The sequence below is a fragment of the Ischnura elegans genome, chromosome X (assembly GCF_921293095.1).
Source record: "Ischnura elegans chromosome X, ioIscEleg1.1, whole genome shotgun sequence".
NCBI classification, from domain to species: Eukaryota; Metazoa; Arthropoda; class Insecta; order Odonata; family Coenagrionidae; genus Ischnura; species Ischnura elegans.
The window spans coordinates 67,653,245-67,797,423 of record NC_060259.1 but is presented as its reverse complement, the minus strand read 5'-3'; the positions used below and the strand labels follow the sequence as shown (position 1 = coordinate 67,797,423).

The window sequence follows — 144,179 nt, the reverse complement described above, 5'->3', positions numbered from 1 at the left end:
TGGTTCGTCGTAGCTGCCGTTACAACTCGTCTCCGCAAGTCGACGTCCGAAGCACTCGCTTATTTCGGGAGGTGTCGTCAGAACTCGGTCAGTCTCCTTCAGGGATGAAATTACAGGGTTGTGGTTAGAGCCAGAGATGCTTTTAATCTTCCTCCAGATGTTGGATATGGGAGTCCTGTGGTTTATAGAACACACAAACTCCTCCCATGAAGCTTTCTTGGCCTCCTTAACCACTTGCCGAGCTTTCGCTCTGAGGCGCCGGAAGGCGGTGAGATTTGTCGCCGTAGGATATTTGCTAAAGATTCGGAGTGCCCTCTTTCGCACCTGTATAGCTTTTGCGCACTCCTCGTTCCACCAAGGGACTATGGGCCTGTGAGATTTGCATTTAGAACGGGGTACGGTGGAATTTGCGGCTTCTAGAATGTTATCTGTGAGTACTTTTATGTTCCCCACACCATTCACATTGTCGTCGTGGTTAAAATAAAATTTTCTTTTAAAAAGAGACCAATTGGCCTTGCGGACAACCCAATTGCTTGGTTGAGTCGGACGGTGGATAAAACCGCCACCTTTAGTAATTAAAATAGGGTAGTGGTCGCTACCGCATAAATGTTTATGTACGGACCACTCAAGCCTACGCATTAGGCCACCTGTCGAAATACTTAAGTCGATACACGAGAAGGTACCGTTGAAGCTGTTGAATCGAGTTTTTTCACCGGTGTTTAGTAAAAACAAGTTAAGGTCATTGATAAAATTTGTGACTATGTGTCCCCTTTGATTGCACTGAGTTCTTGTGCTACCCCATAGGGTGTCGTGTGCGTTGAAGTCACCCATTAAAACATAGGGCCGAGGTAACTGACGAACGAGGGATTCTAAATTAACTCGACTCACAGGTGCACCTTCCGGCAGATATACGTTGCAGAGAGTAATTGCCTCGGGTGCGTGTACTGTCACTGCAATTGCCTGCAGCGGAGTGTCCAATTGCACTCGTGAGGTGTATAGGGCCTCCCGAATAGCAATTGTCACTCCACCCTGGGCTCGCTGACCACTGGTGTCGTCAAGTCTAAAAAATTTAAAACCTTTTAAAACGGTCTTGTCTGTCAGCTTAAAATGCGTCTCTTGCAGGCATATGCAGACGGGGTTATAGTCTCTAATTAAAACAACCAGCTCCTCCTTGTGCCTATAAAAACCATTCATATTCCATTGTAGAATAAAATACATGGTTTAAATTGTTAAAATAAATAAATAAATAAATAGGTTAAAAACTGGAAATGTACGTATGTACACAGTGAGCGGAGGATCAACGTTTTAACCGCTGTTTCCTCTGCTTTATCCTGGCCTGGAACACTTCTGTGTCCGAGACACAGAGGTCTTCTTCCATGGCATCATATTGTGCATCTTTAGAGGATGTGGGTGGGGGTGTTTTATCCCGCTTATTCCCAGCATCCTCAGAAGTAGATTTTGGGTTTTTCTTAGGGGAAACCGCCTTAGAATGACTTTTCCTGTCTGTGACTTTATTAATTTGCTTTTCTGTTTTTTTTGGTTCTCGTATGGGCATCTTCGTGCTCTCAATGCGAAAATCATTATAAGTCTGAGTAGAGATGGTACATGTAGTTTTTTTAGTGGTGGTTGCGACTATTTGCGAATACGATTTTGAAAATGTTGGGGCCATCTGTGACCGGTATTTCATTCGTGCCTCGGAATAGGGGATTCTTTCCAGGGTCTTTATTTCCATTATCCTCCTTTCATCTTTCATGACGGGACAATCTCGGGAGTACGATGGATGCGTGCCCTCGCAGTTGACGCAGAAAGGCTCCGATGAACATTTCTCACCGTCATGCTTGTCCTTGCCACAGCGCGGGCAGGTGTTCTTGCCCTCACATCGCGGTGCGATGTGGCCGAATTTTTGGCATTGAAAGCAACGCATCGGGTTGGGAAAGAAAGGTCTCACAGGTACCGATTCATAGCCTAGGTAGACTTTGCTCGGGATTTTATCCAAACCGAACGTGAGGATTACCGAGGTAGTATTAATCACTTCACCGTTACGCTTCGTTGTAAGTCGTCGACAATCAATGACACCCTGGGAAGCCATCTCCTTCTTAATTTCGTCTGGTTCGACATATAGTAGGTCGTAGTGGCTGATCACACCCCTAGATGTATTTAGAGTACGGTGGATCTCGACATTGATTGGTATATCGTGCAACTTTTCTACTTTTAACAATTTTTCGGCTTGTACGTTATTGGCTGTTTCGATTAATAGGGAACCATCTCTAAGTTTCTTTACTGAGTTTGGCTCTCCTGGAATGATGGCTTGAAGTGCTTTTTTAATGAAGAAGGGAGAAACCTTTTTCAAATTTTCGCCGTCCTTGGAGCATTTCAATGACAGAAACCGTTTTGCTCTTTCGAATAACTGTTCTCCTCCGCCCGTGTCCGGGCGGGATCTCTTTGGTGGAGGAAGAATTTCAGACTCCATACTACGTTATATTTCATCCCCTGGGCTCCCCACCCACCACGGAGCCACACATTCGGGACGCCACACCGAGATTCGGTGTGGTCGCCAGGGCTACCCAAGGGACATAGGAACCTTCGAAAGGGGGTCTCTTTCGGGTTAGAACCTCCAGCGCGGGGGCCCTCCGAACCCACACGCCTTCAGCCGCCCTACGGAGACCCCCATATCTCCAGCACTAACCCGTCCTGGCGTACGCTCGGAAGGAGCCGCCAAGCTCCCCAGCCGCCAGGAGCCGATTGACCGAGCTGGGCTCTTCTCGGCCGCCCGTTTTGCGGGGAATCCAGGGCCGAAGTGGGGTGTTGAACTCCGGCCCATACCGGGTATCCGACGCCCAGCTGGGTGCCGGAGAGCTCACCCACCAGGATCCCCTTCTCCCCCACGTACGGGTCTCCACGCACGGCAAACACGTGGGTGATTCTGGACGCCAGATCTTACGGCTACTCAGAGCAGCAGAGTCACATGCTGTCTGGACACTATCCGAGCGAGCGACGGGGTTTTTTTACGAGCTTGTCTCCTCGGTGGGCTCGGGTCCGTGGGGGCGCGACTCCCCAAAGGAAGAGATAACTCTCCTCCCCCCGTGCGGGGGGTTAAGCTGCAGCCATTTGAAATTGCAATTGATTTTACTGTGGAAATTTCATGTTCAAGTGTGGGGACCCCATGGCAAGGCCGTCTGTTGGGCGATAAAAATTATTATTGTACAATAAATAGTTTTGGTTAGCATACAGCTCCATAAGACGATAAATTTCACAAGCACACTGTTGTCAATGTTGCCGTCTCTCAGTAAGTCTCTCGTAAGTAACAAGGTTTTTTTGTACAGGTACAGAAGTAAATAGATTTTTTACATCAAATGAAACTAGCTTGGAGTTGGATGGCAACGAAGTTTCTGTGACAAGATAATGGAGGTTTTAATACTATATTTTGGTGAAAAAACAGACAATTACCTAAATATGATATTTAATTTAGAGGCTAACTTATAGGACGGTAAGCCTATGCACGAAACCACTGGGCGAACAGGCGTTATCTCTATGAATCTTCGGAAGACCATAAAATCTTGGTGGTTGAGGATTCATCTGAAGTAACTTCTTTTTCCCACTGTCACTGAATAAATTAGAGCTGGAAGATGAAGCTTTTTTAACACTTTTTTGGAATCTATCTGTTGGATAACGGGGGAGAATCACAAATGAGGTATCCTCCTACACATTATCACATTTGGCGATGTATGAGACCTTATTACGATTACCACACTGTTCCTTTTGTCTGCCTTGGAAATGATCAAATCTTCTTTGTTTAACTTCTCATTGATTGATCAAAATCAACTTGGTTGTGATTAACTTTCATGCGGTGAGATGCACTTGGATTAGCAAAAAATGGAACTAATTATATCTGCACAGTTGTTTGATGCCTACATTATCGCGCCGGAGGGCTCGCGGAGGGAGGGCACGTCGACTATGTCGAAAATTTTTTACATTTGGTGGAAGTTTTTCAACCTTCAGAAAACGCATCATTAGTTTTTACTCGTCGGGAAATAAGTCCCTAAGATTGGGGAAAAATGAGGGTTTTACCTCGGGAAAATCATTGATAGATGACGTTACAGCCACTCAGAGGAAGTATCTCCGGAAAGGCTCGTCAACAGGTCGGTTGCAGTTCGAAGTTTGGGCTTAAAACTTTATGTTGCATACTTGAAGCAAATCCTGAATTAGTGTTGAAAATCAATATTGTAATGAATAACTAGTTATCTAAGACCAAAAATTGGTTTTACACTGTTACATTGTGTTTGAAAAGCAATCAATATCTTATATACATAGAATCAAATATTTTGTAACAATTAATGAATGGATACCTCCAGATTCTAACGCGATGGCCTACGATGCATTTTTTATTATTAGCATACGAATTAGGATTTCCAATGAGGCCTATGATGCAAATTTTTTTTGCAGTTTCCAGATGCAAAACTGCATGATAGGAGGTTTAATTCCGAAAAAGGGATGGGAGAGTTCAAAGATGAGGGCGAGGTTAAGGAAGGGCAGGCAAATATCTAACGAATTTGGAAAAGAAAAAATGGAGAGATAGCATGAATAGCTTAGAGTTTCGGTGTCCCTTTGAGGGATTAGCAAGTGTCGGTGGTCAAGGATGGGTTGGGAATTTACAAATGAAAACCACGTGGTAGGTGGAGCTCAACAGGGAGTAGAAGGAGAGGAATTCAAAACAGAACGGGAAATCCAAACGGTAGGAGAGAACGCCGTTTCTTACTACGAGGGTGGCGTAGGGAAGGGTTAGTTTATAGAAGAAAAGAAACAGGTGTTGAGGAGGCGGGGTACATAAGTGAGTGTAGCTACACAAAGGGATCAAGATTTAATTGAGAAAGAATGTGGAAGACAGAGCAGAATGGTTAACAAGCAATCGGCCGCGTTAAAATTGTTATTTAAAAGAATAATTGCCCGCTTTCCTAAAATTTCCGATATTATACCCTAGTTTTTTTAAATTTCCTTATTCAGAAAACCCAAATAAGAGGTGCGTTTCAGAGGAAAATGCTAATACTTTCCTCATTTTGGAAAAGGGACTAAAGACATTCAAGAATTTAAAGAAAAAAAGGTGCAACACGTCCACCATGCTTTGATGGTTTTCTGTTAACAATAAATGCCATTTTAGCTTTATATGCTAATGTTAACTCTCGATATATTTTAACGGCACGTCTTAATCGAGATGCACTGGAAAACTTTTTTTCATCTATTAGACAGAGGGGGGGATTCAACAGAAACCCCACTGTGAAAGGTTTTAGAACATCATACAGGATTCTGTCCGTGAAAAATATTTTAAAACCACCAAAAACATCCAGCTATGAAGATGATGATGACGTAATGCTGCACCTGGATGATAGCACTGCAGCTACTAGTGGTATCATGCCATCAGCAGACCAAGAGACAGTGGAGGAAGAAGATGACAGCTCAAGTGGTTCGTCATTTGTCTCAGATAACACAGTGGAAATTAACGAAGATGCTTTAAATTTGGAGTATTGCTCAATCGTTTACTTCGCTGGATATCTCCTTAAGAGACTCTTTCTCAAAAGTGAATACAAAAACTGCAAAAAAAATTTATGGGAAGAAAACAATTGAGGACAGGCGTCAAATATTAATCCTGGAAAGAACATTTCCAGGAATAACGAAGGATGCTGAGGGTTTGCTTTGTCCATCAAAGAGGTTCATCAAAATGTGTAAAAAAAAAGCTCTGTTAATTTTCAGAAATCAATTCCGTGATAAACCTCATAAAAGAAAATTGAGAAAGTCGATGCTTTCAAAAGCAGAGAGGTTCCTTAATTTAGAGATGAAAATTGAGCCTGAGGAATGTAATGAACATTTAATGTTCACTATACATTTACTTTTTCAATGTATGATAAAAAGGAATTATAAGTGGCTGACCCCAGCTGCTTCACAGGTGAAACAAAAAATTAAGATTTTGTCAAATTTATAGTAAATATGTGCAACCGAATCGTGAATATGTAAATAAAGCAGAGTAAAAGAATTATTTTAGTTATCAATTCGTTTCTGAATTTCGATACAAATAAGCCCTGACCCCAGCATTTACTCAGTAATTAACTGATGATAACAAAAGGAAGAGAATCTCAGCTGCTGGATGAAATAGTGTAAAGTAAGTATGAGGAGCTCACGGCAATCAATGAATCAAAGGATTAAATGTGTCGATCTAAGGTGTGTCCTATTTCAGCTATTCATGGCCTACATTGCTATATTCATACGCGATGTATTGCCGCTATGGTGAAATTTTCTATAAATCCCAAAGAATTAATTTCAATGAACATGATGTACATGTAATATTGGTATGGCATGGTATTTGGAGGAGGCGACCGGCAGCTGAGGTCATTTGCGCCATGAGGGAAGGGTATGGAAGGAAGGGTGGAGAGAAACCGGGCGTCGGCATTAGCCTGCTCTCAACGATCCAAGCCAAGCCAAGAACGAGCCAAGGGGACCACGGCTTAGCGTCCCATCCGACGAACGGAGTGTTTCGCTTGAAATGTCCTCCACACAACATTGAAGCAGAGATCGGGCAGTCTGTGTAAATTCTCTGGTTCCGCCGGGATTTGAAGCCGAGCCGACGAAGTGGAAAGCCAACACTCTAGCCACCACACCAACGCGATCCCCAAATGTAATGTTTCATCGCACATTCATTCACAAATGATTTGAATTTTTCAGATCTGCAAGTCTGCTCGCCATTTATGGAGAAATACATTCAAATACATTAAGGATTAATATCTCTTAATAGCTAATTTATATCAAAAATTTTTAATCAACAGTTATTTTATTGAAGGTGCCCGGTTTTCTGATTTTGACATCGAAAACTAACTTTTACCGCTCATCAGTATTACATCGCATGTAATGCTAACGAGTGTACAGCTGGCAAACTTGCATGACAGCAGCCCATCAGTGTACGATTCGTCCAATAGGCCGGAAGAGAGTGCAGATGGTGCAGATCAAGGCTGGCGACTGCAGAATTTGGTTCTTGAAAACATTTTTAACAATCAAATGCTATGAATTGCCATATTTTTCTATTGCCGCAACAACTTACATTCTGAACATGCTAAAAATACTCCATTTCATATTGATGTAAACCATACATTAGATGATCCCCGGCCCCATACGTAAGACCCGAAGTAGAAACCTGGTGGAACCGAAAGAAACCTTTTCATTTTCGACGTGGTAACAGAATGGGCCATTACTCATCCCGCTATCAAGCAAACAAATCAAGGTCACCGACCACCCCTATTCCCAAAAATGCTACTGCTGATGCATACCTCTTTGTGTTCGTTTGCAGCTGCGCGCTTAAGAATTCATTTCCAAATACTTTTAAGCTTTAATTACCAACTGTGGTGAAGAGGCTATGACCGTTAGCGAAAGGCAAGCAGTGCATTGTTTTTCAGTGTAGAGATCCAATCTCGCATTCCTATTTTATTGTAATATTCCGGCTCTTGGTGTAGTTAATAACATTTACACTTCACCAAAAAGAGGTATTTCCGAACTGAAGTTCTGAAGCACACTACGCGAAATGTATTTCATTTGATACATGATCGTTCAACGAAGCGATGAACATCAATAAGATTTATACTGTCTCTTGAAGCGAAAAAATCTTCCCTCACGGATTATCTCTTCCTCGTCAAAACAACAGCTCACCTCGCCAACCTATCTGATGGCAATATCGTACGATCTCCTTGGGAGGCGGGAGCTTTCAACGTAGACCCAGGCCAGTAAGGAAAGCCTGACGAGGTGCGTTCATTAAAAATTCATAACTCCCCTTGTAATCGAGATAAAGTTACCATTCTTTCACCAAAAATAAATTTATAGTTTTGTTCAAATTTCATACGCAGCACATATGGACCTATATCGTAAGATACGAAAGTTAGCAGGCGATTGATTTTTACCCTGCAAAATTCCAGATTTTTCGTCCGAAAGATATATAAACATACATAACAACGTTGAAACTGAGTTATGAACAATTTAAAGTTTACCAGTACGGAAAAAAATCTGCTATAAACATTTCCTGCAAGTTTCAACTTTATACTAAGAACAGTCTGCCGGAAAATGGATTAGGAATATAAACTCGGAAAAGTCAAGTAACTAGCCAAAAATCGAGAAAATATTTTTTTATAACAATTGTTATAAACAAAATCGAATAATTAATGTCTCTGCTATATGTAGCAACCCTTTCTGCTTCAGAATATATTTTTAGACTTGTGGAACGAGCAAATTTAAAAAATTGCCAAAATTGTTCATAGCCATCTGGTTAATTGTTCTAGAACTACACCAAAAACGTATACGATTTTTGTACGTGTGGTGAGCTCTCTATATATACTTACTCTATGCCAGTATCCATTTTGAGGTAAATTCAAGAATTCAATATGGAATATCTTGTTGGGGAGGCACATATCACTCTAATGTTAAATTATTCAAAATAAAATCCTAAGGGTGATCTTAAGAACCTCCAGGAATGAATCATCCTTCCCACTGTATGTAAGGTTAAAAATCCTCCTAGTTAGACATTTGTTTGTATATAAAATAATAAGAATTTTTTACAATCGTGGTGGACATAAAAATAAACCTTGTCCCTGCACAAAAACTTTAAGATTCCACGAAATCACTTGTATTCCTAAACCAAAAATTGAAGCTTATAAAAATTTCTTTAATTATTTAGCACCAAAATTGTATGTTAATCTTTGGCAAAAATTACAAGGTTGTAATAGCGAATCTGAATTTGTAAAAACAACCTGAGAGACTGGTTGTTTAGTCATAAAAATATTGAATTTTTATTTGAGACAAATCAAATAATCTGTTACACATGCACATGGACAAATGTTTCTATGAAGGACTCATAGAAGAGCCACTTTTGTTTAAAGGTTATTATAAAATGCACTGCCGAGCATTGCCTTATTTGTATGTAATGGCAACCCCTAATCAAGACTTATCTTAAGGGGTGTCTAATTTCACTGTTGATGTTTGCATACGTTGTAATATTTTGGGGCAGTGAAATAAATATCTTTATCTTTATTATCTTTTCATCACAGACAGCACCCATGACACCTGCTAGGGAGGTGCCAGTTGTAAGTAGGAAAATGTTTTAAAACCGTATTTGGCATATTCTTGTGGGTGTATTTTGATGGCATGTTACTAATGAGAGAATCGGTGACACTGCTTTTATCACATAGGCTCATGATGTGGATGCTGATGCAGGACCATCTTCTTCCATGGCCGGACCATCAAATGTTGACGTCCCCGGGGAACATGTGTGTAATTCTAAAATGAAGTTACGATCAAAATAGTCCTGGTAACTATGGATTTAAACATATCCTTATTTTATTGTCTCCATCAGTTGTAGCTAGTTGTAGAATATTTATTTACCCCGGATCGACATGAGGCCCCAAGACGTGTTACTGTAACACCTTTCAAAATGTTGTGTACACCTAAGTGGATTTATATTGACTGTTGATGCTTCACTACACTAGTCATGGAATTGTGGATTTATTCTGTGACTTTCAATTTACTGTGACAATTTACAGGTAAAGCAGAGGGGAAGTTGGAGATATCCATTGCTCTCATCGTGAAAGCGGTAAAGAAGAATGAGGTAACAGTATATATATATATATATATATATATATATATATATATATATATATATATATATATATAGATAGCTTGGTATTAAATCAGTAGAGGTGGTCATAATCATTTTATAGTATAACAATTACAATATTTCAGTATTAGTGATTTTTTTCCAGTTTCTGGGGTTGTTTAATGTACAAATATTATGTTAATTAGAGAGACACTTCACTGAACGAGAGAAGTGCAGTGGCAAGCGAACTGAGAGCTGCAGCGGCAGTGAGGGAGGCTGCTGCAGCAGAGAGGATGGTTGCTGCAGCGGAGAAGTAGGCTGCTGCTGCGGACCGGAAGGTTGCTGCAGCAGAGCGGAAAGCTGCGGTTTTAAAGAGGCGGCAGGCGGTTGATGAAACGAGGGGCAGCAAGAAATTTTGTTGACTGCCAGGCACGTCGCTTCAGCAGAAAGAGCCTCGGAATTGTTGGCCACTGCTGTTGTGTGTTTGCATAGAATGAGTGATAACATGAATGGATGAAAGAATGGGATGAATATATTTTAGTTTGAATGTAGTTCTGTGTCCACAATTTTCTCCTTTTGTTGTTACTTACTTACAGTGTTCAATTTCTTATCTTATGTGAAAGTATTTTTCATAGATAAATATTTGTATCACTAACTGTGTATATTACTTTGCGCATACTTCGGCGGCAGATACGCGATGTAAACAATCCCTTCGAGATGCGGGAAGAGGATTTTAGAGTTTTGTTCCGTGTATCTCGAGAATTGGAGATGGATATCGTAACAGAGCTAACACCACGATTGAGTCGTAGACGTTCAAGTGGCTTGTCGGTGCATACTCAGGTACGTTAAGGTAAACCTTAACCATCCATTGAGGCTCATCCATGCATTACATACGTCACAATATGCTAATTTCCGATTGTAGGTTCTGTCCGTCATCAGGTTTTTTTGCCACAGGGTCCTACCAACGTTGTGTTGGTCAGGACATAACCCTATCCATGGGGCAGCCGTCTGTCAGCAAAAATATAGCTGCAGTGAGCAACGCTTTTATGGAATTGTTGTTAAAATTACGAAGTCGGAGCGTGCGGTACGCGATGCGATACTGTCAACTGATATGGGGGATTCCTGGGTAACAGACAGTGATGCTTCAAACCTTGAACCTTCAACCCTCAACGAAACTGATACCGATGTTAAAGTAGAATCTTGCGCGTCAAATTTAGCTTGGTTCAGTTTATTTCCAGGTGATGGCGATGATCCTGAGTTGGAGGACAATGAGAAAGAAGCGGCTGTATTTGAGAATGCTGGAGAAGGTGACATACAACTACCCAGAGCAAGTGCACTGGGAAGGCAACTGAGAGATCGGACTCTACTTAAGAAGCCTGACAGATTGTCTGACTTTGATGTGAATTTCGTTGAATGTGAACCAGTTTCATTTCAGGAAGCACTAACTGGACCTGATAGAGCCAAGTGGAAGTATGCAATCGAGTAAGAATTGCTGGCACATGAGAAAAGCCATACTTGGACTGTTGCGAGAGGGGAAAACAAAAATCCAATTAATTCAAAGTGGGTATTTAAAGTGAACACCTCAGGTAAGGGCACAAAATACAAAGCCAGGCTGTTTGCTAGGGGTTTCAACCAAAAACAGGGTCTGCATGTAAATGCTGCACCGTTCTCCGCTCTCTTCTTCCTCTTCCTTCTAAAAAAATTCTAACTAAACTTCTATCAAATTTCCTTTTTCTTCCTGGCATCAACAGCCACATCTTTCAATACCTTTCATCTTCCATTAAAAAATGAGGGATAGGGATCGGTACTCCATACTGATGTTCGACGAGGTAGCCATCAAGGAGGAGTTGATGTATGTGCCGCATCAAGACATCATTATGGGTTATGAAGACCATGGGGGCCAGAAGAGAAGGAATGCGGCAGCCAAGGTCTTCGTGGTAGGGGGGGTGTGGGCCAAGTGGAAGCCAAGCCAACCGCTGGCTTACTATCTGAGTGCTGGGGCCACATCTTCCGATGCCTTGAAGGCCATGCTGGAAGAGATATTGGACAGCCTGAAGGGAATAGGGCTCACTGTAATTGCCACGGTCTGCGACATGGGCACTAACAATGTTAGAGACCTAAAGCTTTTGGGAACATCATTCCAGAATCCATGCTTCTATTATGGTGGCCAAACTGTGTTCACAGTGTACGATCCACCTCATCTCAAGTGCTACCGAAATTAGTCGCTTACGCATTATGTGGAGGTACCTGTCTCTCTTGGTGGTCAAGAGGTGACACTGAGGGCATCATGGAGGCATTTGGAGGAGCTCTTCGAGGACGATGGGAAGAATCCCTTTGGAAGGTAAATACTACCAAGGCGTTCCATGAATGTCAAAGTTAATTATTTAAGTATGGTTTACATGTTTCTCTTGTTTGAACTCATTTAGCCAAAATAGTGATTTCTAACTTCATCTTATGTTATCAATCTGAGACTAATTTTGCATTATGATATGTATGAGCTGCATAGCCTTAAATCACATTTTTTATGTTTCAGGATGTTCCGCCTCACAGAGAGGCACATCAACCTTAAGGGTTTCTCTAAAATGAAAGTTAACTTAGCTGCACAAGTGTTCAGCCGGCTTGTTGGACTGGGATTGAGTGGCTTAGTAGCTAAAGGTGAGGTCCTTCAATATATAACTGTTTTTTTATTGGCAGTTGTTAGGAAGTTCTTTGCATAACCTTTACACGCAAAATTGAATTTCGGAGTTTGATGTAGGAGAAAGGGTGGTTAGTTAGTTATCAGTTTTACAAATTTTCAGTTAACATTTACCTGATCAATTATGTGTGAAATTAAAGAAATTATTTTCGGGAGAGGAAGAATGAAGTACTCAATCATGAACTTGTGTTGAGTGGGAGGGAAATTAAAACTTAAGAAGATGGTATAATTCCACATTTCTATGCCTTTCTATTATTCAGGGAATAACTTACTCTTTGTAGTTAAGCTGAAATATGTCTTTAATTTAATGTAAATGCTAGCTGACTCGGCTAACTTCGTACCGCCAAAAATTACTGAACAGTTTAGTTGGACCATTAATTGATCAAGAGCTGCTGTAATGCTTTTAATAACATTAAAAAAACTATACCAGGGAAGTAGACCAAGGCATTTACATGCAGATTTTTTAAACGAGGTTTCTAATTTTTATGGTTTAACTTAGGAAATTTAAAGGCCTCTACACACGGCAAATGATTTCATTCGCATGATCATCCACATGATCATCCGCATGACCATTCATTACCAATAGTCAGCAATTGCTTGCAGATTAGTTTACAAACACGATAGCGAAGGGTTAATGTCGCTCTCGTGGGGACTACCGACGATCAGTCCCTCTGAGGGTTCATCCTCGACTCCGAGCCTAATCCGACCCTTTCCCGGGGTCCGAGCTCGCGACGGATGGACCCACAACACCGGGTGGTCCCCCACCCATGTGGGCCACGTGTAGTACAATTTTGATTTTATAGTTCCTCTCGTGCTATCAACAATTTATTGTCTTTATCGTCTTCTTGATGACACCCGAAATACGGTCCTTTTTTGATCGTCTTTCTACGATGATTTTCAAGAATTTTATCCAATCTGCGCTAAAAGTCCCCTTATGACTTGGCAACGGCGCAGCCATCATCTGTGGGGTGAGGAGAGAAAGCCCTCTCGGGCCCAAAGCGTCCGACAGCCAAGAATGCCAAACTGTGCCCTGACCTTGGTTTTGGAAAATTGTATGCTTACTAACTTGAATGTAGGTGGAGATTTCAACATAACTTATATGAAATGGGAGACTTTCAGCTTCATTCCTGTCCTGGCATGCTTGGATATAATGAGCAGAAGCCTCGCCATTTGGTCTACTCTACATTCTTCGAATTCATTTTTATTATAAAATAATACAGTCTCTGGTTTACGTTTAGTACCTAAATTAACGGTCACACTTGGTCGTATAAGAAGATTTTTTAGTTTTCCCGCCTTGCAATTAGGGGTGTCGACTTAGAAAAAATATTGGGGGGGCCAAACCAGGGATCTGGCCCCGGGAAATTTTATAAGTATTGAGTTTTATGTTTTTTTTAAGCATTTTAGAAGAGTCATATGATCAAAATTAGAACCCTGATAACTTTAATCTCGATATCTGGACACTCCGGGTGAAAATCAAAAGGCTGACACATTTTTTTCTCACACCCATACCGAATTTTTGAGGGGGCTCGGGCCCCCTCAGGCCACATGGAGTCAGCGCAACTGCTTGCAGTATTGCGAATGCGATATGATCCTATTTCTGAATTTTTGCTTTGTCTAGCTGCAACCGATAGGTTTTGATTTCAGTCGGGATCTTCCCTCTCGATCTGTTGATAGTTCCAAATAAACTAGTAAGCTTATTCTTCAGTCTCTGCAAGGTAAAGATAAGTAAATGAACAAGTTATAATCCTTCTTTTTCATAAATAGATGGAAACCAACTGTATCACCACATGGCATCCGGGACGCATATCATTTGGCCAGAGCTGATATTTTCCAAGATAAGGAAAAAGCATTCATGAAGTAATTTTTATCCGTATCCACAGCTACCCACGCTTTTTGAATGCACTTACCGGGCTTTCTCGGAATGAATTACGGAAATGGACAACGGGTTTTAGTGGTGAAAAGTAATTGTTACGTACGGCCCTAAAATTTAGAATGCCTGACTGTTTTATAATGAACCTCAGGTGAATATACACACTTTTACATCTAATTCATTGTTTCAAATAGCATCCGTACCAAACAGAGGGGAAAGTATTTTCGATTTATTGGCGACAAATATACCTCACCAGGTAATAAACGTGAGCACCGTTGAAGGAATAAGTGACCTCAGGGTAGTAACTGCAAAATTTTCTCTAACTACCGATGAAAATTTATAAAAAGAGCGTCAAGTTTTCATTTTTAAAAGAGCTAATTGTGATGGGTTTAAGAGTCATCTGAAAAATGATTTTCCCAGCGTTTCAAGAATCAACAATAAAGTTAAATGTAGAGGGTACTTGGAAAGCTTTTCTCTCGCTCCTAACCTCGGCAATAAATAGCTGCATCCCTAATAAAACAAAAAAGAAGGCAGCGAGCCGAGATGGTATGACGCGGATGTGAGAAAATCATTTAGGCGACAAAGACCGTGTCTTGCTAAAATGAAAAAAGCCAGCACAGATATATTCGCTAATGAACGCGAGTTAACAATTCAAAACTATAGGTTGGCTAAAGCCGCCACGAAGGATACGTTCAGGATTGCATTCATGAATTTTAAAAGAAAAACACTAGAAGAGCATTTACGGGATAACCCAGAAGCAATTTGGTCTTATTTTCGGGAAGCTCAAGGTAAACGATCTACCGTATGTTCGCTGAGAAACGACAATGGTTGACAAACAGTTCTGATAAAGCCAATTTATTTAATTCCTACTTCAATAGCGTGTTCACTGAGCCTTCCGATAACTCATCCGAGAAAGCTGACTATCTGACGAAAGATGCCGCCTATTGACATTAGTTCCTACGGAATAGAAAATTCATTGAAATCGCTCAGTCCAAATACGGGGGCGTTTAATTTTTCAACCTCTGATCCCTCACCAAAAACACCATACAAGTGAAAGGCAGGTACTGCACAGGTAGGATGATTGCGAGCCCTCCGAACCACACGCTCAAGTCATTTCTCACCGTGTTGTTAGTTTGAGGTTAATAATCCCATTAACTACACTGCCTCAATAGATTCTCCTGCCAAGTGTGCACTGCGGAGAAACAGCCAGAAAACTGGTCGAATGGTTACAGCATTGACATGTCATGACCTTCATTCTGAAAACAAAATGTTTAATGGATAGTGTGTGCACCAGTGTAAAACATAACGTCCATTCCCATTCAAAACAAAAGAAGAGACATGCTGACTTCTGGGAGTATTCATCGACATCTACTCAATACCCTCCGAGCCACCTCTAGGGTGTTTGGCAAGGGGTGATCAATCACCAGCATGCAGCATGCAATTGGACTCCTACAGGCACACCACAATGTCCAAAAAACGTCACATATGCTAATAAATTATACTACCATACGCTGATAGAAATAATAACAATGAAATTCGGAAACATGAATTAAAATATACATACGTTAGTTGCCTACACTACAAAGTCATGTAATATATTTGTTCTGATCCTTGACAATGCCCGTCACCTCAGTGCTGATGCAGCCCAAAAGCTCCTTTAGCAATTTCAATTCGAGCACCCGTTCAATGTCGACATAGTGCCGTGTGACTTCATATTTACACTGAAATGAAGAAGTGGCTAGGAGGGAAGCGTTTTCAAACGGGCGATGAGCTTCAAGGCAAAGGCAAAATTCGTAGCAAGTCATTGGCGGCAACAACCTATGAAAAAGTACAGTAAAACTTGTCCACAGGCTCGATATATCCTTAATAGCCGAGACGATTCTTTCGACAGGATACCACAATTTTACTCAACATTTAGCTATGAAATAATTTTTAATCAATCACTTCGTCTTCTGTTCATGAACCATCGGAGGTTGAAAAGATACGGGCCCTCGTATATCCCCTATTACAGTGGTAATTCACAGTCGAAATAGTAGACGCGATTTTTCTTGATTTCAAAATAGCATTTGATAAAGTACACCACGGGAAGTTAATAATAATACTGAAATCTTATGGCCTAGATGATGATGTCATTTCCTGGATAAGAGAGCTTTTGAACGACCGCGTCCAAAAAGTAGTATTAGATGGTGTAGTCTCCAATAAGTTGGAGGTCATTTCTGGCGTCCCCCAGGGTGGTGTCATTGGCCCACTCATATTCCTTCTTTACATAAACGACACTGGCGAAGTAGTACACAGTAAGATACGATTATTTGCGGACGACTCTGTATTAATAGACTGCAAATCAGAGATATTTAAATCGTTATTCTTCCCTCGTACTATTAACAATAGCTATGGTGTCTCAATTACTAGAATTATTCGCGTCACTCCCTCTGACGACTCTCTGAATGTTTTGTTTTTCTTTTTAGTTCTACACTTGCATGGAGTTTCGTCTTCAATGCTGCATATTGAAGATTAGTCGCCCCCTGCCAAACACCATGGTGTTAGGTGTAGATGTAAAATTTACTAATAGGTTTGTTGACTTGTTGTGTATCCTACTGACTTATGTATTCCTTAATTCATGTTTCAGAAATTTTCCTTTTTTAAGGCCGCAGTGAATTTTCATTCGCAAGATCATTCTAATGATCTTGCGAATGAAAATTCGAATGACCATCGTTAACCGTGTATAACGGAAATTTCCTGCGTTCGAATGATCATTTGAATAAAATTTTAGGCCCGTTCTAATTTGCTTGAATGATTTCCGTGAATGATATGAGCGCACGGCGTCCATCTTGCCATTGGCATACACCTCGGAATTTTAAGATCATATTTAATTTGTATAATTTACAATCATTAAAATATATTACATGAGATGAGCGCTAAAGTTTGGGTTGAGAGCCCCAATTAATGACATAATCTCTGTTTATTCGGTGAACATAGTAGAACGAAAATGAGCCGTTACGTTATCTTGGCTCCCCTATGAAATCACAATATTGCCTATCTCTCATCATTGAAGGAACACATAAGAATTAAATTTCAAGCATGTCCTAATTTGCTTGAATGATTCCGTGACTAATATAAATGATATGGTCATTTGAAGAGTAAGTTTCCTTGTGATCAGAGCGCACTATCTTGAAGCATAATCATCGTTGCCCTGCAGCGAAAACAACTTATTATGTACTACGTTACGAGATCGCAAAACGCACGATTTATTAAAGTGGTTTTCCGCTATCAATTCGTACCGTTATAATCTCCACTTAGTACGTCATACCCCACCGAAAGACGAATGAATTTAATTCGAATGAAAATTCAACGTATAAAGCGGCCTTTACGCCTTCTCGTCTTGTCTGTATGAGCAGTTCGCAAGTTTTTCCTTTGCATGAATGTGGACGTATTTGTTAGCATGCAATTTTCAATTCTTTGCAACTTTCCAATTCCCAGGTCAGAACAGGGTTTGCCATTGTTGAGCGCCGAGCGAGAGGGCTAGCCTATCCCACCCCAAAGTTGATGGCTGCAGCGTTACCAAGTCAAAAAGGGACTTCTAGCGGAGATTGGATAAAATTCTTGAAAATCATCGTAGAAAGACGATCAAAAAAGGACCGTATTTCTGGTGTCATCAAGAAGACGATAAAGACAATAAATTGTTGATAGCACGAGAGGAACTATAAAATCAAAATTGTACTACACGTGGCCCACATGGGTGGGGGCCCACCCGGTGTTTTGGGTCCATCCGTCGCGAGCTCGGACCCCGGGAAAGGGTCGGATTAGGCTCGGAGTCGAGGATGAACCCTCATTAGAGGGGCTAACCTTCGGTAGTCCCCAGGAGAGTGACATTAACCCTTCGCTATCGTGTGTAAACTAATCTGCAAGCAATTGCTGACTATTAGTAATGAATGATCATGCGGATGATTATGTGGATGATTATGCGAATGAAATCATTTGCCGTGTGTAGCGGCCTTTAAATTTCCTAAGTTAAACCATAAAAACTAGAAACCTCGTTTAAAAAATCTGCATGTAAATGCCTTGGTCTACTTCATGGATGGATGATCCTGCGAATGAAATCATTTGCAAATGTTGTTGCAAATGCATCATGCTCAAAATTGTTTTCTTAATGATCTTGGTGCCAAGTTTCTTTAGAAATTGTATTTAAACAACGCAATAACTACCATAATTTCAGAGATTTATATAGTACTGCTAGAGGAATTGTGCAAAAATGAGTCTGGACTTGAAAGAGATCATTGTGCATGGAAGCAAAAAAATGTCATTTTAATAGTAAATATGTATGTTGTATGGTATTCAAAAGCTTATTTGGTGTCTTATCAGTTACATTATCGCTTCATATTTTCAGGACTCCTTGGGAATGACGCGTTGGGGACCGCGGAAATGTTCCTGTCATTGAGCGAACTTTTTGATTCCCTGAATGGTAATTCCGGGAGCAAGGTGGACGAGAGGCGGAAGTTGAAGGTGCCGATGACGCAGAGCCACCACCATCAGATTTTCAGGGATATGACCATTAAAATTGAAAAGTGGAAGTTCATCGATATTGTAACCGTTGCCGTTTGGCTCGGTTCATGGATGATTATAGCGGCGTTTACGAGGTAGGGAAGGCTTGTGTAAATTTTGTAAAGGGTTATATAATTTCGTGTAAATGCTTATGTAATTTTGTGTGAATGTGTGCGTGTGAATGAGAAGTGAAGTATGAATGACTAAGTTTTGTATTTTTCCGTTCCCCTACCCCTCCCACGATTCTTCCGTCTACGAAGTGTGGAAAGTTCCGTTGTCTACGTGATTCGTAGCAAGTTTCCCCCCACCCCACTGGGAAGCCGGAACACCTGCATACGGAGGTAATGTAACCCTCCAACCCCGCCCTCCACAGAAACCCCCCCTCCCCTACGGAAGTATAGCCGAAAAAACCCGCTGTCCTGGGGTTTTCTGCTTGCTCATCCCCCTCCCAGAAAGTGGCTATATAAGCGGAGTACGGGCGACAACCAGCGGCTATTTTGCTTGAGAAGTCAGCCGGAGGCTCTGCCTGACGGCCAATCCACCCTGTGAGAGAGAGAGGCAGCCCAGCGTGGACGAAGACGTGATATTTGAATACGGCGGTGACTTGGAAATAGGAGACGAAAGGGTAGCTTTCTAGCACGCGCGGTAGAAGACGTCAATCCACGGCGCCAATGAAGGAGTTCTCTCATCCCACAGCGATACCAGTCGCAATATCGATTATTTGGAGCCAGCCGAGGAAATCTTCTCCACCAGCAACTCAGAGAGAGCGATAAGTACTCTAGCCACCTATAATCCCCAAATTTCAGCAGAATCAGAAGAGCCCCATTCCCCATTCACCCCTCTACCGTTCAAGAGAAGAAGAATTGTGATATATTCCCGTGCATTTCTTTTAAGTCCTCCCGTTTTCCCATTGGACGGAGCAGATGAATCCTGGGAATCTTACATCGAAAGATTTAACTTATTCGTGGAATGTAATGACATTAAAGAGGAAAAGAAAGTCAGTGCCCTTTTGACGGTCGAGGGTGTAAAAACGTATAATTTGTAAAAAGACCTATTTACACCCGAAAAGCCGAGTTCTGAATCTTTTTAGGCCATAGTGAAACTGGTACAGGAGCATTTAAGCCCTAAACCATCATTCATAGTAGAACGCTATAAGTTTAGCCAACGTAATCAACATGATTATGAAACGGCCAAGTATTTAGTACAACTGAAAAAAACTGTTGACTCATTGTGAATTCGGTAATAGCTTTTTGACTACCTGCGAGATCGTCTGGTAAGCGGATTACGTAACGAGGCTATCAGGAAACGTCTGTTAGGGGAACCGGAGCTGACGTTCGAGAAAGCGGTGCAGTTGGCTACTTCACTGGAGGCAGCGGACCGTGACTTATCTACTCTGACCTACCTGCCATCATACAGCCGACCAGGCAACATCATGAAGATTACAAGCATTAACTCCAAGGTGACCTCAACTTTCCCTAAGCAGTCGGGGATGCAGGAACGCCCTCACCGCCGTGAGGAGGGAATCGCAAGTGAAAAAGTAAATTGCCTTTGTTGTGGTAAAAGTGATCACACCACTAATGTTAGTGAGTTTTGAAGTTACTATTTTAATTACTGTGGCAAGAAAGGCCATCTGGAGAAGGCTTGTATATCTAAGAAGCAATCTATTACTTCGTCATCAAACGTTTTATGTTATGATAAACCTAAGGCTGAATGTTAAAAGCATTTGCAAAATAAGGGCATTAAATTTGTCAAACATAGCCAGCACTAAGTTGAGGAGGACAAAACTGATGTGAATGACGATGATAATTTTGACTTGAATAGCTTGTTTAATTTGCTAAAATATTAACCTGTCCATTTCTCAAGTGCGAGTCAAGCCCATTAATGTTAATTTAAAGGTAGAAGGTCAAACCTTGATGCTTGAAGTGGACAGTGGAGCTTGTGTCTCGGTAATATCCGAGGAATGTTATCAGTAATATTTCAACCATATTACCTTGAAGCCTAATGATTTGCTTTTGAGTTCATTTACTTACGAGAAAATCAAACCAATTGGTAAACTATCGGCTAATATGGAACATAATAATGTGCAAAAAATTCTTGATCTTTTTGTGCTCAAAACAGGTGCAAATCCTTTAATGGGGCGTGACTGGATCAAGGCATTTCATGTTACCATCAGCTTTTCAATGAAGGTGAACCATGTGGAAGATGACAAGACGAGTAAGCTTAAGACCAGTTCCCACAAGATAGTAATGAGTGTGTTCAATGCATTTCCCTCTGTTTTCACCAACAAACTGGGATGTTACGAGGGTGAACTAGTTCAGCAAAACTTAAAATCTAATATTGTGCCAAAGTTTTTCAAACCCCGGCCAATTCCTTTTTCATTGAGGCAAAAGGTAGAAAAAGAACTTAATAGGTTAGTTGGAGATAAAATAATGACTCCCATCCAAAGCAGTGAATTTGGAACGCCTATTGTTCCTACCTTAAAAAAGAATGGTCAGTTAAGAATTTGTGGTGATTTTAAGGTTTCCTTGAATCCCATCCTCGTCGCCAATTGTTAAGTTCTAGGCCTATAGGTAAATGATGGTTGTTCTAGACCCAACCTAGTAGTGTTCATCGGCACATCCACGAATCAAAAAAACGACGTTCTTTTCTACGGTCACCCGTCATGCCACGGGAAGAGATCGAGGGAGACAGCCGCTTCGGAAGATCGGACCGCGGGAACACTCCCAGGGAGAAGAGGGGAAAGGACGAAAAAGGAAAGGAGGGGAAGACATGACCGATCTCACCAATCACATTTATCCTGATCACATGTGCATACATAATAGGTCCAAGTCAATGTACCCCACCTTTTACAGCTAAATCAGGCTATGGAAAAGCAAGTACATGATAATCATGCTCGACGTAATGTTATAGTTTGTTACACAGGAAGAGGTAGTAAGTAAGTTAGAAAAAAAGACAGAATGGAGAAAGGCTGTTGTCTTAAGACCGGCCGAAGAGCCCAGGTCGTACTGGATTGTACTTAAGGGGTAGCTGGGGCATCGCCACTCGGATGGGGGGGCCACATGCGCGGAGGGATGGGGTCCAAGGTTGCGGTAACCAGGCCCTTCGGCGGACCTCCCCTGTGCGCGGCCCTTCCCCTCGGAGTGTAGAAGGGCGAAGGAAAAGACGCAGAACGGGAAAAATGAATGAATGAAAATGGAAGAAAATGAAAGAAAAATGATGATATATAGATGAATAAAACAAGGCGGTGATGAAAAACTTTTAAACCTTTTAAAAAACCGCCCTTAGTATAATAATAATAATAATTTAAGGGTAGCACCAGGGCAATGCGGAGGAATGTCCGCCACTTAAGGAAGTCCGCAAGTGTGAGCCGTCCCTCTGACTATGTGGTGGATCACTTCAATGATTTTGAGGATACGGCCAACCCTACGGAGGACATTCTGATTAATCCTGTTCCCGAGTTAAATGTGAATTCTGTGACTGAAAGCCCTGCTCCTGTAAATGCGCCTGAGTTAACTCGAACTACTACCCGTAGTGGAAGAGGTGTTAGGCCCCCAAGGAGGCTCAATCTATAGGGGGCGGTGTTGTACTGAAGTTCTCATATGCTGTCTTATGCACGCCTGCGTTTCTCATATGTAGTCCGGTGTGCGCCTATCTTTTATTTTATGCGGAGTCATTAAGAGCCATTTAAGTTATTCTCATGAAGATAAAACGTGCTCTAGTTTAACCTGAGTTTTTAAAAACAATCCTGGGATAAAGAAATCTAAACACAAATTGAAAGGGAGGCTTTGGCTATTGTCTTTAAGGTGCGCAGGTTTCACAAATTTTTGTATCGTCACCAGTTCACCATTGTCACTGATATATAAGTCCTGAAGAGAATATTGGGACCCGAAGTAGGTATTCCTACATTGGCAGCCTCACGGTTGCAAAGATGGGCTCTGATATTAGCTTCCTATGATTATGAGGTGTATAGGAAGAATGTGGAAAATACTCATACGCTATCACGCTTGCCTTTACCAATGGAAACTACTGGTGATGTAGAATGTGTTTTTCAGATTTGAGGGGCCATTAAACAATGAAGACATATCTCAGTCCAAGTCAGATAAAGGCTTGCTAAAGGTAGTTCAGCTCACACAGGCAGGCTGGCCAAAATGCTGAAACCCTACTTGGTCCGTAGGCATCAGCTAACTATATCTGATGGTTGTTTGTCTTGGGGTAATCGAGTTATAGTGTCTTAAGTGCTTAGGGGAAAGGTATTGCAGATGATCCATGAGCAACGCATTGGCATAGTTAGAATGAAATTGCTAGCAAGACAAACGGTGTGGTGGCCTGATGTAGAAAAGGGAATTGAAGATATTATAGTTAATTGCGAAACATGTTTAGTCACGCAGGAAAGAGTTCCCCAATATAAATATTTAGTACCCTGGCCTGGGACAATGCAAACATGGGAGAGGGTACACTTAGACTTGCTCTTGTTCCAAGGGCACCATATTTTAGTGTTACTTGATAGCTATTCAAAATGGATGGAAGCTTGATTGATGGAGGAAACAAGTACCCAGAAGGTAATTTTGAAATTGAGGGAGTTCATGGCAGTTTTTGGCATACCACAGAATATAGTCAGTTACAATGGTGTTAAAGTGTGTTTTGAAACGGTACTCAAAATAGGGTTGTTCACCATTTTTTATTTAAGAAATCGAAAGATCGTGCTTCAGAAGGAGCAATGACAATAATATTATGCTATTTTCTTCATTGAACATATTTAGAGAAGGCTTTAAACAGTCACAAATTTTACGTTACGCCAAAAAGCCCTACTTCTATCTTAAATTGATGTGTGACGTCACAAGCCTGTAGACACCATACTGCAGTGTTGTTTAAGTGGCTCAGGATGTAACATACAGTAGCTTGTGGGAAACCGACTGAATACAAACTGTTTAAAGCGGAAAATTGTGTTTCCATAATGCATCGTGAAGAAAACACGGCGGACCCAGACGTTAACCTGGAGAAAAGGCAAACATATAAGTGGTGCTTTGTCCCGCAATGTACCAATACAATCTTGAAAACACCCAACAAAGTGTTTCTAAACGTCGTAAAAGATGAGCTCATTAAAAAGCGCTGGTGCCAAACTGCTCGACGGAAATTTCCCGTTAAAAAACCTCAACTTTATACTGCTGTGATGATCATTTCGATTTAAGTGTCCTCCTTACACAATATACTGAAATTATTTAACGCCTTTCACGACGTCACTCGATTTCATTCCTTGATTGATTTGGAGCGATTAAGCCAACCCTCATGGCAGGAACTCTGCGACAGAAATGAAAAATCCGTTAATAAATGCTGGATAAGGGATTTTCTAGCTTCCTTTGCAGTGGTGAAGCTAATAAAATCTTACTTCGCGTTCGTTATTCTTACGTGATAGCAATTTGGACGAAATTGTGTTGTCGCCGAAAGTCAGCGTACAAGAAAAAATGTTAATCCAGAGTCAATAAGGGCTCAATAACTGTAAAGGTGGACGTTACGAACGCAGGTTCGTACCATTAGTTTATTTCATACCTATCTATTGAGTGATCATTTTCGCAATTTTCAATGAAATAATTTGTTTCAGATGGAAAGAGATATGGAAAATTACCTCCAATCGAAGTTAATGGGGGGATCAGTGAAACTGAAGGTGAAGAAGAGCGATGCGCCTCACAAATTTTTTACTGCCAGAGAGGTAGAAACAGCTCTCAATCCCTGAAACCAAGACAGTCTGCCGCAATATGTGTGAATGTCTAATGGAAGATCGCGGTATGCTGTTCCCGACAGCTTTAGGAAGTTCTATTCAGCGACGTTAGATGGCGCCACTAGCGTTTTTCCTTTAAGTGTGAGCCTACTCGTAGTTTTTGCTTTTGCCGTAAGATGGAGTTATTAGCAAACATTTGAAGTTGTTGTAGCGACCAATGACGCCATTGCCACGCTTCATTTGAATGCCATTGCAGCGTAACAACGAATAGCTAACAAAAATAGTATATTTGCTAGTGCGGAAGCTATTTTTTTTTCAAATTTGAAGACATTTCGTCCTGGTTAAGTTCCTACAGGACTATGGGGAGGAGCAAATGTGACGTGAGAGGATGCCTCAGTCATGTGAAACAGGTGCCGATTCACATGTTTCCGAGGACACGAGAAAGGTAAGAACAATCATTATTTACTTTTATCTACAGGCATCATACATTGAAATATATGATGCCCAGAACCACAGGTTTTTCATCGTTTTGATTTTCATTCTTTTCTACGTTATTTATGTTGTATTTAATAAAGGGGGATATAGATGTTTATTCTCATTGTGAGTTTACTTTGCTCACGCTTGAAATATAACTGATATGAATGGAATAAGGAAATCATTTAATGTAGGCAACTTTTATACGTGCCGTTGTGTGGTGCTTCGATGCAAATGCCTCTCGTGATCTCATAATGAACAATGTTGTCACCACCGTTATTCCTAGTGACTTCTTTTTGTCCTCTTCACTTTGCTAAGAAGGCAGTAGTTTTCTTTGCAAGAGCTGTTTCAGTGCTATAACAACTGTTAAAAAATTGCATGAAAGACAAAAGTGTTTTAATACATCTATCTTTGAAAAGTACGACGATGATATGGATTTTACTTTAATCATGTCAGCATTTTCAGAGGGGAGTTTCTTAGTCCGCTGCATATAGGCTCTGCAAAGCCGTGACTAAATAATGATGAATTTAGGTTCGATTATTTGTCGCTGATTTTCTGCTGTTATTAACAGTGGAGTAAGCACATTTTTAAGTAGTATATAGTATTATAATATCGCGCTACTTGCCCTACTCAGAAAGTAAAGTGATGTAGTAATACTTGCACAACATTTGTTTCTTTAAATCAATCCTAGAACTGGTTTTTGAATTGAAATGTTTGCATTTTATTGAGTTATTTCCTTTTCTTATTTTTCTAAGTGAATGTTTACATTTTTCAGGGCTCTTTTGTGGTTGCAATTTTGTGGGAATCCTACCCTGGCAGAAAATCCTGTGGAGAAGCTCTGCATGAAGGCTTCAGTGTGCAGGAAGCACTTTGCTCCTGGGCAGTTCAAAACTGCAGCCTACCTACGGCTTCATTTAAATGCAAAGCCATCCCTTCTCCCTCCTCCTTCAACTCCATTACACTTGCCTTCCACTTCCCATCTGCAATCTCCACTTTCTCCTACTCCTGTTGCTAATGATACTTTTGAGTCTTCTGTGTTTTCCTCTCCAGCTCGAAAATCTTCTCTGGACTCAGCAGAAACCTCTCTTCTTCCCAACCCTGGAACGTCCACTTCCCGACATCCAGTCACTGATTTCTCTGCTCTGTCTGACTCTCTTATTGTCTCTGACTCTCCCGAAATTCTACCTCAACAAACTTCTTTTCTCCTGAAATTTTCTGCTCTATCTTCTTCCCCAACTGTCACAGATAGTATGGGTGATTCAATAGTTAAGTCTCTTTCGGGTGAAGGTGTTAGGTCAATCCTGAGGGATATTGGAATGACAAGAGTGGGGCAGCTGGCACCTAGGAAGAGGGTCATGTACAATGAACTGCTAAATGATCGCCGCAAGATAAACCGGTGAAAGAATCTTGCCAAAAGATTCAGGTCGGACCTGCAAACTATACAGTCGGAAGGCAAGTTGCTGCAGGATCTTGAGAAAACCTTATCTCCCACTGCTAAAACCTTCTTGGCGGCAATCTTAAGGGTTGGAGGAAAAAAAAACCCAAAGGAAGGACGTGGACCGAGAAAGTAATAGCTCTTTCCATTTTTAAGCAGTCCCCTAAGACCTGCACCGTTCTCCGCTCTCTTCTTCCTCTTCCTTCTAAAAGAATTCTAACGAAACTTCTATCAAATTTCCTTTTTCTTCCTGGCATCAACAGCCAAATCTTTCAATACCTTTCATCTTCCATTAAAAATGAGGGATAGGGATCGGTACTCCATACTGATGTTCGAAGAGGTAGCCATCAAGGAGGAGTTGATGTATGTGCCGCATCAAGACATCATTATGGGCTATGAAGACCATGGGGGCCAGAAGAGAAGGAATGCGGCAGCCAAGGTCTTCGTGGTAGGGGGGGTGTGGGCCAAGTGGAAGCCAAGCCAACCGCTGGCTTACTATCTGAGTGCTGGGGCCACATCTTCCGATGCCTTGAAGGCCATGCTGGAAGAGATATTGGACAGCCTGAAGGGAATAGGGCTCACTGTAATTGCCACGGTCTGCGACATGGGCACTAACAATGTTAGAGCCCTAAAGCTTTTGGGAGCATCATTCCAGAATCCATGCTTCTATTATGGTGGCCAAACTGTGTTCACAGTGTACGATCCACCTCATCTCAAGTGCTACCGAAATTAGTTGCTTACGCATTATGTGGAGGTACCTGTCTCTCTTGGTGGTCAAGAGGTGACACTGAGGGCATCATGGAGGCATTTGGAGGAGCTCTTCGAGGACGATGGGAAGAATCCCTTTGGAAGGTAAATACTACCAAGGCGTTCCATGAATGTCAAAGTTAATTATTTAAGTATGGTTTACATGTTTCTCTTGTTTGAACTCATTTAGCCAAAATAGTGATTTCTAACTTCATCTTATGTTATCAATCTGAGACTAATTTTGCATTATGATATGTATGAGCTGCATAGCCTTAAATCACATTTTTTATGTTTCAGGATGTTCCGCCTCACAGAGAGGCACATCAACCTTAAGGGTTTCTCTAAAATGAAAGTTAACTTAGCTGCACAAGTGTTCAGCCGGCTTGTTGGTCCTTCACTATATAACTGTTTTTTTATTGGCAGTTGTTAGGAAGTTCTTTGCATAACCTTTACACGCAAAACTGAATTTCGGAGTTTGATGTAGGAGAAGGGGTGGTTAGTTAGTTATCAGTTTTACAAATTTTCAGTTAACATTGACCAGATCAATTATGTGTGAAATTAAAGAAATTATTTTCGGGAGAGGAAGAATGAAGTACTCAATCATGAACTTGTGTTGAGTGGGAGGGAAATTAAAACTTAAGAAGATGGTATAATACCACATTTCTATGCCTTTCTATTATTCAGGGAATAACTTACTCTTTGTAGTTAAGCTGAAATATGTCTTTAATTTAATGTAAATGCTAGCTGACTCGGCTAACTTCGTACCGCCAAAAATAACTGAACAGTTTAGTTGGACCATTAATTGATCAAGAGCTGCTGTAATGCTTTTAATAACATTAAACAAACTATACCAGGGAAGTAGACCAAGGCATTTACATGCAGATTTTTTAAACGAGGTTTCTAATTTTTATGGTTTAACTTAGGAAATTTAAAGGCCGCTACTCACGGCAAATGATTTCATTCGCATGATCATCCACATGATCATCCGCATGACCATTCATTACCAATAGTCAGCAATTGGTTGCAGATTAGTTTACAAACACGATAGCGAAGGGTTAATGTCGCTCTCGTGGGGACTACCGACGATCAGTCCCTCTGAGGGTTCATCCTAGACTCCGAGCCTAATCCGACCCTTTCCCGGGGTCCGAGCTCGCGACGGATGGACCCAAAACACCGGGTGGGCCCCCACCCATGTGGGCCACGTGTAGTACAATTTTGATTTTATAGTTCCTCTCGTGCTATCAACAATTTATTGTCTTTATCGTCTTCTTGATGACACCAGAAATACGGTCCTTTTTTGATCGTCTTTCTACGATGATTTTCAAGAATTTTATCCAATCTCCGCTAGAAGTCCCTTTTTGACTTGGTAACGCTGCAGCCATCAACTTTGGGGTGGGATAGGCTAGCCCTCTCGCTCGGCGCTCAACAATGGCAAACCCTGTTATGACCTGGGAATTGGAAAGTTGCAAAGAATTGAAAATTGCATGCTAACAAATACGTCCACATTCATGCAAAGGAAAAACTTGCGACTTGGCAACGGCGCAGCCATCATCTGTGGGGTGAGGGGAGAAAGCCCTCTCGGGCCCAAAACGTCTGACAGCCAAGAATGCCAAACTGTGCCCAGACCTTGGTTTTGGAAAATTGTATGCTTACTAACTTGAATGTAGGTGGAGATTTCAACATAACTTATATGAAATGGGAGACTTTCAGCTTCATTCCTGTCCTGGCATGCTTGGATATAATGAGCAGAAGCCTCGCCATTTGGTCTACTCTACATTCTTCGAATTCATTTTCATTATAAAATAATACAGTCTCTGGTTTACATTTAGTACCTAAATTAACGGTCACACTTGGTCGTATAAGAAGATTTTTTAGTTTTCCCGCCTTGCAATTAGGGGTGTCGACTTAGAAAAAATATTGGGGAGGCCAATCCAGGGATCTTGCCCCGGGAAATTTTATAAGTATTGAGTTTTATGTTTTTTTAAGCATTTTAGAAGAGTCATATGATCAAAATTAGAACCCTGGTAACTTTAATCTCGATATCTGGACACTCCGGGTGAAAATCAAAAGGCTGACACATTTTTTTCTCACACCCATACCGAATTTTTGAGGGGGCTCGGGCCCCCTCAGGCCCCATGGAGTCGGCGCAACTGCTTGCAGTATTGCGAATGCGATATGATCCTATTTCTGAATTTTTGCTTTGTCTAGCTGCAACCGATATGTTTTGATTTCAGTCGGGATCTTCCCTTTCGATCTGTTGATAGTTCCAAATAAACTAGTAAGCTTATTCTTCAGTCTCTGCAAGGTAAAGATAAGTAAATGAACAAGTTATAATCCTTCTTTTTCATAAATAGATGGAAACCAACTGTATCACCACATGGCATCCGGGACGCATATCATTTGGCCAGAGATGATATTTCCCAAGATAAGGAAAAAGCATTCATGAAGTAATTTTTATCCGTATCCACAGCTACCCACGCTTTTTGAATGCACTTACCGGGCTTTCTCGGAATGAATTACGGAAATGGAGAACGGGTTTTAGTGGTGAAAAGTAATTGTTACGTACGGCCCTAAAATTTAGAATGCCTGACTGTTTTTATAATGAACCTCAGGTGAATATACGCACTTTTACACCTAATTCATTGTTTCAAATAGCATCCGTACCAAACAGAGGGGAAAGTATTTTCGATTTATTGGCGACAAATATACCTCACCAGGTAATAAACGTGAGCACCGTCGAAGGAATAAGTGACCTCAGGGTAGTAACTGCAAAATTTTCTCTAACTACCGATGAAAATTTATGAAAAGAGCGTCAAGTTTTCATATTTAAAAGAGCTAATTGTGATGGGTTTAAGAGTCGTCTGAAAAATGATTTTCCCAGCGTTTCAAGAATCAACAATAAATTTAAATGTAGAGGGTACTTGGAAAGCTTTTCTCTCGCTCGTAACCTCGGCAATAAATAGCTGCATCCCTAATAAAACAAAAAAGAAGGCAGCGAGCCGAGATGGTATGACGCGGAAGTGAGAAAATCATTCAGGCGACTAAGAGCGTGTCTTGCTAAAATGAAAAAAGCCAGCACAGATATATTCGCTAATGAACGCGAGTTAATAATTCAAAACTATAGGTTGGCTAAGGCCGCCACGAAGGATACGTTCAGGATTGCATTCATTAATTTTAAAAGAAAAACACTAGAAGAGCATTTACGGGATAACCCAGAAGCATTTTGGTCTTATTTTCGGGAAGCTCAAGGTAAACGATCTACAGTATGTTCGCTGAGAAACGACAATGGTTGACAAACAGTTCTGATAAAGCCAATTTATTTTATTCCTACTTCAATAGCGTGTTCACTGAGCCTTCCGATAACTCATCCGAGAAAGCTGACTATCTGACGAAAGATGCCGCCTATTGACATTAGTGCCCACGGAATAGAAAATTCATTGAAATCGCTCAGTCCAAATACGAGGGCGTTTAATTTTTCAACCTCTGATCCCTCACCAAAAACACCATACAAGTAAAAGGCAGGTACTGCACAGGTAGGATGATTGCGTGCCCTCCGAACCACACGCTCCAGTCATTTCTCACCGTGTTGTTAGTTTGAGGTTAATAATCCCATTAACTACACTGCCTCAATAGATTCTCCTGCCAAGTGTTCACTGCGGAGAAACAGCCAGAAAACTGGTCGAATGGTTACAGCATTGACATATCATGACCTTCATTCTGAAAACAAAATGTTTAATGGATAGTGTGTGCACCAGTGTAAAACATAACGTCCATTCCCATTCAAAACAAAAGAAGAGACATGCTGACTTCTGGGAGTATTCATCTACATCTACTCAATACCCTCCGAGCCACCTCTAGGGTGTTTGGCAAGGGGTGATCAATCACCAGCATGCAGCATGCAATTGGACTCCTACAGGCACACCACAATGTCCAAAAAACGTCACATATGCTAATAAATTATACTACCATACGCTGATAGAAATAATAACAATGAAATTCGGAAACATGAATTAAAATATACATACGTTAGTTGCCTACACTACAAAGTCATGTAATCTATTTGTTCTGATCCTTGACAATGCCCGTCACCTCAGTGCTGATGCAGCCCAATAGCTCCTTTAGCAATTTCAATTCGAGCATCCGTTCAATGTCGACATAGTGACGTGTGACTTCATATTTACGCTGAAATGAAGAAGTGGCTAGGAGGAGGGAAGCGTTTTCAAACCGGCGATGAGCTTCAAGGCAAAGGCAAAATTCGTAGCAAGTCATTGGCGGCAACAACCTATGAAAAAGTACAGTAAAACTTGTCCACAGGCTCGATATATCCTTAATAGCCGAGACGATTCTTTCGACAGGATACCACAATTTTACTCAACATTTAGCTATGAAATAATTTTTAATCAATCACTTCGTCTTCTGTTCATGAACCATCGGAGGTTGAAAAGATACGGGCCCTCGTATATCCCCTATTACAGTGGTAATTCACAGTCGAAATATTAGACGCAATTTTTCTTGATTTCAAAATAGCATTTGATAAAGTACACCACGGGAAGTTAATAATAATACTGAAATATTATGGCCTAGGTGATGATGTCATTTCCTGGAGCTTTTGAACGACCGCGTCCAAAGAGTAGTATTAGATGGTGTAGTCTCCAATAAGGTGGAGGTCATTTCTGGCGTCCCCCAGGGTGGTGTCATTGGCCCACTCCTATTCCTTCTTTACATAAACGACACTGGCGAAGTAGTACATAGTAAGCTACGATTATTTTCGGACGACTCTGTATTAATAGACTGCAAATCAGAGATATTTAAATCGTTATTCTTCCCTCGTACTATTAACAATAGCTATGGTGTCTCAATTACTAGAATTATTCGCGTCACTCCCTCGGACGACTATCTGAATGTTTTGTTTTTCTTTTTAGTTCTACACTTGCATGGAGTTTCGTCTTCAATGCTGCATATTGACGATTAGTCACCCCCTGCCAAACACCATGGTGTTAGGTGTAGATGTAAAATTTACTAATAGGTTTGTTGACTTGTTGTGTATCCTACTGACTTATGTATTCCTTAATTCATGTTTCAGAAATTTTCCTTTTTTAAGGCCGCTTAACACAGTGAATTTTCATTCGCAAGATCATTCTAATGATCTTTCGAATGACCATCATTAACCGTGTATAACGGAAATTTTCTGCGTTCGAATGATCATTTGAATAAAATTTTAGGCCTGTTCTAATTTGCTTGAATGATTTCCGTGAATGATATGAGCGCACGGCGTCCATCTTGCCATTGGCATACACCTCGGAATTTTAAGATCATATTTAAAATTTTGGAAGCAAAGTAACCATATGCAAAGTTCAAATAATAATATGTACTTTGAGAGAACATAAATTCATAAACATTAATTGTCTACAATGGGTAATTCGGAAATGACATTCGGGATATTCAATGAATAGAAACGTCGTTTTTCTCCTCGATTGCTTCAATATTTTGTATAATTTACAATCATTAAAATATGTTACATGAGATGAGCGCTAAAGTTTGGGTTGAGAGCCCCAATTAATGACATAATCTCTGTTTATTCGGTGAACATAGTAGAACGAAAATGAGCCGTTACGTTATCTTGGCTCCCCTATGAAATCACAATATTGCCTATCTCTCATCATTGAAGGAACACATAAGAATTAAATTTCAAGCATGTCCTAATTTGCTTGAATGATTCCGTGACTAATATAAATGATATGGTCATTTGAAGAGTAAGTTTCCTTGTGATCAGAGCGCACTATCTTGAAGCATAATCATCGTTGCCCTGCAGCGAAAACAACTTATTATGTACTTCGTTACGAGATCGCAAAACGCACGATTTATTAAAGTGGTTTTCCGCTATCAATTCGTACCGTTATAATCTCCACTTAGTACGTCATACCCCACCTAAAGACGAATGAATTTAATTCGAATGATCATTCGAATGATGAAAATTCAACGTATAAAGCGGCCTTTACGCCTTCTCGTCTTGTCTGTATGAGCAGTTCGCAAGTTTTTCCTTTGCATGAATGTGGACGTATTTGTTAGCATGCAATTTTCAATTCTTTGCAACTTTCCAATTCCCAGGTCAGAACAGGGTTTGCCATTGTTGAGCGCCGAGCGAGAGGGCTAGCCTATCCCACCCCAAAGTTGATGGCTGCAGCGTTACCAAGTCAAAAAGGGACTTCTAGCGGAGATTGGATAAAATTCTTGAAAATCATCGTAGAAAGACGATCAAAAAAGGACCGTATTTCTGGTGTCATCAAGAAGACGATAAAGACAATAAATTGTTGATAGCACGAGAGGAACTATAAAATCAAAATTGTACTACACGTGGCCCACATGGGTGGGGGCCCACCCGGTGTTTTGGGTCCATCCGTCGCGAGCTCGGACCCCGGGAAAGGGTCGGATTAGGCTCGGAGTCGAGGATGAACCCTCATTAGAGGGGCTAACCTTCGGTAGTCCCCAGGAGAGTGACATTAACCCTTCGCTATCGTGTGTAAACTAATCTGCAAGCAATTGCTGACTATTAGTAATGAATGATCATGCGGATGATTATGTGGATGATTATGCGAATGAAATCATTTGCCGTGTGTAGCGGCCTTTAAATTTCCTAAGTTAAACCATAAAAACTAGAAACCTCGTTTAAAAAATCTGCATGTAAATGCCTTGGTCTACTTCATGGATGGATGATCATGCTAATGAAATCATTTGCAAATATTGTTGCAAATGCATCATGTTCAAAATTGTTTTCTTAATGATCTTGGTACCAAGTTTCTTTAGAAATTGTATTTAAACAACGCAATAACTACCATAATTTCAGAGATTTATATAGTACTGCTAGAGGAATTGTGCAAAAATGAGTCTGGACTTGAAAGAGATCATTGTGCATGGAAGCAAAAAAATGTCATTTTAATAGTAAATATGTATGTTGTATGGTATTCAAAAGCTTATTTGGTGTCTTATCAGTTACATTATCGCTTCATATTTTCAGGACTCCTTGGGAATGACGCGTTGGGGACCGCGGAAATGTTCCTGTCATTGAGCGAACTTTTTGATTCCCTGAATGGTAATTCCGGGAGCAAGGTGGACGAGAGGCGGAAGTTGAAGGTGCCGATGACGCAGAGCCACCACCATCAGATTTTCAGGGATATGACCATTAAAATTGAAAAGTGGAAGTTCATCGATATTGTAACCGTTGCAGTTTGGCTCGGTTCATGGATGATTATAGCGGCGTTTACGAGGTAGGGAAGGCTTGTGTAAACTTTGTAAACGCTTGTGTAAATTGTGAAGGGTAGTGTAAATTTTGTAAAGGGTTATATAATTTCGTGTAAATGCTTATGTAATTTTGTGTGAATGTGTGCGTGTGAATGAGAAGTGAAGTATGAATGACTAAGTTTTGTATTTTTCCGTTCCCCTACCCCTCCCACGATTCTTCCGTCTACGAAGTGTGGAAAGTTCCGTTGTCTACGTGATTCGTAGCAAGTTTCCCCCCACCCCACTGGGAAGCCGGAACACCTGCATACGGAGGTGATGTAACCCTCCAACCCCGCCCTCCACAGAAACCCCCCCTCCCCTACGGAAGTATAGCCGAAGAAACCCGCTGTCGTGGGGTTTTCCGCTTGCTCATCCCTCCCAGAAAGTGGCTATATAAGCGGAGTACGGGCGACAACCAATGGCTATTTTGCTTGAGAAGTCAGCCGCAGGCTCTGCCTGACGGCCAATCCATCCTCTGAGAGAGAGAGAGAGAGGCAGAGGAAGACGTGATATTTGAATACGGCGGTGACTTGGAAATAGGAGACGAAAAGGTAGCTTTCTAGCACGCGCGGTAGAAGACGTCAATCCACGGCACCAATAAAGGAGTTCTCTCATCCCACAGCGATACCAGTCGCAATATCGATTATTTGGAGCCAGCCGAGGAAATCTTCTCCACCAGCAACTCAGAGAGAGCGATAAGTACTCTAGCCACCTATAATCCCCAAATTTCAGCAGAATCAGAAGAGCCCCATTCCCCATTCACCCCTCTACCGTTCAAGAGAAGAAGAATTGTGATATATTCCCGTGCATTTCTTTTAAGTCCTCCCGTTTTCCCGAGTGTGTGTGAATGGTTAATTGTAGTTATTAGGACACAAAGTGATAATTTGGAATTGGCATTTGTCATTTTTTAATCATTTTGCAATATTTCACGCCAACAATTGTAAGCAGGGTTTATTTTCTTTTTGTCATCCATTAATTGTTGTTACAGGGTATTTAACTGGCCAGTAGCAATAGTTTAATTTTTGTTATTCAGAGAACCATTTATTTATGTATTTTGTAGAACATTTCCCAAATAAAGTGCATATTAAACGTGTTGTTGGAATTGTAAACTGTTACGTAAGCCTTCATTATTTCGTACGCGCCAGCCTCCATTCAGCAAGTGAACCTACCCCAACCCACTTTTCCATTTCCATTTCCCCACTTCCCCTTGCTCCCGAACCACGACCCGCTCACCTTGAGCGATCCCTCCAAACTATCCTCCCCCCCCTGAAACCCGGACGGACGGAGCGGGTTACAATATGAAGAATGGAGGTCGGCGAGTCAATGCGCCATCAAAGAACGGATGGATAGCCACCATCAAGGCCATTCAGCTCCTTTGGGAGGCTTACGGGCATGTGGAACCCAACATCAGCACCCGCAGTTTCAACCAAAATCCCATCGAAAATCTTTTCGGTGTGGTGAGGCAGAACTGCGGGTGCAACAGCCACCCAAATGCCCAGTTATTTGTCAGGGCACTAAAAACTGCCATTATTAATGGGCTTCCTTCTCACAAGTTCCTCCGCCAGAGGAAATTGTGAGGTGGATGATTGCACAATTCTCACAAGCCTGAATGAGATTGTGAGTGGTGCAATCAGTCCGGACGACGCCTCACCAAATAGGCATCGCAGCCAGGTGTCCAGGGCCTGGAAAATATCCGGAAAGCAGTGGACGTCCATGGGATACCTGGCTGCTGTAGTAGCTGAGGATGTCCTGAGGGGCAAAGACTGCCCATCTTGCCGGGCAGACATTGTGTCCTCCAGTGATACTCCTGATACTTCCTTGGTATGGTTCTGGAGTGGAAGTGTGTGGGGAGCATCACACCAAGTGAGGAACTTTGTGCAGTCATAGGACAGGTGCTCACTCATATGATGGAGCTGCTGCAAACGGGCAGCCATCAAACAAAGAGAGTGAGTGGCTTTGCACTCAGAGCAAAGGGAGGTTTGATTTTAATTTCCTTAAGTGCCCTGTGCATAAAAATGTTATGGAGGGAGATGTTCTTTTTTTCGATGTCTGTATTGTGTTTATTTAAAGTTTGTTTTTTTGAAAACAAAAAACTGCGACAATTTAATCAATCCTGTGTTTCTTAAAACTTTTTTGAGGCATTATTGTGTATGTATCTTTTTTTCCTTTTTATGCTCGCATTTCTTAACCCTTGATGTTTCTCAATTGCCTCCTTGTTCGTGAAACCTTTCGTTGGTTTCAATAATTTTCTTATTTAGATTGTTTTAAGTAAGTTGGTAAGTAACCTTTGGAATGCGTGGTACTGGGTGTTTTAGAAGATTCAAAATTACTGCTGAACGAGAGAGCAGTGCCCTCCTACGGCAGAAACGCGAACTAGCATACAAGTGGCGCCATCCGACGTTGCTGAATGTCACTAGCTGCTTCTGGTGAATCAGGCTACAACGGATTTAACGCACGTATTCACGCCTGTGGTCTGCCGTACAACGTCAAAGAAAAGCTTTGGTTGAAGAAGCAATAAACGGAAGTTTAGTTATTGAGTGCCAAGGTAATGAAAGTTTTTCGGAGATTTACATATGTTATTGTATTATTTTTATCAAATCTAATTCATTTTATTTAAGATGATGTTGCTGAACATCTACATGAGGAACCTCCATCTTCATTGCCTCTAAGTGATGAGCCATTCCCTGTTGTTGCAAATCAATGTAAGGATGTGGGCACTCAGGCATACTTAGCATCTCCTTATAGAAGCAAAGGTATCACCTGTAATATAAAGAAGACCACAGCATATGTTGGTGCCTCCCCATTAAAGACGAAGACAGCACATGCAACCACATCACCAATAAAAGTATCTTGCCTACTATGTGAAATATGTGAATCTGGTGATGAGGGCAGCAGTTTTACCAGTGAAAGTGATGCTGAAAGCAACTCCTCTGACTCTCTGGATTCAACATGTCATGAGGAATTGAGGAATAGGGATAAGGAATTGAACCTTCTTATCAGTCTAAGTAATATAAAAAGGGAGCCGAAGATGTAGGAATCCGAAGGGAATGGTATCCCATTCCCCAGTCAGTCTCGAGCTCTTGTGGTGAACGGACGTGTGGGGTTTTCCTTGCATAACCTTGCCTTGACGGATTTAGTGTGTCTCACAAGTGCTGTCGTCTGCTGTTTCCAAAATGCCTGTGTGCTCTCAGTGTGATATTGTGACCAAGCGCACCCAGAAAACGGTGGACTGCGGCAGTTGCAGAGGAGTGTTTCATCTTGCATGTGCCGCCATAAATGAAGCTGATTTGCAATTACTCGAGGATGCAAATCAGACCTGGACCTGCTCCACCTGCACCGCGAAAAACCGCTGCGCCCGAGGCGATGATACCCCGGTTAAATACCTAGGAGCTGATAATATTACCGGTGATACCCAACTCGTGAGTTCTAGCACTATTTTAAATGAGTTACTGAATCGTGTAAAGGCGATTCAAGATGATCAATGTGAATTTAGAAATTCCATAAAAAACAAGCTAAGTGAACTTCGCAAAGGTATGTCGACTTGGGAGTGTTTAATCAAAGAGAACAGTAAAACCCTTTCTCAAGTAAACGACTCACTTACCAATGTCAATGCTAAATTTGACAGCCTCGTGACTGAAAACAAAAATCTTGAAAAGAGACTGCATAACCTTGAAGCTCAACTTAACTCTGTAGAGCAGGACTCTCTTAGGAATGTTGTGGAATTTCACGGTATTCCGCTAAAACCGGATGAAGTGCTTGAAGCTATAATCTGTCAAGTTGGGCTTGCTCTGGGGATTAAAATTGAATCAACGGACATAAGACTATTCTTACAGACTTAACCCCAATAGCCAATTCAACAAAAGCAGGCCTCCCGCTATCCGAGTTCGCTTTACAAGATCCACACTAGTGCAGAAAATACTCGAGGCTCGTAGGGTGAAAAAGAATTTGTCAATTAAAGACCTTGGATGGAGCGATTCAGTTGACAACTTGATTTATGTGAACGAATCGCTGACCCCTTTAAACAGGAAGATGTACGCCGCCGCCAAAAACTTAAAATCGGAAGGGAAGATTAAATATTTATGGGTACGCAATGGTCGTGTGTATACGCGAGTTCGCAACGGTGGCGAGCGTATTCTAATCTCCAAGGAAGAAGATCTTAGTAGAATATATTAACATGAGGCCCCCCCGCTGCTTCCCAAAGTCAAAACGTCTGTGAGTGAAATAACAGTAAGCCTCGTTAACTGTCAGTCTCTGATGGGTCATATTGACGAGTTTCGAAACCACTTCACATGTAATCCAGCTGATATCATTTGCTTGACTGAAACGTGGTTGAAGCCTAGCATTTCTGACGATATGGTGGGACTGGACAACTATCACCTCATCCGTCACGATAGGATTAACAAAGTTGGTGGTGGAGTCGGTGCCTTTATACACCAAAGGCTGCACTCAAAGGTCCCGGATACATCGCCTCAGGTCTACGAGAAACGACCCGAGTTCCTGGTCATCGAAATAGCGGGGGTAACTTTTTCTAAACTTCTATTATTCATTATCTACCGACCTCCAAAAGTTGGGCATATGTCAGATATTGAAAATGTATTTTCCAAATTTAGCCCAACGTTTAAAAATATTATAATTGTTGGTGATTTCAATGCAGACTTGTTCCGCGATACCTATTACAGCACATTCTTGCATAATTTTATATATTCCAATGATCTTTACCTTCTACCGTTGAATGCCACTCATCATACTGAGAACAGCCACACGCTCCTCGATCTTTTCATTGTTGACTCACAAGATAAAGTCTCTTCTTTTAGTAAATCTCCAGTTCCATTTCTGTCGGCCCATGATAAAATTATGGCAACTTATAAATTTAATGTTACCAAAAATTCTCAGCCTCCTCTGGTTATTAGAAGTAATGCGTGTTTCAATGGTGAAACTTTCCAAGATGACTTATTGAGCATTGATTGGAAAAATGTGTGCAACTCTCTCAATGTTAATACAATGCTTCAAAGCTTCAACTCTTTTTTCCATGAGTGCCTTGATCGTCATGCTCCAAAACGACTCATACAGCCTAAGTGTTCCAGAGCTCCATGGTTTACCCCAGCAATAAAGGAGCGAATCAAAGAAAGAGATAGACTTAGACGCAATTTCATTCGGACGAAAAATCCTACCTATTACCAATTATTTGTCATACAACGCAACCTTGTGAAAAAGTCATTGATGAACTCAAAAAGAGAGTACTACACAAATGCGCTCTCTAAACCAGCCTATCCCAAAGAACTCTGGAAAAAACTTGGAAACCTGGGACTCATTAGAAAACCGGACAATTCAATCGTAAGTGGGCTCTCTCTAAATGAACTAAACAACTACTTTTCAACGAGTGGTATTCCTCCCCTGAACTCAGCTGATGCTCGCCTGACAAACTTTCCTTCTCCTGTCGCCTTTGTGCCTTATAACTAAAAATGTTTTACTTTAATTATGTTACGCCAGACGCTCTGCGTAAGGTACTCACTGCGTCGAAATCTAATTCAGTTGGTATAGATGACATCTCTGTTAAATATTTGAAAATTGCTTCGGAAGTTGTTACTCCTGCTCTTCTTGAAATATTCAACTCTTCGCTGATGTCTGGAATTTTTCCCACACTTTGGAAATCTTCCCTTATTCGTCCGATTAAGAAAGTCAAAAGTCCGTCTTCCCCTTGTGATTACCGCCCAATATCAATACTTTGCGCCATGTCTAAATGTCTTGAAAAGATAGTATTTCAACAAACTGTTGATTACCTCACAACAAATAAGTTATTTGATCCATTTCAGTCAGGTTTCCGCAAAAACTTCTCTACTCAAACGGCTTTAATCAAAGTTTCTGATGACATCAGATCTTCTATTGACAAAAAATTGTTGACCATACTGGTACTGTTCGACTTTAGCAAAGCCTTTGACTGTGTAAACCATAAGTTGCTCCTACAAAAATTGAGAAATCTAAATTTTTCCTGTTCGTCATTAAATTGGTTTAATTCATACCTAACCGGACGACGCCAATCAGTAAAAGACTCCAATGGTAATTTGTCTGAATGGGCGTCTATCTCACATGGAGTACCTCAAGGATCAGTTCTTGGGCCATTACTGTTTTCTTTGTACGTGGGAGACCTTTCTGCATGTATCAAAAAATGCAAATACATGATGTACGCTGACGATCTCCAAATTTATATACACTCTCGCCCGCACGATTTCTCCGAAACTGTTAAATTAGTAAACGATGAAGTAACTGCTATTGTGTCATGGGCTCAACACAACTGCTTAAAAATAAATAGTAATAAAACCAAATCAATGATAATCGGCCACTCTAGGATAATTTCTAGGCTAAATATTGCCGATATGCCAACGATTGAAGTTCAAGGAATTTGAATACCTTACACAAAAGCGGCCAAAAATTTAGGGGTCATATTTAGCAATACCCTTTCATGGAATGATCACGTTTTATACGTGTCAAATAAAGTTAATGCTGCTCTTCATCAACTAAAACTCCATAAAAACTACTTCCTATCCATGTAAGAAAGCAGCTTGTCTCTACACTAATTTTTCCACACTTCGACTACTATTGCCTGGTGTTTCACGACCTCACAGCCGAACTTGATATTAAGTTTCAACGCCTCATGAATTCCTCAGTAAGATTCATATACAACTTGAGAAAAGATGAACATATAACCCCCTATCTTATAAAACTCTCCTGGATGGACATTAAAACAAGAAGAAAGTTTAAATTGGCCTGCTTCATGTTTTCCCTCTTTAAAAATAACGACCCGCAATATATCATAGATTTCTATCCCAAGAGAACAACTTTACCAAATTTCATTACCAGAGCCGATCCGAATTATCTCCATATATCACATTATAGGTCCACGACGTTTCAAAAATTATTTACAGTTGCCGCCTCTAAATTATGGAATAGCCTCCCCATAACACTTAAGGAATCTTCATCCCTACAAGTGTTCCGCAATAGACTATACTTGATGTTAGGCAGCTCATCCTGACTGGCTGCTTGTACGTTGCATAGACGTGTTTTGTGTGTTCTCTACTGATGTTTTTGTATACTTTTCCTACGCTTTATTTTGATTGATTTGAAAGTTGTTGTAAATGTTCATTTCTGTCGATTGTTTCAATTTATTTTTCCTTCCATTGTATTAGACTGACCTTAAAATTTTGTTGTGTTAATTTTTTGTTAATTTGTTCAAGTTGTTTTCTGCTGCACTTGTTTGACTTGAATCTTTTGTGCATGTTGGTTTCTGTTGATTGGTACAATTTATTTACTTCTGTTGTGTTTAAATTGTCTGGAAGTTTTTGTATAATCCCATTTTTTGTTAACTGGTAATATTTTATTTGGTTAAATTTATTGCTGAGCTAAAATCTGGCTACATATAAATGTTCTAACGGATGTAAATCCGAGAATAATAAATATTATTATTATTCTAAAGACCATAGATCTTCCAAAAAGGAACACCTTCCTCACTTTAATGAAGATAAAATTAAATGATTCATTTGAAAGATTAGAAAATCAATTTGGTATATCAAAGGCATGTTCGCTCTGTTTGGTTGTTGACACCAGAGTCATCTGTATGACCGCCACGACAACTACTAAAGGTTTACTACTACTTTATAGTTCACGTAGCAATGTAGAGGACTGTGGTTGACGCTGCATCGTTCACACGTCGCTGAGTTATTCGCTTTGTTTGTGCCTGTTCTTCGTGTCGTTTTGGATAGTAAATATACTGTACTCTGCATATTTTGTTATTTTAACCATGGATCCCAAAGTTAAAGACAAAACTGGTGAAAAGAAAAAGCCTAAGAAAATGATCTCAATGGAAGCGAAACATGAAATTATTGCAAAGTATTAGCGTGGCGTTCGCATCATCAACTTGGCAAATGAGTATGGCCACAGTCCTTCTACAATATCCACGATCATCGAGCAGAAGGAAGCGATAAAGAAGCTGCAACCTTCCAAAGGCGTCACCATTATTTCAAAGCTACGAACTAATATACACGATGAGATGGAACAGCTACTTTTATTATGGATTAAGGAGAAGCAATTGGCAGGTGACTCAGTTTCTGAAGCGATTATTAGTGAGAAGGCTGGCGCCATCTTCCAAGACCTCAAGCGTGATGTAACCGAGACGGAGGGACAATCATCGCAAGGCGGTGAGGGGTTCAAAGCTAGTCGTGGCTAGTTTGACAATTTTAAGAAACGAAGTGGAATTCATTCACTTATTCGTCATGGAGAAGCATCTAGTGCAGATATTAAGGCGGCTGAAAATTTCATTAAGGTTTTTGAAAAACTCATTAGTGAAGAAGGATACCTACCTCAACAAGTGTTCAATTGTGACGAAACAGGGTTATTTTGGAAAAAATGCCTAGGCGCACGTTTATCACGGCTGAAGAAGAGTCTACCCGGCCACAAGGCTATGAAAGATAGGCTAACGCTTGCCCTTTGCGCTAACTTTGCGCTATTGGGGACTTCAAAATGAAACCGTTGCTAGTCTACCACTCGGAAAACCCAAGGGCCTTCGAAGCTTATAAATTTATGAAAGAAAAATTTCAAGTTCTGTGGCGTGAAAACGGTAAAGCATGGGTGACCCGTCAGTTATTTATTGAGGAGATGAACATAGTTTTTGGGCCTTCGGTGAAAAAATACTTAATCGATAATGGTCTACCGCTTAAGTGTGTCCTTCTGCTGGATTATGCTCCCGCTCACCCTCCTGGCCTTGAGGATGACCTTTTAGATGAATTTAAATTTATTAAAATTGTCTATCTGCCACCCAATACGTCTACCCTTCAGCCCATGGACCAACTAGTTATCTCCAATTTTAAGAAACTTTTCTCGAAGCATCTTTTCAAGCGTTACTTCGAAGTTACCGAACATACGAACCTAACATTAAGGGAGTTTTGGCAGAATCATTACAACATTGTAATCTGCCTTAAGCTTATAGATATTGCCTGGCAAGGTGTTACCAAAAGAACATTGAACTAAGCTTGGAGAAAATTATGGCCACATGTTTTAAAACGAAAGGGATTAGGGGGATTCGAACCTATTGAGGAGATCGTATCCATTGGTCGCTCCATGGGCCTAGAGGTAGACGAGGCAGATGTTGCTGATCTCATTGAGGAATATGCTGTAGAACTCACGACGGTGGAGCTGAAGGAGTTACAGAAGATTTCCCGCTCGGGGGTAATGATGGAACTCAGCAGTGAGGATGAGATAGAGCCGGAGGAGGAACTTACTTCACGTGAAATTAGTGATATCCTTGGCAAGTGGCAGGAAGTGTCTGATTTTGTGGAAAAAAGACACCCAGAGAAATTGTCTACAGGGAGAGCTAGTGTCTTATTTGATGATAGATGTCTCACATTCTTTCGTAACAATTTAAAAAGGAGGCAGAAACAGACCTCTCTTGATCGTTACCTTGTGAAGGTCTCACGCAGTGAAAGTCAGGAAAGTGAGGCCAAAAAGGCCCGGCGTTAAAGTGATAATTAATAAACAGTAAGTATTGCGAAGATGGGACGAGGAATTCTTCTCTATCTTCTCCCTTTTTCCACCTCACGCCACCCACCGCCGAGTCGGCGGTTTGCATTTCGCTTCTCGCCTCATCACCCTTCCTACCCCGCACCTCCCCTACCTCGCCTCAAGCGTGGGATCCATGCTGCGTTTGCAGAAGAGCGGCCCGCTGGGCGACGGGTGTAGGCAGATACGGGGCAGGCGTGCGATGAACGGCGTCGGGCAGTTGCGCCGACGATGAGTACTGAGTGTAGACGTTCCTGAATAAAACTTAATTGAAGGAGATCGATGGCCTTCTCTTTTAACTCCTCCTAACCCTCCAATGGTACCATTGCGAACCTTACACTAGTGTCAGAAGTGGGATGGTGCTAATCAATAATTGGAGGGTAGGACGCGATTACGGTGATTGAGAAGATCAGAAGGCGGGAACTCAACAGCATGGCGAGCCGCATTAGTTTTGGCGGACAAGAGGTGGACCTCCAGCCAGTGATTGACGACTTCGCGGAGAAATTATAGCAGCTGGGTTTGGAGAATGAGCGCTTGAGAGCCGTCATCGCCAGGGGTGAGGATCAAGGGGTCACTTCACCCGCAAGGGCAAAATTCACTCTTCTTAACTCCATTGAACCTTTCCATGGTCCAGGACAGGAAGGAGGTGATGACGTCAACGCCTACCTTGAGCGGGTTCAGCAGGAGGCGTCCCTGAGTGGTTGGAGCGACGAAGAAACGCTCGCCGCCGCACGGCTACGTCTGGGCGGAGAAGCCGCTGTGTACGAACGCACGAGACCGGAATGCAAGGCGGCGGTGACTTATTCAGCGTGAAAGGACTTCATCCTCGACCGTTATCGCTCTGAGAAGACTGCCCGTTTTTATCGAGAGCTTCTTGCAGTCATCCACATGGAGTCGAAGGAGGACATCGAGGAGTTCGCTGATCGCGTCCGACGCATAAACGCGCGGACTGCAGATGTAATGGCCCGAAATTCGGAGGCCAGTTACAAAATATTTCGCCAAGGACAGGGCTGTTTGCGAGGCAGAGGACGATGCACAAAGAGCCCTGTTTGTCATAAAATGGGAGATCCGGGAGGATGGAGAAGGAAGGCGATGACCGAAGGACGGGCAAATAAGAATAAATACCATTAATAGAACGCTCACGGGTTCTAACTTTTCGAAGGGGGGGGGGGTTTAGCTTAAAAGATGTTTCCGCGAAATGCCCCCCACCTGGGCTTTTTGAACGTCTCTACGTCATTCGAGAGACACTATATAAAGGTAAAATGGGAAGACGAGGGGGTCTTCTACTTCGAGTCTTCCACTACTTCGGGGTGAAGTTTTGATCGCGAAAGGCGTGATTGTGCACGTCTTGATTACCGTAAACTCTTGTCTCGCGCCTACTTGGCTCGTCAAATACCCGCTTCCCGGGCACTTTTGGCTTTTACTTTCACTCTTTGCGTTCCTTGCTTTTAGGCCCTCTCTTGTGGGTGACATTAGCCTTAACTTCCGCTAATTGCGAAATTCCAAATTCATATTCCCTTCATCTTCTGTGAACTTGGGAAATTCCTCGCGCCCTATCCATCGCTAGTCCAGTATTTGCCAGTCCGTCGCTCGTCGCCGCCCAGTACGCCGCCTTCTCCTGCCTCCACGAGGGTTTAGTGCCAGCCGCCAACAAAGGTAGAGTTCGTTTTTCTTTTTATTAAAATACAATCCATGTGCTATCATTGATACCCGACGCCAAGGGCAAGAGCCCACGCTAAACTCTTTCGGATTCGAGTCCCGGCTTATCCGGGGCCGGGTCGCGACACAGAAATCAGCGGAACGTTCGAGCAGTAAATCAGCTCATGTCTGGCAGTTAAGCTGCGCGGTCGCTCATTTTTCCAATGAGTCGAGCAACACCTCAAATCTACTAATAAATGGCCCCCAATTCCAGTCAGCTGAGTTCGCCCTGTTTGGCAGGCAAAACAATATCAAAGTAACAAAAAGTCCTCCATACTATCCTCCATCAAATGGGCTGCCAGAATAAGGTTTTCACACCATAAAAGAGAATTTAGCAAAACAGCACATAGATATGTTAAATTCACACTTAGGGGTGATTTAGTGAATCAAAGCAGGCCTGTGATAGAGCACCACTCAATATTTTTTTGATTTCTCACAGAAATACACCTTGTTTGGTCACAGCAGTGTCACCAGCATTAATGATTATAAAGCATCAGCCAAAGACACTTTGTCATTGTTGAAGCCAGTTTGGTCCCAAAAGCAATAAGTCCCCAAGGGGGAATCTGAGGACTCCCAAGAGCTGTTAATAAGGGGCAAACAACCCCAGACTTCATGGAGAAGAATTGGTAATGAATCCCAATCAAGGAGTATTTAAATATATTAAGGGTCAAACAGTGGCTGTTATGAGCAAGGCGACCTTTAAAGTTACACTTCCAAATGGGGTAAGGATAGTCCACCAAGATCAATTGAAGAAATTTCATGGGAGTCAAACTAAAATAAAATTACTCAAAGGAAATCAGAGAGCGTGGGATGATTTAATGAGGCCAGGAAAAAAGTATGCCACAAACACCCAGTGCAGAGAGTCAGGGAGGGGTGAGAGACAAAATTAGGAGTCTAGAGCCATCAAAGTGACAGGGCTGCAGTTCCCATAGTGCAATTATGCCGAAGCAATCGAGTAGTTGTCCCCCCCCCCCAAAAAAAACGTCTGGATTTGTAAAAATAAAACAAACACTATGCTGCACTGTTGTACATGTGGAAAAATATTGTAAGTTAATATAGTTTGATTTTGTATTATGGCAGGGTTAAGGGGATACCTAGATGAAGTCTAGAGGGCCACAGGAGGTGTATTGGAGCCAGCAGAGGGGCTAATGGTAGCCTTTAATGACGGCAGTTGTTAACCAAGAGAACTTCAGGACTTCCACCATGTTGCTATTATTTTTAAATTGTAACTTTGTAACACATTACTTGTAACTGCCATTTGTAATTACCATTCTAATCAGGGATTTGAATTTTGCATGTAATTTGGGGAAGGGATTAAATGATGAAATATATGTAAACATATATTGTCTATTGTTTTGTAGATGCCACCCCTGGTCGGGGGTATTGATACGTATGCGTTCTTCTCAAGTGTGGGAGTGAGTGCACCACGTTGCAATGGTACTGTATTGGTTGTGAGTGGTACATGTGATACAAGGGAAATAAAGCGTTTATCCAATGGACTACGCATTAATTAAATCAGACCTCTACTCAGGAACACTTCAGAGGCACATCAAGCAAATAGTGCATTAAGGATAGCCAAATTAAGCACATTGCATTTTACTCATTTCCAAAAGAATTAGCCCAGTACTAGGTGAGATAATGGCCCCAAAACCAATTAAGATGTATCTTACAAAAAGCGGGGATACTATCACAGAATTCTCTTTCACACCACCCACAGCACACAATTGATCTTTCAGATTTTTACAGCCCATATCCTAATATTTCTCTTTCCACAATAAAATTTCAGTCAGCCTACCCAATGCACATCACCTCCACTGATTACAACCTGATCAAGAAAATACCGTATGCAAGGGTTTGCGAAATCACTCTCATCAGTGCTTCCTTATTTCCAAAGAATTAGTACTGAGCCACATGGAGTGACGACTGTTTTATTTGTCTATTTCAACAGGGTGGGATACTCTCATTCACCCTAAACACAGCAGATAATTGATCATCTTCAAGATATTTCACAGCCCATATCAGAGTATTTTTCTTCACAGGATAAAAATCCAGTCGCCCTACCCAATCCGCATCAACCTCCACTGCCTATAAGATGATCAAGAAAATACTACATGATAGGGATAGCCAAATCATGCTCATCAAAGATTAGTACTGCACCAAATGAGGTATCATATTGAAATTACAAGCCTCTTATGACAAGCAGGGATACTATTCAAGAATCCCCTCCTTTGCCCAACCCAAAGTGGATAATTGATCACCTATAAGGTTTTATACAGTATATGTCCCAGTACATACTTGTCTTTCGGAAAAAATATCCAGTTGGCCAATCTCATGCACACAACCTCCACAGGCTAGGTGGAAAATGCCTTATGAAAGGATTAGCCAAATAATTGTAATCAATGATTAATTACTAGCAATATCATTAGCACTTCACCAAATTAAATGATGGCCTCGCAACCCTTTTAGTCGCCTTTTACGACAAGCAGGGATACTGTGGGAGTATTCTTTTCTTCTCCCCTCCCACAGGGAAAAATGACCTTTCAGGTTCCCCTCCTCCCCCCTACACCTGTACAACTTTTTCAATGGTGAATATCTAGTTGACACACTACCTAATAGCTCATCTCTAAAACACCCTTAAGTCACCACGGCTCTCTCATCGTCGTCGTCAGGGGATTGGTAAGGAAGGTCACACAGAAAAAGGGAAGAACTCATGTTGGGAACAATCACACTTTATTCTTCCTTCATTTGAATACACACGTCTACCGCCCAGTGTACTGTTATCTTCCTCTGGACAGCGTTTCAGTTATTTGCTCGGGTGCAGAGCAGGATCACGTTCTTAAGCAAGATGTCTTACCTTACGTGGCCATGCAAGCACTTCCTGTTGCCGAAGGGGTTTGGTGGTGGGGGATCGTGGGAACCGAAAGGAAAGGAGTTATCACTGACTCTGGATGGGAAAGGAACTGAGGCAAGGAAGACTACAGCCACCTCTTACATCCACTTCCCCCCAAAAATTTAAAGTTTACAGACATGGAAATTTTAAACACAATCAGATCAAAATAGTGAGTTCTTTAAACATAACAAAGGAAAATCAAAACCAAGCACAAAAAACTGAAGCCAACACAAACAATTTCGTCCCCTTTTGTTATCACGTTCACATCGCAACCATCGAGACGTATCAAGAAAGCATGGATCATGTCTTATCACACCATTTTTAGTCCTAACCAATACTTTAAACTGTTACACACTTCAATATCGCACAAAAAATAAAATCAAAGAACACAAACACAATGAGAACAAACAACCACATTATTTTCTGCCGTGATCGATGGTTACCCCAGCTCAACCTTAGTGGGTTTAATTGATTAGCACTACTACCACCCTACCCAAATATAACATAGAAAAAAAGTCATTGACTACTCTGTAATGCAAAGCTCTCCTACCTCGGAGAACACCAACCCATTATTAGCCTCATCTAAGTATTATTAAGCTCACCATCGATTGCCCCATCATCTTTCTTCTCGTCAATCACTACACACATATTCCTGAGCATCAATGGTCCCATTAAGCGTGGCCATTTCGCCCAACCCATAGCACTTTCCCTTAATCCAAGCAAGTTTCCAATAAATATCAACCCCAAAACTACTGTTAACAGTGCCAACATGGATCAAGGTATGATAGGTTTTCCCAGGAATGAAATACCTACCACCTGCTCAATGAAATCACCCAGCCAACCGTCATTGGCCCCTTTGCAACTTCCACGTCTATTCCCCTTTTAAGCGACTTAATCTGTTCCGAGAACTATTATAATTAGCAATCTTCCAGCATTAACTCATCCTCATTTCTAAACCTTTTTCTCACAAAACCCACCAAGGTTCCTGATTCCTCTTTTATCACACTCCACTCTCATACAAAACACTCCAGTAAAACAATACTCCACCCTATTCATATTAAGATCAACTTTGAACCCCCTTCCTATTGTTACTCCTTGAGCCTATTCGGCTTTTTTTTCTATTCCAAAAACTCAATTACAATTTCAACTATTCATTCAACAACATTCAAAGTCAACAATAGGGTAGTTTCCTTCATCAAAGAAACCGAAAGGCATTGATTGCGATTTGTTACCCACCATTACTGTATTCATAATATACAAATTATTTCGTTTTAGAAATACCGGTTTAGACGAATGGCCATGGTCCATTTTTATCCTCATTTGAAAAGGGCCAGATTGGCGCCCATGCGATGCCACTCCACATGACGTCACAGGGACCTAGTTTCTATAGAAGAAGATAGGAGTTATACATCGTCTGAGATTACCAATGCATGCATGAGGCGCAGAGCTCAGGGAAACATGTCTTAATAATCACCTATTAAAACTGGCTAAGGTCGGAAAGTTTTCTTCGTTTGATAAGGTATTAATAAACCTTTTTTAAGCCAAGCGCTACCAGCCAGCAAGGTACTCAGCTACCCTCTAGCATCCTACGTCCTATCAGCGCTCAGAGCCTCGATCAAGGTCATCTCACAAGACGGGAGGGGGAACCAGAAATACGTCACATGGAGAGATTTCCTTACCCGTCGCGTTTTTGCGCGCTTGAAAATTTTCACTTTTCATTTAATCACGAAAAATAGATATCTTCATTTAAAAATCTAAAAGCGTGAAATACGTACTCCAGGAGTAATAATTTTCCGATATAGGCAATAAAAAAATAATAGGAAACCACCCTATTACATAACATTTACAACTAATACATTTAAGATTCTCCTTTTGAATCTTCCCCAAATCAAAATTTTTAGCTAACACGTTTAATCAGTAATCACCACGCCTTGTGCCCACTCAAACACCACACCACTCCCTATTGGAATGACATCCTTCCCACCCACAGAATCCACAAATAAACACAAAACACACATCACCAAAAATTTACACTCCATTGCTTCTCCTCTCCCCATCATAATGGTGGTGGATTTCTTTTGCGCAGAAAGTTGTGGGGGGAAGGGGGATATTGGGAGAGGGGGGGCGGTCCAGGAGGGGAGGGTGGTGGGGTATGGGATGAACGTGCTCTGGAGCGAAGAAGATAAGGTGACCCCTGTAGCAGGGGGGGAAGGGCATTATCTGGAATCCACATGTCTTCTTCTTCACTCACAACAGCGAAAGGGCCTTGGTCGTTATCAGCAAGGTCCTCTCCTCCACTCTCCCTTTCCTCACAGATGGGCGTATCATGCTCGCCGCTGAGGGTAGGGGACTTCGGCGATGAGCAGTCTAGCCCTTCTGATAAGGAAAGAGACCCCTTGGAATCCTCTTCCCTGCCCTCGGCTCCGACGCAGTTTCCGGAAGATCGTGGGAACCGAAAAGAAAGGAGTTATTGCTGACTTTGGATGGGAAAGGAAATGCGGCAAGGAAGACAACAGCTGCCTCTTACAATACCAAAATTTATGGACACCCAACTCATACTCATTAGTGCTTGCCTATTTCTGATAGCAGTGATACTGCACCAGATGAGATGATGGCCAACTACTAACCCCTTGCATTCATTGATTTTGGTCTTCTGTTACATTTCTCTAACCAAAAAAAGCAATTGAAAGCTTTCTCCATCTATTTGTGATAATTTTTCCAGAATTTACTCTATGGATAAGGATTCAAATCTATTAAGTTTTCTTTGTTCTAGAAGGGTGAGCTCTAAAAGATAACGGCAACCTTAGCTCAGAAATTTAACGATTGCAGCCTTTTTTTCAAGGCCATCAAGGTACTGCCAAGTTCTTTTTTTAGGCTTTTCTTCAAATATTTAATTGGTTTAGGATTTGACGACTCCTCTTTTAATCTCATCCCACCTTGCATCAATAGTCTATCTCCAATCTCCGGATATTATTCTCAACTAGTTTTAACTCTCATAGTATCCTTCAGATGTTCTACATTCCATTTCCTCGCCTTTCTGATTTTCCTGTCTTCTTTTTGTTGTATCTCGTAAGCACTAGGTTGTGATCTGAATCAGCACCCACCACAGGGATGCTGAGTGAGGTTTTCACACTATTTCTAAACCCTTATCTAACCATTATATAGTCTATGTGATATCTCTCCATATCTCCAGAACTCTTCCATGTGTAGCTCTACCCCTTTTGATGACTGAACCAGATGTTTGTGCTGTATAACTTGTTCATCCTGCAAAATTCTGTTTTCTCCAAGCGGTAGTTTCGCATTCCTAAGCCATATTAAGTCCCCCATTTTATTTCTGTACCCCCCCCCCCCCTTCCTGGCTGGGGCATCCCATTCCCCCATCACTGGTAGATTTTTCTTGCCCAGGACATCTCTAATTATTTCCTCCAGCTATTCATACACCCCATCTACTTCCTCCCTAAGGTTGTTAGATGGCATTTGCACTTCAACCACCACAAGATTGGTGGGTCACACCTCGATTTCTAGCACCAGAATCCTATTGCTTACCTGCTCTATACCTACCACTCTCATACGGAGCTTCCCATTTAATAACAAAGCTACCCCTCATTGACTTTCTTCCCGATCACTAATCAAAACAATCACTCCAGTAGGCCCCACTATCCCTCCATCTCACCTCACAGAGTCCCAAAATATCTATTCTTCTTTTTTATATTTTCTAACTTAACCCCCCTCATCATTAACCTAACATTCCCTGTCTCTACATTCATTGCTGCTTTCTTCTTCTCCATCTTGCTGCTCTTCTTTTCTTCTTTCTTGGATGAAGCTGCTGATCATAAATCAATGCAAAGGTTTTGCATGCTGACCACCTCAAGGACCTTACTGACCTTGCTGCCGTGAACGAAACCCCCCCCTCAGTGGACAGGTCCTACACAATGAGTTTCTGAGGCTCATTTGATTGTACTACCATGCTTTAAGGGAAGAAATAGTTGGTAGCGTTTCCCACGTACATTCCAGCAGTGCTTCTTACGTGTCACTGTCATATGGACTACCTTTGCCTGGCTCCTACTCTTTGACCAATCTCAATAAAAGGTCTAAAGAAACTTCCATGATGCTCGACCACCACAAACTACATTTCCTAAGTTTTTACCAATGAGTTTTATGACCTTGCTAAGGGAAGGAGTTTGAGATTGCAGAGTGTATCTTCCAGGAAATCCGACTGTCCTATGCTGGAGGTCACTGGATAGAGAAGAGTTTGAGGTTTGGATGGGTCTGCTCTTGCATATGGGGACAGTTAATACCAATAGAATGTCTGACTATTGGAAGACGTCAATATTTTTTAGGCTTAATTTATTTTGCCAATCAATGCACGTGATTGATTTTTTTCTTGGAATACTGGAAGCCCTCCACTTTCCAAAAACCTGACCAAAAAGAAACTTGCTCCAACTGATCATCTATATGGTCAGACCACTCTAAATGGTTTCGAGAAGTCAATAGCAACATGTGTTTCCTCCACAAGGGAATTATGCATTGATGAATCAATGCTACTTCCATGAGGGCAACTAAATTTCAAGCAATACATGCAGAGGAAAAAATATAAACATGGCATACCTAGTACATGCTCTGATAGCCAATGGGTTAAATGGGGCATGATTGCTCATGTGGGATCTGGGAAAAGTAATGAGGGAGGACGAGACATGGTGACTTGTCCATAAACTTTCACATGGTTAAAAAATAAGATCCATAGTACAGAGGCGGAAAAAATTAACGCAAAGCTTGTTGGCATCTGAGAGCAGCCAGTTCAGGAACTACTTGTCTTCAAAAATTTTGCCCTCGTAATGTTCTCATACAACCGGGAGTTTTAAAAGCAATATATACCTTATACCGGGGAAATAATCATGCCCGTCGCATTATGACTAGGCGCAAAAGATCCAGCTACTAATTCTTCGCCATATTTTCCGAAGTATGCTTCGCCCTCGACTCACCTAGAGTGGAATCTACTCTCGTCGGGACATCAGTGGACACAGCCGACATATTGGGCATTGAGACTGCCTTAGAATCCAATCGTTTCGGTGGTGTAGTGGGTAAAGTAACACGCTATGAATCAAGAGGTTCCACGGATCAAGTCCCAATGATGGATGACTTGATGCTGCAAACACACACACACTTTAAACATTTTTCTGATCTAAAAACTTTGCAATGCCTATCACAAGGTCCATAGGATGTTGCATGGCTATTGAATTCTTACGTTCTTATTTATTTGTTGAAATTCAACTACTATATTGCATAACCATTTGGGCAGTTGACTGTGGAGTGAATTTTGACTACCATTTCCCTGTCATCCAACCCCGATTAAAGATCCCTAACCATTATCTGCATGTGCGATGTGTCACGGCCTACGCTTTTTCTTCCCTTCAAGGGATAACTCCTATAGAGTTCCTCACAGCAGAATGTAAGCACTTTTTTGAGCCACTTCCGAGAAATCAGTTGTCTGTTTTCAGTTCAGTATTGCAATGCTTTGATCAATATTCTACGCCCAATAATAGTTTCCCAAGGATTATATTGGAACAACTTAGGTAACCCATTGCAATTGAAAAGAAATTCGAAGCCGAATTGATTTAGGTAATGGAATATGTGATGGCCATTTTAAGATTCAATCATTTCTTTCGTGTAGTTATCCGAAGAAATTTATTAATTTAGTCAATAAACAATTTCTTTCATAGTGAAATGAGAGGTGTAAATACAGTTTTTTGAACTTCATAATTTCGTTAAAACTCAAATTTTAATCAAAAGATGATCCATACAAATGCATATTTGATTAACAACATTAATTAAAAATTAGATCTTTATTAAAATAGATCTATCAGAACTACACTTTAAATGTTTTTCAATTCAATAAACTGCCATAAAATGAGAACCAGAAAAGTATTATGATTTTCACTAATTGAAAAGTTATTTAGGAAACTGGAAAGAATCTACGGAAATTTGAATGGGTGGAAAGGAACTAAATGGAATCGACTCTATTTTTGAGTAAATAGAAGAGAAAGAATTTTTTCTAGAAAATTGTTTCCCTGGTAATCGAATTATTATTAATATTTTCCTTGCTACAAGTTGATACATATCATTGTCTGATATATTTTTCCTTGTGAATTTCTCGTTCAGGCATAATCAATCAATTGATTCTCGAATTTATTTCTTCTAATTCTAGCGAATATTTCTTTTGTTCAATTCCAATCTTTGATGCCAGCTTTCTTTATCAATTCCTGCATAATTCTCCTCTTCTCTGTAACACACATGCTGTACCATGTGGTCATTTACCTGTCTACTCCAATTTTGCATCCGAATTTTTTTCCGCAGTGTCTAATGTCCACAATTAAACTCATTTACTTTTATGTTGATACGCAGACTGCTTCAGAAGTCCATCTTTGATCCACATTTCATTTATGCAACAATTATGGGAGTAAATCCTTCATAAGAAAATGTATGCTGTATATGAGGTAATTTTTTTGTAAGCATTAGGTGGCTTACTGGAAATATATTTTTTGCTTATACTATTGGAAAACTCGACCACACAATATAATTCATGGGATGGAAAAAAAAACTCTATCGTTCCTCTTCACTGAAAAGAGAATATTGGAAATTCGGCCAGAAAATGAAGATGTCGCAATAAATGGTAATTCATGTAATTACAAGAATAAAATTTCTTCATTGATAGGTTAAGGTAATGGGCAACTCATTTTTTATTTGCTACATTTTGGTTAGGTCTTTTGAACTTAAAGCGATAAAATCGATATCGGATTAGGGAAATTTTAAAAATTAGTATGCAAATTAACATAAATGTCTTACAACCACATTTCTGACACGAAATTACATCGAATAATTGATTGTGAGGTCTATTCTATTCCTAAACCAATATTGAGTGCTAAAAGTAATAAAAAGTTCAAAGTTGTGACTAAATAAGCAGCGGAAAACGCGAACAGTCTATATTTCTATGAATTCGAAATAACATTAGTTCCATGATAATGATGAAATATTTTTTAAAAATGTATGCGCAACACTCATTTTGTTGGCAAATTTAAGGGTAAGTCTAACTTCTGTTAACTTAATCATTTGCTCAAATTTTCTGATGAAATACAAACGCAGATGCCCTAAATTTCCCAATTGAGAACTACTGAGTTTGGGTGGCTCGATGTTCTGCCTTCGCTTAGATCTGCAGAACTTCCGAGGAATTTTCCCTTGAAATGTGGGAGGAGTAGTAGGCTATGACACATTGCACATACAGCTAATGTTAGGGGCCTTGAAGCTGGGTTGGACGACGGAGAAATGATAGTCAAAATTCACTCCAGTCAACTGCCCAAATGGTTATGCAATATAGAAGTTGAATTTCAACAAATAAATAAGTGCGTAAGAATTCAATAGCCATGCAGCATCCTATGGACCTTGTGATAGGCATTGCAAAGTTTTAAGATCAGAAAAATGCTTAAAGTGTGCGTGTGTGTGTGCAGCATCAAGTCATCCGTCACTGGGACTTGATCCGTGGAACCTCTGATTCATAGCATGTTACTTTACCCACTACACCACCGAAACGATTGGATTCTAAGGCAGTCTCAATGCCCAATATGTCGGCTGTGTCCACTGATGTCCCGACAAGAGTAGAGTCCATTCTAGGTGAGTCGAGGGCAAAGCATACTTCGGAAAATATGGCGAAGAATTAGTAGCTGGCTGGATCTTTAGCACCTAGTCATAATGCGACGGGCATGATTATTTCCCGGTATAAGGGATATATTGCTTTTAAAACTCTCGGTTGTATGAGAACATTACGAGGGCAAAATTTTTGAAGACAAGTAGTTCCTGAACTGGCCGCTCTCAGACGCCAACAAGCTTTGAGTTAATTTTTTCCGCCACTGTACATATTTGAATATTCATTATAACAATGTTCTCTAAGGTACCAACGGCTACTTCATGGCCACCCTGTGGGCAGAGAGGAAAGGAAATGCCGAAGAGGTTTTGGCAGCCAAAAGACCTAGTTGTTTCTCATTGGAGTGAGGAGGGATTTTGTCTCTCCCTCTGATCTCGTTGGACAATAGAGATATGGCCCTTATTTGACCCGTGTTTGGATTAACTTCAAACCCACTAAAAGATCCGGCAGAGGTAAGCCCAACGCTGTTGTGGGGTTTAACAAGTTAATGGGAGGTATTGATCATTGCAACAAGTTGCTGTCGTACTACACTAGCCAGCAAAATTTGCTCAAATGGTACTCATAGCTCGAAATTCATGTCTTTCAAATTATGCCGGTAAACAGTTACATTTTGTGCAACAAATACAGCAGCAAAATCTTAGCCCCCATCCCCCACCCCAAAAAAGGTATCTCCCACTTTCTGTAGCTGGTGCCGGGGAGAAAGGAAGGATCCCAAAAAAGATGTAAATCGTTCAACATCACGGGAGTGCAAAAAGCTGCCATGACAGGTTGAAAAGAGATTTTGAATACCAAATACTTGCTGAGTATTTATCACTGCTATTTTTGCAAAAATAAATTACTTTTTTCCAACCGAATTTCTTATATTTTAAATCAATTCAGATTAAAAAATCTAATGCCAACATTTTCCTAAAAAAGAATTTACAGGGCAAAAGATGAATAGGTCTTTGGGCATTAGGGTAGCAAACTACAAAACCAATCAAATGGTGCAGATGGCATCCCTGAATGTCAAAAAAGAATTTTTTTTTTATTTTTCAGGAAAAAAGGGAATAATGATTAGTCATTATTAGTCAAATTCAAGTCAGATTAGTCAAATGTAGTCATAATATTACAATATTATGACTAAATAACGCAGAAATAATTGTTTTGAAAAAAAACTGATTGCAGTGAAGTTACCATCAGGCATGGCACATGCATTCTTTGTTACTACAGTCATAATCTCTCATTCCCTCAAAAGTCTGCATGCACAGGAGTCTGCAGTACATGCAGGAGTACTATATCTTCTACACTTGTGAGTTGCATCTTTGATGTACAATCCCAAACAAAAAAAAACACCATGTAGAGAAAGATGGAACTTATTCCAAAAATAATGCCTCAGAGGTAGTGGTAACTCTGCACCCACTCCACTTACCGTGCATTCAAATAGGGCAATTAAACGACCCACAATCCATCATCCAGAATACTGTTGGTGCAAAGGCTTCTGCAGTGCGATGGTAATGAAGGCTGAATTTTTCAGGTTTCATTGCTTCGTCGTTGTGATGGAGACAACAGTTTCTCCAACATTCAAGCAGGCATCATCAGGTCAAAGTGCTTGATGTCATGTTTTGGCCGCCATTATATAAGCAGCCCAGTGGCGTGTGTTGTTGCCTTGCGACCAATAACATAGGAGTATGGGACTAAGAGTCTCTTCCACCTGCTATGAGGATGTCAGCTATCCCCTCAATTGAAATTATGGTGGGGATGTTTAGATATTTCTATCGCCTCTCGAATGATCCTGGGAAAATATCGGGATTCTCTGGCGATAACTTTTGTCTCTTCCCAGTTGATGCCGTGGCCTGGTTCACAAAAAGAATTAAACGTTTTTATATATCTTGCACACTGACTACGGCTTTTACCCAAAAATTTTATTGCTACCTTGATATCTTGCAGTTGGGCACTTTCCCTCACCATAAGGATCGCTAAGGGGCTTAACTCTACCAGAACAAACCTCGTGGCAGTGGGTGCCTCCTCCACAGGAGGTCTCTTTTGCACTGGTTGGCAGCTAACATCGTGAACTCCCGCAGCCAAAGGGTTAAGGACCATGTCACTGTGGTATCCATTGTTGGCCACGGCTCCCACCAAATGTGTTATTTTTGAGGGAAGTGAGACTCGGTAAGAGATGGAGTATGATCTGTGTACTAACGTTGAGATTAAAGCTACTTCCTGAGTGGGGAGGCGGTATGAGGAGGCATATAAGTACCTGTCCATCGTTTGAGTCGCCTTTCGGTGGACTCTGTGGCCCGAGCTTTCCATTAGTTTTCTTTGTCACCACTGCATCCAGAAAGGGTAGGCAGCCATCCTTTTCTACTTCCATGGTGAACTTGATTGAAAGATATTGGTCGTTGAGGAGTCGTACAAACTTCTCTAGTTCTTGCTTTCCACCTGGCCAGATGACAAATGTGTCATCCACCTGTAGGATCTCATTTTATGAGCCAAGTTTCCGTAATTCCGACTCCCAATCAGGGTACCCGATAGGGATGATTCAATGATGACTTATGCATGGAAGGAAAAAACATGATTTAAACAGTAAAAAATTACTAGGGATCGTAAAATATGCTGCCAAAGGCACTTAATGTCAACTAGAAGGATCTTAGCCCTTCAAGGTGTAAAAAGTTTTGTTTAAATTAGCGAAAATATTTTATCTTTATGAATTACATACATACAGCATCAAAAACAATCAAAAGTTACTAATAACTGAGATGGTAAAACAACTTTAAGAACAGTAACCTTGAGAGTTGCAGCTAACCATCAAAATTATGGGTATGATCCTTAGCGTTATGGTCATGATTACCTGCTATGCTGCATACTCTTGAAAGTGTAAAGTAGAAAGCACTCATATTATAAAGCACCTCCCAAGCTTCATACGCAGAGGCATTTCCGACGAGGAAGTTGTCCACCATTCTCTCTAAAAGGATAATCTTCTAACCCTACAGCAAGCCCTTTCCCTGTGAATACCTGTAGTAAATGGTCACACCACTTTGATTGAACCCTAAAAACACTGAGTTGGGGTGCTGCATTGTGAAACTTAGGCCCTCAAATTGAGCTACAAAAGTGGTGCCTAGAGTCCAGATGCATCGGTTTCAAGTTTTTGACCAGGGCTACACATAAAATATTTGTTGAAGAACTAAACCTCCTTTCTCTGATTCGGACTGTGATGGGACCCAATAGTAGGTCACAATGGACTTCGTTCTGAACACAGTGAACCACCAGTGGGTCATGCCTAGGTTCACCTATAAGGCACTGGACTCAAGAGGCTTCCCACCAATGGAAGCAAGCAGAGAGGTATGCAGGGCAGTCACTGCTCTAGCCCACTGTACTAGGGGAGTATGCTAGAGGCCCTCCAAGTACAGATCATCAAGAATAAGGCATGCACACTAGCACATTTTGGCACAGTTAAAATATGAAAAATGCACCTGGGTACCAGACTGATGATGCCTCCATGCATGCCTCCCACCCAGGTAGTGCCAAACTCAAACGTATAACCTCAGCTTTTGCAGTCAAATTTAATAATGAAGTTATCTTGGAAAATGGGATATTGTGACACACTCAATGAATGTATTCCGTACAAACAAATAATTGTACACTGAAAGGGTACTCAAATCATAAGTGATGAAATGAGATGGTCAAAAAGTTAATTAGGGTACCACCCAGTCACGCAAAAGGCCAACCCATCGGTAGGTCCCACCTAATTAGCTTACTATCCACAGAATTAACTCTATTTTATGACACTTTGCTCCTCATTTCATTGATCAGCGACAAACACAAGATGAAGAGAAATGGTAAATTGTCTGTCACACAGGGAAGAAATCAAGGTAACACAAAGGTAGGTCATACTAAAGCAAAAGGACCTAGGATAATCATGGCTTTTTTTAGTGGTAGAGCCATAACTTGAGCAATAAAATAGTTTCTTTGAAATCTCCTGCTATATACATGATTCGGATTAATATTTCAAAATTGCATAAGTATACGATAATACCCACATAACCAGCAATTACAACATTGCAGCCGCAGAGGACGAGAACGCCCATCGAAAACCCAGTAGGAGCCCCAAGCATCATCCCGAACAGCAGCCATCTCTCTACTTCATGAAAATTCCGATATATTTCTTTTCAATTTTAAAAGAAAAAACTATGACATAAATATCAGGCAGGTAAAGAATGAAATAATTATGATCGTGTACTCGTTTCCATGTTCACTTTTATCAAATCCCCCGTTTCCGGCTTAACACGTTCGATCAATAGATTGTTGAAACTGACACGAACGACCAAAATCTGGACTTCTAATCTTCTGGCGGTGTCTCCTGCGCTGAAACTTCATATTTTCCCATGAAATTTTTCCCAATTATCATTCAATGTTCACTTGTTCCTGATTATTAATTGTGACTGCACATTATTTACGTACCCCTCCATTACCATAAAGAACGCGACATATTTGCCCAAACGGCACTCATATGAGAGCCGTGTAATATTGATCCTGGATCACGGATACTAGATTTTCATATGCTGATACACTCACGTGTAAATACTAACATAGGGCAGATGGAAAGAATGGCTTACCAACATAAATGAAATATTTACTAATAAAAGTGTTTACTTTGTAACTCCTATCCCCAATCCAAACAATTTTGAAGCGTCTCCCAACTAAGATAAATTATTGAAGGTCCGATAACGATGGGAACCACGGCCATTTCATGAGTACGAAGAATAGTTATGCATATTAGGTTTTCACTGACTGGCGGTGGCTGCTGAGTCAAGAGAAACTTCTGCGTTTTCTGCTGAAAATAATGTAAAAACCTAATGAAACGTAGAAGGGACATTTCAAACCTAACTCTAGCCTTTAATGTCTCTTGTAGCCCTAACCCAATGCAATGAATGAACACTTAGACATTAGAGCTGTGTCGTTCATGAATGAATCGTTCATTTTGAACGGTTCATTGGCATGAACCGAATGAATCGAAATACGCTCCTCGTTCAAAGGGTTCATAAAGAATCGTGTGGTTCACAAAGAATCATTAGAATCGAAGAATCATTTAGAATCGAAGAATCATTTAGAATCGAAGAATCACTTAGAATCGAAGAATCACTTAGAATCGAAGAATCATTTAAGAATCGCAGATTCGTTTAAGAACCGAAGAATCATAAGAATTGAAGAATCATGTAAGAATCGAAGAATCATGTGAACAATCGTCGGAGTAGTAGAAGTATAAAGGTCTTGAATTACTTCGCGAGCCGCGGATGACAGTAGGTCTTTCTAGTCATTTAAGAGCAGTGGCGGATCCAGAGAGCCTCTAAATATTACCATTATATCTTGAGTTTTTTAATACACCATTATATTTAGAGTTAAAGAAAATAATAATAATTTTGTTCAGTTGTCGGGGAAGTTTTACTCCCAATCCCCCCCACGTTACCTAGGTTACCCCAGGTACCTAGCCCCCTTCTTGTCACAATCTTGAATACACCTGCACTGGTTGAGAGTGAATATTCCATGAATTACTCGCTTATTATATGGAACCTATGGAACTTAACGTTCTTAATCCCCCTACAGTTGATACATAAGAAAACATATCAGTAGGAATATACTGAAAAATAGGAATTACTTAAATTCAATGAGACAAGAATAGCAATTTTTTCCTTATTAAATGTTTTGTATAAGAACGGAATATCTAGGACGTATATATATACTCGCTTGAGAGGTTAAATCTTAATTGCCTCTTCTTGAATTACTTCGTGAAACATTTATTTTATTTTCTATGTCACTATGGTTTCATTAACTAATTTTTTGTAGCATAATTGATTTCATTGCGGTAGCATCATGATCATTCTCTTTTGATGCTAAAAGGTTAAAAGCCCTCTGAGAGACAGACGCATAATGTCAGGTGGCTCGGGCTTTAATTCTTTCTTTGAGCAGCTTAAAGTTCGTCGCTGAATTTTCATAAAATCACACTTTTCCTAGAGTTAATATGACAAATGTTATGCCGTTTTACCCGTATGTTGTAGGGGTCTCGTGCGCCATGATGCCTAACAATATTGCTAACACCGCTGTCAGAGGTGTTGCGTGAGTTACCCGGAATAATTTCATGACCACTTTGCTCCCGATAAGTCTGTCTGTTTTAGAGAAAATTTCTTTATGGTGTAACGCCAATAAATAGAATCTAAGTTAATAATGAATCACCGAATACGAAGGAAACATGTTTAGTCGTATTTCTCGATTATAACCTTAATTTTTTATATGCATATATTCATGAAGATATTCTTACTAATAATTACATACATAATTATGTAAGTTCACGCGTACAGCCTTCAATGTTTTCGGTTAACTCTGGATTATTTCGCTTCATTGCAATCATTTGATTCACATTGTTCGTTTAGCTCGCAGAGTTCCTTTAGTTCACGTTGTTCATTTAGTTCGCAGAATTCGTTTAGTTCACGTTGTTCATTCGGTTCGCAGAGTTCATTTAGTTCACGTTGTTCATTTAGTTCGCAGAGTTCATTTTGTTCACGTTGTTCATTCGGTTCGTAGAGTTCATTTAGTTCACGTTGTTCATTCGGTTCGCGGTGTTCATTTGGTTCATGTGATTCTTTATGAACGACATGAAAGAACAGTTCATTCACATGAATAGAACCGAATGAATCGAATCACGGAAATGAACCGAAAATCCCACCTCTATTAGACATAAAAAGTAAGGACTATTTAAAATACCACCCACTATTTTAAGTCCGTATTGGACACACGGTGTCGGTACCTTCCTACTTAGGCGACACTCACCATCACCTTATCTCTTCACCCGGGAAGTGAGAAAGGCAATCGTCCACACAATTCACCTCGATTCCGCACCAAAAATTACAGCATTATCCTTACTACAATCATGATGACTACAATAATCCAATAATCATGCTGTCGTACATTATCAACCTCCATGTCATTCGATTCTTGTTTCCATGGAGACCACGAGGGACCAAAAATGATACCGTTTTAGGCTCATTTATCCAACAGTACTACGCAAACACGGGAGAGAATAGAAATTATTTATAAATGTATTTCCTAAAATTTTGGAATAGCTTTAAAAATACAAATGCCGAGCCGTATTCAAATAAGTGATTACTTGAACACGGCTCGACCGCTGGCCGGTTGCCAATGGCGCCATGCTGATTACAAACTTTTCGAACAGCTCCTCACCATGGATGAACTCTCACTATGAACCACAATTATACTCCGAAAATGATTATTCATAGTTCTCCATGGCGGCTTTCGAACTCCTTGCACCCCACATACACATGGCAGATATGATATAAACTGTATGCATTCATTGAAGGCGCACTAAAAGAAAGGCTACTCTCTAATTAAACTCTGTTGATTAACCGATTGTCCCTCTGTGAAAATGAGGATGTGGTACGACTAAGTTGCTTAGAGAAGTTAAAGCGATCACTGATAGATATATCAGTTGCCCTTGTATCAGCTAAACCTGCATCACAAACTAATCGCAGATACACCATTGCGGAATAATCACTACAAATTTATTGAATTTGTTTTGAGAGTTACACGGTTACACTTTCTATAAATTACATACAAAACGTAAATACATCTCTATAAAAATAACATCATGGTCCAAAATCAGTAAAAGAAACAGAGATTTCGAAACCAAAGGTCCTGAATCACACTCACACCAAAAAGTTAACCTGCATTAGCATACCACAGGCATCCAGCCGCTAGTGGTAAACACAAACCGCTTCAAAAGAAAAATAACATTATTTCCAACTCATTTTGGGAAAACACGACATCGATAAAATAACTCCTGGATCGACATAAATTCAGTCAAAATTAATTTGCATTTTCACAGGCATCTATCCAATCGTTGTAAACATCAACAGCTTCAGAGAGGATATTGATAGAAGTTTGAAAGTCTTCTAGACACACACGGCAACAAATCCGCGCTGTGTTGCGTGATTTGTCCCTGAGGATACGTACAGAAAGTACAATATTAACTTACCGTTCTACTGAGCGCTACTCGATGAGATTAGGAAAAACACTACTATATGTCACAAACACTTCACATTAGAGCTAAAGAAAACTTCCACTACAACTGTGCACTCTTAAAACAAAAGTGAAAAAGACAATAACAATGAATTATAGATACGGTCGATTAAGCAGCAAGCTGCGTAGAATGCTCACATTTTCACCTCACATGATTTTTCGTGGTTACAAAACGGACAATTAAACTGAGTATCCAACGGCTGAATAGCTTTTCTTTTCGGAGGTGGTTTCCTATTACTTTTGCGGCGTCCCATCCTGACAGCTACCTCTAGATAGATTGATAGATCCTATCACCACTTTGTATGACTAGTATATCTGAATGCCGAAATGTAAATCTAAAATATTTAAACACTAATATTCCAACCAAAGAGATTTTCACCGATTCCCTAGATGACGGACCATGCACCGAATACGAACTTCTTTATGCATTAAATAAATACGCGAAGGAACGCCTACACTATGGCGGTAGACGCGGCGAAGAAACCACAACCTCAAGACCTCAACGATTTGTTTACTTATTTTTTTGGATATTTTCCTTCATTTTCCTTGCGACCGCTGCTGGCGTCATCCCTCTATCGGCCATCCTGGAAAGTCGAATGTCAAGAAACTCGCGCCAATTTTAAAAACTAAAGCGATGATAAAAGGAGATTTAAACCGTATTATTAGCCAAGTCTTTAATTTTGCTGCTATATTTTAAATATTCCGCGAAAATACAATTTTGTTTCAAATTTATTTCATGCTTTTCAAAGTAATTTCACCCTATCACAATGCTCATATTTAATATGGCTAAAATTTACAGTTCAACTAACAGCTGACGTAGTTGACAGCAGATGAAAATTTGCACATAATTTTCTATGATAGCTACTCTCATTATTGCCTAAGTTTTATGCTTAAATGTAAACATTTAAATGAAAAATGACGGTGTATTTTTAATTGAGTATAAAATAAACACCAAGAGATCATTAAAAACTGCTAATAACCATGAAGATTTGGAAGATTATGTCATATCATCAGGAAGACTGAATGATAATTAAAGAATTTGCCCATGCACATACAAAACAAAGTCTTGAGCTGCATTCAAGGCCAATGCACTTCCTATCCTTATCCATTAAATAAATGCCACAGTATCCTTAGCATGAATCAACTCATTGTGTTACGAGTGTATTTTTTAACAAATACTGCTTTTGATTTTCAACAATTTACTCTTCTATGAGATTAACTAACATTTTTTAAGAATTGTGGAATTTTAAACGGATACCTATAGTGCTGATAACAACAAAGTTAGTGCACACAAGGTACTGAGATACAAGCCTAGAAGTCTGTTACTAGCAATGCTAAAATTTAGTTTAAAAAATTCTTACACAAAGAACGTAATGAAGAATTCATTTCAAAGTATAAAAAATTGTAGTATGCATCAAAATCCTTCACTGCAAATACCATTGACAAAATAACCACTTCACAATGGTTTCCTGCAGCGAAGACAATCATAAATGAGTGGGAGGGTTGGGCTTAATTGCCGAGGAGTGGCCCAAAGTTCTCGCTAAGCTTGGTCTGTGGCAGGGCCTGAATGCAACTGAAAATTGCTACCTCAGCAGTTACTTCCCTTCCCCTGCACCAGCTATAGCCAATGTCCGGACATTTGCTTGGAAAAATCTTTGACTGCTATGCCCGACATTGGATACAAAAGGGTTAAGATGCCTCCTCAAGCACAGCGGTCAAATAGTGTCCATTTCTATGGATTCTCGCTCCTCAAAAGCAATTCAGTAGAGCAATCCATTGAAATAAATATTGGCCGTTATCCTCTGGACGTATTCCGTCAGGTTGTGATACTGGTTATCACTTCACCCTCCTCATTGAAATAGGGAGGAGATGCAGAATACCTCCCTCAGCATTTGCTATGGAGCCTTTTGGAAGGTCTCCGTGGCCCACAAACTTGGTCTCACTGGAATCAATACTTTGACTACCTGATAGTTATCATAAAATAGGGGATATGGCTGATATGGCCATTTAAACTATAATTAGACAGAGACAGTGTACACCGATTTGGTGAAGCACCTATCAAATCTGCAAAAAAAAGCAAGCCCTTCTATTTATCTTCATCACCCTGAAAATAGCTCATTGAAGGCCTTTTACATTGGGAGAAATAGCATTTAATAATGACTATCGCACACAACCATACCCTGGAAAGGGACAAGCTACCCAGGCGGGACTCGAACCCGTGACCTTCGGTTTGGCAGACGAGGACTTTACCCCACCACCACTGAGGCCCTTTACAAGGTTGCCTCTCCCCTACACAGCAAAAATAGTTCCGATGCCCCTGACTCTTCCTTTATTCCCTATCAACCAACCCATCAATTATTGCTCTGACACACTCTACGAGAAGTAAATCAGAACAATCTGCTTACTTAGTCTTTAAAGCCCTCTCCACCCGAGCACATGGATTTTACCTTTAGAATCCATTATCGCTTCCCTACTTTCCGAGGCATAAACCAAATCTGCAAGGCCTGTGGGAAGATGTTAGCCTGCTATTAAATTCATTCCTTAGAAGTTCAAGGTGCTTCCCCTGATTCTTAATTGAAGAGAGCTTATTAACCATTACGACTATGAATTCATCATTATAATTTTGAAAATATTCCCTGCCACAAGTATAAAGTAATCTCTTGAGACTTCTCTGCAATTTCATTAACCTGTGTATTCTATTAATGTTTTTCAACGGAAAAATCTGTATCCTCATTATTGTTCAAATTCCACAAATACTACTTTAAAACTTAACTCCTCTTCAGTTCAGTCTCAGTAGTTTCTGTCTACGGTTTGGTTATAATATGTACCTGTACATATACCTCTTCCTCAGTGCTGAGAAAATTTTTGATACCTCTTAATTTGGAAAATGGGTGGTGTGTGTGACATTTCTTTTTGTGTTGTGCTGTCCTTCAAGGTTTCTCACACTCAAAAATTATTAGTGAGCAAAGAAAAAACAATAGTTGAGAAAAACAATTCTTGAAAATCTTGAAAAATCAAAGAAAAGTAAAAAAAAACAAAAAACACTAAAAAAATTTTATTTGCCTACGCCGGTCCAAAGCCTGGATGTGAAAAAAGGCCGGGAAATATAAACTTCTGGACACAAAAATGGTTAAATTAAAATAAAATTAAACCAATGAAAATAATATGTGAGGGAATACTATCTAAACATACCACTCAAACATTGAAATAATGTATTCTGGATGTACATTAAAATCTTTTGGGTTAAATGCTCTCTCTAAATTACTATATCAGTTAATATTGATTCTAAAACCTCAACCAAAATTTGTAAAAGCTGATAGAATGACAAAAGATTTCTATTCCTATTCCATGGTTTTTGTTGAAGCCACAAATAAAAATATAAGTATTTTAAAAAATAACACGAAGATGGCAATATTCCACAAGTTTATTGTCCGTACAACGCGTTTCGACCGTTAGGTCATTATCAAGTACCTAACGGTCGACCTAACGGTCGAAACCCGTTGTACGGACAATAAACTTGTGGAATATTGCCATCTTCGTGTTATTTTTTAAAATACTTAGAATGTCATTCCACTACATAACGCCTGCTTCTGTTACTTTAATAAAAATATAAATAGCAAAATGACTGAAGTAAAAATATTATGAACCAAGGCTCTATGAATACAAAGAACAAGGTACCCGAGCACCACTTACTAGTGAAAGGATAGACCCCTGCTGTTTTGGGTTCCAAAAGTTAGAAGTGCAGCACTTGGGGGAGGGAAACAATGCATCGGATAGTTATTGGTTAGTTAGTTATTGACTTTTATTTTTTTTAGATATTTTATTAGATAGTTATTTATCGACTGGTTATTAGTTGTCCCTTCACTTGTGTAGGAAAATCTTTGACAGATGCATACATCCTTCGTCAGGAAACCAATGGACAAATGTATCCGTAGGCAGTAAGGAAAGGGTTAATAGGCAAAGGAGTTCACACACAAATTCTGATAATGCCATTGAAAAGAATAATCGTATTATTACTTATCTATAAAACATACTTCTTGTTAAGTTTCACAGAAAATCAATAGCAAAAAAATTCCAGAGAATCAACAATGATGAAATAAAACATCCAACATTAGACTGTTTTCGATCTCAGTTTATTGAGTTGATTAGGAGTTATCACCGAATACAAGCAGGGTAACAAAGATTCCACAAGAACAATAACACATTCATGATTATGACCTGCATGTTTCACAAACTGGCTCAAGTTAAAAATAAGACTTTCTGTTTCTTACACAATAAAAATTTAAAGAGGCCCAAATAAATCATTTAAAACAAAAAAAAATAAACCTTGCCTTATATGTTTTGCAGAGATTCCATGATGAAGGAAGATAGGACGGAGATAAAGACAGCAGAGAGAGAAGTCTAGCCCAGGAACTTTTATGTTGGGAGTCCAACAAAAGGCTCACACCCTTCTCAATTCCCAAACCACAATTGTCCGTCCTTTCTGCAAGAACTTGATTAGGGCACTCAATAAAACATTGTTCTCTCAGGCATTCTGCCCTATAAGCACCATTGCATTCATCAGATATATATGTTTTTAGCCCTACTTCATTGTCACAATTACTCCATTTCCTTTAAAAAATTCATTCCACTCACAGTAAAAAACTCATACTGTTTTGAATGTAAATATTTTATACCTCGAACAAGTCAATTTCATCAATTCATTCTCAATGTAAAATAAACATTCCATTTTACATATTTACTCTATGGACATCTAGTGACCCACAATTTATTGGTAGACATTAACAAAGAAAATAAGCTAAAATACTGTTTTATTCATAGCCATTATCAGCCCACTATGAATAGAATTTTACTTTTTATTATTAAAATGTCCAAAGGAAATTACAAGTTTTGCTGAAGCACACAACCTGCTTCATCGAAAACGAGGATTATTTCATAAAAATGCATTTTGCTGAGGCACACCTTGCTCCATTGCAAACCAAGATGATTTCATAAAAATGCAAATCTCACAGGCTGTCGAGAAGATGAGTACGATACACAACAGCATTTATTATCACAGGTGATCCTGGGATTCTCCCATGAGCGAGCAAGTTTCAGTGAAAGAAGGGAAAGTAACCACTACCACCAGCATTTGTACCTCCCACTGCTGCATGGGCAAACACTGGGAATGTAAGCGAAGTGCAAAGAAGATCGTTGTGCTCTTCCAATGAGTTCTGAGCATAGTGGATAACTAGGGCCTTCAATGAAGGGTAGTTGTTGTACGGCTCAGCAAACCCATATCCACGGTCAGTCTCATAGATAATGCAATGGTTTGGAGTGCCATTACACCTAGGTGAATAAAAGAGAAAAAATTAAAATCACCTTGCCAAAAACCACCACCAGTTGCTAGTATATGAATTGTAAGCAGACTCTAACTTTGCCACACCTTCTTCCCCAAATTTTTATCAATAATGCTATAACAAGAGTGACATCATTCTTGGAGACGGTATGAACAATGCAAATCTAGCAAACTCTCACAAGAACAAGAACCACCTGCACTATGGAGACTTCTTACAAGAGAATATACTGTGGCACAGCCAATTATTATTTTGACTTGAATGCTAAAAGCACTTGGTAGCAGGGGCCTTGGATTATAAATTGTTACAAAGAGAGCTAAGATTGGCTGCACACCAAATCAGATACACTGTAATCTATGTTTGACTAAACTAAACAGGGTGTACTTAAACATCGGTTGTCATTTTACTCTATCAATGAATTTTTGCTGTTTTAACTCTGATATTCATCAACTATGCAAATATGTCAATGCATATTTGATGGAAATTAGCAAATTCAGAACATAAAAGTAGGATTCAAAGTAGATTAGAAGTTTTCTAGGCATCAAAATTAATACCTTTTTTTCACAATGTGCCACATTACAAAATTGTTCATGCAAGGATAAAATTCTGACGATACTGACAAAAATCACACTTTTCACAACAAAGCATGAAACAATAAAACCGAGACCCTAAAGAAGAATCACAAACTCACATGATTGATAAGGCAAACTGCCCCATACGACTTTGGCTGGGGCGAATGAGAAAAGTTCCATCGGGATGTCCCTCCAAGAGCCTCTCTGCCTCCTCCCTCGAGCAATCGCCAATCATCCACGTTGAGCTGTCGTTGTGAGGAAGCTTCTCCAAATCCAATTCCCTCTCCAAGTCATGGCTACTCCAGTGGAGTGGATTCAAACTTTGAGGCTTGATACCGCGTGCCTTGAGCAAACTACAAAGAGAAAGGAAAACACATGAGTTGATTACCTAAACAAACCATTCATGATTTGCCATAGAACACTAGGAACCCTGAACAATAGCAATAGAAAAGGACAAAAATCTAACATATCATTTCCTAATGGGAAAATAATTTTGCAATAGCCATTTTTTCATTCATTCACTCAAAATCCTGTCTCTTCAATCTCCCGTATTTATACTCGCAATGCAGAATAGCTTTAGAGTATTTTATACCCGATTAAATTATGTACAAATACATTACATCTTCAAGATACGAACAAAATACATTCCGAGAGTTTGTTTGCTGATAAACCTATCCAAGGCATCGAAAAGTGTGGCTATCCTGCAGAATGCCACACCGCATTACAATTTTGTGTTAACTCACGATTGTGACAAACTGATCTATCTGCACATGCGATGCTGCATGAGCAAAAAAAATTTGCTGTCTGCAGGAATGAAGAACATGCACAACGTTGAGCAGTTCCTCACTTCACAATGAATTAATCGATACTTTGTCCAGACTGTGCCCAAAGTGTGAGTTCCTCTACACCACACCGCGTTGCATTGGCCAACTCCATAGGGGCCAAAATTGAAATTTCGGGCACGCTTGAATTTTTTGAATGTTCATATCTCTGAAAGTCGAATATTTATCAGAAGAGGACTTATCATATGGCCAATTTACGATCGCTAATGAGTGGGTCACCATGATTCCATAAGAATGAAACTTATTATATGATGTTGCACGGATACTGAAGATTCTCCTACTGAAGAAAGAACCATAATTGACACTCATGGGCACAGAGCATTAAGAGAATGTATCGCAATAATTATGACGTAGCATAGTATCTATCCACCTAAATGCTGTTGTTTACCAGTAGAACTTTGTAATAAAGTTCATTTTATAACTGCCAGGACTGGGACTGAGGTTCATAATTTCGTAATAATGTCTCTTATACTACAGATTGGATTAGTCTCTTGTCAGGACCAACAATTTACTTTGTAAAAACGAGAACTTCATAATAACGTTGCTTGTATCAACGAGAGTCTACTGTATCATATTCATTGTAAGACAATGTGAGCTCAAGCAATATCCAATTATTTTCGCCCAATAATGCTTGAGGAGAAATCTTTCATTCACTACGGAACTCCTATTCTCAGACTGGAAGAACATGCTGAACTGCCATAAATCAGGCAAAACCTAACCCTGTACTGTGCTGAGCAACTCCCACCCCCTCTCTCTAGCCACCCCTCAAACAACTCCACCATCAACCTTTCCTGTGTTTTTCAGTCTCTGGTAGGTTTCTTCTACATCTAGTGCACAATCGTATAGACAGTCTTGTAATATTGATCACTATGGAGGGTGATGAAAGAAAAAGAGGAAAATTACGTTTACACATGAAATTGGAAATTTAGACATTTCCAATTTCCACTGGGCATACGGGATAAGATGAATAAGACCAATATCACAAAAAATATGGGATTTCACTTAGACATGTGGATGTTAACGATCCTGTGTTTAAGTCACCCCTAATAAAAAATACTCAGAACATCCAACTTCTCCATTCCCATTTTCAAACCTCAGCTTCATGTTACTTTTTCCAAAATCCGAGACAGTCTTGACTTTTCTATTCATCCCACTTTCTTCCTCTCTTAGTGTTATAACCTCTATGTTCCATGCTTTTCTGCCTACACATTCTGTATTTCACTCCTCTTCAGTTGAATTTTAGTATGTCTTCTTCCTCTACTTCACTTTTCTTAATAGCGAAAATAAAGATTACTGAAGTGGATTATTGGTGGCTAGTTTCGATGATGATGATAATTATGATGCAATGCATGGGTAATATAATTGTTGCACACAAATTCTTGAGTAGATACCTTTCCTTAGCACCACAACGCCTCTTCACGGACAACAAGAACTCACTAACTCCCAAAACATTTTTTTAGAGATTCAATTTAGGGAAAAAGATTTTTATTCCCACGGATTTAAATTCAAAATATTTAATTTTATGCACAAAAGAATATAAAATTGGAATATCTGAACTGTCTACTTATAATGCTTAAGCAGTCATTTTCACTGTAGTGGATAAATCAAGAGAAAACAATTTATATAAGTTTTGAACACAGGCGTGGTGAGTGTCAGGAAAAAGAAACTGGGTTTGGATAAATTAACTTTCCATTTGACATAAATTGTTGGCACCATTTACAATAAAAAACTAATTACAGTTACAAATAATGCTGAGGTCTATTTTCAAATACGTCTCTGAAAATTTCATGGATGTGCATATTGAGTCCATTACGGTAATGATATCCTTCAGCCACAAATTCCAAAAAAAAATTCAGTTACATTCAGAAAATTAAAGAGACCCACACAGGGACAAGGAGTATCTCAATTAGTCTTGTATATGAACCAGCGCATCCCATTTATGTCTAAATACTCATATGCTCAATTATAATGATAACAGTTTAGCGATTATGTTCTAGAGAAGCAGCAAGGTAGTTCTGAGAATTCAGCAGCACCAAAGAGAGGGTCCGTGCCTTGTAAAAGAAAAAGACACAAAACAAATATTTCCAGAAAGTTTAAAGATTAGAGGGTAAAAGTGGTTCCAGGCACTTAACTTTGCAATATTTTGAGAAAAATCAAACCATCTCCAAATATTAAACACAAAAGATCACTGGTAAAACTTACTTAATATACTTTTCCTTCTGCTTAAACAACTCCAATATATCTGGCTTTAGTGCGTTCATTTCCCTCTCAAGAGTTCGACTGTAGACAACTTGCTGCTTCAGGTTATCATCCAACTGCTCTCGACTTGCTTTCAAGGAAGTGAGCCGGTGTCTTAGAATTTCTAAATTTTCCTCCACACTACAAATGTTTCAATAGAGAAAAACACATCAGTTAAATTGCATAAATCATGAGGTAAACTTCACATCAAAAAAGGAATACTCGAGAGAGTACAAAATAATTTATTCTTTGAGGTCAGTTTGAGTAACATATTTTTAGAAGCTCCATCACAGTTGAAAATTAATAGATATTATTACAAAAATCTGATGAAAATGCTTGTCTTGTATGCACAGCACATAAAATAGAGAGCAGTGTTGATAATTTGATCAATAGTTATAAGATCCAGTTCAGATCATCAAGGAGTCCAGATTTTTTTCACAGAGCTTATTCAATCGTATTTTAATGAATTGTTACCATCCATGTACATAGTTTTTAAAGGATGCATCTCTACATTACCAACAATCCGAATTGTTTACGCTCAAATCATAAACCCTACAGAATATAAATTTAAAGTGACTGCTGTATTGAAAAATTTACTTCCCCACTTATGACAAATCAGCTTTAATGCAAATCTTAAGCTAATTGAAAAAATCTTAGTAATTATAAACATGTCATTTAATAAATATGTAGAAGTGACTCATAAAATGAGACTATTTCTGTCAAAAAAAATGAAATTTAACCTCAAAATATATTTTAGGGAGTAAAACAGTTAAAAAGTTGATGGAATAAAAGATTTCCCTGAATTACTCCCACATTGTTAGCAAATTATGCCAGAAAAGAATGGTTAACTCCATTATTCCAAATAACTGCACACACTAATAAACTTTGCACACAGGTGCAAAGTGAAATTACTCCATCATGTTTCATATACTATTTCCAAATTTAAAAAGTATACAAAAAAACCACATCTAAAATGTATAAGAAATACCTTTGTAGCTCATTAGGTTGAGCATCCTTTTGGAATTGCTCCTGCATTTTGATTTCATCTTCAATCATTGACACCGTTTCTGATAGAGTATCAACTGCTTGTTTCTTCAAATGAATGGCTTCTGTAGACCGAGTGTAGTCCTCATAAAATTCATCAAAGCATTTTGCTTTCGCAGAGTATTCCTTGTCAATATCCATCAATGCTTGTTTCACTTTCTCAACATCTGTTGCACTGCCAATCTCATCCTCCTAAAATGAATAGGTCAATTATTCTTTCTATCCACATTCTCATATAATGTTAATATTTTAAATCCTACCATTAAGTGATATAAGAACACAAGAAATGTGTATAAAAAATACTTCACTATATGTACCTAAAATAATCTTTTACAAACTTAAGGTAAAATTTACGAACTAATTCCCCAAATTGAGCCAAAGAAACAAAAAATTGTGACTATTATTTTTTTATTTTTCTTTGGTAGGAGGCAAAAATTTAACAACTTGCCAGAATATTAACATCCCCTGCTGCCATTAGTAATCAAGGAATTAGCAAGGAAATTCTAAACATTTTGCTTTGTTTACGGGAAATAGCATTTGCTTTCATCGATTCAATAATTTAAGGACTAGCTTGCAATAATGGAGTCATTCAACTTTTTTCGCAATATTCACCCAATATAGAATTCCGTAAGGATAGAGTTCAAATGGTGAGTGAATAGACTAAAGATGACTTTTCTCTAATAAGACAGGTCTGAAAATCAACTACACTTAAAACAGATGGCAATAAAGACTATTGCTTTCAAAAGAAAAAAAAGGAAAACACTTTGCTTTAACTGATTAAATTGCATTGAGAAAAATAAAGTTATTTTTAACATTATTAGAATTGATGAATGCGTGCACAACAAGCACAAGGTTTTGAATTGGAACATATATCTTTTCTGAGATCTTTTCTACTCATTTTAACACTAATGAGAATGCATCCCCATTTTACTGATGCAAAATGATCTCATATTACAAACATTTTAAAGGTGCAAAGATCCCCTGTAACTCATCACTTGTACTACAAATGGCAAGGGCAGTAAACCCGCAATAAAAAAGGAAAATTCTTTACTGAAATTTAAATTTATGCAGAAATCATAAAATATTGAAAGGACAAATGAAATTAAGATTTTTAATCCGTATTCATTGATTTTTATCCAACTCAAGTGCACATAATTTCCGCAACAAGGCGGAAGTAAACAAAGTATTTCATAGCTAGAAAATCCAATTCAAAATTTGTGGCAGACTGATAGAGAGACACACCAGGCCCTGCTTTATCCTCAGGCTTTTGAATTTTAATTCTTCCAATTTTAACTGCATGACAGGGGCGGATGCAGGATTTCTTTCTGGGGGGGGGGCACAAGCAAGGCCGTATCCAGGATTTTGTTATGGGGGGGGCACAAGGATACCTCGTAATGCAAAACGAACGCAATGATAATGGGACAATATTAAAAATCTTGCATATTCTGGAGGGTCTGGGGGGGGGGGGGACACGTGCCCCCGTGCCCCCCCCCTGGATCCGCCTATGCTGCATGAATGGCATATGCTGTAAGAACGCATTAACATTATTTTGTAGTTCCAAAGCCCTGACTACCCTGGTTCACTACAGTCAAAAGTGCAAACAAATAGAAGAAACAATTACAGTGCAACCTCGATAAAACGACAACCCACGGTGCACCAATAAACACTCGCTATAGCGAATTGTCGCTTTACCGGAGGTTGTGCAAATAATAGCCAATATACCTCATATTACTCCTTTATTTTCTCGCTTAGACGTGTTTGGTGTTTTTTTGGCCATGGTGTGTTCCATCAAATGCTTTCTATTCATGCAACTCATGGACGTGCGGGTATGCTGACGACTGCTTTCTGCCGCCCGAGGAACAGAAGAAGATCAAGCATTCGCGAATGCTAATGCCACAATATTTTCACCAAAATTAACTACTTATTTATCAAACGACAGTTTACCACATAAATTTGAGACTGAGCACTCCCATTAACTTCATTTCTAACAGATCGCTAGCAATTACAGAGATTACGGAGTCTTGGTGTAAGTTTTTCCAGCGGTGAAACCCTCGCAATGGCCAGAGCCAACACCAAAAGGGCCTCGTAAAAACGAAATTTTTAACATGCTTTTTATAGGATCAATTGACGGTGCATCGACTATCTCTCGTAATAGCGGGGGTCTCGCTATAGCCCGTACTCGCTTTAACAAGGTTCCACTGTACAGCTCTAATATATAATAAGATTATTTACAAGGCCTAGCAAGGAAATGAAATCCCTTTGACTGCATACAGATACCATGACATTCTCATGCATAAACAATGATGAAAAATTACCTGAAATCTGGAGAGGGGATGGAGAAGTTTGACATCCAGGGAAGGGTTGTACTGAGACAGTGACTCATTCTTGTAGAAATTTACCAGCTCCACCACAGAATTGAACTTGCAAGGCTCCGAAAAACCATACTTTCCACCTCGATGACATATTTTTATTAATTTATTAGATCCCCCTTTCCTGAGAGTAAGGGTGTACTCTCCTCTTTTGTTGGAAGCATTTCTCACCAGATAAGTACCATCTGGAGTATCCGTAAGTTTCTCACCAGCCTCGTCCCTGGATCAGGAGAAAAATAAAAGTAAATATTTTGTCATCCACCGTTAACACTTGGCTTAAATTTATATCCAAAAACGAAAATGGAACTATTGTTCTGTAACTAGGGATGGGCAGACAGATCCTGGATGTTATCGGGATCGGATACAGGTATCGGTTATTCGGATAATTGCAGATCCAAATGCGCTTTTATTTGCCTGCTATAAAATGAAGTAATTACTTAAGTTTATTCTGGGTTCATGTGAACATAGGAACACTATTTATACTTTCATACACATTTTAATACTTTAACTGATTTTTAAAATCATTTTTATAACCTTTCAAGTTATTTGACAGTATTCAAATTTTCCTCACGCACGCTTCCCCCAAATTTTGTCACTTTCTCATCTCATGCTGACTTGTTTTTCACCTGCAAATGCTTCAGTTGTGGTGAAGCAGATTTTGCACTTCCTCGCGATAGTTTCAAGCCACAGTGCATGCACATGGCGTACATTAAGCTCTCCTTATCTCAATAAAAATGTTTCCACACAATAAAATATATTTTTATCAATTTATCATTAAATTAAATTGCAACAGTGCAATCTGCAACATGACAATGACAATGTTTGGAATAACATGAAATTCACGAGCGAAGAGGTGTGGGAACAGAATGAGATGGCCACTCAGCGATCTTGAGCACACAGGGTGGGTAGCAGAAGGGAGCAAAGGGGAGATGGAGGGGAAGCAGCGTGTACCCTCCATCTTTCAAGGAATGAGACTGAGGGAGTCGAGGACGAACATTTCAGATCTTGCTCTTTTGTGACATTGTTGCCTTCTAAGCGAAGCCGGCCAAACTACATGACACACGCAGTTGGTGTTTCCAGTCCATCTCAATTTGTTTGAGGGGGCTAACGCTACCTTTGTTCCTTTGAAAACTGTGCTGTTTGGACAATGATGAATATTAGTATAGTCTTGTTGAAACTAGAAAAATTAGTGGCATTTAATTAGAGCTGAAAAAACTAAAATATTGTCAGAAATGCATCACGTTTGGTCTCATTCTTTTTTAAATCTTGTGCACGTCATCCAATTGCCAAAGCTATCGAGACATCTTCGGACCCAGAAAGTCACTCACCTAGCATCCAGAAACGTTACCCAGAAACGGAGAATTGAAGCAGGTAGGCCGAAGAAGGTCAGTTGGTCTGACAGGCTAGGGATGAAACACGCTTTGATTCTTCTCATGTAACTTGATATTTCCCTTCAAAGACAATGATTTATGATCTGTGTAATCTTGGAAACAAAAAAAACCATCAGAGGCACGGGCTGATGGCAGGCTGAGAATGGCTTTCTGAAATCTTCAACGTAGTTTCTTTTGACGTGGGTATTATCCTATGATGCTGAGATTACCCTGAGGATTTTTCAATCTCTTGGGAAGAGTCACAGAATGTGCCTTTTGTATTTTGCCTTAACGTTTTCCTTAGCTGAAAGGCTGTCGCACAACCCCTACAACAGATTTTAAACAAAATGGCTCATTAGTAGGACAAGTATCGTAGTGCAACGGCGCATGCAAAGAGAGGATCAGAACTATTTCCACTCTCTCTTATGCACTGCATTCACTGAAGCATTAACTTAGAATTTTAAATCCAGATCCGATGTATTTAGTGAATTTGGATCCGAAGTATCTGGTGAGGGGGAATATCCACAGATATTTGGATCCGAGGTATCCGATCTGACCATCCCTATCTGTAACATATTCAATGCTCCATACCTTGAAATATCACCCCAATACCACTCCGTATCTTGTAGAGACTTGGACGAATCAACCAGCTTCTTTGTATTTGGGCAGCTAGGAACTTTATCACAGACTTGAATTCCTGAAGTTGATGGGGATGAACCAGAAGATACAAACACAGGCAACTTCTCACCCCAATCACCATGTAAAAGTAGCAGCTCTATTATCCTTATGTGTGATTCAATGTTGTACACCACTTGTCTGTAAAGCAGTAAAGGTGAAAAAATATTATGGTAGAGAATTTATATTTGAACCCACAAAATAAAGAGAATTTAACTTCAACCCATGGCAGTATAACAGTAGCATAAAGACAGCATAAGTAATAAAAATTACTAAATGCTAATATTTTGGGAAAAATAGAGTAAGAATTGAATCATTTTTCCTGTCTTTCCCATTCTAGTGTGCATTTCTATTCATGTGGCATAACGTCGTTAAGAACAAGAGACTTAATATGAGTCAATAGCAAGACCAATGGAAGTGCCCCATGTAAAACAGCCTTTAGAATCTAAATTACAACACTTCCCTTTACCATTTACATCATAATAACTTAGGTAGAGAGGCATTGGAATGTCATATTTATAATGATGTGCTGGAATAAGACACCAAAATATTCCTGCCTTAGTATTCACAAGCAGAACACCTACTCTTTCCCCCCATGGAACATTCACATGCTAACAATATGTACTCACATGATGCGCTCCCACGGTGGACGGAGAAATATGTGGGACAACACTTGAATTAGCACAGTGGGTGGCACTTTGTTCCCTCTTGCATGCTGCATTTGACATATTCGGCAGAAATGCGCCAGTAAAAACCTGAGAGTTGATTTATGGTGCTCGGGAAGCTTCTGAACCAACTGATAGAGGCAAGCTGCACACTGCTCATCACTTCGAATCCCTAGTAAGAAATAATTTATTTTAGGGATAAAAACTCAAGCCAAAAAAGATATCAAAAGAAGAAAAATTATGGATTATAAGGCAAATCCATCAAAAGAATTTGATGAAAATGGTAAGAATAAATGCATCCAGAATCAATTGATACTTAGGCATAATTAAATTGATAATGATAAGTTAACTATTGATAAATAGGGTGAAAACAAAATGCAACTTACTTGAAGCCTCTAGGAACCTATCATACCACTGAACAGGTATGATTGGATCAGGCAGCTCCCTTAGAAATTTTTTAAGAGCACTGGCTATGCAATGAGGTTCATACACACTTAGATCCACACCATTTGCATCTGAAATTTTTAAGGATAATTAATGAGTGGTAACAAATAAAACCAATGAAAAGTATTTCCAGGGGAATGATAAATACATGGTACAACCAAAGCCCTTCCGCTTTTTTAATTGTCACTTATGTTGAGCCTAACTAACTGAAATAACTTCATCACCATTAAGATCACAATAGTGTACCCTAGTAAACCAAAATTACAATGTAATAATAAAATTACCACAGCTTACCACCAAATTGGAATGATACTGGTCTGCCTGGATGGGGAAAAGGGAGGGCCTGTGGTAAGTGGGTAATTTGCAACTGGCCCCCAGTTTCAGGAGGCACCAGAAAGGGTCCCAAAAACATTCTTATCCCTCCTATTGCGGAAAACCAATACAGTGAGCCCTCGTTCTACGTCACCCCGTTTAACGTCATTTCGCGATAACGTCACGAAAATTTTGAGACCGTCATTCGTTTATCGCACCTACGCTTCGCGATAACGTCAAGTCTTTTAAATTTTGCGCGAAAAAAAAGGCGAAGCGGCGGGCATTGCAGGTTGTTCGTTTTGTGGGCGGTAATACAGTCAGTGTAAGCAAAGTATAAAACGGTGTGTTTATTCTTAATTGCAATTACGGTTTTAGCAAAAATTTCTGCAAAATGAATTATTGCATAGGTGCGCAAGGTTTTACTTAACATAATGGTTTTCAGGAACCTAAAAAGTGATTTCAAGGAATTTTTCCGTGTAGAACTCGGAGTTTTTGACGTCACTTTTTTGCCGAGTTCACAATAATTTTGGTTCCCGTAACTGCGACGATGTTTCAGCGATTATGATGCCCAGGCGACATTCACTCGGGCGACCACCATAGCGAAGCCGAAAAGCAAATGCGGGAAGATACAAAAATGGAGAAGGATTTACGTCACTGCTGCTATTGTCGTCGATGAAGACAGGAACTCGTATTTATGCGATAGTTTGGCATTCCCACCGTAAAAAATGCCCCAGATATGAAACGCTTGCATTTTTTTCGCGTAGGAATTGTGAGATCTAGGAGCCGATATTCACTTTTTACATTGTTTCTTATGGGATATTATGCTTCGATTAACGTCATTTCGTTTATCGTCACATTTTTCAGGAACGGTAAGTGACGTTAAACGAGGACTCACAGTACATTACCTTTAGCACCTCAGACTAAAAGTGTAATATCGTCATACCAGTAGAGAACTATGCTTCAACATCACTGAACCTCAATTATTCAACCTACGGAAAGTAATAGGGTTTTTCTCCTCCGTAGGAAAATCTTTCCTTTCCATAGAAACAATAAATTATGGTTTCAATAGTAGTGGCCCTTGACACCCCAATGACTTTCCTGGAGGCATACATGGGCTCTCATCGAGGCAGCACCTCCTATCCCTTTTTTCTTCCTTTGTCCATTCCCTCCGGAGGTGAGCATGTGAAAGGTCTCGGACTTGACATGGCCCTCAAGAGTGAAACCGTGCAAGCCTGCCCTGGGCACTCATTTCCACTGCACCTCAATTATAACAACAAAGCCACCAAATAACAAATTTGACCGGACTAAGAAAATGGGACTTGTTTAAAAGGGAAATTGGTACAAGTGTGTGCTTTGCGTTGGCGTTGGAGCCAGATGCTCCACAAGTTCAAGTTGATTGACAACGTGAGCCACAAATGTATGAGCTACAGTTGACTTATGTTGAGAATTTTTTGAAGGGACAAGAAATTAAGACTGCAGAAACAAATTAAGTATATCCCTCACATATATAACACCTTGTATGACTGACTGGCTAACTCACTGATGGATACAAATTCCCAACCACTCCTAGAAGACTTTAAGAGTAGAAATTTGGGACTGAGGTAGGGAAGCAAAAATGATTTGAAGAAAGATTCTGAAAACCCAGACTTGCTGTAACCTTCCCCTGAAAAGATATTTAAAATTGTGCATTTCCGGTTTTTCCCTGCACACTTATAACCAACAGCCACTAATACCCACAGTTATGCACCCTTAGCCCCTAAATTATAATATTCATGATGTTATGCATTAAAATTTCCCTGAAAACATACTGTAAGCCTCATGTGAGATTAGATATCCATGATAAGCTGAATGTGAGTGAATTAGAAGCCATTGTAGGCCATGCTGACATTCCTGATGCTTCTGATAAGTTTGCCACATTGTTCCATCAGGTACGTGAAAACAAGTATGAGTCACAATAAAGAGCAACTCTTAGGATATCGTGGTGTTTGGAAGTGAAATTGCATATAAACACATTATAATTTCTAAAAGAAAAATTTTGCTATAGCGAGGTTGCTTTCCAAACTGGAGGCCATGTCTAGACTTCATTTTAAGTAGGTCTCATAATTATAGAGGTTCATTACGGGAGGTTTATTGCAATTATGATTTTAAGGAATGTCAATGGGAAGGGCACAGGACAGGTACAATGACTTTGTTATAGGGAGACTTTACATAAATTCACTTTAAGGAGGGTTGTTATTAAGGGATTTTACAGTACATTTATTTTTGAGATATGACATAGGGGTATCATTATTTATTAAATAAATTTAAATTAAATTTAGGAAATACTAGTGGATATGTATACATAAACTCGCTTATATTTTATAATTTTATGTCCTTTATTACTCTCTTTGACAATCCTCTGCATTTCTGGCCAATACCCCTGTGAAAGTGTCAGCACTTGGAGTGTTAAGTGTCCGTAAGTGTAGGTGAAAAAAGTCCATATAGAACATGCCCCTGGGCCACAAATGTCATGGTAAGGCCATGGCATGTTAAAAATATATGAAAAACAAATTCTAATACTTGTGTCCCAATCCAAATTTTTGCCCCCTTTGTGCCCTGGCTGACATCATTCTCAGTCAGTGATGTCCAAGAAGGGTCGTCCCAATTGGGCACATCATCGTAATGCAAGGGTTAGAAGGAGGTGAGGATAAAAGGGTTCAAAGAGTTCAAAGGGATAAAATTAAACATATATTACATTCATGCCACTTCAAAAACCCTTTTCTTACAATAAGAATTATTTTCACAAGATAAACTTTCTCGCAATTCTACTTAGACAGCCTAACTACTCTTTGCGCTAATTTGTATTTAATCTCATTAAATCGATGATTACAATTTTGCAACTATTTTTACATTCAAAACATTTATTTCGATTGTTTTAACACATAATCAGCATCTGCAGAAACCGTAGCTCATTTGCTTACGATTCCCACAATGGCCAATTCCTTCCATAGCACAGGCGTCGATTGAAAGAGCACAAAGATTCCCTAAGAGCGGACAGGGCGCAGGGTACAAACTTGGGGATTGGAAAATTGTCATAGATTTGGTCAAAAAATAATATTCTGAATGAATACATACCTTCATTGAACTTTTGTCTTAGATGAGACACTGCTTCCGATGGTGCAGAGGCACGGTACACTTTATATAAATCCAAGCTGCTGTTCTTCCTGCCAATTGACTCTATTGCTGCTGTGCAGTGAATTACCAGAAGGGGTGCAGAATGTTCCTTTGGATCAAACTGAGAGCACAGTCCTAATCCAAATGCTGAAAAAGGTCAATGAATTTCATGAGAAATCTCCAAAAATAAATTAAATACATACTTGGGAATTTTCACTTATGCTACTCTCCATATCATCCCTCACAGAATGTTTAAGGCTAAATTCAATGTAGTGGTTACAAAAGAAAACTAATTCCTTTGTTTTTGAATTCTGTAACTGATTAAAAGAGCTGAATTTTCATACTGTTTTGGTGAAATAAGCAGATAAACTCAATTGGCCAGTTTGAAAACTGAATAAAATATTATCCTCCACATAATTAAAATGCTACACTTTCAGCAGTTAATATTAAATTAACCCTCATCGTTCAAGGAGGTGATGAATACCAGCTTCTCTTCCGAGAAGAAAATCAACAGGGACTATAAAATAATTTTACCACCACAGAGGCATTTTTTTACGTTGTTCCTAGCATTTTCAAACACCAACAGCCTCTTAAAATACCATTAACTGGTATAACCTACAATTTTCGAAAACGTGGGTGCATATGAAGTTCTACCTGTCTATCAAGACCAAAATAGCAATGCTAAAATGATGCTAAATATAGATTAAGTAAATGAAAAGACTTTAAGAAGGGGAATAAAAGAGCTTTTCTACAGCCTGTGAACCCTTGATGTACTCAGTGACACAGAAAGGAAAGGCTACTGCTGAGTTATTTTCAAGCATTGGCAGGGGCTGGTGATGAAACAGGATTATCATGGCCAAATAAAAAGTTCCTAATCAAGCTTAGAATGCATTTAAATGGATATAAATTACACAAATGACAGTTAATATTAATAAGAAATTGAAAGAAAACACTATTCAATTCAGACTCATTGATTTTCTAAGGAAGGTAAACATTTGGAGGCAATATATCGTATAAGTATTGATTTTCATCCTCCGAGATAAGACATTTTAAACAAAGAATATAAATACTTGATGGTATACTTATTATTCGGTCAAAAAACTGAACTCAACCTTAATGACTATATTCTGTTATCATAGGTCCAGAATTCAGTTTTTGACTAAAGTAAATGGAAATTATTACACAGTTCAGAATACGGCTGGCAACATGATTTAACTCTAACCATACTTCTGAAATGTGCAATACAGCTATTTTGGGATAAAGGTACTCATAAAATGAACAAAAGCTAAAATAAGACAATCATGATTAGCATGAAATACTAGCTAAAAAGAAAAGTTGATGCTCACAAGGGTTTGCAAAAAATAGGGCAAGAATGAAACTCATGATTTATTACAAAAATAAATGGCATTGAAACTTGATTAGAACCAATTAAATCTCATTAAATATAGATTGAAATTTCTATAACAGAAAGATAACGGGATCGACATGTGATTCTCTTATTGCTTGAATGAACGAAAAAACACATTCCCTGTGACTGTTTTGAGGTCCAAAATATAATGAAAATGCCGTTAGTTATTTTTAAGGTTTATCTCATGCAAAATATTTTCATATCAATATTTCATCTACCATGCAAATCATAGGAAGGCAGTATATTTTGAATGCATTTCCAGGAAAATCTTATATCACTCTAAACATGGTGGGCAAGAAGAGAGAAAACTAGGAGAGATTAAAAGGGAGACAGACATAGAAGATGGGTCGTGAACTAAGGAGGGAATACTGAAAATTGTGAACAACAGAAGGATGTTGGACAAGTAAAGAAAGGAAAAATAGACGATAAGGTAACAGGTGCTGAATGAAAGAGGGATAAACTATGGAGGGAAGTTATTACAGGTTGGAGCGATTAGTTAAATGATTCATGTAAACCTACTTTGACCAATACAATAAATGTGTTGACAACAATTCTAATTTGGTATCAACCACTATTTAAAAAAACAGATGATTAACCAAAAAAATACATATCATTCGCTCAAAAGAATAAAATTAATAAGATCATTAAAATATAATCCCAATGATATGATGAAGTAAGGGAATGCAAACTACACGCAAACTGTGAGTCCATATGAAATAAGTAATTGGAATTAAGCTGGAATTATTGTATATTAAAATCATACACATCTACTCTTGCATACAAAATGCAGAATGCTTCACAAAAGTCATTCATTTTTTTTCGGCCCCAGTGAAACAGTCGTCCATTCCATACCTGCTCCAAATTGCAGTCTAGCTGACCGATCAAACTCTGCATGCTGACAGCTTGGCATGGCAGATGTTGAACAAGATCGATGGGATACTAGACCACAATCTGCAACAAATATTGACATCATTTAATAGGAGAGAGAGCTTGGCATGGAAACTGACCATATGTGAGCACACAGATAAATGCTGCACACTCTAGGGCGAAGGTCTTTAAAGAGATGTCCATGAGTATCCCAAAAATGATACCAGACCACATGACAGCCCAGTTAATATTGCCCCTTCTGATAGAACTTATCTAAAATCACCTGTATAACAATTCATGCTCCTAAAACAGATGTTCAAAAAATACACAACCATATGTGATATCACCCGGAACCCAATGTAACTGAGCATAGTTTCAGTCAGCATAGAGTTAGTTTTATTCCCAAATATTTAAAGACATCATGCATTTAAACATTTTACATGACTTCCACTGGAGTAAAATTTACTTGAATTTGATCCCACAGCATGAGCACCAAATACACCATAATCCGACCCCATTGCAATCATATGGTAAGATCAAGGAAGAATTACAATCTAAGACGGAAATACTTGCTGAAATAGTAATAACAAGCAAAAAAATATCATGTGATAACCATCAAATTTATTACCAGGGTGATGTTATTACAGTTAGGGCACCCAAAAATTAAGTCTTTCATTACACGAACTGTCAAGAAATTATGAGTAAAATGCAAACTATCATCCCAGACAGCACAACTGCTTGCAAACAAATTGTAAATCTCTTGTGCAGTTGCAAATTGTATTAATGTTTGTAAAACCATTGTATTCCGAAACCACCAAAAAAATCAATTGTAATACGATACAAGTAAAATACAATTTTTAAAACCATTGTAATTTCACATTCAACATTAGACAGCAGAAAAATAAGCTCCAGTTAAATTATGAACACAACTGACCTCATTATGCGATAGTTACACGAAGATAAAGAATGACCAAGTGAGAGTGCAAATGCACTGCAAACAAAAGGCTCAAGATAAGACTACTAGCAATTACATTGTTTTACATTTAAAAAGGATGAAAGATAATTTTGAGCCTTGAAATCTCATCTTGTAGAATATTAACAAGTCCCAAATGCAAGTAATAAAATAGATCATTCTAAAGGCCAATGCTGGTACATGGTACCATTTAAAAAAGAACGTTAGCCAATGATTCAGGACCAAGTCAAGAAATATATAAGCTTACGCATAAAAAGGACAAGGAAATTAGATAAGGGTACAAAAGTTGCAGCAGAGCTATTTCTTGTTATTGGAGCTAAGTATGTACATCAATAAGTTATTTCCATAAAAATAATGAAAGCAAGATGCATAAGAAATTTACCAACCTTGACAGAGGAAACCCTGATGTACAAGGCCACGTAAGTATTTGTTGCACTTCTCACATCTTTCCAGTTGAGAGAAATGTTGTTGGTGTGAACGATTTGGAGTTTTAGATGTATCTTCTGAAGAGACATCATAGCCACTAGTGGTACCTGAGCACTCTGGTTCATTGGGAATGAGATGACCAGCAGCTGCCGCGCCTGCCTCACTACTCCGCCTGCACAACCCATCGATGCACATTAATATAGCCTTTTGGTGACACTCATCCTTTATTCCCATATTCTGTAAAAAGAAAAGGAGTGCATATTAACAGTGGCAAAATCATTACAAATTTATTCTACACATATAGCCAGAGGGAAATCAAAGATGTAAGCCTCTTCAAAAACCAAACGTTGCAAATTTTCCCATGCTACTTATAAAATAGTTAACTGCAATTAGTGGCCTCATTTCCAAACGTATATTGGCCTATCAAAAAACTTTAAAACCAGAATTGACCCCAGAAAACTAAGCTAGTCTTAAGAAAATATTTATAAACGAAAGCCTTGAAATTTATTTTAGTTGATCAAAACTTCTCAACTACTATGTTGCAATTAAAAAAAGGTTAATCACAAAATTATTTGAATTACAAACATCACTTATATAGGCAAGAGAATGTAATAGAATTTAATTATAAGGAAGCTATTTTAATAGCACAGGTTTATTCAAATGAACTCGTAACATGTGAATATATGTTTCATTCTATTATCTTCCGATTATAGGAATCAACCTCAAGATAATCAGATGCCATAAAAAGACCATGGCCAAAAATGCCTACATCCGTCTTAGCAATAAAATATTATTGAAAGGTCATTGATTTAGTTGTTTTGGCAGATGTATAATGTAAAAGCAAAAATCTCACAAACACAGGTAGAAAATTGAGTGCTAACATCTTTCATTTAAAGGCACTCCAAACTCAGCGTATGATAGTGCATCACCCATAACAATTGCTGCAACATGCATGAGACTGTCTTGATGATTCACAAATTTGATCCAAGTAAAAATCTGCCAGGCATATGAAAAAATGGCAAAGTAAACTAAGAGAGCAAAATGTGACTGGCATCATGCAGCTCCTATAGTTGAACAACAATTTACATTGAATGTGTCAATAGGATGCTTCACAGTGAATGTGTTGAAGTAGAAAATATATGAACCCACTTACCATGAGCTTCTCCCGATCTAGAAAAAGTAAATCTATTCCTTTCACATCTTTGGCCTTGAACACATCTGTGTAATTGTACAAATTTAATGCTGCCATCCACTCTAACACATTGGCTGAAGTCCATTCTCCAATAGGCTGTGGAGGAGAAAAAATACAATAAGTTTTTAAAACACAGCCAGAGAGACGCCAGCCAGTGAAGATAATTTTCATAGAACCTTACACACAAACAAATCACCAAGAAGAAAACAATTACACCTAATCTGATATTGCTTTTATTTGATCGAATCCTTTAAGTAGCCCTCCAATACGAACAAAAGACTCTGACCCAGGCATGCAGCAAAGCTTTGGAGGTTTTAGTCCCCCTCCCAAAAATTTTTTTCATGGCAAGCACCAGGATGCATCTGCTAAGGAGACCACTAGCCTGGGGCACCTACCATCTGACATTCCATTTTTCAATGTACTTACATTTCATTGCATCTGCAAATAACCAATGATGGATTTATATTTTCAGCATTATGCAAATGAAACATGTAGCTGATTCAATGAAATGAATGGTTTTAGATGCATGCGAATTGAATACAAATTATCAGTATGCTCACAGAGTTAATTTTTACTGACTGAGCTAATTAATGTATTTCTTTATTGATATTTTTATTTTTCATTTAGTGTTAGAAGAAGAAATGAAGTTCTTTTTTCATATTGTTGAATGATTCCTTCATTAACTCTATGTCTATTTTCAACGCACACCTTGTAAATTGATGCTATGCTAAAAGAAGTTCAGACTCTTAAAACAATAAATGAATTTATTATTGTTATAGGCAACCTGCATATCCCCCCAGCTGCCTCCAAGGCAATTTCTGGCTACATGCCTACTGTAAGCTAAGAAGTAATACATCAGCACACTATCTAATGAATATAAAAATAAATCAACCTTGATCGCTACTTCAACCGTTCCCTGCGGGGCCCCATAACATGTTACCATGCAACATATCGCTACACAAAATGTACCAAGGTAGAATCCAGTAATACTTTATGACACCATTACACAGGTCACCATCATGAGCTGAAAGTCACACGAGACCCCACTAGATAGCACATCACAGGGAATATGTTAACCATATAATTCAAATTGACAACATAAAAGCTCATGATAATTTTGAGGAGCTAACACTCCATTTATGAGGATATTAGAATTTTTTTAAGCTCAACTGAAACTTATTGTTTTATACACAAAGGATAAATTTCCCCATGAAAAATTATTTGGCTTATTCTGAAAGCTGTATCAGAGCGGGAGGATACATTGTTGCAATATGAGCGATAACCATTCATTTGGATGCAGAGGGAGGTGGTGGATAGCCTAATATAGCAAGCAGGGCATCGCTGGCACAGGAGTGTACATTCAATACATCGTGTTGTGCAGGAGAGAGATGAAATTAAAGGCAATTTGATTTCCAAAGCTCCCCCACCAAGTTCTCATGACTACTCAAAGAATGACGAATAGTACAGCACAATTAAAATTTTTCCTGTAAGGATTTCAGTCTTAGTTCTGAGGTGCAAATCAGGAGTCAAATATAATGCAAAAACTAATATGATTTACTAGTATCCCTGACAATGATAATGTCCAAAATCAATCGTCTGAGCTATCAATGCTGCTATTTCTGAAAATTTATACGGAATGGGATTAATTTTATGGGGATAGAATTGGATGATGCAGGTTCCTGCTTATGATTCCAGTCACAAAGTCTGAGGCATAGTCTGGCTGGTATGGCACTTGGATCTATTTTTACTTCCTGTTCTACCTCACGTATTTAACTTGAGCACTTACTTTGTATGCAGGAGTATTGGCATGGATTTTTTGCTATCTTCAAAGCTTCTGAAGGAGATTTCCTCTTCACAGACACATGAATAATGCAAACTAATATTGGCATTTGTTTTTTTATAGCTATGTAAAGGAATGATGACCCAGTGGAATTGAATGGAATTCCATGTGCGGTCATGCTCTTCTCCAAAATATCCTGCATTTTCCTTGAGAAGTAATTAATGCCTTTGAAAAGTTTAATGAAGTAACGCAGCGCTTTCATCACATATAAGTAGTTTACCAACTATCAAAAGACAGATAGATAGGCATTAGGGTAGGTAGGTTTTAATTATCCAAGTTTATAGGAATTAAAAAAATTATTTTACAACTTTGTCATAAAAATCTGCCTCTTACATTTAAATACGATAAATGACATTTAACAGAATATAAAACTGATGGTGCTTTTGAAACTACTTAGAGGTGTCCAAAGATTTGAACATTCCAAAAGGCCTCTAAAAGAAAGTTGAAGCAGAGGACTGCTGTATTCTTAGAGAAACAGGAAAACTCTTCATGACAATGCATCTAACTACTCAGTTAGTTCTTTGCAATTCAGTAAGTGCCTTTACAAGTTCTATTAGATTCAAAATTGGGATTGTGAACCCTGAAGAAATAAGTTAGCTGGTATGGGTACAAATTATGGCCCATTGGACCTACTCTGCCAGATGAATACATTAAGAGACTTATGACATAGCAAGCTATTCTGATATAATCCAGTTAAGCTACCAAGGCGTCATTCTTCCCTGTGGATATTTTCGGACACTACCGGACAAGATGTTGCTGGACTGCTGAGCACATTATGCCACAAGCAGTCCAAATATCCAAGTGTCCGAAAATATCCACAGGGAAGAATGACGCCTCGGTAGCTTAACTGGCTAAAGCACTCGACTGGAAATCGGGGGATTCTGGTTCGAATCCCGGTCAAGGCGAATGATTTTTTCTCTGTGGATCTTTCGCACGATTGTGCATTGCGGGTGACTCCCGTAAAAGTTATCACCGCGGCTAGTCCCGGTATACCTTAAAAACTATACTGATATAGTTTTGCAAATGTTGATTCCCCTTCTAGGGTCCATTGGCTACCACCAATTCTCCCTTAATGTGAATCATGACTTTTGAAATAGATTCTGTGGGTAACCACAGGATGCACGAGGAGGAAAATTTAACGCATCCTTTGAGGTGTGGAGTCAATCAACCTGCTGAGAGCCATTCGGAAAACCACTGGTATGCATTCCCAACCAGCACCCACCACTGCAGCAGTATACGATCGTCAGAAATTTTTTCTTAGACTCAGGAGTAGTTGAAAGCTATTTTTTTAGCCAAGAGTTATGGATGGGAAGTGCGACGGCCAAGTGGATGGAGTGCTTGACAACTGATAAAAGAGACCTAGTGAAAACTTAGCCCACCCCAAACAAAATTCCTCAAAAAGCAAGGTGGCCAAAAGAAAGGAACTGGCCCTCATACGCTGATGGAGTGGAATTCACACATTGAGAGCTTTTTTTCTTCAAAGATCGGCTCCACACTCACCTAAACAAACCAATCGCTTGCGCTTCAGCAGTTGTGAGTGACCTCTGGATGAGCAGGATGTATTCAGCTAAAACAACTGCAGCACCAATTTTATATAACCAATACACCATGTATATTTTTGAACACAGAAAATTCAAATGCCAATTCAACTTATAAGGAAAAATCCTCTACAATGGTTTCTTTTATTGTCTTAGGTAGTCATCAATGGGAAGGGGGTTACTCACCGACTAATAGTGAAGGGTTAAATTCCGATCGGGCAATTGTATGATAAATTCAAGTAACAGAGGACTCACATGAATTTGATGGGTTGGGTATGCTGATGTAAGCAGTCAGGCAGGGATATACATATTCTACAAGATTCAAGACAGAGTAAGTGTGGAGTATTCCCAGATTTTGGTGATTTGTCCCTAATGATGTTTGTTTAACTATGATTTTTGACGGTGCAGAAAAAAGTGCTGTTTATGATGCCTCATTCTTTATTCAACGTTTTATTCCATAGACATACCTATATGCAAGGGAATGAATAAGCTTTCATAAGGATCTAATTTGTGGTTTTTCATCGATTTCAATGAAGTTAGGCCAGCTGCAGTGATTTGGTGGCCTGATTCAAATATTTGCTGTGTTATCATTATTCCAACACACCATTACTGATAAACTTTTGGCTTCAACAAGCATATGAGTACATTATGATCATTTATATACTGAAGTTAATAGTGATACCAAAGATTTTTAAGAGGAATTCATGCAAGAATTAAAGATACTTAAAGGACTTTTCAAAAGGCTATTTTGTCAAAATACGACTAAAAAGGAAAAATGAGAAATTTCTGAAGGGTTCAACCCCCACTCTCATATACACACATCCCTCAAGTCATGTCTAAGCACACCACAGAGGGCTTGAGTATCAGCCTGCAAGTGAATTAAGGATGGGAAAGGTAAGTATGATGGGTGTGTTTCTGTGGCAACTCAATCAGTAATATTTAATCATTTTGCCAATGTCAGAAGGAGGGTACGGGGAACTCTATGGGCACTTGGTGTTACTCAATTTATGAAGCATTTTCCCTTTGGTTATTCTCATGAAAGAGGACCAATTACTAGCCTCTTCACTTCTGTAGAGCAGGAGTGACTATTTTCAAGCTTAATTTCATGTGCTTCATGAGCAGAAAAATAGGAACAATTCCTTTAAAAAATTTAAAAAAAGAAACCAACCTTCTGCCTGTTATGAAAGCGAACTTTTCAAGGATCTATTAAGGATAGAATTATGAAAAAAAAAATGATTGCAACAAGCACCACTAAAAAGCAAAAGATGAAAACTTGAAAACTGAGTTACAAACGCCACTGCAAGAAATTGAAAGAGAGGGTGAAGCAGGGTGTGTAACAGAATGATCTTTAATACAAAAAGCTCTAAAATGAACTAAAGGACTACTTGGTAATCGTCTTCAAAATAAATATTTATTAAAGACGAAAATCAAACTTTTCAAAAATAGGTTTACTGTGCCTCCTGATCGTGGATAAGATTAAATGCCCTCAATACTTCGCACTCATCCACGGCATCCATTTATTATCAAGAAGTCCCGAAAACCCCAGATATCATCTGTTGGTAGTTACCGACAGTCAGTGGCTGATTAATATGCATTGTGATATTCTATTTCACCTCCCGTCTTATCGGAGATAGACCGAGGGTTATCGTGAATCCAAGAAAGCACTACCTTCCTGGCCATATTCCTCAACTGACCATCAATTTCACATGCATGTTTACAAAATGAGGTCACTGCTCCCACCAAAAAAATACTATGAAATTAACGCTTCTACTTCAATCGAGGTGGTAGCGGAGAAACAACCACACGAAAGTACAAAGAAAAAAATTAACTCGACTAGGAAAAGAGTAAATAGATATTCTAGAGACATATGTTAAGATAACAAAGAAAAAGTACCGAAACTATTTATTTCACTAATTCACACCGACATGAAACGAATTAAAAATACTAAGAATCAATTCTGGAGCGTATTCATTGAGTTAAAACAGCAAGATAGTATAGGGAATCAGATTTATTCTCGACCACAATCATAAGGATTCTAATCCGATTTGAAGTTTTACCTGTCAGGTACTACGGATATTAGGGTAATAAGTCTGAGGACCCAGAGAATTTTTCATCACGGAAAGAAAATATTCCAGTCCTTCAATAACATAAGTATTTAGAAATTAGGCTGGTAATTCAATGGGAAATGTAAAAATTTGCCAAGGTGAGAATTCATGAAAATTTAAGGACGCCCTAAAAATTCAACCACAGATTTCTCGATATGAAAAAACACGTCCATTAGGGCAAAAGACTATGTCACGTTTACATTGAATTCATTTTGGCACATAATTATTTAGCAAGATCCACTACCTGGCAAGCTCAAATGCCGAACAGCCAACGCGAAATAGCATTTACTTCACTACGAAGGTATTCTTTCTACATCACCTCAGAAACAGAAAAAGTAAAATATTCAGTCTTGCTTCCACAAATAAAATTAAAAATCCAACAAATATTACCATCGGAAATGGTACGCACACTTCATCGTATACCAACACACTGAATCCTCAAATGTGATACAGCTTCGATACACGGATCGTAGTAAAATTGTAATCTAGCACTAACGCAAACAGACGAAATGTAAAGGTAGAAAAGAATAATTATTAACTTCATAATGATGAGCACACAATTATTAACGACGCAACTTAAAGCACAACTACATAGCATTGTTCGGAAATTGATGAGTGCCCTCGGTCCCCTCCCAGACTCAAGCATCTCCAGCCGCTGCTGCTGTTGCTAGCTGAAAAGAGAACGGCTCTCGTGCACTGGGGAGTGGCCCAGCAACAAGCCCAGCGGCGGATCCGAGTAGCGATCCAAAACGAACGCTGATTGGTTGACAATTCCACCAATAATAGGCGGCCCTGCAATCCCGTTGTGGAGTGGACTGCTACGTTGCCATATGAGCCACTTTGACCTCTAAGTGGAGCATAACCTTCCTTTTCGAATTCTTAAGTTTAACTCCTGTCAGCCCGAGGGATGGGATCGCCGAAGCTTGGGAAAACTATTAATATTTCATTTGAAACATTGGAATATATTACCTATAACGAAATGTAAAGAAAAATCGCAAGGACAGCCGAGCCAGACGGCATCTCATTTGTATGTATGCATAATACAAGAAAAAGCGCAAACTGCATGGAAATGATAACTCGTAGGGGCATCTTATGGACTCATAAAATATAAAAATTGAATTCAGAAACTCAGATAACAATAGAGGTATAATGAAAAATCCGTGAAAAGGATGACTATCAACTGAAAATGAACACCCGCCTCCGTTCAATTAAAAAAAACTTAAAAGTAAGGCTTGAACATAGCAAAGCAATAGGTGAACCTGAAATAATGTGTAAAAATTCAATACCCTATTTTCAACTGAATATATTTCTTAGCGTTATGGGATAACTGATACTTCCTAAATATTCTAACGAAAGTTGATTAGGACAAGGATTATTTTTGCATTATGAAAAAACTCTCATGCAATACGTAGAAAAGGGACTTGAATCATCAAAATAACACAAACGCTCAAATCAAACAGCAAAATGCTCTCATAATACTTGTTTTTTCCACACTCATCCAAGAAATAAAATGTTTCTATACGTAGCGAACGCGGCATGCAACATTAAAAAAAAGGTTCGCAGCAACACTTAGCAAAATTAACCTTACAGAAACAGTTAGAAAGCAGTCATATTGTCAGAAATAATAGCTTACCCATATCTATAAATTATGACCAGCAATGCCCTCCGCGATTCGAAAAAATCAACAATGCCATCAAAATCACTTTTTGCATTTGAAGTAATTAATTTCCCCAATCCAATCTAAATTACAATTTCGTTAAAAATACCCATGGCTTAATTTAAAAAAACAGGATTCGTAGTGGAAAGTCGGATTATTAACATTCAAGGAAAATAATAATTCAATACGTAAGGAGCGAATTCAAAAATCACTCGTCCGAATTCTAAAGAGGGCGGCAAGCGGTAATAACTTCACATGGGAATCTTTACCACCAAAGAGGCATTGAGGTTGTCAGTTTGATAAATCGACCAAACGAATATTTTTGGAGGTCTTTATGAAAATAAATATTTGAGATACTTGCAAGAAGATAGCGTTGATTAATACATAAAGCAATTGCGAATGCATATCAGAGTCAGTGAATCAATTAGCAAATTAAAATACGATCGTATTATGCTTCATGTTCAATAGCAAAATACTTATCAGTTTTTTTAACAGATACAAACAATTTAACCACATTTTACTATTCCAATCGAAGTGGAAGCTTTATCCCCAACTGTGTCAGCGTATTCCTCTAATTTTAGTCTATACTACTACTTCCCGTCGCACTCCATACAGTGAAAGTAAAACCAATATCGACGTAAAATGACTACAAGGACACCCAAGAACGGATTTCCGGAAAATTATCCGAGCAGTGAACACCTTGGCACATACGCTTCGTTTGGATTTACAACTTTTATAAGGAGTTGCCGAGCAAATAGCGAACCGAGAGAGAGCAAAATGATGTTATAATCCCAAACCTTCAAGGGTGGATCAATAAAAGTTGGAGTGGGAGGCGCGCAGCTGACAAGGAGCGCACAGGGGCCACCTCCCGAGGTGAAATTCTGCGAACACACTCGCCGTACTCCCCACTGAAATAAGTTCTCTACATAGAAAGGAAGTCTCCCTTTATATTCTACTAGCAGGCCTCCAAGCGTTGCTCGGGAAGGATAGTACCCAGAGATGTGGGGAACTTGAAACATTGAATTCATGGTCACATGGCACGATTTTTAGGCAAAGGTACGAAGCAAGTATGATGATGGTATACGTATATAACAGCAAATAATGGAAAAACTATTTACGTATACCGCGCATGGGATCAGCTTATACCCCGCTCCACAGCAATGATCATTCTGCGTGTCCGAACGTGCGCACACCAAAAAAGTCGTGTGAGCACATACCCCAGCAAAAAAGTTTGCACCAAGAGCATTTATAGTTAAGTACAGAATCCTTTGAGTTATGTTTTCCCTTTGAGCGTGTCCAGAGGTGTGCCTACCCGGGAGGATGTCCAACCACAGAAGTTGTATGACATGACGTAAAAATGAGAAAAACAACGCAAATAACGCATCGAGCGCAACCAGAAGTAGCACTAAGGGCTTTGGGAGCATAAGTTCCATCTACGCACCAACTTTGGTTGCAATCCGTGCAGCCGCATGAAAATGCATAGCGGACAGACAAACAGACACCCACTTTTAAATGCATAGATAAAACGGACCTCTCACACGGCACGTATGCTTTTCTAGGCACCTAGAGAGGCAAAAAATGCTGATCCCACCGTAATTCACCAGACGAAACACGCGAACGCATGCATTTAACAACGATCCTCACGAGGCTAATATGACCTATCGGAAAAAATTCTAGCTCAAAGGCTATGATTTCCAAGTGACACAAAAATCTGCCTCTTCTTTCAACGCAAAAATACTTTCCAGAATACACAACCCAATACGTGAAATTGGCGTCCATCAATTTAAAATACCATCCATCGTAAGTAAGAAAACGAAACGGCAATTACCTTTAATGCACTTACAGCGGCTAGCAGAACTGAAATAACTTGAAGTGCCAATAGCTTCCGTGCTTGGGACTGGTATTATAATTTCTAGAGAGTCGATGGAAAGATGTGGTCGGATAAGAAACGTATAACCTAGACAGAGAACATGAAAATTTACTATAGGGTCACGAGGAATTATTTCCTCGAAAATAACGAACAACCTTGAAAACTTCACGCGGTGAATCGATAACCCATTTGCCGTGTCATATTCACAGTCGTTCATACCCAGACCCAAACATTCCGACATTAATAACCGAGCACGAATTTAAAATCAAAATGAAAAATCAGGAAAAACCTTACGATATGGTTACCATCGCCACCGATCTCAAATTTCCATTTGTTCTCTTGCGTAAAAAGAAAAATTCTATGACATGAAACCATTGGTGACTAAGAAAACTCCAACGATGATCACGGAAGGCAGAACAGAGCCGGCTTAAAATAAAATTACAAATTATCATTTTCATAACCATAAAATTTTAACCTTAGTAAAGTAAAAAAATAATGATACAAACAAATATCCACAATACTGCCTACTTCTCGCGAGACCGGGAAGATTTCCAAATAACTCAAGGAATAGAGCACCTAATGAGGCACAGCGTAATATACACAAAGTTATTCATTTCTAAGCAGTAACTATCGTATCAAACATTACCCAGTACTATTTTATTTTGGCAGTAATATTTTATTTTATTTAAGAGGGTTAAAAAATTGAGTTCAGGAGTTCAGGTTCAGGAGTGAGGCAGTAACACGAATTCGCCATTATTTCTTGAGATAGGTTTCGGCTCAAAATTCACTCCCTGCTCTGTAATCAAGCAACTGTAGATCAAACAAGAGTATTGCGTTATTTCGAAAAAAAATCGGCTTCTACGAAAGCAATCACTCGCTAGCCAGGCTCTGCTAAGGAAATATTTTCAATTATAGGCGAGCTTACTTTGTGAAATATCCTCATGCTCAATTAAATAATTTGATAAAATTGTCTATTCCGCACACATATCTATGGTAAATATCAAACGGTTTCAATACACCTGTGTCATTTTCTAGACGAAATGCTATTAATTTTTGGTATTTTCACCAGGAAATGACCCGGTATTGTCAAAACCGGTCAAGGTGTGTCAAACAAAAGTGTGTGGAATACACATAGTTATCACATTATTAAATTAATCAACTGAGGAAGTACTGCAGACAAGAGCACCACGAACCTAAGGCTAGTCCACTGCCTTATAGTGAGGAACACCCAATTATGTAATTGACACGACGACTAGTAGAGCGCGTTATAGGTCAACTGGAACCAGAGTCCTCTGGATTGTTGATAATACACTACAAAGACCCTATGAGGGAGTAGTGTAGAGAACTGCCATCCAGAGGACTCTGACTGGAACGAAGGGTAGCAAAATTCACGAAGAAAGGTGGCAGAGGAACCTATAGATCCTCATTGGTAAAATAAACGCTAACCTAACTGCAACAGTTCACAAGTCGTTCTTAAATATAAGACAAATCCATATCATCCCTTCGATGATTCTTCGGAACACTACCATTAAAACGAATTCGGCTCTGTGGTTAGCGTAATAGCATTAAACTCGCTAGCGTAATAGTATTTAACTGAGGGCTTTAAATGAAAAATACAACGGAGGACAAATCAGCGGAGTGCAAAAACAAGAAAGTAAATAGATTGCAATCACAAAGTTTCACAGCATCGATTTGACCGACATGACAATTACAGTCTTTGCTTTACGATATTTGAGTTGGCGCAAGGATATCCTCGCGAAACTGTAGTTAACTGAAAACATTTGAGGCAAACGATCCTTCTTGAAAAAAACCTGGCCACATATTAAATCACGAAAAACTCACAACTTGAGACGTACAGGAGTCAGTTAACAGAACGACGTTTACATATTTAAGAGGATGGATGGAGAGAATAAGGGAGCATATTAATCACTCTCAAAGTTTATAAATAATGGCACTCCTCAGACGACTAACTTAAAGAAAAATTCAGTGAAATGATATTGGTGCGCGATAATACTTCTGCGCCACTTAATTCCTCATTGAGACGCCCAAGTACACACTAGGACATTCCGATTGAGACGAGGGTAAAAATTATATTATTTGGAAAGTTCCAGTGACTTGCCAACAATAGTATGCGTTCCATTTTGAATAAATAGGTATATGTAGCTTAGTGGATCGAGCGGTTGGGTGTCATTCGGAGGATCCAGGGTTTAAATCCCGCGTGAAGCCATATGCACCCCCCAAATGAATCCTGAAAGGGCAAGGAGATTTAATTGTAGTAACAGCTCCCCCAACCCTATAAATGTGATATTCACACCTATGTTGAGCTCTACTCTCACTTATCCGAACCAACCTTCGTGCTGAATCACTGACTGACTGAGTGAATGACTGATTGAAAAATTATTTTCAATATTTCACAATACCCCATCACTAACAAGGGTAGAGACTATTCGGAAATGTTGCAGTTCACGGATTATATGTACATACCAACTATAGGAAATCAAAGCGGGATTCTTCGTTGGGGATCATGACGAGCTAGAGGCCCTTTTACATGGTGCAAGTTTTTACACCGATAAATGCATCCGAAAATGCACCCTTTTCGAAATGGAATTGAAGTATATTCTGAATTCAATATTTTCAGGCATAACTTTGTAAAAGCTAATTGTGAAATAAAAATAAAAGAAATTATGTGAAAACCCATAGCATTAGATTTAAAATTCTGTGCATTTAAACACAGTTAATTTTAATCATTCAAAATTCTATTTCCTCTCCAGCTCCGTTATTCACTCGAGCGATCGCGAAATTAGCCGTTTTAAACGAAGAAATTTCCCTCATACAAGCGCACACGACGATATGGCGCACGTAACGTGATCAATAGCCTCAAATTCCCCCGAGACCTGTTAGGGTCCCAACGGATACCATGAGTGATCCAGGAGCTTGACCAGGAGAACATGATTTTGGGCAGTTTATATTAACCTTACAGGAAGATTACGGAAGCGGGATTGGATCAATCGTGCATTCCTCTACGAAGATGATGCAGCCAATGGATGGCGTAGTGAATACGCAGCGAATTCTACTTGGGGTTCTCGACTCACGAACGCTTGCTAAAAGAAATATGAATAACCGTACCCTATGAACTAGAGCAGGGGTCTCCAAAATACGGCCCGCGGGCCGGATCAGGCCCTCGGAGGGCTTTCATCCGGCCCGCGCATTCGTTTCAAGTATCGAATATCGTATACTTCAGTAATCGGCAAATTTGCTATCCGGCCGTGGGGCGATTAGGAACTTGGAATGTGGCCCTCGTGGCCAAGTAAATTGGAGACCCCTGAACTAGAGGATGCAAGGGTTGATTTCTTCCCATGATTCGAGGGCGTAGTCTGCCAACGTCTTTGGGTTACTACTTCCTGGAAACATCGAATTAAATCAAACCTTGGACTCAGAAGGAAACCAGAAAACTCAAGTAATACTATATTTAAAGAAATAAAAGATCGTAGCACTTTTCCACAAGAATTTTTAATGGTACGCATTAAAAATTCTAGTGGAAAAGTGCTACGATCTTTTATTTCTTTAAATATGTCTGACTTCCACCAATTGAAGCCTGAATCTGTTGAACTTATTCAAATAATACTTCCTACTATATACCTAATATATACCTGAGGAATTGGAATTACATACTTCAATGAGATGAGACGAATTTGATGGGAGAAAATCGTAACACTCCCCAAAACTTATCGGTTATCTTCAAAGTATGTGTTTTCAATCAATAAAATTTTCAATACGGCAGATGAGAAGATATAAGTTTAAACTAGGTACTCGACCACCATTACCACTAATCACCACAAACGAAAACCGGTACAGAAAGTGATTATTCGAAAAAAATAATGGTAGAGGCGTAGAGAACTGATTGTGCGTGCAACCGTGCCCAGGGTATGCACTTAGCGACCCACCCCAAATGTCCATGGCTACTTTCTATTTCTAAGGCTAAGAGATTGCCTAAAATTGAATGATTATGTGGACCGATCTCCACAAATACGGAAGGCATTAGGCTAAGTATTCTTAAGTACTCATGACACCACGAGAATATGTACGTACGGAGCCAAAAACCCAACTAAACTTAAACTACTTCATCGCAATATTTTCATTCCATAAATGCAAGAATATTTTTAGCAAATAAGTAGTCAATTTAAAATAAAAAATCATAACTTTTGATAAAGGTAACTGAGTCACTGTTAATTCAATGACATTAAATTTCTATGTGCTTCACGCTCAAAACGGAAAGAACCCACAGTAGTTGCTGCCACTTAAATTTATGAAGGTACGACAATTAATTAACAACAGCATCTCTCACAATTCGTAAAGGAAACTGTTACATCAACCAATTTATGGAATACTTGTAAAGCTTGTAAAAAAGCTCAAATTTGTCAGTGAACAATAAAATCATAAACTTTTACCGGACACATAAGGTACGAGTGAAATCACTAATTAGCAAGAACGACTTATTCCTGAATTTCACCATCCTCCCCCAGCTACCACTTTTTCCTAATAGTTCACACAGCTAAACAGTAATGCTTTTCTTTAATGTCTAACAGATAAACATTAACTTTCCTTCAATCACTGAGACGATTATCTTTATCATTTTATCGAAGATTTGCGGTGGCTTCCAGACCTCGGCTATATTTTGCCTATTAAGTCAACCTCTCCTCACTTGATAATTCTTAAGGCATTGCCTCATAATAAATCGACGTTTTCCCTAGTTCAAATCCCGATCTGAGCAGTTTTACACCTTCATTAATCAATTTATTAACAGACGTCGAATAATTTCTAAAAATAAACCGCTTGAGATTTTAAGCGAAGGCATCAACAACATAACTGATACATGTACTTCATAACTTTTCCGTTACTGCTGTGGGACGCCTACACTGAGGCAGTAAAGTTTATAGGCACCAGACACGTGCTCAATTTGGGTCGAATAATACTAATAATGTTATAGGAGTTTCGAATAATCATAGAGAGAAACTGAGATTAGATGGGTATCGGTATCCTTACCTCTAGAATAACTCAAGTGCCTTTCAAGTGGCAAACTGCATACTATCCTTTTACACCTTATAGGCGTTGAATAGGAAAGGGATACCAATAAATCATGAGGCTAGAAGAATATATAAAAATACTGCTATCCCACCGGCATTGGCTCGAGTCCTTGAGGCTTATTCAGACCACCCACTCTGTATTAGCAAACATTCAACGGAAGAGCTATCGAGCCATTTAAAAGTTAAGAGATGGTTAGGCGAAATAAAATTTCAAGGCAGTTTTAACTGATCTCATACGTACGGACTTTTCTTTCGATTACATGATACAATGTGAATAAAAAAAACTCGAAGGCAAACAAGAACTTTTAAGGAATTAAGTACCCACGAATAATTTCTTAGGATTAATGGGCAGAGCCGGAATAATATACTCACTCACCAAGTCAGGTTGGTAATGCAGTAAAACATAATCTTTAAACAACCCACTTGTGGTGGTGTTGACTGCCTTAGTAGTGTCCTTGGAAATGTCGGTCGTCCGCTTGCTCCCCTCGCATTCGCTAATTCCTACATTGGCAGTAGTCTCCATGTCACCTCTTCAATAGATGGATTGCAAGGAGAATCTTGGTGCGAACGAGTTGGGCAGATTTGGTCAATAATCAGCCATATAACCTTCTTTTTGAATAACAGCGATATCCAAGGAAACGAACTTTCAGCATAAAGAGTTGTAACAGAAAAAGCACAGTAAGGAAATTGTTCAAAATTCACGACATTTCAATATTCAGCCGACTTAACTCTACCTTGGATGCTCCACGGTGGTTATGCTACTGAATACCTTCTGAGACTAAAATGCATTCTTAAACGAAAATCTTATGTCCCCCGCAAATACCAAACAACACCTTTAACGTCAAAGTTTGTTCCGACTAAACGGTGCCGTTAGCGGCCACTGAACTAACTCCCAAGAAGTACTGTATTACGCCCAGGATGCCACCAGCACGTGCATACATTTTGAACGTTCCGAGGAAGATATCTTCTTTCTAGTTCAATAATATGCATTAGCAAAAATTCAGCTTTTTTTAATCGCGTAAGAATAACTAAGGGATACAATATGACAAAAAATTGGCGAACTTAATTTGTTTTCAAATCTGAGAAAAGAAATTTTTCTCGGCTCCTGAACCCATTTAATTCGACAGAAAATATATGCACATAATAAAAACAAAAATGCTCAAAGCTTGACACACACTGATATTGTATCACTCAATTCAAGATTAAATATATGAAGTCCTAGCGGACCACTCAGGCTAACCGTATTACATAAAGAATAATGATTAATTAAGTCTTCTTACGAACGATCCACGGAATGGACCAAAGGTGTTCCCACGGCCCGAAAGCTACAACGGAAGCATTGACATTAAATTTATCAACTGAAGGAAAACCAGCACACATACACTATTTGCGAGAATTAATATCGATAATCCATAACGAACAATTTCTGAAGAATATCAAACTGGTCAACGTAAATATATCAAATAGCAATACTAAACGATTTGACGCCAAAAAAGAAGTAAGGATACGTAACATTGATAAGGCAAACGTAAATGCCCTATGGATACCAACATTCCATGAACTCCTACCAAAGAATTTACTCTTGGCTACGTTCTCATTACATCGGAAACTATTGTCTCTGACGAAGCTCAGTAGTAATAGTATTTCGATAAATAAACAAAATATCGCCCCAGTAATGTACAAAACCTGCAGAAGAGGTCTGTGTTGCGACAGCTCTAGCGAGGTACTAGTTACGGCTTTGATATCAAAGAATCGCGCAAGCTTTATGAACATAAGGTGAATATCAATCTCCGGAAAAAAAAATTACCAGAGTCATATACCTGCTGAACGTCATGTCTTCCGTATTCAATGAAGTACTTCTAAGGCACACATGCGGCTGGTATGTGGTGTCCGTAGTATCAAACTTGTGGCATGAGATTTCATCAGCTCCGCGTATTACCGATTCCCCCTCACGTACTTCTCCTAGGATATGACCCAAATATTTTGAAAGATAGCAACTACAAAAAGCCTCTCACTACATCCACATCCACTACAACACTACAGCATTAGATTATTAATAGTAGCACATGACAGGGAGATGGCATCATAAATATGAAGCAGATAGCAATGGAATTAGGGACGAAATACACCCACTTAAACTCTTTAGATGCTCGCCGTCTTCGATTCAATCCGTTTTGCTCAACAGTTTGCTAATATTTCAATAAGTATTCAGAACTTAATATTAATTAAGTATTCACAGCCGTAATTAACTATGGAGGTTATTTACATTTTGTGAATAAATTTTTGTATTACTGAATTAAAATTAAACCGACTCACTACAATAGGAACGACATGGCTTGACCTCGGTGATAACTCCTGAGTTTTTCTACTATTCAGAGGTATATGTACTCCTGGGTTCACATTAATCAATTCATACGAACGCATCCTGGAGTTCACGAAGTTCATGCAGTTCGCGGTGAAATATCAACAACGCGCTACCATGGCAACCGGAAGACCGCAAGTCACTCCATCGGTCATTTATGCGCTTCATAGGGCCATGGTTCACCAGGCATGAAAGTAAGATTGCCGATAACAGATGTTGTACCTTTTCTTAGACAATCAGCAACAAATAAAGCATTGATTATCAAATCTATTGTATTGAACCTCAAAGCCCCTTTCAAACTCGTGTCATTTTTCTTAATCTTATAAAATGAGGTACAAATTCAACCAGCGTCCTCAAAACTACCCACTTTGCATCGAAGACACACTAAGTTGCACCAACATCCTTTGACCGAGCTAGATGTAAAGTAAGAGCAGTTCCAATTACAGTCCCAAAATTTTCTAATGTTACCCCTCATTTCCATGCCATTCCTTTCGTGCACCACTAAGAATACCGTTTACATCACCTTTGCTAAATATATAATTTCACACTCCCCGCCTCTAACCGAATGAGCAGGGATTGCCCTTCACGTAATGTTTCGATCACCCTAAACTTTTCTATCTCTAAGGCCATTTGAAGAAATAATTCCGCTTCTACTTACACTAAAACGATCAAAAGGAGATATACTTAAACGCTTTAAGTACCTACAACGTGTCGCGTGAGACATAAAACAGTACAGGGTACTGCAAAGAATCGTCTCCTTGCCGTAGCTGGCAAAGATGGACTCTAAACTTCGCATTGTTCATCCCTTCCCTTGATATGAAAAGCAGAGATAAGGATGGCAAATGGTGAACAACAAAAGAAATGCATTCCTAATTTAATCTTCAAAACATAGGGATATTTGAATCTCGGTTACGATTATTTTAAAATGTGTCCCCCATGAATACGTTGGAAGTCAACACCCTTGAAAAATGGGACGATTTATAATTACATTAGTCCCCTTTTCTTTCAATAAATTAAGAACGAAATTATGGACTATACTATCCAAGTTCTAAAGGGAGGCAATTACAATTGGCTCAAATAAGGAGGATTTGGGATGTGTCCTGAAAGAGAGACATTGAAGACCGAAGACTCAGATTCCGTAATTTTAATCCCAAGCCATTATTCGTTTGATGAATGGCTTTTAATCCACGTCGCAACAAAAGAGCCTCCATCGCATGATGTAAAATCGCCACGATTTTATTAAACAGTGTAAAAGGATAAAATAATATCCAACCCAGGAAATTAATGGAACAAAATTCATACAAATCATTTAGAATTAGCTTCAATGAGACAAAAGTAAGGCCCAACGAGTAACTTTATCACTATCTTTTGCTTAGACTATCTTTCTTCAAGCAATGAACATTTTTCTCACAATATTGTCAGAGGGGGTAATATGCGTAACTAATATACCCAAAACAATGAGTAGATGTTGTGATTTAGCAAAACAATAAAATCTCATAGTAATACCGGTGACATGCTTGCCAAATAAATTACTGAGGGAGCGCATCAGATTCTAAATGTCCACGAGCGAAAACAATGAAAATAGAGTATAATATAATACGTACGTAGACTGCAGATGCAGCGTAATGAAAACATATGACTCAAACTATTGCGCTCCTCGACAATGACACATGGCGACCTTTGCCTCGATGTCAGTGCATCGCCTTCAGGTCAAATGTGATGAAATCACGACTAAGATTGCCATTAAATTATATCAGAGGGAAATTGCAACCGTCAAGACATCTAATAAGGATTATGATACTTGGAAAAAAAAATTCTGGTCAGACAATCAGGAAATGGAAAGCGCGCGTACATTACGAATACAATAACACATGACAAGGATGGAATGACACTAGATCGAAGCATTACCTAGCATCAAACTTAGCATAAGATTATACATTGTCACACAATTGCTTTTAAAATCAATCGGACTCGTGGAATACCGTTACAGTGATGATATATATGACCCATTGCACGAGTCTGAATGATATTGCTCTCGTGAGGGAAAGCAATATGCCGCAGTGAAAACTGCATTTTAAGAGGAAATCAAAACAGTTATCTCGTCAAGGTGGCTTATAAAACACATCACCGTACGAAATACCACTATGATACAAACAGTTATGCCCATTACGTCTAATAATCTTGAAATATCGAAATCGATGAGAAAGCTATCGATTTATCGGCAAAAAAATTGCATAGAGTTCCAGCAACGACGATGAAAATTTTTAAGAAAATGCAAGAGAACTCTGATTTGGAGTGGGACGCTTAACGGCGTAGAAACATAACGACAACGAAGTAAGACGTAAAAAGACTGGATATGCTGAAGATGTACGTAAGGAGAAAAATGAAGAAGGTGAACTGGACCGAGAGGAAGAGTAACAACGAAGTAGCAGGGTGGGCGAGAAGGGGAAGCATCTAGATGAGATATAGGAGACACAGAGGGTTTGGATGGAGCGAGTACTAAGGAGGGGATTTAGGTGCAGTGGGAAAAATGTTAGGTAAGCGTTTGAGGAGAAGGAAGAGAATAGGATTTATTGATAGAATTAAAGGGAGCACGCCTTACTATAAATTTGGAGTGGGAGCTCCGATTTGGAACGGGATATACGCCGAAGATTAGCAAAATACTCACCATGTCTAAGTAATTATATACGTCCTCAAATTCGCATGGTAAGGCACAATTCGCAGTTCCGGTAAAAACCTAATAAGTAACATTAAATTAAAAAACGAATGGGAATGAGTTGCAACAGTGATTTATTAAATTTAAAGAGAGAAAAAAAGTAGCCCACAGCTGGACTCGAACCCTGGGACGCTCATGGAGTCAATGGAACAATTCACTGACCCGCTACACAACCGGGGTAGTCGAGGAAGCAATTACTCACGGGAAGTCATGAGCGCGAAATCTTTACATGCGAATATCTCTCGAACCCGGGCCTATGTGGAAGAAAGCCGTGACACTTTTTCTACCTAACCTACATAGTTTCAGAAAATAACATCGGCATCCAGATCTCGAACATCACTCTCGCGATGTCTCCTTGTCAGCATAAACATAACTTAAATGGTAGATTACTTTATCAATAACACTAGCTTCGAAACATACATCCTGCAAGGATTTCCTCACCAAGCCATGCCACCGCAACAGAATTTGCTATTTTTCCGCCATTGCTGTCGAAAAAAATTGTTACGGATGGAATGAAACCATTGAATTCTATTTAGGTAAGTATGCGATATAATTAAAAACCAACTAAGACACCCTTTAAAGATAATTTTTGAGCAAGTGTTCATAATACAAAGGCTGTCCGCTGCAGCTCCTAAATTCAATTACTTCTCTCTGATTCACATACGGCCCCTATCCTAACACTATCTCACTTCCGGCATAAAGAAAATTCAACTCTGGCGAACACACTTCATTATCCCGCATATAAATACTAGTTTCAGAGAGTCCAAATTTTTACGCACGGAATATCAATCATTTACATTATAAAAAAGACCACGCTGTCATAATCAATAGTAGCAATGCGCACGATGTTCAATGGATTAACTACATAGGTGAGGCACGGAGTCGCATTCTAAAAAGATAATAACAAAAACAAAAATGAGATATTGAAATTTAATTTTCATAACGATCTGGTTCATTTAAATTTGTGTCGTACCTGAAAGAAATTTTTTTCACCGCCATTTTTATAAAAGTTCTTTACAGGAGTTGTACATGCGTACTTAAAGAAATGTGACGTCATTTTCGTGACTCGCAAATAGGCCGAATACTTTCAAGTCCAAAAAATACAGGGTCCGTGGTCTGCATTGCATAAGAGAACACATTGGCGAAAAAATTAGTTCATCAGACTAAGACTACAAGCTATAATTCTTCCTCCATCATTCTCCGTTTCCCACGTAATTACAGAAAACGATACTCGACGCTGACCTGTACCTATTCTCAGTGGCGGATCCAGGATAGGGACAAGGGGGGGGGGGCTAAGTGGTAGTAATCTCCCAAAAGTAGTGGGGTTCCGAATAAAATGCCCAATTTATCTGGTGCACATTCGATACGCCGCAAAGGGAGGGCTATAGCCCCGTTAGTCCCCCCCTCCATAGATCCGCCACTGCCTCTTCTAGCCAACGGTCTACTTCTCACACACCTATTGCTGCATAAATACCCTATGCATTCTCCTCTTTAACCTAAGTGTTGGGTATATCGCCTTTATTGTCGCTGTGCGTAGGGCGTGACGGCTTTCTCCGTAAATTCACTCAGCGGATTTAGCGATGCAATCTTCCATGAACTACAGTCGCTGATATTTTTCTCAAGGTGCTTATCTCGATTCTTTTAATGGACCCAGGCAATACAAATTTTTCATGCAGCACTGGACTTGGATTAAGAACGAGCGGATTAATTTCACTTTCCTCCATAACGCACGAATCCTTCAAAGGGGGTATATTATTGGTCTTTGACACTTTTAAAATGAGATCCGATGACTAAGAAAATTCCACGAAATAGAGAGTGATAACCGCTAATGCCCTTTTAATTTCAAGAATAAGCTAATTAAATGCGATTTTTCAATAATTAACTACGTTCGCTCTTTTAAGAAATTGACAATACAACCCTAGTTGTAATTCCTCGCGCTGCAAAATTACATTGATCCATTACGGCAAATTATAATGAAGACAGTCAAAAATAGCAAGGTCTTTAGGGAGTTAAGGTATTGAGTTGGGCAAAACCAATGAATTTACTATTATCCATAAATACCATATATTACACATAGGAAGACACTAAATGCTAGCCAAATTTCAAACTGGACACTAATTCACCCAAGCTAATAAAATTTAAACAAAGAAAACGATCGGAGTTTTCCGAAATATTTCAAATAAATTTTGACCTCAACAGCGAATTTTATTGAATGACTCTCTGAGTTTATAAGCAGACTTTCTCCTACTAGAGATCGATAATGATTGTATAACGTCCTGATACGAGAATGATACCCCGAGTACTTCTTCCCAAAACGTGGTCCAATGACATGTTTCCTTCATGATGTAGGAGGCCGGAATTGGAAGCGGAAGCACGGACGACTTCAATCAAACCAGGCTTCGCAGATCGAGACGGGATAAGGGAACGACATTACTAAATAAGTGATTGAGCACACAGCAAAATATTTCGACACCAAAGGCACGACTGGATGACACCCTTCCTATGCCCTACCACTTAGCTGCCAAGGTAACTGACTGATTAAAACTGACTGCCACGGGCACTTTGGGAAATCACCTTCAGTGCCGCGAAATGGCACCAAGGATGAGCTCACATAGATAACGTGACCATACGAATATTTCGACACATTAACAAACACTGATAAAATTATGTTTCATACCCGCCTTACGCTTCCAACACTTGAGCAACACAAAGGAGGAAAGGAGACAAAGTAGGAAGAATGTGAAAACAGAGAACTTGGGCTACCAAAGGCGGTGTTCATGGCTAGGAATGAGCTCATAAGAGGATCGCTGTGTAAGAGTAAAGGTTGATGACGAGTAACGCATTCCGGGGCGAAATACGGACGCTGAGAAAAAAAAGAGATAAAGGACAGTAGGCTTCGAGATGATAGCATGGACCCCAGGGGAGACGGTTAGGACGAAGGGGAAGAAAATAAAGTGAAATTGCAGGAAATTGATAAAGACAGAGGTTTAAGAAAGGAGTAAGTAATAGGCGGGCAGGGAATGCTAGCAACCGCGTTGAGAGAAGACGTTATGTGGGTGGAGAAGTGGGGAAAAATAAAATATGACTTATGGACGGAATAGGACCCTTTGTGTATTAATTATAAGGAAAAGATTTAGATGTAGGCGTGGTACATGCCGGGGTAGTTCGTAAAATATTCGGAGTAAACTTATTATCAGTGATATTTTAATAATAATTAATCACATTTACACAACATTTAGAATTTATTTTCTACAAGACTGTGAGCCACCCGGGCTGCGAACCATTGATTTGAAGTATAATTTCGGAATAACAGAAAAAATATTGTAGCCGAGTTTGTTGGCTCAATCGTTCGATAAAATTTGCATTTTCAATGGGTGCACACTCAAGCATATCCACGGTCTCTCCTTACACAGCTTTTCCGTTCACACTCAGCTTTCGGGTTGTCAAGGCGATGGCGGCGCATACATCACTCAACTGACGTTTTTTTTGCATCAGTTGCAGCACTTTAATTCCGAGTAGAATAGTAACGACCTTACGTTTCTTTTTAGGAATTATTCTTGCGTTTCGAAGAATGCATTACAGTTTTCTCGCAAAACAACAATAAAACTGTAGCCGCAACCTTTATTTCTTCCACGGATAGAGTATTGTAGACATCACATAGAGGTCACATTTTGCCTGAATTTTTAAAATGCAACATTTCACTGCAAAACCAACAGCCTCGAAACCAAAATATTCTAAGCGACAGTTGGTAGAGAATAACAAGAAGGACGTAATAGGAAGTGTTAATAAAATTACATTTCACTAGCTTCAGGGAGGAACATCCATAATAGTAACAGCGTTCAACTCTCGATATGTATCTTTCAAGTAACTTTAGCCATGAACATACCTATTAACTAATATTAATGAAATCCACCAACAATTTACATGAAGAAGCACAAAAGCTTAAAAAATGATAACATTGGACTTGACAATAGATAACATTGCACCAAAAATACGCATCCTAGAAAAAACACAAATACATATACCCAATGAAAACCTAACTGTGTAAACTAATGTAACCTTTTATAATATTCAGATAAGTTAATTTCAGGTTATTGCATCAGAAAACTTATCGTGCCGACCAATGCGCCTCACAGCTCATCCACAGCCCCGAACGGCACACGTGAGCCACAGCTAGCGATCATAGATGGCACGATTCAAAAAGTAAGAACTCAACACACAACGCGATCGGGGACTCCTTTGATCTCCTTTGACGACCTTTGATCAAGTATCAGAACAAAATTACGGCTCACAGGATCTCCAACGGCCACTATGATAATTTTCGGCCATCGGATGCATATTCGTACGAAAGGTTATTGCAACGGCCATAATGAGTGAAAAAAGCTCGTCTGGTCTATTGTGACAAGTAGTACGCGAAGTAAATTCTATGAATACCATTTTTCATTTAACACTATAATCTTTTGCCACACCTCTATTTTTTCTTTACTGATTATTTACTGCACACCACGTCACCGTAAAAATAACATAAAAAGCATTTTTTTATTCATACATTTGCTTCCGGAAAAATACATTAAGAAAATATAAATGTTTTTTTTTTAAATACAAAGGAAAAATATCTCAAGACACTTGCCGCATTCTCTTCGAATGAAGAGCAAATTAGTCAAGTACTACATTGACTTAAACTATTTGCATACAAAAATAATGTTGGAGATAATATGGCTAACGACGAATGACCAGTGGCGCCGACTCCATGGGGCCTGAGGGGGCCCGAGCTCCCTCAAAGATTCGTTTGGGGGGGCGGAGCCCCCTCAATAATTCAAGAAACTAATTAAGTTATACTATGCTTTGTGAAATTACAAATATATATTGGTAATTTTTATTTCCCATGTTTGACGATAGTTACCTTTTAAAATAAATTCAACAATGTGTTAAAACAAATAATTATAAGGTTAAGCAGGTTAACTGAATCAAGTGGTGTGAACCATAATAGTGTTTCGGTGCTGCGACACACTTTGAATTTAACCTCTTCCCGGGGCAGGACCTCCGATATGGGCCCCCCCAATATTTTTTATAAGTCGGCGCCCCTGCGAATGACAGACCTGAACTCACTGACCCCCTGCTCAAAACATTTGATCACGGCTCATTAATATTGACAAATAACATTTTTACGCCTCCATAGGCAATACCACCTGCTCGTAATTAATGCGAATGACTTCGATATGTAATAAGTTATCTCAATTCTAGTCCAAAGATTATTTTATCAGGGAATTTGCGTATATTTTGCGAGATCTTTATTTGACTTTAAGTCATCTACTTCACGGTTTCATCGTTACCCGGGTTGAAATACAAAATATTCAAAAGAGAGTTCTGTAAGACGTATGTAAAATTATATGTAAGATATCAATCTTACTGCGGTGTTATCTGAATTAATTTGCTGCCAGAGTTGCAAAATATTCACTTCATAAAATAAGTCGCCTCGAAAAAATTCTGCCACCATACGCACAATGCTGCCAAGTACCCCACAAGAAAACGTGTAGCACAATAGGATTACTTCCACCCCGAAAGCTTGAACCACTATTGATATTTAAAGCGAATTTTAGTTCCATACGATTAACATTTACCATACTTCACGTCATCATTCCACCACACAAGGATGGGCTCTTATTTAAAAAAAACTCGAGGCTACTCGCGTAATCTAAGGTAAAACATGAAAGCCATCTATCCGGCTAGACTGACATAGTTCCGCATTGAATGGTCTAGGTTTAAAAAAAATATCTTTAAAAAACTTTCGCTCGGCACATGCGGAAAAAATTCTCGGCCCACGAATTTACTAGTAGAAGAGCTCAGAGAGTACTCCCACGTAAGTTCCTCTAGGATACACAGAGCAGAAAACCATGAAATCAAGAAGAATCTGACGAAATTTAACATAACCAAGATAGGAATGTGTCGACTGCCGATACCGATATGGGATTATAATTCAGTCTGGTGACAACGAGGCCGGATTACAGCGATCGCCATCTTTTTTAAGTTAAATCCGAAGATCCAAACATTTTTGCTACATGGAATTCTCAAATAGGGAAAAAATCTAAAGCATCTGTCATTAAAATCAGAATTACTTTTATGCATGCATTTAGAGCAAAATATCGTGCCTTTTCCCTCCAAAGGAAATGATGCATCAAAAGGGTTTCGTGTTATTTAATTTCGTTGCAACATTCAACAATGTGCAAACGTATAACGAAGTAAATACGGATTAACATAATGGCCCTGGAATCAGGGATCGTCAGGGGGGTCAAACACTCCTAAATGAGAGATATGGCCTTTTTTAACCCTAAGTTTTAACCCTATAATAGAACCCTCCCTCCCACGAAACTTTTTTCGGCATGTGACCTGAGTATATGAGCAGAGGCCGAATGTAACGGTACGCGAATTGATCTACTTTGACATCGACTAAGCTGTGAAAAAAAACACACTAAACGTGAGCATTAGCCGCACTAGGCGAATATTGTGAAACAACCCTCATTACTACCAATACTGAGGTATCAAGCGAGTGCCGGTTCACTCCAAGAATCGAGGCTTCCCTACCGGTCACTGAAGTGAAATTTGCTTGGGCCGGTTGAAGTTCACCAGCGACTAAATGCAACCCCGCGATCCGCACATGGGCATGCGGTGTTTCACACGGACAAAGTGCCACCGGCAGCCGTGAAGGCTTTCACATGGACGCGGTGGAGCGAACTGCGAGGCCAGTGGTAGCGTGTTCGCTCATGAAGGCACACTGTGCAGGTTGTCGCGATATAGTTTGTTGAGCTTGTTTCTAGTCCGGGGTGATAATGAAATTGATATATCCATCTTAATCGTCACGCAGGTCTGCAATTACAGTCACGAAACTATCTCTGAAGACATGTCGCCCGCTTTCCAAATGTGTTTCCTACAAACACCTTCCTTCAGACTTCCAAAAACTTGTAATACTGCAACTGCTTCAATTGAAATAAGCTTTAAGACGCATTTCCTGCTCGTCCACCCCAGTGAAAGGAAGAAAATTAGTTCCCAGAGCACCCAAGCAGCATTATAAGTCACTTTTCTATCAGTAAGATATCAATTTTATATCACCACTATAAATATTAAATATCCATCCATTAGGGGATATAAAATGGATATTATATAAACGTTACTTGGGTATTATATTATTGAAATCAACATTAAAAGTTGATAACACTACAGAAGATGAAGTCATGTTAAAAAAATAACCATGTAATTATATCAAAACTTGATACCACACGAGCAAACAGTTCAAAGAGAAGTATGGTGGCGTGCCTAGATTTGATTGTTACCAGTACTGTAATGGCATAAAAAACTTTATAACTGATAGGGTATAAAAATTATATTCTAGGTGCATTCAACGTTTATACTAAACTCAGTCCAGCATCGTCATAAGAGCATATTTATAATTTAGCGGTGAAAGCTCCACTTTACTCATCGCCAGTGGATGAAGTAGATTACGAACTGCACATCATGGAATTTTAATGAAAATCAAACTCCCTTCGGTTCCGGGCAGATCATCCTAAATATTTTCCAACGAACTTTCCAACGTCTTCACGCAAGAACGCTGGGAGTCGTGTGAGTGAGGAGCCGAGAGAAGTGACCCACTGCACGCAAACGCATGTCGACCGCCCCTCATCTTGATTATTCGACCGAGCTGCAATGACGACAGAGAGGACGCTCTCATCTCAAGGCGATGGGATACAAGCACACCTCCATCCCCATTATAAATAGCATCCCCACTTCTAGCGCAAACCTAACACAATAAGTCATGACTAGAAACGGTTTCTTCCTGCAGATGAATACGCTACACCAACAGTTTTAACTTCTAAATAAGAATCTTCCACAGGATTTATTTGAACACGACACGTCTCGTATTTAATACAGCATCATCAACTTTTACAATACAACATTACTGTAACAGCGAAAAGCGTCGTGTTTAAATAAATCCTGTAGAAATATTGCAATGTCTCATTTGACTACTGTTAAGAACTTACACCACATCGTGCCGCGCATGATTCAAGATATTCCAAATAAGGAACCTGCTCCGATGAAATAATAAATATATTTTATACGAGTTCACGACGTGAAAAAATTGGGAACTAAAATTGTCAAAATGAAAGATTTTAGAACTTGAATCTCTCCCTACAATTATTCAGAAATATCAACACCAGCCACTTTGTAGTAATTAGTAATTCCCTTTGAGCATCCGTATAATTACAGCCACCGCATTGATGTCGTTGCGAATTCCATCATACATTACCACACAGAAACCAGGATGGACTCCTAAGAGAGCAAGTAACCCCTCCTCTGACCTCTATGCGAACTGGACTTCAAAGGAGGCCCTTCGAACTCCTGTCTTTCATGGATTTATTCCACACTCATGTATCCCCATACCTCAGATGAGCTTCTATAACCGCCCCCTTACCGAAAATCATTACACATATTCTTAGTCATCAGAAAACTAAATTTTGACTAGGATTCCTCCACCTGCTTCATATCCGGAATGGTCTGTCACAAAGTTGAAATCTATACTGCTTTTCTTCACAAGCCAATTACCCTTACTGTATGAGTTCGTGTTGCCCATTCAGTGTATACAACCACGAACGCAATACTATTGCCAAAAATCCGTAAACTTTTAGGGATAGGCTACACAAATAATACGCTTTTTTTACATTAAATGAGACCAGTGATCGCACTACAAAGTAGCCATCGTCATCCAATGATAACTACCTAATTTATTCTAGAACCGATGTCTCGGAGCCTAGTCGGTGACAGGCAAAGCAAAATAGGAAATGGCATCTTGCCACGCTCACTGCCGATGAAAACAAAACGGTGGTGAGATACTCTACAACAGCGGTTTATTTACAATACGAGCTAAAAAAACACGGGGGTGCTGAAGGCACGATAAACGAGACATCAAAACCTTTACTGGCACGAGTAACAAATATTTGTTCGTCAAAAGAAATCACCACACGCCGTTATACAATACATTGTGGAGAGAAGAACACAGTGGTCCATCTCCTTTCCTTTTGAAATGTAAGAAAATCAATGTTTTAACAGTTATTATGAGTGTTTCAAATTTAGGGCAGAACAACCATCGACTATAAATATGTTGAAGGCGTAGTGACTGGAATCTTGACGTAGAGGATGATCGAACTACGCATTTTTCCACATTAATTCTTACTAGTATCGATACAAAGTACATACATATTAACTGAGTGATCAATCATTGACTAAGAACAAAGTAGCCAAATATACATCCATACAAGCCAAGAAACTTCGGCCGGCACGTGTAAGAAATTTGTAGAAAAGATTTTGGCATGCGAAGTTAAAGAGGTTGCCCACCTCGGGGGGAGAGGGGGGGGTTAGTGGGTACTTCTCAATCGCCTTGGAAGACCAGCAGCGCGTCGGAAGGCTTCCAAGCAGCACGACCGAAAACCTCGAGGGAGAGAAAGGGGAGGGGGAGAGGAGGAGAGAGCTGACTCGACAGCCGCGAACGCCTTTCCCCCTTATCTCGGTCGCCCTGGCTGCCAGAGGGGAGGGCGGAGGGGCAGCCGGCTCGGCTCCGCAGGCGAGAGGAGGGAGAAGGGAGGAGAGGGAGAGGTGGGGGAGGGGAAGTGCCCCTTCCCCTCCCCATGCCGATAAAATGAAAAAGCGTTGGCGAGCGGAGCCATCGCTAGGGAATCGCTCCTCTCCCTTCCTCGCATCCACGAACGTTCGTGCCGGCCCCAGTCCAAGATCGCTTCGAGTACGCCACGAAACCAAAGCAATGGAAGTGGATGATGCCCTGCACTCCTAACGGGCCGTCATCATCATCGCTGTCATTGACCCATTCCCAGGATTGATAATGCAGCCCTTAGTTGATCCCCCGCCATGCCCTATTTCGCAAAGTGCAGGCAATTTATTCCTCACATATCTCATGATTCACTCAATCCTAATTATCAATCTACCTTCCCACATCAGCCTCGCATAAAATTTTCTCACAGGGACGATATAATCATGGGCGATGTAACCCCGTCCCGACGACAGTAGCAGCGGGTTCAATATAGACCCCGAGTATATTTGTGATTTCATCACCAGCTTGGCATTGACTATTCTCCTTCAGCATGTGCGAGGGCCTAAACTAAACTATCCCATTAAAATATTTCCAACTGCTTATTGTCTTTATCCCACGATTTTTTAAAACAGATATACTGCTTTCAAAAGTGGGAAGGGTAAAAGAAGTCGTGTGAATCAGGCCGTGCGGAAGGGGTTCAATTGTCGCAGTTACAACGAGGATTATGGATGAATACGATTCGATAACCTCACAAATTTTAAGCTTTAAGGAGATTGGAAAACCGTTTAAGCTTATTCATTTAGCCCACTATTATTATATTTTCCCCCACGAGGAACTTCTTCATTCCGCAACTTGTGTGAGGCACGACTTTGCAGAAAATCAGCGATATCTGGCAAGGGATATTGAGGTAATCTTATTAAGCGACCGTTAAAAGAACTTAGGGAAACACCAGAAGACCACAAGTGAAAATATAGGCTAAGCCGTTTAATTCAATTTGGAGCTATTTCTTCACTAAATGATGTTACATCCCTCCCAGTACTGTATTCCGGTCGATTAGCTTCAAGGAGAGCAGAGTGAGAGATTTGTAAATGGATAACTTAAATTAGTGAGGGATCGACTAAGGAGATGGATTGCGAATTGGAATCAATGACCTCTAGCCATGGGAAACAGAAACCACAAGAATCTACACGATCACATAGCAAAATGACGTCACAATAAATAATAAGGTTATAATGTCTTCTGATATAAAAAGTTATTGTATGCGCATGAGCCACATACTGTGTGCTTATTGCATGCAAATTAAGAACAGTCTTGCTTCACCCCAACCTACTGCTTTTTTTAACTTTCCTTCTTAACTCTTGGGGCATAAATAAATACTACCTCCCTCGCTATCATTAGCAAAACTTGGACCAGACCTAAGGATTAGCTCCACTCCTGTCAAGGCTGATTACCGTTGAGCGACCCCCGCATTAAAAAACCACAACATTTAAATACGGTTGCTTTCACCCCTTTTTAGTGAGAAGAATAAAACTTGGAAACTACTTCCCATTTTCAACATCGATTTGCCTTCGACGCAGGAAGAGATCAGTCTTGTATAAGATTAAATATAATTGAGTGCTCATTACGATAAGTAAAGACAGTAGGGGGAATGTGATAGCATAGTGGGTAGAGCTCTTGGCTGGCGTTGGTGCAGCCTTCGAACACCTACAAACTGCATCCCCGAAGTGCGAGGGGGCCCAGGTGTAGGCACTAACCCCCATACCCTGAATGTGTAAAATTCACAAACTTGTGCCTTATTACTCGGCGAGCACTACCATCACCTATCTAAACCAGCCTTCGGGTTCATTACCTGAGTGAGTGAAAATTAAAATCAGTCAGAATTTAAAATAATTCATCATTTTATGGCATCACTCATTTTTTTCAAATTGTGATCTTCCCTTGAGACTGGAAGTTAGAGACTACAAGGGATATATTAACAAAGGGGGATACACTGCACTACTTCAAAGTGACCCAGCAGCTGGATAATAACGAAATCGCAAAACTATTTTCCTATAACATTCACCTACCCAAATCTGAGAGCACTGGAAGACGGCTCAACGCGCGATCAGCAGCGCTGACAATACAGGGGTTCTACAGCTTGACGGGCCTAGACACCATCCGCAAGCTGGTAATACCCATGCATTTTACGCAATTAGTCAGTGAATTATTTATCCTTAGGGTGTATAGAGCTACATCGATAAGCAGCTCTCAAGATTCGATTAAGTATTGATGTTAACATTACCAAATGTACCTTAGCTTTACAATGACTGAATTATTCACAAATTAAACTTTTTCACCAGCATTACAAAAAGATTTCATTTTAAATATTTTCCCTAAACCTATGACACTCAAGCTCAGGAGAGCTTTATACGGAAACTGAAGTTGGAAAACAACAGGAAAATGCTAGATATATCCCTGAGAAAAATTTGGAAAATCGCTCTAGTGACGTAATGACCAGAAAACAACCGACATGTCAATTATGACCACGGGGATAATTGCATGCTTTTCGGCTAAATAGAAGCCATTTAAGGCATACATCAAAATTCTCCAAGGTAGGATTTACAGTAACCTATCAACACACTCGTGCATCAAACGCCTTTGAAATTGCAATTTTTCATGAATACAAGAGCATTACATGGATTTTGGTGAAAATGTTAATTGGTGACGGGGAAAACCAACTCCCCGTAACAGTACCCCATTGAAAATATGATTACCCACGTAATTATTATATTCAATTCCAGTTCGAGATGGTAGCGGTACCTATGGTACATTACTCGAATTAAAACTGATGGAAACAATGATGAACATTTTATCCCACTCTCAAATGCTTTAGATGAATATATTACTTCCATATCTAAGCTTAAAATTAGTCTTCCCTCTGCATCAGAAGATTCTTCTACGCAATGGCATTGGATCTTGTGCTCTGCCCCTTGTCTTATTAATATTCTATGAGCACCTTCTTCATTTCCTGGTACAAGTCTGTTTGGTGCATCTTTACGTTGACATTTCGTACACGTTTTTTTAAACTTTTCCTAGCTGCGTGGCAAATTCTTCGATATATATTCTTGTTGAAAAGGGACGCTATTATAGCTTTGGCATTCACTTTACTATAATATCAATGAGGTCCAAGACTTCAGATGTCAATCATGGCGTTTATTGCTGAACTTTTCTGATCTCAATAAGTTCCTTCTTAGCTCACTGCAGCCTCAATTTTTAGATCTTCCAGTTATCGTCAACAGATTCCGTAGTTAAATCTCTTTATTCCTCCACTGCTTTTGTGAATTTCCAGCTGATGTCAAACCTTACTATTGCCTTTGATATCTGCCACAGGGTAACTTCGGGAGCCCTTCACATGGCTCATAAACATCTGTTTCACTATAATGCAATTAACTTGAAATCCATTTGGCACTCCCAACATTACCCATGAATATATTCTACGGTTGTGATTTTTGAACAAGCATCGAGATCTGTGCTGTACTACAGTCTTTTCTCCCCTCATATTTCGGATTCCTAATTCTTATTCTACTATAATTCTTTCATTTTTGCCTTTCGCGACGACATCGTTCCAATCTCCTAAAGTTATCTTCTTCTCTCCTGTGTGCTATTGCTTCCGATGACCTTTGTGGACGTCTTTATAACTTCATCACTGTAATCAGCCGAAAGCAGGAGAAACCTGAAACACTAAGGCTTCTATCTCAACAGTTATTGTCCTTCCAATGCACTGAAACTTGTACTACTAATGCCTCCTTCACATGGTCACTTCATTTAGCTGAGTCTCAGAACGTTAAAGTTGACGTCCTTCGCATTTTCACCTTCAGCTTCACCAGCCTTTCTAAGTTCTGAATCGATCTTAAGTCTCATGTACCTATCCTAAAACGTTCTCGAAGCCTGACTGAAGTATTCCCTCGGATAGCATCCGTCCTGAAATCCAAATATGGGACTAGTATTAATCGGACGCAGGGACTCTTCGGCATAATGCTACGTCAGTTTCCCTTTGAATTACACATCCCAGGACCACAGCCGTTAAAGACACTGTTTCCATGCCCGTGGTGGAATGAGCATCGCTGTACTAAAAAAAAACAACAATGTGGTCTTCACCTTCGCTCAGATGAAAAAAAATCTCCTACCCTCCCCTCCAGATATTGAGTATAATTGCCGCCGGGCCCCCGTTGCCAAGTCAAAGCACTGATAGGTTAATTTATCTTTCCAACGGCCAAACATGCCCAAGAATAGACGAATACCACCTCGGAAATCCGTTTCGTTTTGCCCCGGTCCGAGGAGAAGACTCACTAATTTCGCAACTAACGTACATACCAAGAGATTGATCCAGCATTCGTAACCCGAAGCACACACTTGGTGTCTCTAAGCTCACAATAAATCGCAAGGAATTGAAAAATGATTAACTATAGCCAAAAACCAACTGTTTTGAGAAACCCAGCTAACTCTCTTTGTTCATGATATCTTTGCATGAAAAAAGAGAGACCGGTTCTACTTGACGTTATATTTTTAGACTTCAGAAAGGCATTCGATAAGGTTCCGCATTCAAAGCTGATTCACAACTTGGAAGCACACGGCATAGATAAGCACATAATAGGGTGGATCAAGGTTTTCTTAAACGATCGCGAGCTGAAGTTGTTTTTGATGGAGTTAGCTTGGATACTATATAAGTTACTTCAGGTGTACCCCAAGAAAGAGTTAAATGTCTTCTTTTGTTCCTTCTTTAGATTAAATGGCATTACCACCTAGTTCAAAAGAAAAATCTGCCTCGCAGATGATGATGGTATAGTAGTACACTGAGAACTTGATGGCCATTGCGATAGACTGGCACCAGAAAAGGACCTCTTTGCCATAAATTAATGGTGCAGAACTTGGGAGTTAGAATAAAATCTTGAAGAGTGTAAGGCGTTTAATTTTTGGGAAAATGATCCTCGTTGGGTACACACATAAGCGAAACATGCGGGAAAGACAACCGTAAACTGGGATTTATGAAAATAATTCTCGGTAAAGCCATACCTGAGTCTAATATGGCCTCACTTGGTGTATGCCACAAGCGTGTGAGACCCTAATGAAGTAGGACTGACAGTTGAAACCAATATATTCGTGATGAGTTGTTACCGTTGTTACACTAAATATTGGAGCGTTTCAAATAAGTTAGGCGAGTTTGGGGGAGCGATCTTAAAGGAGCGTAAAGGAAAGTAGAGTCTAAAATTTACTAGGTAAATTTGGAAAAAATGTTTCCCAGAGGACATGTAAATATCCTTCATTTAATGTCGTACTACAAGAGATGTAATCGAGAAAAAAAGGAAATAGACGGGAAATATAGACTTAAAATGTCTTTCCTTCCTCGTACTACCAGGGATAACAACGGGGTCTCGATTAATGAAGGAAAGCACTAACATTCTCGCTAGGACGACACATTGCATGTTAATCTTTTTCCATTTTCAAGCGTTGCATGGATTTAATATGGGAATTACAAACCATAGGCAAGTTTTGGCTTCACAAGAGTTTGCACGCATTTTGTATTATTATAGATACATAATATTTTATGACCGTGTGTCGTGCAAGTGGGAATTGTCTTGAATGCAGGTGATTGGTCACCCCCCGCCAATAACCCAAGGAATTATTCGTACTGTACTATGTAATTCACATGAGAGTAGTACACAATAAATTTATGACAGTAACAAGCAATTTATGAATAAACTTAAAACTGATATGACAAACAGTACCCTGTGTTAATGACCTATGCACAGTAAAGTACCTAACTACAATCGCGGTACCATAGAGGAGTGCTCAATAACAGCTCAATAGAAATCGACTTTCTAGGGATGGGGCACGGATGGGTTCGACGCCCCTTAAAGCTCAGCTGTTTCTCGATTCCAGCTTCCGTAACATAGAATAATGCCGAGGCAAAGAATTAGGATAATATCAACACATCGGGAATTCCGTAATTTCATTCGGTGTAACCATTCCTCAAAACAGTAAATAGTTCTACGGATACTAATGTGAGCCGAAAAAAATCGAAAGCCACAAGACACTCTGAGGGTGCCAAATAATAAAACCGTAAAATTAAAAAGAAGTGAATTTTGAAGGTAATTTTAAAGAATCATTTTACATTTCAAGAAACGGTTTAAGCAAGCGATCAACTACTATCAAAATGAAACGCAATAAAAATTACACATTGAACAATTGATGTGACTAAACATGAATAGTGAAGGTACACACACTTATAATTAAACACTACATCCACTAAAGTCAATCCGAGTGAAGAAGGGAAAGGCATGACATGGAGAAAAACAGTCGTAATTGATGAATGAAATATATTAAAACCCCTTAAATATATATCCGAACTCAGTTTGCGGATCACTTCCCGATATACCTTTAATCGAAATCGCGAATGAATCGTCAATACTTATAATAACGCGAAAGTCAACAACCTGCGCGAATTTATCTCATATCTCCACCGTTACGACTTCCCTTTAATGAAACACCGCCTCTATAGTTGATGTATTCTTCCACGAAATCAGCCGCACGTTCTCCGAAGATCTCATGAGCTTCCTACTCGGAAATCTCACTCTCCCTTTCGCTGGCAGAGCGAAATGAACTTACCCATCACGACTGGGTCAACATCAATACTGCTTATATCGAAGTTTACAAACATCACAACAAGGTCCTTGATCTTTTAGCATTCAACCATTATTTTAATTACAATTACCAATGACAAAACCAAGAAACCTCGAGCGCAGGTATTCGACGCAAAGAAAGAAGCCGAATTTTAGGCGGCCATAGTTTCGTTACATAACCGTGATCGGCCGCAAAATGATAGTAGTTAATAGAGTAGCGCAAAAAACATCAATTACTTAATGAATATGTATAAAACAAACAATAATAGGATTCCAAATTCATATAATGGCACATGCTCTTTAAAGCTAGGCAAACAAACATGAGCCGCTCGCAGCGTACTTAGTCAATTTTATGACTGAAATAAATAAAGACAAAACTGAATTTTCTCCGAGGAATGATCAAATCATTACTTAGATATTAACATGCTGTCCACCAATGAATATATTAATTAACATTCAGTTACTTAAATAATAAAGAGAAAGTCAAGGCCACTTACAATATCTTTGTTCAGGATAAACTGCGGAAGAGGCCCTCTATTCCTATGGCACACATGGTTTGTGGGTGCACAAACAGAATGAAGACAGGCGTGGCAGTCTGGTATACACAATGATGCACACATACAACAGCACGATAAATGGCACGAGCACAGAAGTGTATGGAAAGACATTGTTCGGGCGCAATTGATAGGCGGACTGCAAGAACGGCAGACATCACTTCCACATGTGGCGATTCCACTACGAGAAAGAATAGCAGCCAAGGAGTTCACAGTTTCACGCACAGCAAACATTTCTAAGGGACTTCTGTTTACAGGCGATGCTACAGAAGGGCTTAACTGGACATTTTTCTTACGCAAACCATTAGTAAAACTTGAAGACCGGGGACGAGCATCGCAAGACCGAAGCATATAATTCTCAGCATCAATATTAAGGTGAGGTAAAGAGAGTTCAGGAGGCATCTTCGAATCATAACACTTATGTTGTTCCCCACCATCAAAATTTCTATTGTCCACCCCCACCTCATTCGGTGCTTCCTGCTCTGCGTCTTCACTTTTCCCCAATGGGATATTGGGATCGTTCATCTGTTGTTTGCGGCTGGTCACAAACCCAAATCGCCGCCTCATAGCCTCGTAATAACTGTCCTCCACCAGAGCGAAAGGGACAATCGGCACTCCGTTGCAGCGGCCCAGATCACTCATATCACAGTGAGATTCTATAAGGTTGTAAGGATGTTGGGCGATCTGTTTCGACTCAAGCCCATTCACTGAGTTGGGGATATACATGGATGAACTGGAAATTCCTTTCATTTCTCGGGTACCAAAATCAGACACATTTTATAATGGCTCGAGAACCGCCACTTAAAATTGCACACTACCCCGTCATTTAATACCTTATTCCTCTACCGATGACTTCGAGGCTCCCGACACCCTTACCACCGTCCTCCACTGACGCTGCGAATCTGCGGTTATTGCCGGCTGGCAACTTCACGAACTCCACGACAGAAGCCCCTAGCGTCGATATGGTGAACTTCGCGCTCTTCTCCGCCGGCCGTAGTACATATTTTAAGCGTGAAGATGACGCCGGGAGGCATACTCATTATCCTCCTAATTTTGAGTGCTCTTGCCTCTACGCTCTCAAGTTTTACATAGTTTTTAGGGTTGGCTCGTATCTCTATGTTAACCCACCTTTGATACTAAAGCTCTATGGCTATTTTAAATATTCATCGTGGAAAAAAAACTATCTGGCATTGAAAGGAGATAAAATATGTAACTGGTATTAATGAATGACTCCAACTAATGCTGAACCCTAGTCTTGGCTATATGAAAATTCATTTTTAAAACTAACAAATATCAATCGGATTTTCTGCATAGGTACATTTCAGTTACCCTAGACATTTTAATATAGATATTTGTAATGTCGAGGGAGATATAAGTATAATCTTCCCCAGAGAAGGGATAGGCCATTCACCTTTGATTATCGTTTGTACCTCGTCTAGTAGATTCTGGTTTTATGTGCCAATGTCATTCATGCTGAGGGGATTGGAGACTGGGATCAGGGTTACGCCCATTCAAGACCCAAGGGATTTTGGAGTTGATGCTAGCAAGAGCAAGGCTATTCTAAGATTTACATTGCAACATTACATTTAAGGATAAGCAACCATGGTTGCTTATCCTTAAGTATAAAAATATAACCTTGAATAAATTTACCTTCAAATTTTAGATGGAAGGCGAGAATTCAATGAAAGATGACAAAAGGTTTATCACAGGGGGTCACACTCATTGTCGGATCAGAGAGACACCAGATTCATGAGGCATCCCTGATACCGCGTATGCATCACTGAAGATGGCACTTAAAATAAACGGAATTATCTGATAGATCTACTAAATGTCCGTATCCCTCAAAATAACGATGAAGAAGCTTCTCTCCCAAGTTTCACTCATTTTATGAGTTATTTACGAGTACACGATTCAAAACATAGTCTGCGAATGTGCGCTGCTCCTCATCTATTAACCAAAACATTGATTAGGTTATTACCTAAATTTATTTTTGCCACCCATAGTTTCACGAGGCCCCTTACCAACAGATTGCAATGGAGTGCTGTGCTCTATCAACCTACTTCCTCTTGGGCCAACCTTTATCGCGTTATTTTTTATATGAGAACTCCTATGTGGGATCCATGAAACTGTCACTGTCCATTATTAATTAATATTCTGAATACAAGGGAAAGTAAAGAAGGGTAATTTATTACTCAATCCTTATGTCATTCATACGTTCCTTGCGGTTAAATTGACTAGTTCTCGCAACGTTTCGATCATAGTTTCGATTGTTGGAATTTTTTCGTTTTCATTTTCGCTCTTCTTTAGCGCTACTTTGCGGACAAATGCCAAACTAATTGAACAACGCTTTGATGGATTTCACTTCGTATTTACTATACGGCATACCAGAGGACTCTGATTCCAGCCACTCAGTACGGTTCACTAGTCCGTTCCAGTCAGTCCATCCACCCCGTGGTTTCAGTGTATCCATTCCTATCCGTCCAATTCACCCTATTCCGTCATATTCCGTCCGCAGTCCCCTCACCAACGGAACGTGTGATGAGTGAGAGGGGGGTTGGGCTCAACATTATTTAACATGTTGGTTCTGTGATGGTTCGGCCTGCCAGCTGATGCCAAGTCGTATGCAAAGTACACATTATGATAAAGTTGTGATTGTAGCCGGTGTTCATTGCAATGTAGTGGCTGAAACTGAATCTTTAGTGTGTGCTTTCCCTTCACCAACCTGTTTTAAGTCAGTTCTTCGTTTTTCCACGATGATAACCCAAGATACCAATCAATCAAATTCTTCCAGACGGAAAATTTGCCCATTTTTTATTGCTCGTAAAAATCGATTTTGTAGAATGACGGTGGGGGATGGAATGCAGTATTGTGGAGAACATGTCACATTTGATCCTCATATCAAGGTTTGGCCTTCTCTGTTTTGTTAGCCTTTATATACCATTATATTGTGATCCTTTTATTGAGTATTACAAATCAGTATGATACTCCATTGTCGCCTGAAATCGTCGATTTTTCTTGGTGTTTTGTTTTTTATATTTTGATTATATACCACCCTTAACGATAGCCTTATTAAATGTCAATTATTTCTAGGGGGATAACCAACGGATACCGTGCCCATATGATAGCAGACAGTGAGTAAATTGGTTGAATGACGCTGACGAATTGGGTTTGTAATTCAAGCTGTATGATGACTCTAAATTTTGCTATCATTTTTTCAGCTCGTGCTACGCCCACTCTCTTAAAAAACACATGGAAAAATGTAATGCCAGACCTACTGATAATCCTGTATACATTTCGAAAAATGTAAACAAAGGCTTGCTCACAGATTTCTCGGCGCCGAAATTGGGCCAAGTGGACGCGTCTTACTTGACGTCGTTGTTGGAAAGAGTGAGATCAGTATATAATGGTAATCTTAAAAACCTGATTTTAGTTTAGCATGGCCCTAGGATGTTTCCGTTTTGCTCCTGCAAATTTGCTTCTCGTTCGTCTACTATTCCTCATCCATATTTCATTTCCCTCCCTTTATTCCCTGTTTACACCTTCTGACTATTTCATCCCGCTCTCTGTTATACCCTCTATCTGCTACAATTTCCACCAGCAGAAAATAATCGCTTATATGATGTATGCCCTCTACTCTCTTTTTCCGTTTCCTAGTCCATCATCCTCATCTGTGATACTTTATTTTTCTGTGGTTAATCTCTTGTATGTCATAAATTTCCTTTATTTGTTAACGACTTATCAATTTGACCATATCATTGCTTCTTTTATTTTTTATCTTGCTTATTTAATGTAACTCACTTATTGGTATCGAGATTCAATCGATTGGTATCAACTTAAATCAATCAATCAATCAATTGTCATGGCCTTGTCACTAGTACAATCAAATTTCATTTTAATATTGCTACATTTCATTGTTACTTTTACTTGTGCTCTATTTTGAAGCCTAATATGTGTTTGTTCATAATTTTAAGTGCTTAGTAGAATTTTTACAGCCGCATCAAAACATGGAATGTTGTGGTATGAACCCTGAATCAGCAGCTCTGTCACTTATGTGATTCCTACCCTATTGGAAAAATTCAATGGGAAAAAATTCAATTGAAATGTTCCATTGAAAAGTGACAAATTTCAATGGAACGGTTCAATTGAAAAATTTTCAATGGAACAGTTCAAGTGAAAAAATTACAAATACATTAATACATCCAATATGGTAAACTTATTATTAGGTAGAATATACTTAACATCTAAATTTCACGAATCCCGAATTCTGAATAAATAAAACATGTGAACAAAAATTAAAGTTGAAATATTTTTAGAAGCAGTGTCATGAAAACTTTAATTGGGCTTTTCCACATCTTACATCACTTCTCACAATCATGAATAGTTATCGAACATCTGTATAGTTTTGCCATGATTACCAGAACAACAACTATACGATGAGAGCCACATCTTTTACCAGTTCAAACAACGTTGAATAGTTGTCGAAAAGAAGACTTTTTTCCGCGATTAGCGATAACAACTTCACCAACAAATATCTCACACGTCTTTATCTAAGAAAGGCTTCTTTAAAATACTGATAAATATACTTCTGGTTTGACATGAAGCCAACATAACTTGTTTTTCACAACAGAAACATGTCACTCATGTTTATACAAGAACACGGGAATTTCACTTCACACAAACAAACCTGCGTGATACACACTATTCCGACAATGCTAGTAGTTTTTTGTCGGCGACGTAACGCACGTACGCATAATTAAGTTATATAAATATGCTTACATTTTAAACACAAACGTTAGTATAACCAGTCAAAAAACTGAAGGCAAACGACACATTACTAAATGAACACACTACAGCACAACAATCACATCAAGACTTCCACTATATCACGGAAGAAACACACGAATGACCTAAAACAACGCTGTGGGGATCAAGCACAGGTTATTTAACAACGATACTAAATAGTCTTTTTTCCACAAGCAAAAAATTAACCACAACTGACCACAACCGAGTAAACCATGTGCACGTAAACATATGAATAACGGTATTTTTGATTTCAATTGAGTATTTGAGATTTCAATGGAGTATTTGAGATTTCAATAGGATATTTGGGAATTCCATTGAAAATTTGAGAATCCAATGGAATACTTGAAAATTCAATTGTATCTTTTCTTCGAATTCCATTGAATTTCCTAATATTCAATGGAATATTCGTATTTTCAGTTGTAAATTTGAAAATCCAATTGAATTTTTGGATATTCCATTGAAAACAAGGAAATTCCATTGAAAATTGGCATTTTCAATTGATTTCAATTGGAATTTTCAATGGAATCGGCTGATTTTTTCCAATAGGGTAATTGCATCCTATTTCTACTCTTGCCAGATCCCATTCCTCTATTATTCTATTGTGGATTAGGGAGGTGGTGATCTAGGAAATGATATCACACTCATTTAATTTTTTACATTCCTTTACAAATGATTAGTTTTATAGGTCAGCCATCAAAACTTAGTCTAAATATTCTTAATTAATTGCCTGTTAATATTAGAAGGATGAAACTGATACTGTAGGGCATAAAAAATGTCTGTCAAATGCTGTAACCTCAGCCGTATTCTGGTATGGTAAAGTGGTCCTTCCATTTCGCTGTGCTTGTAGGCAAGTCCTGATGAAATATTTTTTATTTATTTATGGCATGATTGCCTGCTTATGTGACAGGGCTCTCTCTTCACCCATGGCGTTAATGTGTGACTTAGCTGATTTAAGTCCAGCATTCCATTTAGTGCACATTTGCCCAAAAGATCTCTGCATGGGGATATTACATTCAAAGTATTTTTTCCTTGGCAACATTTATCTTTTATATTGCCTTGAGTTGTTCTCAAATATTTAAGTGATATTTTACCTATTTTATTCTTTCCAGGTTTGGGTGGCTTTGTTGTAGCAGAGCATCTGGAGCATAGTGTTCTTGATGAATCCCTGGCTGCACCAGACCTTGGCTGTAACGCTAAGAAGCACTTGATTCAGAACTCCTCCCTTCTAGGGCACGTGGAAAAATTTGATCTCAGGGGAAAGCTTGGCATAATAGAATTTGGTGCTGGAAAAGGTGAAATTAATAGTTATTCTGGGCATCTTTGTGGTGCTGTGACTAGAGTCTGCTAAAAGATTGTTCAAAATATAATAACAGAATTAAGAGAACTGAAAGAGGTAACTATGGGCATCCAGTTATTCTGGCAGTGTGTTCTCGATACCAATTTTCCTACATGCTGTGCAAATTATGGTTCAAAAATTCCACGTAGGAAGTGTTGGGTATTTCCCCCCTCCCCTTCAGCGAGTGTCGTCGCCCTATGGGTTTTCCAAGGACCAGCCGAGTCCCATTCGGCCCCTTTCTCGTGGTCTCCGCCAAGGGGACTCCGCCAAGTGGAGTGAGGGCAGTGCCATAACTCGAGGGTCAGTAACCCTCAGACCCTGGCATTCCAGGGGGATCAGGTTGGTGTGGTGGCTAGAGTGTTGGCTTCCCACCCGGCGGGCTCGGGTTCAAATTCCGGCAGTGGCAGAGAATTTTCAGAGACTGCCCGATCCCTGCTTGAATGTTGTGTGGAGGACATTTCAAGCGCAACACTCCGTCCGTCTGATGGGACGTTAAGCCGTGGCCCCCTTGGCGCCTTTCGTTAAGAGCAGGCTAATGTCGATGCCGGGTTTCTCTCCACCCTTCCTCCCATACCCTTCCCTCATGGCGCAAATGACCTCAGCTGTCGGTCGCCTCCTCCAAATACCATACCACCCTAGCATCCATGCCCTTGCCGACGGCGTGGGTGTTATTCAGTGGTTGACGAAAGCCGGGAGCGTGTGGACGCGGATTTTTGGCGTGCGCTTCCCTGTAAGTTGCACGCAAAATAAAGCGAATTCCATCGAAGGTGTCCTCGCCCTTCATTTATCATAACCCGGGGCACATATCCCCGTGCGCACATCTTCTGAGCCACCACGGGCCGGATTGCGCGAACAGGAAGTATATGCCTAGATAGGGATTTCAACCCACTATCTGCTCTTAATGTTCTACCACTTGATATACTAAGGCATCTTCTTCCTCTGAGGATTTTATTGACACAGGAGGATATATTTATGTATGCTGCCTGACTTGCCATGCCACAAAGGAGCATATATGTGTGCACAGCTACACATTCCCATGGCTAAAGTACATAGTAGAAGTTTTATAAATCATAAAATACAGTAGAACTGCATATTTACCACCCTCAGTTATATGATGACCTCACTGATACGCCAGTTTTTTTTGGTCCCATAAATGACCTCATGTGAACCCATGAATTTTGGAATTCGGTTATGAAACTTGTCATTTTTACAATGAAACTTATTTTTCCAGTCCCATGGCATGGACTACCTCACTTAATTGACTTTTAAAAGAACTCTCTTGTGGTAAAATTGTGGCAGGCACACCAATTTAAGTCACACGATTGGTCTTGCTGTGTACACAGTACACTGAGATGCTAATTTAGAATACATAATAAATTTTCAATTATCAACATTACTGTTTCTTAGATATTAGTTGTAATTATAGTAGGTAATCATTAATCCAGAATTATAAAATACAGAGTATGTTTTTCTAACAGAAGCTTTTCCAGAATTTTGCCAAATTTTATGTTATTCCATTGCTTCAGCAAAATAATGCCCAGATTAGCTTTTAAAAAACCTCATCTACACATATTTTGGCTTCTAAAGTCATCCAAAAAAGAAAATATTAATTCTAGTGTGCATGGAAGTCAAAGGTGATTCAAAATGGTAGTGACAGCAGCATGCATTGCCTTATTCCACGGAATCACCCCACTCCTGCAGGATGAATGGAATCAGGGGAACTAATAGCTAAACTTTGGAGAGTGAAAAACTTTTATCTTCAACGGAATGGAAGTTAGCCCTTTCGAGACGGTGGAGTTCTCTCCTTTGCTGGACTGAATCCTCAGAGATTTTCTGTCCCCTCCACACGGAGTATTTTTGTAGGACATTCGTTAAGAAGGGTCTTGGGGATAATCACACACTCTCAGCACCAACCTTTTTGACCCTTCCTAGTGGGGACTCCGCATTATCTCAGACTCCGAGGGTAGTTGGGCTTCTCCTTTCGGGGTATATAACCCTGCCATTGGCATTTGTTCGTGGTCAATCATGCTTTGGTTAGTATATGAATTAGCTATATGGATAACTGTTGCTTGCATGTAAATTGCAGACTTCGAATTGAATTCCTTATTTTATTTTGAGAATTGTTAAATTTTGAATGAAGCTCTACCATCAGTATTAATGCATTCAATGCAGCAACAATTTCCATGTTGATGTTTATGCCGAAATTGAGATATAAGTTAATATTTATTGTAGAATAGGGAAGTGCACTAATTTTTTTTATTGCCAATTCGAAAGTTTAGCCTAAAAAAGAAATATCACGAAGAGAAAGAAAATCACAGTTGCTTTTATTTCCTGCATCTGGGATATGCACTTTAAAATGTTTTGAAAGTTGGAAAATTTCATGTTGCGTTGAAACACAGTGCCTCCATCTTGATTGAGATGTGACATCACAAGGCAGTGCACGCAGTGGAGTATCGCTGTATTCCGTCGCCTTCTTTAGCGTGGTGAGAGTTTCCGGGAATCGTTAGAGTTTGCTTCCTAAAAATGTTGGCTAGTACGGGAAACATGAATTCAAAAAAGAATTATAAATGGTTTTTTGTTCCAAATTGTATCTTGGCGTCGAAACGAACGCCTGGAGAAGATATTCATTTCCGTACCTAAATCACAAGCCATCCAGAATACATGGTTCAAGGCTGCTCCTGACTCTTACCTATAGATGATATTCTGTTGTGAATATCATTTTAAGGTATATTAACATCTAGTTGATGTTTATACTATAATAATTTACTTAATAGGCACCTCATTCATATCAGAGACTGTGTTGAGTCAAAATGTAGCATCTTCCACATAGATCTATGTAATGTGTAAACTGAAAGTAGTTTGGTTAAAGAATTATGCCCTTGTTGAATTTTTGTACATATTTGTTCCAAAAAGTTAATTCCAAAATCCATTTTCTTTCAAACTAACCAATTTGTTTCTGTCTGCAGATGGAAGAAGACTTCAAAAATTTTATGCAATACAAATTGATGGGAGTTAATATTAAGCTCAGGGCCAAAGCTGGAACAATTCCCAGGATATTTGATTGCCAAAGTGACAGGAAGAGAGCTAGGAAACTTCAACCAAAGTCGTCCATAGAAAATGCCACAGAAAAATGGTGAAAATGTTATTGATAATGTCCCTTAGGATTTGTGCGTAACCAATCGAATCATCACCTTCTGATTCCTTGGTATTGCTGTAAACATACATAAGAGTGGGTTATTATTAATAATAAGTCCACAATAACTTAATATTGCAGCAATATCTACGAAATTACATAGGAGAAGGTGTTCATACAAACCCGCTCACCACTTAGCCTTAACGCCTCGCATTTCTGGAGTGTTGAACCTGTCCTCCTTTTTCAAAAATTCGGTGACCATAAATGCATCAAAATTTGGTAAATCGTTGGACTTTGCCTTCTCCCAACCAATATTAACTTTTCTTGAACCCATCCTGGATGGGGAACCACAGCAACAACCAGCCAGCAGGGAAATACGGTAACATCCCATGATTATATTTGCGAAGGGCAAAAGTTCCGGCCGGTGTGAATGCATTCGCAACGAATAAGCCTTGCAGCAAACGTCTGAAATAGGTCTATTAGACTGACTCAGTTCTTACAAAAAATGTTTTGGTATGGCAAATGGCATTGTGCCAAAATATACCCAGCGAAAAATAAGTACCATCATCTACTTATTGAAGTTTCAATGTACTGTTCACACTACTCTCTCCAAACTTAATGAAGCTGACACATAAATGAATATTAATATATTACGCAATGATGAAGTCATGTAATCAAAAGAGAAGCAGCCACATATATATTCTGAAGATATTTTATGACAGCAAAAAATGGATATCCTCAAATGCAGTCATTTTTCCGTGCAAGAATGGTGGTTGAACTAAACAGCGTAGAAGCTGCCTTCTGTTACTGCCTTGTGACGTCACGGCCAATATTCAACATGGACACCCGTTTTAGCGGCCTTTGAATTTTTCCATTTTTCGGACAGTTATTTCGAATCAAGTATACACTACTAGGATTTAAACTGTGGTTTTACGACATTTTGTTATTCTGAACTCTAATTTTAAAAATGTGTTTGGTGCATTTGAAACACTAGTGTACTTTCCTATTTCGTTTAAAAATTGTAAACGCTGCTCAAAAGACAAATAATGCAATTCTTAGTTCATATTTCTTGAGAAAGGAACAAAATTTATTTGGAAAACTGACTGAATGAACAATTGAATGACCCCTTACCACAAAGAGGGGTAATGTATGACATAGAGTCCGGGTATCTGCTCCCAGATTTTAGGGCACGACCTAAGTCCTGCTTTGTTGGGTCCTGAAACTAAGACTTCGCGATGCCCTGCGACTGTCATAAAAAGGGGGAGATCAAGGAAATGTATATTTTCAACATTTGTTCTCCTGCATAGAAAAATCTCCAACGAAAATTTGTGGCTTTTATCTCCTGGGTCAAGAAACGTCCTGCCGCATATTTTCATCATATGAGAGAATAGGTTAATGAATAAAATTGCCAGTGCCTCTGGAGTTTGGAAATTTTGTTGGTTTCCTGCTGTTGTAGTCAACCACCAAATAATTTCATACCACCATAAAAATGTTTTACTAGTGGAAACAATTAGATAAATTTTTGAAATTCAAATTGATATTTTTGTTTTTTAGGGCAATTGACCTATTGGCTGGCAAGAGCTCTACCTCAACGTGATGAATGTCAATTTATTATTGTTGACAAGGGAACACTTCGACACAAGTCTGAGAACAAGATAAAGGAACCATCTCTTGGCAATGTAAACCGATATCGTGTGGATATAGCTGACCTTCGGCTAAGTCAATTGCCTCCTGCTTGTGGTGTGGATAGATGCATTGCAGTTAGTAAGCATTTGTGTGGTGCTGCCACAGGTAAATGTTTGAGCTCTTTAATGTCATTAGTTCAAATGTTTATTTTGGAAATTGGTTTGCTGCAGCTTTCTCTTCTATCAGCAACTCACTGCCTACTCCTTCTCTAGAAATATAATTTTACCTTATCAGTGTGCTATTAATTTTCATCAGTACGCATTTTATTGCCATTCTTAAAATATTGGCTTAACACCCTTAGAATATAAATTAATACCTTGGAGATGAATAAAATTTCCCTGCTCACTGCATTCTCTTAAGGCCTGTTTACATGATGCATTAATCCATAAGAGTTAATGTGTGCATGAATGCGTGAATGAACACAAAAATTCACTGTGTAAACACCCAACTTGTGTAAATGCATGTTCATAAAAGAGAACCTGTTCTTATTTGGTTCATGCATTAACATGTTCCGTTCTGGTCCACAAAATTATTCATGCCAATGGATATTAACTCAAATGTGTGAATGTATCATGTAAAGAGGCCTTCAGGATTGTCAATTTAGTCTTGGGAGTTCACTATTTTTTCAGTTCACATTTTTATTCATAAATTCGGCACAACTTTCTTTACCCTTTCTCCATTTTCTATCCTACTTCTCATCTTATGCCCTCAAGAAATAGTTACACCTCCATTTAGCCACTGATAAGAACAACCATTCTTTCCCTGTTCTGGCTAGTAAAGGGGCGGGGAAGTTTTGGACTCTTACGAGATTTATTTTACATTAGCACAGATTTGTTCACAGCTTCTGCAAGAAATCCCCGGCGAAAAAATCATTCGCCTTGACTGGGATTCGAACCCGGATGCCGGATTTCCGGTCGAGTGCTTATGCACTTAAGCTACCGAGGCATTATTCTTCTCCATGGAAATTTGAGGACTATACCAGTCAATTTGGTATGGACTGCTGAGCATATAATGCGACAAGCAGTATAAATTGTGCGCACAGTGCCACAACCCGAGAGCAAAGCCCGAACTTTGAATATGTAGAGGTGTTCCTCTTGACTAATAAATTCCGACTGTGGCTCTGTAGCTACGCTTTGGACTGCTTGTCGCATCAAATGCTCAGCAGTCAATACCACCTTGACTGGTATAGTCCTCAAATTTCCACAGAGAAGAATGATGCCTTGGTAGCTGAACTAGCTAAAGCACTCAACAGGAAACCTGGGGATCTGGGTTCAAATCCAACTCAAGGTGAATGAATTTTTACCACAATTTGTGGATCGTGGGTGACTCCGTGAAGTTATCGCCGTGACTAGTCTTGGAATGCTGTTTAAAATCTGTTTACGGAGTTGATGCTGTGCTGCTTTTAATGGGAAATGATAACCTCTGTCGTATAAGTACCATTGAAAGTTTATGCAAGTTTGTGTATTTGTCACAGATGGTTGATTTGATAATGTTAAGTAATGTCATCCTAGTTGAAGCCACCAGAAAGTCCCCTGCAGCTTCATATGATGCTTTTCTCTTTCTGCATTGATTGATGAAAGCACATGAAAAGATATCTGTGACTGTGGGGGGGTATCTTTCTGCAGCCCTTGTTTTCACTCAGTGACAGTGCCATAAACTCAGTTGGTATTCGGCTTTGGGGCAGAAATATGTGTTTGTGTTGATATAACTGTAATTTCCCATTTTTTTTCTTTCTTTTAGATTTGGCCTTGCGTTGTGTGATAAATGGAGTTGAAGAGTCTGACAAGTTAATTGTGGATGGCATAGTGATTGCAGTATGTTGCCATCATAGATGTGACTGGAATAGTTACACTGGGAAAGATTTTTTATGTGTAAGTTTTTGTTGGAATGGTTTTGTTCTGTTAGTTAAAAGCTTATGGGCTATGGTTTTGTATTAACCTGGAGCCTGTGTCTTTTATAAGTACTCTTTTAAATTTTTTTTAAATTCTTTAAGGTTTTTACCTGATAGTAATTTCAAGCATTACAGTGTAACCCACTCAACAGCCTTACCAGGGAGACATTAGGTAGACCAACCACCCAAACCTCTCTGCTACACATTCCTACCATATCTGTCAGGATCTGAAGAATTTCACATCATGAAAGTTTTGGTGCAAATGTAGGAACGTAAGAGGGAACATGAAAATTCACTATTTAACTACCCAACTTTTACAATTGCATGCTCATAAATAGAAATTGTTCTGACTTGGTTCATATGCTTGCACATGTTTTGTTCCGTCAAAAGAATTTCTGTATTCATGCATTTACAGGGATGTGTTAATCTATTGCCTAACCAGGCCCTTAAGCTAAAAAGCAGCTAAAAATAGGGTTATAAAACATTGAGGTTGGAGATGGGCTGGCAAAGCTCCAAAATGTTGGCAGGAGTAGAGGCTTTGACGGGGTTGGAAGTCTTACCTTTTCACCTAGCTTACTGATGAACTTCCATAGTGGCCTGTAGGTAATTAGAGGTTTAGGCTGGAAATCAGCAATGGTACTGTCTGTAGAGACAGTTACAGTGAACTCTCGATAATACAAAGTCAGAGGGACCGGAAAATTAGGACTTCCTAAGATTGAATTTCGTAATTTCAAGTCTTTTTAATAAGAAAAATGTATCTTTTTGCAAAAAAATGTTTGCTTTTGTTTCCACCACTCCCTTTTGTCTATAATGGCCCATCTTTAATGATTTCGGTGGTTATATATGCTAGAATTGTTAGAAAATGCTTTATGTAATTTTATGCTGTGAAAGATCTTTAAATAACTATACCATTTTAGAAAATGTAATCAATTATAGAATTGAAAATTTTTACATAAGAATTGAATCTTAGAAATATGTGGTCAGTATGAAATGGCAACTATTAACTGCGCATAAGATAGATATTTGTTTCCAACACCGATGAAATTTTCATGGCAGCCAGCCTAACCACCATTTATCTTATCTTATTTATAACCACCCTCTTATCACTCAGTGACAAGAAAAAGAAAAACAAGGGTCTTGGCCCGTTTCCAAAATAACCTTCTATTAGGTAGTAATTATCGGTAGTTCCATATAGGGTAGTTTCCTTCATTAAAGAAAACGAAAGGCATTGATTGCGATTCGTTACCCACCATTAGTGTATTGATAATATACAAATTATTTCGTTTTAGAAATCCCAGTTTAGACGAATGGCAATGGTCAGTTTTAACCGCTTTTGAAAAAGGCCAAATTGGTGCCCATGCAATGCCACTCCACGTGACGTTACAGGGATCTAGTTTCTATACGAGAAGATAGGAGTTTTACATCGTCTGAGATTACCAATGCATGCATGAGGCACAGAGCTCAGGGAAACATGTCTTAATAATCACCTATTAAAACTGCCTAAGGTCGGGAAGTTTTCTTCACTTGATAGGGTAATAAGAATCCTTATTCAAGCCAAGCGCTACCTTCTAGCAGGGTACTCTGCTACCTGCTAGCATCCTGCGTCGTAACAGCGCTCAAAGCCTCGCCCCAAGGTCACCTCACACGGCGACAGCGGAAACCAGAATGACGTCACACGGGGTTTTCCCAGCATTCATACTTAGCCGTCATGTTTTCGGGCGCTTGAAATTTTTCACTTTTCATTTAATCGCCAAAGATAGATATAGTCATTTAAAAATCTAAAAGTGTGAAATTCGTACTCCAGGAGTGATAATCTGTCGATTTAGGCAATAAAAAAATAATAGGAAACCACCGTATTGTCAGGTGAATGTGCGATCTTTTTAATTAGTTTTTTTTTTAAGGTTGAGTTGCATCTTAAATTTTTTCGGCTCTCGGTACTGGTCCGGCTCTCCCCAATCAGGTCTGGGTTCCCAATACTCAGTTCCAAAGCTCTTATTATCTCAATTAATTGCTAATATAAATGAACAACCACGAGAAGTGAATGAAAACAATTTCACTAAGGATGTAATTAAGGAGGAAAGCTCTGTAAAACAACTCGAGATGTTCTCCATAATTTTACTTGCCAATGAAAAAAGTTTAAACAGCGTGTTGTTAAAGAATGCTTGATAAACCTGTGTCACATTACATCACCACTGGAAATGTGTGAAAATCACCACTACCACTTTGATTGCCTTTCGGTTAGCCATTCTCTTGATCTTTTGCAGGAAAATGGTTTTGAAGCCTCAGATTTTGGAGTAATGTGTGGAATTGCCAGTTGGGCCACTTGTGGCACTGGACAGAGGAAGAATGCCCAGTCACCAGAGGAAGAACTTAAGGGTGAAGTGAAATGCCAGATGGTTGAAGGAGAAAGGTAAAACTTTTCTTACGTTACTATGTTGTATTACAATGTGCGTGGTATGCATTGTATTGATTGATTAGTTTAATTGATGCAAGAGCTAATAGCTTCAGGTAATAGTGATGATATACTTTGCTCCTGGCGTCAGTTGGTGGCTCATTGTTATCACTATCCCATCCCAGAGTTCTTGAGGAAGCAGTCGCAATTGTTGTGGAGTTAGCCATATTTTGCCTCTTAGAATATACTGATCACAAAATAAGGGATTGCAATTATTTTCAATAGGTATGCAGTGGATGAGTCATGGTGTAGCTGTAGTTAGAGGGGATCGGGTTGATTGTGGTGGCTAGTGTTGGCTTCCCACCCGGCGGGCTCGGGTTCAAATCCCGGCAGTGGCAGAGAATTTTCAGATACTGCCCGATCCCTGCTTGAGTGTTGTGTGGAGGACATTTCAAGCGCAACACTCCGTCCGTCGGATGGGACGTTAAGCCGTGGTCCCCTTGGCGCCTTTCGTTAAGAGCAGGCTAATGCCGACGCCGGGTTTCTCTCCACCCTTCCTTCCACACCCTTCCCTCATGGCGCAAATGACCTCAGCTGTCGGTCGCCTCCTCCAAATACCTGTAGTTAGAGGAAGAGTTAAGGTTTACAGTTACATTAACTTTTACAGTTTATATTTTGGTCATGCAATCATTAGGAAGGCAAAAGTGTCCAGGAATATGCAAAGGGAGTTGATAAGCAGCTTATTTTCAGAATAATTATTATCATTTATCTTTCAGTGAAAAAATGTTCTGGATGGATCAGTAGGATTGAGAGTAAAGAGGAATGGTCAGGGTTCAATTGATCATTTACAACTGCCAGGTTTTTTACATGACATATTTATTTCATGTTCTTTAATAAGTTTAGTTTCTTCCCTTGCTTTCAGTACAAAGAACAAGAATATTGTAATCACAGCAACAAATTATATCTTTGAGACCTAAGAGTTAATATCAATTAGTGACCAAAGTGGTTATTATTATCAATTTGCCTGTCTAGCTCGTCGTGAACTTCCGATTTTCATAATTTTAGCACTATTTAGGGGAACAAGATAAATATTTTTGAGTTTCAAAATGTTAAAACATCCATAATGAATTCATATTTCATGAAATATGATGCATTGGAAGTAATAATATGATTTTATAAAAGTAGCGATTGCTTACTTCTCAATATAGTAATAATATAGTTGCCGGGCTCGGTGGCATCGGGGTAAAGTCCCCGGCTGCTAACCTAGAGGTCGCAGTTTCGAATCCCGCCTGGGTGGATTGATCACCATCCAGGGCATGGATGTTTGTGATTGTCCATCAAGTTAATTGGAAGAGAGGACAACAATGTCCTAAATTCGCTTGAGAAAATAAGACGAAATAATGATATATTTAACTAGATGCTTTACAATACAAAATAATAATCACTTTTTATTTCACTTCTCTGCGTTGATTACAAGCAACAAAATATCATTTCATTACCAGCTATTAAATTTAAAAATAACCATAGAAAAATAAAGAATAGGTGTGCGATATTCAGAAAAGTAAATTGAAGTGGAAGGGGCTGAAGGCATAATCAAAATCCAATCATCATTGTGTTTTCTCTTTTTATGCCACTCAATCCATCATCATCCCTAATAGTCCTTGTTGTTGTGTATTTCAGGGAAAGGAGGTTGGATTTAACTCCGGAGGAGCGTGAAGAATATGGGAAGATGGTTAAACTTATCCTCGATTATGGCAGGAAAAGGTATCTGGAGAGTAGAGGATTCATTTGTAATCTGCGATATTATGTTGATCCAGATGTGTCTCCTGAAAATGTATGCTTGTGGGCAAAACTAAAATCCTGAACTTATCAATCCAGAACTTAGTGTGTGGATATGGATTCACTTAAGGATATTTGTTACCATAAATGTAGGCCATTCTATTGTTACTCTAGAGAACTGGCTCCCACTCTGATACCAAATGCAGAAGAATATTCAAACTTCAGTCAGAGAAAGGCAGTGTACACATTTTTAATGTTGCTGGGGGTACTGGTGTCTTACCTGTCTACATTTTGATCCTCCAAAAGTGCAAGAATGAAAGAAGTATGTATGTATTTTAAATGTTCCTAGATACTAAATTCTTTTCATGCTGAAGATATAATTGCTAAGAAAGCACATTGGAGTATATTGACATTTTACTTTTGTTAGTCACAATGATGACTCTTACAACTTGAGTAGTTATGTGTAACTAACATCAAGTTGGAAGAATACAATGGGAAAACTTTTATACTAATTTTTAAATGTCTAAACTATTCTGAAAATAATGAAGTCCTATTTTTTATAAATTGTGCATGCATTCTGTACATTACAAAATTGCAAATGTAAGTGCTCACTCAACGATACTAATTACTGGAACGGATGGTAGATATTAATTATATGTTAATATAATTAAATATTCAAATTTCAGTTGGAAAAAGGCAGTGTACACATTTTTAATGTTGCTGTGGGTACTGGTGTCTTACCTGTCTACATTACTTTTTTATCCTCCAAAAGTATAAGGAGTGTGAATGGAAGAAGTTTGTGTATACATTTTAAATTTTCCAATGTGCTAAATTCTTTTAATCCTGAAGATATTTTGCTAAGAAAACATGTTGGAGTATATTGACATTTTACTTTTGTTGGTGACAATGAATCTTATAACTTGATTAGTTATGTTTAACTAACATCAAGGTGGAAGAGTACCATGGGAAAACTTCTACACTTATTTTTAAATTTTTTAAACTATTATGTGAATAATGAAGTCCTATTTTTTATAAATTGTGCATGCATCCTGTATATGTATTACAAAATTGCAAATGGGAGTGCTCACTTAAAGATACTAGTCACATGAACAGATGGTATATATTAATTATATGTTCATTCATTTCAGAGAAAGACTGAAATTTATACTATTGTACTGTATTATTGTACTGCTGAGTACTGAACTCCTTTTAAGTTAAATGGTGGAGAAGTAGAGTTAGCATTCACAATATCCTGTGCTATTACCTTATTAACCCTTAGACTTTGGGAATGTTTTTAAATGTTATGTTTTACTGGGTTGGTTGGGGAGAGGTAAGCTGTATTAGTGATCCCTACAGTGATGGAAAAGTGGACTTGGGCTCAACGTGGGTAGCAATAAAAATTTTGGGAAACTGAAGAAGGTAGTCAAGCAATGGTCAAACGTTTAAAAATATTTTTCCTCAGGGTACAAAACTCCAGTCTAAGGGTTAATCATCAGGTGGACACTGCCTTCCCAAGGAATGAGAGAAATTTACCCTTCCCATCATTTAAAGATAAGAAAGCTGAGATAGTGTATAAAATTGAAAAAGCTTTCACAAGTGCGTGACAGCCATGATTGGAGTATGCACTAGCTATAGAGGGTACAGAGAGAATGGCAGCAGGTGATAGAAAGTTGTAGGATTATTCATGAGACCATTCTTATATGAATATTGTAATGGGCCCCGGCCCACCCAGATTAAAATTTGCATCAGAAGAGTCCTGTACATTGAAAAATCCTTGTGGGTCCCTCCCACACAAGATCCATGGGAACAACCTACAATACTTGAGACAAAACACACAAAAATGGGTCCTCGCCTTCTCAGCAAATATGTAAGTAGTTTTTGAATTCTGATATTGGATCATTTGAATCCAGTGAGGCCGGTATGGAATGGAAGCTAGTGGTCGACCAAACAGCTGATTCAAGTCCAATTGCTCCTACCTTGCTCCTTCCATCCTCCGTGGTCTCCAAAACCTCTATCACATTGATCCTCCGTCCCTCCATATTCTTCATTTCAGTCATTCTAGTATCCATTGTTTTGCCAATCTGAATATCCCAAATAATATGGCAATATTTGCTTCCTTCACAGCCCTCAGTCATATGTTTCTCCTGACTAAATACCACGTTCATGAAATACAGTCGGATCCGGATTTAACGTCTTCGCATTTAACGTTTTTCCGCATTTAGCGTTTATTTTTTTGGGTCCCGATTCATTCCCTATTAGGACAATGTAAAAATTATCCGTATTTAGTGTTTCCGCATTTTGCGTTTTTCCGCATTTATGGTCGTAAAAATTTGTCCCGCTCAAAATTTTTTTGCCCGATTTAACGTTTTTTCATTACGGTTCATCCAAATCTTCGAATTTATGCTCATCAACAAGAACAGTCTCATGAAAGTTTACCAAGAGTCGATAGAATCTACCGGGGAACGCTTCTTCAACTGCTTTCTTCCGCGAGCGCAGCGCTGCGACCTTCAACTAGCAAGCTGGGTGATTTGTCTTCTCGTAATGTTTCGCTCCCCTTCTGATCCAAACACCAGGCACTTTTTGTATCAGATCCGATCTAATGGAGCAAAGTCATCCCTTAATAACCTCGAACTACCTTATCCTTCACTTCTTGAACTTGACTTCGATGATACGTGACGACTGATGACACGAGTTATCCTCCGAGGGCCGCTACAATAATGGTTTTCTCATTATGTTTTCAATTGATGGCTTATGCCCCTTTCAACTCTACTACCTACGGGCAGTCGATTACGAGCCCAATATTTTTTCAGTCGGCTACTTTCTCTTTTCAAAAGAGGAGGCCCAATATCATTTGCGCAGTTCGCTAGAAGATTCTTTCTATAATCCATTCCAAGGTCAATTTCCACGGAGGAACAGCGAAATAACCGAGGAAGTGTTTCCCCTGTCGTGATCGTGAGTGATAGCATTCTTTCCCTATGGAACAACATTATTTTACATCGTAATTTAGATATCCCGGAGCC

At 39.4% G+C, this 144,179-nt stretch overlaps 3 protein-coding genes across 3 annotated transcripts; 1 reads left to right on the top strand and 2 right to left on the bottom strand.

The window, feature by feature from the left end:
• Nucleotides 1-63,734: 63,734 nt before the first annotated feature.
• LOC124170804 (transcription elongation factor 1 homolog) lies at nucleotides 63,735-64,755 on the bottom strand. Its single transcript, XM_046549769.1, has 2 exons — nucleotides 64,412-64,755; nucleotides 63,735-64,193 (listed from the first exon to the last, which is right to left on the bottom strand). The coding sequence occupies exons 1-2, from the start codon at nucleotides 64,525-64,527 to the stop codon at nucleotides 64,061-64,063; spliced, it is 249 nt and encodes an 82-aa protein (XP_046405725.1). The 5' UTR covers nucleotides 64,528-64,755; the 3' UTR covers nucleotides 63,735-64,060.
• Nucleotides 64,756-68,384: 3,629 nt separating this feature from the next.
• Nucleotides 68,385-125,050, bottom strand: LOC124170628 (phosphatidylinositol 3-kinase regulatory subunit alpha-like). The gene is made up of 13 exons (XM_046549471.1): nucleotides 124,083-125,050; nucleotides 88,121-88,255; nucleotides 86,928-87,204; nucleotides 85,554-85,652; nucleotides 83,255-83,440; nucleotides 79,771-79,899; nucleotides 79,349-79,556; nucleotides 78,636-78,860; nucleotides 76,621-76,894; nucleotides 74,250-74,497; nucleotides 73,226-73,402; nucleotides 70,301-70,534; nucleotides 68,385-69,601 (listed from the first exon to the last, which is right to left on the bottom strand). Exons 1-13 carry the CDS (start codon nucleotides 124,887-124,889, stop codon nucleotides 69,367-69,369), a joined length of 3,234 nt encoding a protein of 1,077 aa, XP_046405427.1. The 5' UTR covers nucleotides 124,890-125,050; the 3' UTR covers nucleotides 68,385-69,366.
• A 1,526-nt stretch (nucleotides 125,051-126,576) lies between these two features.
• Nucleotides 126,577-142,329, top strand: LOC124171014 (tRNA:m(4)X modification enzyme TRM13 homolog). The gene is made up of 8 exons (XM_046550143.1): nucleotides 126,577-127,042; nucleotides 127,230-127,270; nucleotides 127,358-127,545; nucleotides 130,052-130,234; nucleotides 134,966-135,202; nucleotides 136,838-136,968; nucleotides 139,253-139,398; nucleotides 141,061-142,329. Exons 1-8 carry the CDS (start codon nucleotides 126,749-126,751, stop codon nucleotides 141,242-141,244), a joined length of 1,404 nt encoding a protein of 467 aa, XP_046406099.1. The 5' UTR covers nucleotides 126,577-126,748; the 3' UTR covers nucleotides 141,245-142,329.
• Nucleotides 142,330-144,179: the final 1,850 nt, after the last annotated feature.

Coding starts and splice junctions, on each gene's coding strand:
- LOC124171014 (XM_046550143.1), top strand. CDS start 126,749: ATGCCAAGTCGTATGCAAAGTACACATTATGATAAAGTTGTGATTGTA. Junction 127,271..127,357: donor TGCCCATATGATAGCAGACA/GTGAGTAAATTG, acceptor TCATTTTTTCAG/CTCGTGCTACGCCCACTCTC. Junction 130,235..134,965: donor AGAATTTGGTGCTGGAAAAG/GTGAAATTAATA, acceptor TTTGTTTTTTAG/GGCAATTGACCTATTGGCTG.
- LOC124170804 (XM_046549769.1), bottom strand. CDS start 64,527: ATGGGACGCCGCAAAAGTAATAGGAAACCACCTCCGAAAAGAAAAGCT. Junction 64,194..64,411: donor AAATCATGTGAGGTGAAAAT/GTGAGCATTCTA, acceptor ACGTATCCTCAG/GGACAAATCACGCAACACAG.
- LOC124170628 (XM_046549471.1), bottom strand. CDS start 124,889: ATGAAAGGAATTTCCAGTTCATCCATGTATATCCCCAACTCAGTGAAT. Junction 88,256..124,082: donor TTATCCTGAACAAAGATATT/GTAAGTGGCCTT, acceptor TCTCCTCCACAG/CCTATTGGAGAATGGACTTC. Junction 83,441..85,553: donor TAGACTGCAATTTGGAGCAG/GTATGGAATGGA, acceptor GACCTTTTTCAG/CATTTGGATTAGGACTGTGC.